This window comes from Hyperoodon ampullatus (genome assembly GCF_949752795.1).
Source record: "Hyperoodon ampullatus genome assembly, chromosome: 18".
In the NCBI taxonomy this organism is placed as follows: domain Eukaryota; kingdom Metazoa; phylum Chordata; class Mammalia; order Artiodactyla; family Ziphiidae; genus Hyperoodon; species Hyperoodon ampullatus.
Window position 1 is genome coordinate 23,027,782 of NC_136931.1, and position 144,179 is coordinate 23,171,960.

Sequence of the window (144,179 nt, forward strand, 5' to 3'; positions counted from 1 at the left end):
GCTGTTTCTGGCCAGTAGAAATGACAGTCATTAAATAACCGTGTCATTCAGAAATGTGTTCTAACATGTATTTTTTATTATAATTATGAATAGGTCCCAAACCATCAAATTAAGCAGACAGTAAATCCCTAAGAATGCTAGATGGAAAATTAGATTTACAATTATGGCCCCAACAGTGAACAATATTTTTCATTGTTAAGTAAAAATTGCTGGAGGTTGAGAAATGCTTTCTCAGCAGGTAAAATTAGGGTTTGATGATAAAAATAAAATCCTTTTTTAGAATATATATATATATGATTAGTATTTATATATAATTATATAATTGCTGCACAGGAGACAGGTTTTTCTTTGTAAACAAATAACATATAAAATTTAAATTTGTTAAGTGTAGTATTAATTTATTATTAATAACAAGCTTTATGCTCTCTGATTAAAGGGATAATTGAGAAAGTAAGTTATGTGCCAAATCCTATGTTTGATGATTTTAGATATGTCATCTCCTTGAATCCTTTTGAAAACCTAGAAATGCAGACCTAACATTAATTTTTACAGATGAGGGATTTGGAATTCACATGGACTTTGGGGGACTTATCAAAACTCAAATAATAAGTAGAAATCCAATTTGTCCTGGATTGGTTGTCCTATCTAGGTTATCAACCTCAAAGTTATTTTTTATGTATCATGATTTATGCTTCACCTTATAGTCAATCAAATGTATTTTAATTAAGGTAAAACTAAATGTTTTGAAGAACATTAATGGAGAGATATTATTAGATTATTTCAAGTTATAATAGCATTTCTATGGTTAATGAGATTAGATTGGATAATATATAAGAAATTACTTTTTGAACTACAAAGTGCTATATAAAGACTCTCGGTACTTAACACATAGCCAGTATTTGTTGAGTACCTATTATCTTCCAGCCACTATTCCAGGCTCAAAGTTTAGAGCAACAAACAAAATATACCTGATCCTTCCTGTTATGAAGCTCCTACTTTGGATTGGAGAATCAGGAAATACACAGGTAGACAATTAAGTGAGAGAAATAATGAGATAATTCATAGCCTGATGAGTGATATAAAAATTAAATTCTGACGATGTAATAAAAACTGAGCTGCAGGAACAAGGCTGGTGGGAAGCATGGTGTCTCTAGATTGAATGGTCACCAAGGATCAAATGATGGCAAGTCATGGGTTGGCCTCTGGGAATAGCATTACATACAGAAACACACCCATGCATGTACATACACAAGTATGCACACACACATACATAGCACAAACTGCACAGAGTGCTCAAATGGCAAGAATAAGTTTGGAAGTTTCAAGGCACAGAAGGAAGGAGAGGCCAGTTTGACTATATCCTGGTGGACAAGAAGAGAATGGAATGAGAAATCAATGAGAGCTAGAGACAGGTTGAAGCCTCTTATAGTCAAAGATTGGAGAGCAGTCAATGCAATGATTCTCAAACTATCTGTAGAGAGGGACAAGTTGTTTTTCTGTTTTGTCTTATAGTTTCCAATTCAGTGTTAGGCTAATAATCTTGTAGACTCCAATAAAAATTAAAATGAGACTAGTGTACTGATGGGAAAATATTATAAAAATTGCTTAATACTTACATTGATCTTATTGTGGACCAGTAATAAAATGTTCATAGACCAGAGATGGTTTGGAAACAGCATTTTTTTTAGCTCTGATTGAGAAAGTATGAAGCAGAATAATAAGCCAATCTGATATAAATATAACATAATATAAATGTGTGTGTGTGTGTGTGTGTGTGTGTGTGTGTAAAACCACCAATGAACCTTACAGCCTAAAGTGATGAGAAATATCTCTCCCATTGGTCCATGGACAGGATTCATTACTTTTTTCCCCAGGGATATCAGAAGTAGTTCACATTAAAGTTTGATTTTGTCTTGTACTTAAATAATAATAAAAAGAAACAAAACAAAATAAAACATAATGCTGAAGTCAGAGAAAATAGTGCCTCTACAACATTCCAGAACTAAATTTTATATTTAATAATAGATCTAAACATAGACTCCTATATGTAAATTAGTATTTTTAGAATCTGCTCACAATGAATCTATAATGATGGTATTTGGGTAAAAAGCCTCTCCTGCTTTTGTCCCTCAGATTGTAGAAGAGATTCAAGATAAAGAAAGTCTTGTACACATAATAAAGAAAACCAGTTTTTATTTTAAAAATTCCTGAAGTTCAAAGAGGTTAATTCTGCTCAAGTTCTTCTACCTAGGAAGAGGGAGAATTGAGAATACAGGGTATTTTGTTTGTTTGGGTCTTGCTAGTTATGTGTAATCCAAATCTCTCATGATATGTGCTTGACACTAGGTTAAAAAAATAAAAGTTAACTTCTCTCCCTTTATATTTTACTTCATATTTCCTGACTTCACATTTTTTCTATGCTGCCAATATGTTGTAAGTACTATATCAAGTGTATTCCAGTCGTATTTCTTAAAGAATCAAGTCATTTTCTAAGTGACATTAAAATCTGCTTAACTTTAATTATGAATTTGGGGAAAAAAGACACTTAAAATTATAGATTATATTTGAGATCCTCAGATCTGATAGACCCTATTTCACTTTTTACATCAAATGCTAGAAGTATTGACATCTTAATAAAAGCAGATTTTACAAATGAAATGCTTTAAAGGCATTAGGAAAGATGTATTGAGTTGCATTGGGCTTCCCCCTTGAAACAATTGCATAAATTATGAGAAAACGCAGACAAATTATGAGGGCACTCTTGATGCGGCTAATAGAAGCATTGATTTGAATAGCAAGGAAGACAAATGGTACATAGCATACAACAGTCACGTACCAGTGCTCTCAACTAAGGGCCTAATCAATTAAAACCTCCTTTTGTTAAATAATACTAAATTATACTTCATAAAAGAGCTGAATGATATGAGCAGTTTTTTATAACTATAAAACTATAAATAAGCTGTTCTTATCAAAGGCGGCCTGTGTATCATTTAAATCCTTTCTTTGATATTGGATACATGGGCATTTTACCCACATGTGTCCCATTCTCAGCCAAGATGTACCCTGCCTTTCAGTCACAGGCTCTTCTCCATTTATGAAGCCCCGATGTCTGTCAATGACCATTTCTACCTTCTGTCTTAGGAAAAGACTTGTCTCTAATGTACTTTTTAAAAAATCTTTATTGGAATATAATTGCTTTACAATGGTGTGTTAGTTTCTGCTTTATAACAAAGTGGTACATATTCATATACACATATACATATATCCCCATATCTCCTCCCTCTTGCATCTCCCTCCCACCCTCCCTATCCCACCCCTCTAGGTGGTCACAAAGCACTGAGCTGATCTCCCTGTGCTATGTGGCTGCTTCCCACTAGCTATCTATTTTACATCCGGTAGTATATATAAGTCCATGCCACTCTCTCACTTCGTCCCAGCTTACCCTTCCCCCTCCCCGTGTCCTCAAGACCATCCTCTACGTCTGCGTCTTTATTCCTGTCCTGCCCCTAGGTTCTTTATAACCTTTTTTTTTTTTTAGATTCCATATATACGTGTTAGCATATGGTATTTGTTTTTCTCTTTCTGACTTACTTCACTCTGTATGACAGACTCTAGGTCCATCCACCTCACGACAAATAACTCAATTTTGTTTCTTTTCATGGCTGAGTAATATTCCATTTTATATATGCATGGAAGCAACCTAAGTGTCCATCGACAGATGAATGGATAATGTACTTTTTAGTTTTTGTTGTTGTTACTGCTGTTCTTTCTCTTTGCCTGTTCATTCATTTTTCATTAGATATAAGGAACACAATGAACATCCAGTTTTATTTTGTATTTTGGAAATTTTGTTATGTTCTGGGAATATGCTTCCTATTCTCAATGAAATCCTAGTTTAGCATCTTACAGACAGATTTCTTAAACATATACAACACTAAAAAACAGATGTTGTGAATCTAAGCCTATTCTAAAATAAAATGTTTATCTAATAAAATAAAAGCAGTTACTGAAAATACCATCTTAGCAGTATAAAAATGATTAAGCATGAGGGCTTTGTTTAAATCCAAGCTCAGCCATTTAATAGCGTTAAACAAAACCATAACTTTGGAAACATTATATAAACCTTTCTTTCATTACTTCCAAAATAAAAATGATAATAGTGGAGATGAAGAAGTTTATTTAGGAAGCTTAAACTCCCACGCTTATTGAAATGGGAGTACTGGATATTGACTGAGAAGTACCACTCCTGCTTAATGTGTTAATATATATAAAGGTTTCAGCTCGATACTTAGCACACAGTGCCTATTCAATAAATGTTGGTGTTATGGCACTACTTGTAGTTGTAGTTGTAGAAGTAGAAACAGTAGTATAATACTGCTACTACTGTGGCTATTACTATAATACTCCATGCTGGCAACATAATGAATGCTGAATAAATGAATATATGAATCAACAAATAGATTAAGATTTGAATCTTTTTCAGAAAGGAATAATATATATGATAGTGGAGAAGGAAAAATTTTATATGAATTCTCATTCCAAAGGATTTGGATCAGAAAACCTAAAGCTACTTAGATGATCACCTGTTCAATTCCCTCATCTATGGAGAAAAAACTGAGTTCAAGGAAGACCCAGAATTCTTTCAAAAGTCACATAGTTCATGGCAGAATAAGGCTCCCTTGGATTTAATTATGTGACAGGTCAGACATCCACATGCATACCAGGATGTATAATATTTTTCTCACAATGGTGGAAGTGGTTAATATATAAATTATAGATATAATGTATGTGTATATTTGACATATTATGGGATTCTGTATAAACTCCTCTAAAGGTGTAATTGTCATGGAAAGAAAGATGAATATATGTCCATTCATATTTGTAAAGTTTGCTTAAAAATAGGAATAGTATTATTTATAAAACATCACATGTTGATTAAAAATTGAATGAAATATAGGGAAGTAATCAGTTTCATTATCACGCTTACATTGTCCATATCCCAAACCCACATGCCGATTTCCTCCGAGGGAGCCCATGAGTATCTGATAGGACAGCTGCCTGTGGAGATTTTGTAATGTCTTGTTTTTAGCTAATTTCTTTCAATCAGAAACTTCATGACCATTGGAAAAATTCCTGATCATTGGAATTAAGTTGTCCATTAGAATTGTCTTGATTGTTGGCTTTATGTTCTTATAAACAGACACTTGGCAAAAAATAGAGAAATGTTTTTGATGGTACAAGCAGAGAAGGAAACTCTTGTCCTGTCTCCTCTCCCTTCCAATCCTTGTTATGAGGAATGTATTAGGCCCAAACTTAGCTCACCAGATTCCTTGATTCATTAATTCTTTCATACATTCATTCCATAAATTCTCATTCAATACTTTCTCTGTGTTTAAGACACTAGGAATACAGTAGTTAATATTGTTTCGTACTAGTCCTTATGGAGTTTATGGTCTAATGGAGGATGTAGGTAAGTGCCCAGTCATTTGAGAGCACATAGAAAAGACACCTAATAGACTTGGAGGACTATGGAATGCTTCTCAGAAAAAAATGCCTTTGAAGCTGATACTTGGAGTAGAAATGAGTAAAGTGAAGGGTATCCCAGGAAGAAGGATCAGCATGGGGTAAAGTCAAGTAGTAGAAAGGACAGGGGGAATTTCAGAGAACTGAAAGGAAGAAAGAATAAGACATGGGGAGCTGTGAGAGGTATGGCTGGAGAGAGAAGTAGGAATTCAATGAAAGAAGACACTTTTTAAGACATAATAAGGTCTCAGATTGTGACCTTGTTGATGTGTGTGTGTGTGTGTATACATGCACATGTATGATGCATACACACACAGTCTATGTATGTCTTTGTGCATAGACTCTGAGAATGTGTGTATATATAGTACATGCCAGCTAATTAGCAGTTAGATATATAGAAGCTCAGTAATGGATTTCTCACGACAGATTTTACAATCACTTACAATCATCTCCTCCTCTTCATGTAGTAAATCTTCATTTAAGTCTGAAAACAGTTTTGAAGAATCTGTCTTCCACAGTGCTTTCTGGATAGCACATTAAATATATCTCGGGTACATTTTTCACATTTAATCTTGAAAGAAACTGGCAAAATGGGAAATCAAGTGAAGACTACAATTATTGCTCACGAACTTTTGATAATATTGTCTGCAAATGTCTGTTCATATTCATATATGAGCACAAGCCTGCCAGAATGTAGAGACATATTTTTCTTCCATTTCAAAATTCCATTATTCTATGTCTGTTTCTAAAGTCTGATTAACAATGACAGCATGTTGGAGGGCATGCTTGTCTAATGTGATTGTAATTCCATGAGTTGGAAGGCCCTTTGTTTCAACAACAATTATTTATGGAGAAATGCTTTCTTAGAATCAGACAGCACAAAGGTTGTATTTGCTGGAAGGACACATAAAGACAACTTCACTCCAAATTAATGAATTCAGTTTGTATTTCTCTGTGCAACACAGATGGACAAAACTATCAGCCAGTTAGAAGATGGTGAGATGCAAACAGTAAGAAACATTTATGTTCATGTAATGCTTTAGTTTCTAACAGGCTTCAGAGCTGACCCCCACAAAGACCTGTGTAGTTGTTAGGAAGGGAATTCTCATCTCCATTCAACATATAAGGAAACGTCATTTAAAATAGTTAAGCATTTTACCAAAGACCAATAGAGAGTAAATTGCATAGCCAGGGTTAGAACCCAGACCATCTGACTCTCAGATCTCTTTACAATGATCTGGCTCCCTCTGTGGAACATGGTTCTCCCCATCTACTTAACTCATTGCACAGCTCAAAAAAATTATTTTCCAAAAGAATTGTATGGCACTAAATTTCCCAAATGTGTGTGCCAAAATATGTTGATTAAAGAAAGAAAATACTGGTTTATAAATTCTCCTGTATAATATTGTAACTGACTACCCAAACCCAGCACAGCTAACTTTATCATGCTGTATGTCAATTTTCAACTTTACTTCAAATCACATGCTTATTGCCTAAGTAGTGTGGTGAGGGAAGAGTAATATGGGTCATATGCTCCGTTTCCAAGTTACAATATATCTCAGTGGTAGGAACAGTAATGACTCACTGTTCCTACCACTGCTCGAATATAATTCCTTGATTCTTAGTTGTCATAAATGTGATAGATTGTGCTAAAAATGAATTGATACACAAATATAAAGCCTATGTCAGGATTTGATTCATTCTGTAAAAGTTTGAAATTAATAATAATTACTATTATTATAAAATAAATGTACAGACATATTTTGGTCTACCTTATAAATGCTATGTCAAGAAAAGATTTTTCACCTTTATGAAAAGTATATTGCCAATTTGTTATGTTTCTGCTTTACTTTTTGTTGTATATATCTTGTTTATTCTTTATAACCACAGATTCCCTCATATTGTTATTTATTTTAAAATTATTTCCTTTCCCTTTCTATAAGGCATAAATTTTATTTATTCTATAAACGGAGTTATAGTAGCCAAATATATATCTACAGAGGTAATAAAAAATTAAAATTAAAAAGTTACATTGTTTTACACATAAGAAAGTAGCAATTTCAAAATGTCACCCATTGGTGATGTTATAGCCTAGTATACTCATTCATTGCCTATATCATTTAAAGTATTACACTCTTTTGTAAAGCAATATTGTAGTCTGTAGCAAGAGCTATGATGATACTTTTAATTATCAATCAAGTTATTCCACTATTTTAATTTACCTAAATTTATAAATCAACAAAAGCAGAAACTACATTAGTGAAGTGCTTATTGTAGTATTATGAATAATATGAAGGAAGAAAACAGTAAAAATAATCTAAACAAAGTATTACATAAAGAGATAGTTGTTTAATAAATTATGTATATATGTGTATATCTATATATATCTCTCTATATAGATATATAGATATATCAAAAGACTGGAACATATTTCAGTGATATAGATAGAAAACTTAATTCTGGAGATTGGCTGGGTTGTCATTGTGAGTGGATTAAATGTTGGCAATAATGGGTCAGCTGATGTCCAGTTGTATGGTCAAGAGTGGTATAGGTGGTGTGGCATTTGAAGAATATATGGGCTAGTATTTCATAATTAGCGCTAAGATTACAAAAGGTCACACATAGTGAGTGCTCTGATTAGGAAAGATATTTCCAGGAATGTCTCATGGGACCATAGGGATGGTTGAGAGAACACTGATGAAGAAGAATGAGGCTCAGCAGGATGATGGGTCCAAGAAGCCCCTCAATCTAAAGTGGATGGAGAGCTGGGACCATTCTGGAAAAAAAGAACCATGATAAGGCACCACACACATCACCAAACTCCAGAGAACAAGAGACCTGAAGTGAAACACTCTTGCTCAGCATGCCATTGTCACAGAATCTGCATTCATAAAAGATGTATGAGAGAAGTGTTTGTCATAAAACATTTGATTGCAAGTGGCAAAAGAAAGCAATTCAAAATGACTTGAGGAGAGAAAAACCTACAAGTCCAAAGGCAGGCTGACTGTTTAGCACAGAGTAAAAATATGTCCATCTTCATCTTTTGGTTCTGATTTTCTGTTAGGTTTTATTCTCAGGCAAGCTCTACTTTCACTCTAGCAAGACAGCCACAAGCCCAGGATTATGACCTATCAGCTAGGCAATGTTACTGGAAAAAGAGGTTCTCCATCTTGGTTACTAAAAAATAATAATAAAATAAAATGAAATGAAATCCTGATATTTAAACATATTCACCTGACTGGTCAAATATCCTTCTTAAGGCAAGTATAGTAATTAAGTGATTGGAATTCACTTAATAAGCTTGAACGTTGTCATATTGCCACCTCTGGAATTGAGGTAGGTGGCAACCTTATCATATATAAGTAGAGGGAAAGTCTCTCAAAGGCAAGTTGAAACCACTTGAATAATGTGGGATGAGTAGTGTGTCCATCTGGTTTGGAGAGAAAATACGTGATAATCGTAGCAGAGTTTAATAAGTGGACTATTTGGAGAGGGAAGATGCAAGACATTTAGGCATAAAGGAGCATGTGGAGGGAACAAAACAGAAACCCAGGAGGAGTTGTGCCCCAGCAAAGAGGGACTAGATAGATAGAAACCCTGCCCTCAATTTTCTCCAACCATCCTAGCTCCTGATGTCAATTATCATCAGGAAACTCCAATCACAGGTATAGGGCAAAAAACCATAACAGGTTACAGAGTAGGTTGGGGAAGGACCATGTGAGGAGGTGTAAAGACAAAATATCAAACACAGATAATAAATGGGAAAACAGTGGCTGTTGTTCGTGGCACTGGGACCAGCCTGGGGCTGTGCATGTGTAAAATCACTGGTGTGGTGTGGTATAAGAGAAATCAGAAACTGGTAACAGTGGGTCATTGGAAGTTAACGCATTTGAGTTGAGGGATGTTTTAGGTCCCGCAGGTTTTGAAGAAGGGCAGCACTTAGAACAATTCAAATTAAGTAAAATAAGTGAATCAACGTATAAAAGGTGGCCCTCCTTTATGTAAACCATGCTGACCATATGTGACTTTTTTTCTGATCTCTAACTCCACAATACTTTCCCTCCCTGAATTCCTATATTATTTATTGTCCATGCCATCAATCAAGATCTCTCCACATTCCCATGCAGTGTATGCTGCTATTGTGATGATTAATTTTAGTGTTCAACTTGACTGGATCACAGGATGCCCAGGCATTTGGTCAAACACTATTCTGAGTGTGTCTGTGAAGGTGTTTCTGGATGAGATTAACATTTGAATCAGTAGACTGAGTAGAGCAGATAGCTCTCTCTAACACAGGTGGCCCTCATTTAATTGAAGGCCTGAATAGAACAAAGAGGCTAATCCTTTTGACGGTAAGAGGGAACTCCTACCTGACTGCTGAGCTGGGATACTGGTCTTTTCCTGCCTTTGGACTTAAACTGAAATATCAGCTCTTCTTGTGTGTTAAGCCTGCTAGCCTTTGGATGGGAATTTACACTCTCCCAGTTCTCAGGCCTTTGGACTTGGACTGGGATTACACAATTTCCAGCTTACCTACTGCAGAGTTTGGGACTTCTTAACCTCCATAATCATCTGAGCCAATTCCTTATAATAAACCTCTTTCTATATAGATACATCCTGTTGCTTCTGTTTCTCTGGAGAACCCAAACTAATACAACTACATATGCAAAGATTTCTTCTACACAACTATTAGCTGCATGAGTTCAAGGCCAATGACTTATGTGTCAGTAAATCATATGTCCAGGTATATAGACATTGTTTTACTTATCAGTAGTTTGTTGGATCCTTGGTCTTCTTTCACTACCATTTGTTCATACAGTCTGTATTCTTAAAAGTAGATGTGAGGGCTTCCCTGGTGGCGCAGTGGTTGCGAGTCCGCCTGCCGATGCAGGGGACACGGGTTCGTGCCCCGGTCTGGGAAGATCCCACATGCCGCGGAGCGGCTGGGCCCGTGAGCCATGGCCGCTGAGCCTGCGCGTCCGGAGCCTGTGCTCCGCAACGGGAGAGGCCACAACAGTGAGAGGCCCGCATACCGCAAAAAAAAAAAAAAAAGTAGATGTGAGCTTGGTTAAATAAAATCTGTAGCAAGTCCAGTGCAAAGGCACTGTAGTAATTGCTATTTGTGGGCTTGATATAAAAATGTTAAAATAGAGGATTTCTCCCTTCCAGACATTTCCTAATGTCTTTAAAAAATTTTTAGTTTGCTAATTTGAGCTTTATTAATACACTATCATAGAGTATGTAATCACAGGTGACTTCCTTTTTCATTGAATGTTACAAAAATAAGTTTACCCTTTTTTTTTATAGCTTATTTTGTGGTTGTATAATATTCCACTGAGTAAGTATATCATAATTAAATCAACCATTTATAAATCTTTGTTTTATTTTAGCTCCTAACTAGTATGAACAAAAATATCTCTAAGGCTTTTACCTAGGGATTTCATTGTAAGGTCATAAATTATGCAAATGCTAAAATTTGTGAAATAATACAAAACTATTTCTTAAGATGATTTTATCATTTTATACCTCTCTCTATCCATCTTTTTCAGCACTCAGTATTATCAGATTTCCACTTTTTACTGGTCTAGTGAGTGTGAAATTGATTGTAACTTGTATTTTCTTGATATCCAGTAAGGTTGAAAATCTGTTCCCATGTTTCTCAACCATTCCTTTTCCTTGTTGGAGAGATGGCTATTTATGATTTTTGTCTTTTTTTTTTTTTTTTAATAAAAAAAGGCTATTTTTTCTTATTGATTTGAAATTGTTCTTTATATATTCTTGACATCAATTGTATATCAATTTCACGTGCTACAATTATATCTGTCATTTGTGGGCTTCCTTTTTTACTTTATGGTATTGGTTGATAAGCACAATTTTTTAATTTGAATGTAATCAAATGTTTGAAATGTTGGTTCTATGTCAGTGTTTAATGTGAATTACTTAGGTAATCCTTTCACTTCCCAGAGACAATACAAGTATTCTTCTATATTTTATTCTAAGGGGTTTAGGAGTTTGGATTTCATATTTATTTCTTATTCCATTGCTGTATGTGTGAGTGTGTTTGTGTGTGTTTTGTGACATAGAGATGCAGTGAATTTTAAAATATGTATAACCTGTTGTCTCAACACTGTTTATTGAATGATACCCCCTTTCTGCAATGATTATCATGCTATATAGGCAGAGTTGCTAAGTTTATATAGCCCCTAAATAAGTTCCTGTAATATCTGTTGTCTTGCATTGGTCACTTTATCAATCCCTGTGTTAATACCATGCAATAACCTCTGCTTCTTCTATGTTTTTGCTTTTTCATATAAAATTTTTATATGAAAATTCCTCAAAAAATCCCTTACATTTTGAGTTTAATTGCATTAAACCTATGGATCAATTTGGCAACATTTCTCCTTGGTATATTTAACCTTTTTATCTTTGAATACATGTATCTCTTTATTTAAAGTATACACTGATTTTCTTTATCCTGGTATCAATGATGCCTATGATTGTGACTGGCACATAATATTTGCATGTAAACATGTCTAAATGTAAAAGTGGAAAATATTAATGGATATTAGGACTGATGTGACCTAAAGGGAGAAATAAGTTAAACCATTAGCTGACTTAAAAATTCTCTTTACAACATTCCATCAAAGGGTGTTTGGCACTGCTGTTGACAGGGCGCTTACTACCTGCTAAGGAGGTTTCTGAAGAACAAATGTTTTTTAAAAATCAGTTTCTCACCTTGTTCTAAAATTATCCATTCAGTTTGGCTTATTTATAAAATTTCACATATTTCCTTTTATATTTTCATTTAGCTCAGTTTTTCTTTTTAGCTGCCATTTCCTTAACCTCTTCTTACCGATCACAGATTTGTTCTTTCTTATTCTTTGTAATTTATAGAATCTTCTCATTTGAAACAAAAACCTTTGAAACACCACTTATCAAAGGTTCAGTATAAGTCTGTGTGTCCAGCTTCATCCTTTGTATTTTCTCTCTCACCATTCATTTATGACACATTGAGATCATATTCTAAGCCTTTATGTGTTCCATCTTCCATGTTTTGTGATTTACACAGCCATGTTATAAACCCATCAAAGCCTTCATTATTCCCCATTTATGTGACTCTGTATGAAACGTTCGTTGTCATTTATTAATATTTAAATAAGCCATTCCTACATTCTTTTTTATTTTAACGCTGTCACACTGTCTACTTTGTCTTTCCTTTTTTTCTGGTAATGGGATTACTTCTGACTTCTACACATATACATGTCAAAAACTAAGGCTATGCTCCCTATTTACCTGTGCCATAGGGGACTTTTCCAAGGCTATCAGCAATTTTAATTAATCAAATGGGTGAGGCTGGAGGCTGCTTTTGAATCCCAAGCTTCCTTCATTCAAGACAAAAAAAATGTAGAATCATAATTTTATAGCTTTTAAATAGATTTAGTAGATGAAGAACTTGAGATCAGAGGAAGCCAATTCATATTGTGCTATTGTTTCATTTGTTTAAGAAAGTATTTCAACTTATTAAAAGAATGTCTGGAGTAAGGGCAGGAGAAGCTCTTCTAAGACATTCTGTATTTCCCATCCTTGTAACTTTGCTGAGAACAGTATAGATGCTCAATATATTTTTATCAAACACATTTACTGATATAGGGTATTTTGGAAACAGGACTACATGTCAGGTCTGATATTTCTTTTACAAGAATTATAAATGTAAAAAATGCAACTGGCAAATTAAAAGTCTCCATGATTTTTATTGCAGTCAGTTGATTTTTAATAAAAAGGAAAATTACTGCATGAGAGGATCCAGCTCTATTAGCATGCATTTAAACATTTTCCAATATTAGCACTGCATTCCATTGTGACCTGCCTGCTGATTTTGATCCCAGGCAGCAAGCTGAGACTTCTACCTTTGCTCAGCTAAGCCTTATGAGCACATACTCTCTCTCTCTCTCTCACTCCAACCCTCACTCTCCCTCTCTTTCTCTTCTCTCTCTCTCTCTCTTTCTGTTTCACATCTAAGTCCTGGACCCGTACTGTAATTTGCCCAATGCAGCAGCCATTCTCATTCCCTTCCCAATAATTATACCAAGGACAGAAAATGCCCCTAAATTAATCCATCACACTGGCACAGATTCTAATGAGTGGGAAATGCCAAAAATGATCCATTATCACTGCAGTTGGAAAATCATTTCTCAGTTCAGCCTGAGCAACCAGTAAAAGAAATCTCTGAAGCATACAGTGAAGGCTGGATGTAGAAAGCAATCCCTGGTCCTGGAGCTGCCTCGGTGGGGCACTAACTGATTTATATGTCCACACAGCTATGCCCATCCGCATGTACAGACATTACCCCAGAGTACCTGTGTGTGCTCATCCTGGGTTTTGAAAAACTAGATTATTCTTCCTGGGTTGAGTTTTAAAAGGTCATTTAACCAAAATGCAATGCCACAGTGCCCTCAAGTGGTGCAACATATTTCGAATAATTATTTCTTGGTGTCAGGATTCTTGCTTCAGAAATTATTTCTTGGTGGCAGGATTCTTGCTTCTCTTGTTTTTAAGAGAAGGTAAAAGATATGAACAACAGCAGCAACAAAATCTTTCTGCACCTGCCTACTCTCATTTTTTAAATTGGTCGCCTTTCTACATTGTCTCATCTCACTTTTTTCCCCATCCCTAATCTCCAATAGTTCTGTATTCCTTTAACTCACCTTGCAAAGGTGGCAGACCAGCCACTCCACCCAAGGTCTGTGTTGTCAGTGTAGTAGTCTGATGAGCCAAGGGCACTACTTTCTCCACTTCCCCTACCACATGGGGGAGGTAATATGAGAAAAGTGCCAGAGGAACAATGTCCCAACCCCTCAGATGTGTAAAAACAAATGTGAAGATAATCAAGATCTTTATATTGACCTCTGGTGAATTTATACTTTGTGTGTAACTAAATTCAAAATTTCTCAATTCCATTTCGGGAATATTCCTATCAGTTCTGAGTTTCTCTTTGGGCTGCACAGAGAAAAATGCAAATATCTTTAAATCGTTACTTTATTTGATTAATCAGTTAAGCAATTGCATTAATCATTTTAAAAATTTTATTCCATCATATTTTATGTATTTTCCCCCAATAATCAGGGCTCACAGATTTCACTATGAGAAATGTGGTGTCAATTTCACACATGGCCCTTTTTGAGAAGTAAGAGTTACATGTGCAATTTTTCTTTATTTGCATTTTAAACCATTGTGCAATTCCAGTTAAGTGTGGAAGAATCACTTATCAGGAAATTACTATCAAAAGGAAAAGTCTAGATGTCACTGTTGAATGGTAACTAATAATGAAATAAAGTAAGTTGGTAAATTTTGTGGGTATATAATATAATATACACACATGTAATCTGTTTTGTGAAACAAAAGAAAAAATAAAAATAACTGCAGAAAATTTACATTGCAGTGACCACAAAAGTGAAATTCATGAGAACTGAGTTTGACTAAATAGAACAGAGGATCCAGGGAGATATGAAGGGTGTTTGCAATATGCCCATATACTGAGTCATGAAGCTCTTAGCTTATGAGAATGATGATGGGGAATAAAAGAGCATGCAAATATTTAAGTATTACTCTTAGTCCTTATTTCTTGGCTATTCTTCCAACAAAAAAGGAAGGGGTTATTTTAATTCATGAGGTTAGAAAACGATGGAGTTATACAACATGGTTACCTTTGAGCCAGGTTAGACAGCCACATTATGTAATATTTCAGAGCAAAAGCTTCAGCCATTAGACAAACCAGCTACAGAATCCAGGCTCTGAGACATATTGTCCATGAGTTCCTGTGTGACCATTTTTAATCTCTGAGACTCTTCCTGAATAAAATGAGAATACTTAAGAATACCTACATCATAATGTCATTGCAATAATTCAAGGACACAATATCTGTAATTGTATAAGCATAAGAAAAAGCCTGGTATATCTAAGGCACTGTGCCCAGCATAGTAAATAGCCAGCCAGTTTAATTTTAATTTAATTTAATTTTTGTCATTTATCGACCATTTCAGACTAAAGAAAATGCTTGAGCAATGCATTACATTGTGGGCCTGGATAAGTAGTTTCCATATGCTCCAATCACAGGAAACAGGCTGCAGTTCACTTTGGTTAGATCCAGGTCAGAGAAAATTTGAATAGTGAAGAATTACTATTTTAAAATGACCTTGATTTCCACAAATAATGAATTCATAGTTTACTTGGGTCTCAGTGCTGTCATCTTAAAAATGGGAAAAATGGTAAAAATAAATTTTAGGTCATTTCAGTTACTAAAATATTAAATATATTAATTTGTTTAATATATACTAAAATATTTTAACATATATTAATACTATAATGTAGCAGAAATCTGTCACATTATGAAGAAAGAATTAGCTCAAACAAAATACAGTATTATGCTAAATAAGCAGATGTAAGATCTTGAAAATCTCATATATTCCTCTCAATGAAACCCACAATTATAGTAAGGTACGACCAGAAATCTTAAAAGGTATATATTAAATGTGACAGATTCTCTTGATTTTATCAATAAACCGTCAGTGACTGATGGTTACAAGGAACTTCCCTGGGTTTTAAAGATTTGTTTGGCCACAGATTTTATTTAATCATATTCTCTAAGTATGACCATGTGTCACCTATACACAGTCTTCACTTAACCTCTAGCAGCGGGTTATAGCAGGTCTGAGTGAAGTGTGTTCACATACCGTGCAGGCTCTGCAACACTGGCTTCCCTCAGATCTCTTTAAATGCATCTCCCACCACTTCTATCTATCGCCCTACAGCCCAGCCACATCTCACACTTTATCTCTGTCTGATCTTGATGGGCCATTTAATGTCGCAAGTCGTTGCTCTTCCTGTCCTGTCACCCATATTGCCATGCTCTTTTCATACCTAGCAACATCCCGTTATTTGTAGCACTCATCCTAACTCTTTGATGTTGACTTCTCGGATCTCCTCCATCAGAATTGATTGCTCCTTCCCTTGCCTTCTTAGAGCACTTGGTGCTTTTTGCTAATAGTTATTTTGTTTGGCCTTACACAAATGACTTTATCCAGCCACTCCATTCATCCACACATCTATTCATCATTCCAATCTAGTGCTGGAAATATTTGCTTTACAGTAGGTAGGAGAACAGTTTAAGGGTTAGGAATTCAGTCTATGGTTTCAGAGAAATGTGTCATGAGCTCTTTCTCTTCCACTTTCCACTCTGGACAATTTAACAACTTTAAAGCTCAGTTTACTCATCTGTAAGATTTGGGCCAACATCAGTGTGCTGACGTTACAGGACTTCAGAGAAAACTGATTGAAATGGGCTTCAAACATTTATCCTGGACCTAGTAAACACTCAATACATGCTAGTAGCTGTTATGACTACTGTTATTACCATTCTATCTCTCTATGCCAACTGCAAATTTTATATCTGTCATCCAGGCCTCATTCCTGAACTTCAAACATATACATCCAACTGTCCTCTAAGCATCCCAATTTTAGTATCCAAGTGACATGTAAAACTAACCTCTCAAAAGTTGAAATGCTGATGAGCCCTCAAAACAAAACCTGCTTTTTTATTCAGTTGCTCCATCTCCATTTACATCTAATACATGTGCATATTATTTTTCCCATAGCTCACTGATGCTCAGTTCATGGAAAGTATCTCAATTCAGTAAGCTAGGGCAGTAGCAGGGTTCACCTCATTTGTTTTCCATTTTTCAGTGATCACTATTTGTTATTGCATTGTGTCTAGCGTTGTGAAGTTTTTTGTTTTATATATTATTATGATGATGATTATGACGATGATGGTGAAGATGTTACAATTATCTACTTTTTTGGGGGGAGTGAAGGTAAACATGATCTCTTTCTACCATATTGGTCCAAAATGCTAATAGTATCCTTAGATAAGTAAGGCAGTCATGCATTTCTCTGATCAAAATTCATCAATGACTCACTTTCTTCAGAGACAAAGTCAAGTTTGTAATAGTGGCCTACCAAGCCTGTATAGTCTTCCCCTTCACTGCTTCCCTGGTCTTATTTCCTCCTATTCCTAACTTTGCTCCAGCCACATTGACCTTTCATCACTCAGACATTTCAGTCACTCTCTATCCTTAGGGTCTTTACACTGGCTAATGTCTCTGCCTGGATGTTATCTACTTCCTCCTCTCCAACTTCCTTGGCTCATACATCTCTATGAAAGATTTTCTCATGTGTCACTTCTCTGTGAGGCTTATCTTCACACCATCTTATTTAAAATTGCAAACTCCTTCTCTCCTGCTTTTCTGATCCATATTGCCCTTGCTCTACATTTATTTTTTTCCATAACACTTATCACATTGCAACACACTAATTAAAACACTAAGTATTTAGTCATTTCTCATCTTCACTCTCATGACCACACTCTTGCCAGAGGTAAGTTCTATCAGGGAAGAATTCTTTCTTTTTTTTTCACATGTGTCTCTATGCTGAGCACATTTGTTGCAGCTGCTTAACAAATATTTACTGATTAAATTAATAAACCCTACAATCTTATGGAACCAGTGCGTTTATTACAAAATCAGAAGAATATCTTAACCATTGTTACCAAAGACTTAAAATCTAATGCAGGAAAAAGAGAACTCAACCAACAGTAAGATTTAGTGTAGGGCATTTGCAAACTCTATTCCACAACTAGGATGTGATTTTTTTGTTTTTTTTTTGAGGATAGTAAGTGAATCTATGTTTTCCCAAGGATTGGTGATTTTTATGCAATAAGTGTCTATAAGGCCTTAATATATTTATCTTATCCTAATCTCTTATAATCTTTTTGCATTATATGCATTCCATTTATGTATAAGGTTTCTTAGAGGAAGAGAGAAGGACATAGGTATAAAATCTCTGATTACCAGAAGTGGAATTGCCATGAGTAGAGATTTAAGCACTAGCCATAAGCTCCAGCTATAATTAAGAATAAGAGGTCCATGTGGCAATGAATTGAGGCCTCCTGCCAGTGGCCAGCACCAACTCGATAGCCGTATGAGTGAACCGTCTTGGAAGTAGACCCTCCATCCCCAGTCAAGCCTTCAGCTGATCACAATCCCACCTGACAGTGTAATTTCAATTCATGAGAGACTGGAGCTGGATCAGCCTAGCCAAGCTGCTCCCCAAATCCTGATATACAGAATCTGTATGAGATGATAAATGTTTATATTTGTTTTAGGACACTATTTTTTGAGGTAATTTGTTGTACAGCAATACGTAACTAATACATATGGTTAAAAAAAAAGAATAAGAATATTTAAGCTACAAGCTTCATTATACTGTATGAGGCTGTAGTTGGGGAAAGATTACTCCTGTTTACTACTTTCTACCCAAAGCCTGAATTGTTGAAGGACTAGGGAGAGGATAAATCTACTAAGAGAGAAGTAAAATATGTGGTTTATGAAAACCAGATACAGTAGGAAGTGGGGCTGGATATTGGATGGTACTTTTGAACCACAGGAAACTAAATCTTGCACCAAATACAAAGGGTTTTCACCATGTTCCAGGCAGGTCAAAATATTTAAGGCCATATTCTTAATAATACACACCATTAATTGTGCAAGCATTCAGAGCTCCTAACATGTCTTGGGCTCTCTAGTAAGTACTGAGCCATGCCTTTTGATGAGAAAGACACACTATTCATGACCAACAAACTTCCAAGTCTCATGCTCAGCATGTTTTGAATAGCTGAAGAGACATAATGTCTGCTCCAGCATTGCATGGGTTAACTTTCAGAGACCACCCTCACCTCTCACCTCTCCTTGGCCGAACCTGTATTAAAACAAACAAAAAAAAAGCATAGTTCCATGTTTACTGCTTTCACCAATTTCTATCCCATATGCTTAGAAGTGAAAAATCTCTTTTGCGAAGCACATTCAGATTGAAGAGTCAGTTACTTTGAACTGGTTTTGTGATTTTTCTTTCCCCTACAGTATGTTTTCTTTGACTGCCTTTTGGACTTAAGCATGAAAGAGGGGGGTAGTCTGCATAACTTACTCAAAATACCTCTTTTCCAGTGTCATAGCCTCTCATGTTTCTCAGAATAATGAGCGAAATGCAAAGTGAGAAAGGCAACTCAAAACCAAAAACCAAACATTTAGTTTAAAAAAAAGATAAATTATATAGAGAAAAGAATAGGCCAGATATTGTTCTGGGTTCTGGGAATATAAAAGAATATGTATCTCTTATAGGGAACTTACTATGGACTTTCAGACATGATTCTCAGTGGCTTTTATTTATTAAATTCTTTAATCCTCACAACAGTTCTGTGAAGTGAGATTTATTCTCATCCCTGTTGCCCAGATGAGAAAAGGTAAGGCACAGGGAGGTTAATAATATTCCTAAGATTTCACAGGCATACAGTGCAGGGTCTGGGATTTGGACCTCTACAGTTTGCAGAGGCCTGCTTAACTACTCTACGTTTATAGGAATTCAACATGCTCCCTATGCAGTTGTAAGAGCTTGTCGTGTGTGGAAAGGAGATAGATAAATCAGTATTTTGCTTCCAGCGATTATGAATGGCATGAATGATGACATTTGTGGATATAAGTGTGTGTTTAAACTATCATTCACCTGTGTCTATACCTCCTTTTTGTTTTTGTTTTTCTTTTCAAATGAAATATTTACTTTGGAGTGGGTTTTTAAATGTCATCTGTTTTATAATCCCTGCATTAGCTTTAAAACTCTTCATGCTACTTGCAGTTGGGCAGGAGATTCTGTGTTGGAAAGTTGAACAAGAATAGAATATTGAATTAATGAGCTGGAAATTGGCATTTCTGTTAGAAATAATTTGGCGTTCCTGGGTACTTTGGGCCATTTCCTACATGGTTTAACTATTGTATTTTTTCAGGAAGATAATGTGGCTCATTCTAGCATGGGAAGTAAGATCAAGATAGCAAATAAGTCCATACCTACTATGTTTCTGAATATGTTTTGGGTAAAAATTTACATTTACATTATTGTTATTGTTAAAACCAGTTGCAAATGAGACTCTTATTCTGCAACACTAAGTATCAAGAAGGGATAAAGAAGATAAAGTTTCTAGATTCAGTTTTTCTAAAAACTAATTTTGCAAGACTGGGTAGGTTACTTCTTTCTCTCTTAACTTGTCTTTAAACAGGCCAGCGTGGAATAGATTGGGGAGACATAACAGGATTCTAGCAACCTACACAATAACCCTCTAGTGGGAGAGATAAGTTATTGGCAGGGACAGGTGATAGAAGAAGTATAAGCCATCTTACCTTCTCATTTTGAGCAGACTTCAACTTCTTGTGGCAATATCTGAATAATTTTTAATGATAATGTCTATTACATAGGATTCTTTCTAGTTTCTGTATTAGATGTTACTGCTTGTTTTTCAAATTTAGATGCCTTATTTTTATTAATATTTATGTTTTTTCCTTTTATGAGAATTTGGGAGACACTACATTGGAGGTGAATCAGTTGCATTGTTGAACCAGAAACCCATTATTTTATTTCAATATTATCTGATTCTGCAGTTTTTATCATTATACTCTTGTGATGTGATTTCATACCCATCTTTCATTTTTTATTTTTGTCTTCGCTTATTAGATTTAATTTTTTTATCTTTTAGTTTACTTCTTAGGACAGAAGCTTCAGCCTTAATTCTCCTATTCTTGATTGCTTGATTTTTCTTATTTCATTTCATCACTTAGTACTAACCTTCTAATAAATAGAAACAATAATTAATCAATGATAACTGTATATGCAGCATGTGTTGGGTGGATAAAGCCTACATGAATTTCACTATATTGCATCATTTGATTCTCAAAACAGTCCTCTTAAATAAGAAACATCTTTAAATGTGTGTATATACATACACACACTACATCTATATGTGTATATCTATCTATACACATACATACACACTATATCTGTATCTATATATGTGAACATTCTCTGAGAAAACATATAGTCTGAGAATATATAGCAGACCCTTGAACATCATGGGGGTTAAGGACACCAACCTCCTGTGTCCTGAAAATCTGCCTATAACTTTATAGTCAGCCCTCTGTATACTGGGTTCCATATCCATGGATTCAACCAACAGTGGATTGTGTAGTATTGTAGTACATATTTAATATGTACTATGAAAATAATCTGCATATAAGTGAACCTATACAGCTCAAACTCGAGTTGTTCAATGCTCAAATATAGGTATATGTGTGTATGTATATATATACATATATATGCATACACTCACAGAAATTACTGATATATTTTATGAACAAAGTCACAATACGCTTTGTCTGCTTGGGCATTAACATTTACTTCCCTTTTTTTTTTTTTTTTTTTTTTTTTTTGCGGTATGCGGGCTTCTCACTGTTGTGGCCTCTCCCGCTGCGGAGCACAGGCTCCGGACGCGCAGGCTCAGCGGCCATGGCTCACGGGCCCAGCCGCTCCGCGGCATGTGGGATCTTCCCAGACCGGGGCACAAACCCGTGTCCCCTGCATCGGCAGGCGGACTCCCAACCACTGCGCCACCAGGGAAGCCCTACTTCCCTTTTTTGACCAATGTTCTGAGAGATATCACACGGCTCACAGGTTTTAGAGAGACAAAATGCCAGCTCATATTTTAATTTTGATGACCCTTTTCATGTGATAAAGGATTATATGTTTCAAAGCATGGACAGCTGTCTTATATCTGCTTATCTTTAAAACAATCTTGTACTAAGGGCAACATTCGTGGTATTCTGTTCACTTTACAGTTGAGGAAGCATACTCAGAGATATCAAAAATGTTCCCTAGGTTACTGAAACAGGCCAGGGTTGCTGTATCCAAACCTAGTCTTCCTCCAGTATGCTAACTATTGTTGAGTAGTTTCAAACTTGGGGGAAATAAGAAATTTAGTGTTATTCAACTTGCATTTTCAGGTGCTCCTGCTATGGAAGGCATATTAAGGGATGACAAAAAAATAAAACCAATATTCTGCAAAATTACAATTTAATATGAAATAACTCTTACAGTCTAATAGAGATAAGAGCTCTTTTAGCAATTCCAAATTATGGAAGAAAAAAATAGAATAAGATTAGTGCTTCTAATGAGTCATCAGCAACCATAAGTTAATCACACTAATATGTTTTGGTTGTAAGTGAAGACTGTTTGTTTACTGGTTTGTGACAGCATTCCCCAAAAGTCTGTGTCTACTCACAATCAAGGAAATTTGAAAAAGCTTGAAAATATAAAGTCAAACAATATGAAGCTCTATTTTATGGGCAAAAATATATATTTTATATTGTTTTTTAAACAGAATTTAATAAACTTACTTGAATTGTATCTTATAAATATACCCCTATTTTAGAAAGTATGTTTAACATTCAGATAGTATACAATGAAGAGTTTAATTTGTACCCTAAATGATGAAAATATCACTTTCTACTATTGGTTGTCAACCTTATTAAATCAGTTAAAAGCACCAATTGTCTTCTTCCTTTGTCATTTTATGCCAAAATTCCACATAAGATTTTTCCCTTGATGATTTTTTTAATGTGTGCTACCTCCACTTAACACTAATCTAACCATCTCAAAAGTCTTCTCAAATTTCATATAAAAAGAAATGTTTTCAAAGGCATAACACTGTAAGGATATTAGACTTTGGAAAAGCCTAATTTTGTGGTGCTAAAAAATGCAATCAACGTGGAGATTTGGGTAAAATTATTAAGAACCAGAAGTGTGAATAATGTAGAGTATCCTAATTAAAGAAGCACAGATGTTGATTTATATGAAGATAAGAGTGCAAAATAAGAAACATCTAGCACAATTATATAGAGAACAGTTCAAGGAACCACAGGCAGAGGATAATTAACCCTTGGATTTCATTTGCGGTCTTTTTAGATCTTGTAATATGTTTAAGTTTCTGAAATTAATATATGCGCCTGGTGGCAATTTCTATTTCATGGATATGCTTCCTTGACTATACTCCAAATATATTTTCATTTGGATTAAAAATGTAGTATAATTCAGGAGGTGAATTAGGTAATTTTATCAATAGTTGCATATCCATTTTAATTGGAAAGGAAAAGGAAATGACCAAATCATTAACTAAAGTTGTACCTTAAAATTTTTAAATCTCATAAAGAATATATTCTAAATGCACTGAACCAAGTCTTTAGGTTATACGTGTATGTGTGTTCATCAAGGCACATTGAATACATATTATATGGTAAGCCCTGGCCCAAGTCCTGGGGAGAAAGAAATCCATCAAGCACAGTCTCCTGTGATCAACATCAGGTAGCTCCAAAGCTATGTCACCTAACCAGAGCACAGAGGATGGTCTCCTTATAAAGCCTATGATGTTTATTAAATGTTTGCTAAAAGGGATTATTCTTGAAAAATAAGGAGGAGTTAGGAAAGGAGACAAGTATGGAAGGGCATTTATGGCAAAGAGAATATCATTCTTAAAAGTATGGTGGTATGGTAGAGTTTTTGATGCATTCAATGGCAGTGATTAAGATGGCATTCCTAGGGTGTGTGGGGGGTGACAGGCTCACTGTTGACAGTTAATTCATGTCAAGACCTATGCAGAGTATAAACTAGGGACCATGCAGACTTTCAAATACATTGAAGAGGAGATTAGAAGTCACATAGGCATTTTATGCAGCCGAGTAATATGTTCACATTTGTAGTGAGTAGAATAGATTAAAGAGATAGAAACTGGGAGTACATACGTTCATTAGTGGGTGAGTCAACAAGTATCCTTCCTCTGTTGCAACTGTCAGAAAAATCCAATTCATACTAGAGTTTATTAATGAGACTAAAAATGTCAAAGGGAAGTTGGATTCAGAGATTAAGCAATACCATTAAGACTTGATTTCTCTCCTGCTAAGTTGGTTCAGGCTTTTAATACATAACAAACTACCCCAAAACTTAGTGGCTAAAAGAATAAACATTTACACAACTCATGATTATGTAGGTCAATAATTTGGTCTGGTTAGCTGAGCAGTTCTTATCTCAGCTGACGTCACCTTTTGGTCATGGTTCCATTGTGAGTCCGCTGGGTAGCTTTGCTTCTTACAATTTGCTGGCTGTCAGCTGAAGCTAAAGGAATGGCTGGGCCATGTGCTCAGCATCCAGCAAGCTAATCCTGGGCTTGATCACATGACCCTGGCAAGGTTACAAGAGTAAGAACAAGAAGAATACAAGGCATCTTGAGGCCTAGGATGAGGCTTGGAACTAGTCCAGAGATACCCATGCCACATTTTATTAGTCAAAGAAAGTCACAAGACTAGCCTAGATTGAAGGAGTTGGGGAAATTTAATCATGTTGATTGTGGGAGCTGTAGAGTAAAATTACAAAGAGGAATAGATATAGGGAGGGGTATAATTTTGGACATTTATGCAAATAAAAATACCGTAGTCAATTTCTCCATCTCTACATGGTACTCCTGGCACTGGCTATGGCTTTGTCTGACAATGGCAAACTGGATGTTTAAGTTCTGGCTGCAAATTTTTTCATCTCTGAGTAGAGTGTTGTTTTGTTTTATTTTGCTGAATGTCTTAGTCTGCTTGGGCTGACATAACAAGTAGCATAGATTGTGTCTCTTAAAGTGAAATTTATTTCTCACAGTTCTGGAGACTGGGAAATCTGAGATCAGGGTGCCAGTGTGGTCAGGTTCTGGTGAGAGCCCTCTTTCTGGCTTGTAAATGGATGTCTTCTTTCTGTGCCCTCACATGGTTGGGAGAATGAGAGAGAGAGGGAGGAGGAGAGAGGAAGAGAGAGAGCCCAAGCTCTCCTATGTCGCTTCTTATAAGGGTACCACCTTAATTACCTCCCAAAGGCCCCACTTCCAAATACCATCATATTGAGGATTAGGGCTTCAACACAGGGGGAAACAAAAACATTTAGTGTATAGCACTAGACTATTTCAGCATGTATGTCTCTGCCTGAATCAGATTTTGATTCCTCAAGTGTGGGTCATGTAATTCTCTTAAGTGGGGTGGGGATGGGATGGGGAGGAAGCCTATCTCAAACTCCATGGGCTGAGAGTAGGTAAGTTGTTAGACTGGTAGTGAAAACCATAGTTTTTTCCCAAATATAGGGGCATAAAAATCAGGCAAGTAGAAAATATGCACTAAGTGATCTCATGGGGAAATTCTTAATTCCTGCATTTTTTATGCCAGGTAATTTCTATTTCTATGTTCAGTTGGTGAGAACAATAGAGCATCCACTGTAATCTAACACCTGCAATAGGAAATTTGTTCTAAGATTCTATGTTGGCATTTTGCTAAATTTTTAAAAAACTTATTTATTTTATTTATTTAGTTTTGGCTGCGTTGGGTCCTCGTTGCTGCGTGCGGACTTTCTCTAGTTGCCGCGAGCAGGCGCTACTCTTCGTTGTGGTGCGCGGGCTTATCATTGCGGTGACTTCTCTTGTTGCGGAGCATGGGCTCTAGGCATGCAGGCTTCAGTAGTTGTGGCTTATGGGCTCTAGAGCACAGGCTCAGTAGTTGTGGCACAAGGGCTTAGTTGCTCCCCGGCATGTGGGATCTTCCTGGATCAGGGATCAAACCCATGTTCCCTGCATTGGCAGGCAGATTCTTAACCACTATGCCACCAGGGAAGTCCCAATTTTGCTAATTTTAATCATTTTTGTTTGACCTCTAATGTTTGCCTTGCTTTATATTAATAAATGACAAATCTTTGAGCCTTAATCAGTTAACCACACACAGGAATATATTTGCAAGGAGAAGGCTCTAGTGCTTCATAAAGAGCCTGTGCTTCTTACCTGAAACCCAGAATATGTTTCATAATTTCCTTTGTCTGGCTGTCTTGCCAACCCATGATAACTGCACATCTCAGATGGTCTCTGACTTTTAAATTCCAATTTGTTGGTGTACCTCACTGTCAGCCGTGTTTAATTGTATATCTATGCTGGTCTATACTTGGTTTTGGGGACATTTTACCCTCCCCACCACCCACACTTTGTTCATAGATAGCTATTCCTTTCTTATTGATGACATTTAAAAGGTATAGAACCTATCAGAATTTTGCAGTTTACCAGCATTTTTAGGCTCATGCTTAGAATTTTTCAGGTCTCTTATACCTGAGCTAGAAATAAAGTTCAGCCACTATTTCTTCAGTCTTCAAATCAGACTAAATATCTAGTACTTATACAGTGCATTCTGCCAAGCAAATGTTCAATAAACGTCTGAAGAACTGACTTGAGCAAAGGATTATAGAACTATAAAATATGACTCTGCTCCATGAACTTAATAATAATTCTCTGCTACTGAGGACAGCATATTCTGATCAGTTTTTACCAATGATGTGTATGGAGTGAGAGAAGATAATGCTAAAATCCACTTCATTATAAGCTAATGTCTACAATTAATGTGACATGCCCTCAATATTTCTTGTCCATGTATTAAGATTTTTAGGGAACATTTTAAGGTAATATGTCTTAGCTCTATGATATATATTTCTATCTAAAGTGATGTGTGTGTATTTTGATTTTGTTTTTATTTCACTAGAGTACTACACTTGATTAATTATACCCAAGTATTACTAAGGTTTCATATGCTATGTTTGGATAATTCTCTTTTAAAAATGAAACTCTATTCCTGTCCTGCACCTAGGTTCTTCAGAACCTTTTTTTTTTTTTTTAAGACAGGAATAAAGATGCAGATGTAGAGAATGGACTTGGGGACACGGAGTGGGAAGGGGGTAAGCTGGGACGAAGTGAGAGAGTGGCATAGACATATATACACTACCAAATGTAAAATACATAGCTAGTGGGAAGCAGCTGCATAGCACTGGGAGATCAGCTCGGTGCTTTGTGACCACCTAGAGGGGTGGGATAGGGAGGGTGGGAGGGAGATGCAAGAGGGAGGAGATATGGGGATATATGTATATGTATAGCTGATTCACTTTGTTATACAGCAGAAACTAACACACCATTGTAAAGCAATTATACTCCAATAAAGATGTTAAAATAGAAAAAAATATGACACTCTTAATACATTTTCTCAATGGCTTTATAATTGAGGATCTGTTTTTATTTTGTAAAGAAATCTTCTGTTTTGATATTTATTCTCCATCAATGATCCATTAGTTTCATGAAGCAGGTGCTGTATTTTCTGTGTTTTGCTCATTTCGTATATACATTATACACAAACTAATTCTCTTATCAAGTATTTGATTTTTCATTAAGTGTCAATACCTATGTTAAATGATGGGAAGAGAGTCCAAAGCAAGGTAGTCATGGCCTTGGTTCTTGTAACTTTGTAAAATAGCAGGACTTCAGGTACTACCTAAATGAAGAATAATATGACAAGGCCTCTGTCCTTGAATGAATTTAACATGTAAAAGGACAATTATCATGCCACACATTATGAATTTATAAAGCTTTGTGCAAATGTTCTGATATCACAAAGAAATAGTTCATTGTGAGCCTGGAAAAGTCAAAGAGGAGAGGAAAAAATCTATCTTGAAAATATGGATAGACCTTGTCAAATAAGACAAGGCAGAGAAGGGCACCACAATAAAATGGATGCATATATGTCACTCTCTGTATGTGTGGGGGAGTGAATGTGCTTTTGATGCTTTAGTGTAATGAGATGGGACTAGTTATGTTCCTAAGTTTGTCACCATTCTGATACTGTAGGGTTTCACAGTGAGGACTTTACCCTAAAGTTAATGAGACTTTGAAGGAAAATTTCATAGCAAAAACTGAGTAGATATTTGTAAAGTTTACTCCCTTGACAAAGTACTAGAGAACTAACAACCCCTTCTCCTTTCACTTACACCTTTTTAGATAAAACAAAATATGTTCTACTTAAGGAATTTTTATCAAATAGAAGAAAAGCGATAATAAAAGTTTCCAAATATTTGTTGTAAAGAAGTGTCAGTTATAAATGGAGAAAATATCATCATCAACAAATACCCTGGTAACTATGAATCACTTCAGAGAGTTCAATGTAAGAATAGGAATAAATATCTACAACAGGCTAAGTCAAGATCAAGTTAGGAGAGAGTAGAATGGCAAGTTATGAATTAGTGATGGATATAACTGAAAAAGATTATGAGGAATCACTGTGGTTAGTAAATGATAAAATGTGTAATACTTATGTGATATTGAATTAATGCTCCTTGGATCATTAGTCTATGAATTTCCAGATTTCTCCACCATTGAAATCAATGCTTTTACTGCTTTGGGGCATCAAGTTCAAACAAATGGTCCATTGCTAATGTCTGAATTTTAAGTTTTATATACAGATTTGTCTAGAGTGAATCAATTGTCTTGAAAGAAGGCTCTGGGAATAAATACCAGAGTTGTCAATATTACAATATTTTATCTCACTGATCAAGAGAGAAGAGCAATAGACTAAGAAAGAAGAAGATATAACATAAGGGATTTATAATCCAATAGCAGGAGAAAAGTCCTTCTAGTTCTTTATGTTGAAAATAGAAGAAAAAGGAGGAAATGAAAGGATCTTTTACATCTACCATCCATCCTTTAGGTTAATTCTGTGGATTTGCAATTTGGCTGTGCTCAGTTGGACAGTTTTTCTGCTGATTTTGGCTGGATTGACTCATGCATTTGCCTTCAGCCAATGGTCAAAAGCCTCATTCATGTATCTGACAATTGGCTGGCAACTGGCTGGCTACTGGCCAGGGAAGGGGAGAACTAGGCCATATGTCACTCATGATATAGCAGACTAGCCTGGATTCATGAACATAGTGGTGGTTGTAGAGTTCCCATGAGCATCAAGACTGGAAGTTGCAAGGTCTCTTGAGGCCTAAGACCACCGTTTTCCATTTGAATTGGCCAAAGCAAGTAACAAAGCTAGCCCAGATTCAGGTTTAAGGAAAACAGACTCCACCTCATACTGGAAAGAGCTAGAAAATATTATGGTCATATTTTTCATTGCTTTTTAAAATTTTTATTTATTTATTTATTTATTTATTTGGCCACATTGGGCCTTAATTGTGGCACATGGGATCTTTCGTTGTGGTGCGCAGGCTTCTCTCTAGTTGTGGCATGGGCTCGGTAGTTGCAGCACACGGGCTCAGTAGTTGCGGCATGCTGGCACCCTAGTTGTGGTGCATAGGCTCTAGAGTGCATAGGCTCAGTAGTTGTGGCATGTGGGTTTAGTTGCCCTGAGGCATGTGGAATCTTAGTTCCCCAACCAGGGATCGAACCCACTGTGAAAAATGCATCTAATTGTATTACAAATAGATGGCATATTTGAAGAGGTGAAGAAGATAGGCACTAACCTAAATAACTTTGAAGAAGAGAGTTTTGTCAAAATATGTAAGACTAATGACAAAAAGAGTTGCACATAAACATTCTAATATATGTACAAAATGTGTTTATCACAGGGTACTATTTAGAAATTCTGAAATGGATTTATGTTTATCCTGTGTTTTTAAGAAGTGAATATAATGTAGCTACTGATTTCTATATAATGTAGCTAGATTCCTCACTGTCAGAGAAAGACATCATATAAGTAAGGGGAATGTTAGAATGAATACTGTGCTTATGAATTACAGTCATATATATCAACATGAACTCATTTATTTAATAAATATATAAAGAAATGAAAAACAAGTATTGATATGTGTGTATAAATATATGTGTATACATACATATTTTTCCTAACTCTATTCCCTTGGAGGGCCTAGAAGCAGTGACACCTCAGAAGCACTGAGCATACCCAATGTCTATATCATGGCTTCTAAATACCATTCTCTAATAAAAGAAACAAAGACTCCTTTCAGAATACATTGATCATAGAATTAGGACAAGAAAAAGTACAAACTGAGCTTAAGCCTGCATCTTCTTGTTTTACCAGTAAATAAAAGGCTTTAAAAATGAAAGTATGTTAGTAGGAGTCAGGAGCCAACCTGAAAGAATCCCCAATAAGCAGATCTGGAAAAAAAAAAAAAAAAGAGCAATACAATAAAGAGCTATGGTATTGGATTAAGAACTGAGAATAAATAATTACTTACAGATCAGTAATGATGTAAATAAATAATTGACTAAGTGATTAAATAAATAAATAAATGGATTGAGAAACAATAACAAGAAATCAAAATAACCAAAATTCAGAATACCCTACAATTTTAAATTTGTCTGCACTTTTTCTGTCATCTCAAACAGAAAACGGACTGGGAGATATAGAGCAAGATGAGAGCAAATATCCTTTGTTTTTTTACATCTGAGTTGTGATGTACAAAATTTCACTATATATCCATGGAGTGACTAGGGCTTTAAATAGACACATGAGAATGATTGTTGCTCTAACACAAAAGCTATTCCAAAGATATTTGAAGCTAAGCTTACCTTTGGGAGAGTATGCATCTTCTTTCATTCTTTCTTTCTTTTTCTCTTTTTTGTGGTGTAGGTAGAGATGATTTTATTGATAGCACTTAAACTCAGCAAGATAATGGACACTATGATATCTCTCAGAAAGCTATAGGGGATAAACTAAGTAAAAAAGATAGCATGTATTCTTGTGTGTGTGTTCTCTAGGAACTGAGTAAATTCTGGAAAGAGGGAGAACTATTAAAAACCAGTAACTGTGTTGTTTTTATTTCCCAAATGTTATCTGACTACATCTGCAAGTTGATTTGAAATGTGCCAAATAATCTGTGTCAGGCACTATAGTGCCTGAAATTCCATGAAGGATACTGAAATTTTATATTATATTTAAAAACATACCTTTGAGAATACAGCATTTGAAGATGTTGAAAAACATTATGTAAAAATATATATCCTTAGTGTTTATATTGTTCTTTTCTACCAACTCACAAAACACATTATAGTGTTACATGACGCCCATCTAATTTTAATAATTGGACTAGCATCAAATAACTGGTTGTAAATCATTCATGTAACATAATAAAAACAAAATGTAATGCAGTTATGGTGACACAACTGGTACCAAAGTGTTCATTGAAAATGACAAAAAGGATTTGTTATTAGACTGGGATTTCTTTAAAAAAATAAGTGGACTTTTAAGAAAGCATAATATCATTTTCTGATTTAATCAAAAGATCATATAGGAAACCATCTGTTTCTAATGTTACTATGTCTATATTTTACTTGGTCTAAAGTCATTAGAGTACTGAATACCTCAGACAACCCATAAAAAGTGGTATGTATGATAGATACAGTGTGTTATTTTGAAATCATTCATCCATGCAAAATAGCAGATGATAGAAAAACTTTCAGAATTCAAATAAAAGGATAAACTATCTTCTCATGATGAATTTGATGTAAACCAGAAGTCAGATGTATACCAGCTTGTCAGTTTAAAAGTTGATGATTTGTTTGGTTTTCCTTCTGTAGTTGTTTACCATTCTAACCAAATATCTTCAAGCCTAATTGGAATATATTGTGCCTTAGCCCAAAGAGCTAAGATATAAATCTAATCCTGATGCAATATACCTGCTATATATATATAAACTGAATGTTTGGGTCCCCCCAGAATTCATATGTTGAAACTTAATCCCCAATGAGATGATATTTGGAGGTGGAGACTTGGGGAGGTGATTAGGTCATGAGAGTGGAACCCTCGTGAATAGGATTAGTGCCCTGATAAAAGAGCTCCTTCACCCCTTCCACAATGTGAGGACAGAGCAAGTGAGCCCTCACCAGACCATGAATCTGTCAGCACCTGGATTTGGACTTCTTAGCCTCCAGAACTGTGAGAAATAAATTTCTGTTGTTTAAGCCACCCAATCCATGGTATTCTGTTATGGTAATCCAACCGAACAAAGAGGGTAGCTATTTGTACTAGATGACTTAACTTCTCTGAAGTTCTGATTCACCTTTTGTGAAATGGAGAGGGAAACAATAATGTCACAAAATATTAGAGTAATAATTAGAAGAAATGTATGATGATAAAGCACATCATAAAACACAAACCATTCCTTCATCATAAAGGGATGCTATCTTAGCCTAAACTAAAGCTTATAAAAGAATACAAATCTAACTTGGTGATAAATACTGTAAATTCCCCAAACAGAGTAACAATGTAAATAACTACTCATAACTAATAAGCTAAATTAATTCTAAAATTCTTTACTACTTTAATTGTTTTTACTTTTATAAGACAAACATTTATTCAACAAAACTATTCACTAGGGATTGTGATAATCGCTCAGTATTTCAACACAAATACAATAATCCTGTCTTCAAAACAATGATTTAATAGGTCAAGAATTATAACCAGTTTTCTTTTATATGTAACTGATTGTTTTGAATTCACATATGCAAAATAATACTTCTAAATTTTTTCATGATCTCTCTATGATTAAAATTTATAAACTTTAACAATTATTTAATTTATAAAATATACATTTCCCATGTGAAAATATTTAAAAATCTTAATTATATCCAAGTTAGACTTCCTCACATCTAAATTATTAAAAAGTAGCACTAGAAGTTGAAGTAGAAGTAATAGTAGGGATAAATTTTTAAATACTTTTATATAGAATGAAGATTAAAAAGAAACAGAAAGAAAAGAAGGAAGGAAGGAAGGAGGGGAGGAAGGGTCATCAGAGGGAGGGAGTGTGTCTTTGTCAAAAATATGTTGATTATATTTGTGGGGCTTCATAATCTGCTCTGTTAATCTGTGTGTGTGTGTGTGTGTGTTTCCCACTAATACCACACTGTCTTGATTACTGAGTCTTTATAATAAGTCTACAGTTGTGGAATATAAGTCCTCCAACTTAGGTTTTCTTCTTCAGTATTCTGTTGACCATTATAGATTTTTGCCCTTTTATATAAATTGTGGAATCATTTAATCAATGTCTACAAAATAGCTTGCTGGCATTTTAATTGGGATTTTGTTGAATCTGTACATGAACTTGGGAATAACTGACATTTAACAGTATTGAGTCTTCCAACGCATGAACATGGAGTATTTCTCCATTGTTTATCTATATCTCCATTGTGTGAGTTTTGGTAGGTTGTGTTGAGAAATTAATCCATTTCATCTAAATTATAAAATTTTTAAACACAAGAGTTCATAGAATTTTCATTTTCATTCTTCTAATGTCTAAGACATGAGTAGTGATGGCCTCTCTTCCATTTCTAACGTTAGTAATTTGTGTCTTCTACAGTTTTTTTGTTGTTAGCATGGGTAAAGGTTTGCCAATTTTACTGAGCTTTTCAAAGATTAATCAGGTTTGGTTTCACTGATTTTTCTCTATAGTTTTATTTTCAATTTCATTGATTTCTGCTCTAATTTGAATCTCTTGTCTTCAGCTTGCTTTAGGCTTTATTATCTCTTCCTTCTCTAGGTTCATAAGGTTGCAGCTTAGATTATTTGAGATCCTTATTCTTTTCTAATATAGTAATTCAATGCTCTAAATTTCCCTTTAAGCACCACTTTTACTGCATTTTGCATTTTGAAAAGCTGTGTTTTCATTTTTATTAAGTTCAAAATAATTTCTCTTGAGACTTTTTCTTTGACCCAAGAGTTATTTAAAAGTGTGTTAAATTTCCAAATAGTTGAGGGTTTTTTCAGCTATCTTTCTTTTATGGATTTTTTTGTTGTTGTTTAATTTCATTGTGGTCTGAGAACATACTTTGTATGACTTCTATTCTCTTGAACTTGTTCATGTTGTTTTATGGAACAGAATGTGTTTTATCTTGGTGACTGTTCCATGTAAGATTGAGAAGAATGTGTATTTTGCTGTTGTTGGATGGAATATTCTAGAAATGTTAATTAGATCAATTTGACTGATAGTGCTGTTCAGGTTTCTATATTGTTACAGATTTTCTGCCAAATTTATCTATTAATTATTGACAGAGAGCTGTTAATTCTCCAACTATTCACTCCCAACTATTCACTTAGTGAATTTGTCTATTTCTGTTTTTAATTCTACCAGTTTTTGCTTTATGTATTTTGACACTCTGTTGTTAGGTGCATACACACTTGGAGTCATTATGTCTTCTTAGAGAATTGACCTCTTTATTGTCATGTAATGCTCCTCTATATGTTTAATAATCTTTGTTCTGAAGTCTGCTTTTCTGAAATTAGTATAGCTACTCTAACTATCTTTTGATTAAGGCAAGCCTGATATGTTTTGCTCCATACCTTTACTTTTACCTTATCTGAATATTTACATTAAGTGGATTTTTACTTGGATTTTGTTTTTGTTCTGATTTTTGTAGTCCAATCTCTATCTTTTAATTTGTGTTTTAAGACTATTTGTGTTTAAAGTCACTGTTGATATAGTTAGATTAATATCTATCATGTTTCTAATTGTTTCCTAATCGTGTCCATTAGTTTATTCTCTCTTCTCCTTTTTCTTTCTCTCATTTTAATTGAGCATTTTATATGCTTCCATCTTAGTATATGTTTTGGTGTATTAACTATACTTGTTTTATTCATTTAGTTATTTAGTTAGTTATCTATTTTTGAAGCAATTGCTGAGAGTTTACAATATATAGCTTTACAGAATCTAAGTGCACCTTTAAATACCACTCTACTGCCTCACATTTAGTGCAGGACCCTTATAACAGAGTATCTCCTATTCTTCCCTCCTGCCCCTTGTGAGATATGTCATATCTGAATCTGGTTCTGATGATTGCTTTGTTTTTGTGTTTGTTTCTATTTTTGCCCCTCAGCAAGACTTGCACTTTATTTAATGTTTGATTGTTTGATGCAGCTTTAGGTGCTGGAGTCCTCAAATTCCTGTAATTTTTGTTATTATTGTTATCACTTGTTTGTTTTGCTCTTTTTTTTGAGGGGGGGGTCTCCTCTTTTGCCCTTGGAATTCCCTAAATACTCCTTCTTAGTGATAGTCTATGTCCTGCAGCTCTTTCATCCATAAACACTCATCACTTTTCATATGGTGGGGGAGGAATGAGAGCATTCTATAATCTTCTGATTAAATTTCAGTCTTTTAGACAACCTGTGTTTCTGGACTGTGACCTTCACAAGTGTTTCTCTAGAGGTATGGCTTTTTTCCCCCCATCCTCTACTCCTTTTCTTTGCTGCAGCATTCCAAATCTATATCCTTGAAACCCTCACCCCAGTTTGTGTGTGTGTGTGTGTGTGTGTGTGTGTGTGTTTTCGGTAAGACAGGAATACTGGAAGGGTTTACTAGGGTAGGAAGAAGTTCCTGCACTCAGGTGGACTAATGCTGTGGAAAAGGACCATCTTCTGAAGAGTAGGCTTTTGTTAAGGAGAATACTCTCAGTATATTTCACAGTGATTACTCCTACTCTTTCCTTGCTAGATCCAGGAGGGAATTTTTCTAGAATCTCCATGATGAGAATTTGATGAAGTTCCGGGGGTTAAAGCCCAGGAAATTGTGGAGACCCTCCTAAGACTGAAGCCCCCAGGAGTTCTCACTCTCACACTAGTTCACATTTAGCCCCAGAAATTCATGAAAATAACTATTTATATGTTTTTACTAGTATGTGAATCTGTCAACTTCTACCTGGTAAGCAGGTTTCTCTAGATGTGCCTGTTTCTCCAGATTACGTGATGATGGTTTTCCCTGAGACTTTTGGTCTCTGATGTGTCTGAGAAAAGTTGTTGATTTTCAGTTTGTCCAACTTTTTCTTGTTGTAAAAATGGGAGGTTCTTTACATGTTTGAGCTGGAACTTTAAATCCATTCATTTTTTTAAAAAATTATATAATGTTACCTGTAGGTATAACTCAAAAGTAATAGATACATGGTTGCTATGGACAAAATGTTTGTGTCCTCCCAATTCATGTTGAAACACTTTCCCACAATATGATGGAATTGGAGGTGTGGGACCTTTGGGAGGTAATTAGGAATTAGATGAGGTCTTGAGGGTATTAGTGCCATTTTAAGAGTGCTAAGAGAGCTTGCTTCCTCTCTCTGTTCTCTACCATGTGAGAGTACAACAAGAACTCAGTAGTCTGCAACTGTAAGAGTGCCCTCACCAAATTCCAACTATGATGGTACCCTGATCTTGGATTTCTAGCCTCCAGAATTGTGATAAATAAAATTCTATTGTTTATAAACCACCCAGTCACTGGTAATTTGTTATAGCAGTCCAAACTGACTAAGACAATGGTCCATTGCTTTCTCTCATAAGTGCCCATTTACTGGAAAATAAATATGCCTTTATAGATTTCAAACAGCCACAAAGAGATTACAGAATCAAATTATTTTTGTTATAGGAACATGAGCTCTTAAACATTTCCCAAGTATTTGCAGATTTAGAAACAAGGTTTAATTTTTTTAAGTTGTCTGCTTTGAATGGGTATATAATTATGCCCTTTTTGAAAGAATACATATATTTAGTCAAAGGACTTGGGTATCTTTTTCTGCTTTTTTAAAAAAACTTTATGATATTGATTATTTTTCCACACTTGGGCTCCTGAGCATAGAAAAATATTCTCATTATTAAAATGCTGACATCTGACTAAATTATTTCTAAAGGGTATTGCAAGGACAGTATTTCATGATTCTCTAGTTCTTCCATATTTTCCTTCATACTCAGAGCCTGGGTTAGAGTTTACTTTTAGGAATGTATAGATCTAGTTTATTTTAGGATGTTGGTGGACACTGAGAAGGATTACTCACCAGTCTTCTTCCCAGGCTCAGAGGAAGATTATATATCCCCTTCTCCATTGAAAATAGGTTGGGGCCATGTGTCTGGGTTCTGGCCAAAAGAATGACAGTAGAAATGGTGTCCATGACTGTCAGGCATGTCACACTTTTAATAGGATGTTGTAGGAATATATAAATGTTAACAGTTACGTTACCACAGCAGAAAAGGTATGATCAATACACATATATACAAGCTTGAGTGAACACACAGATAATGTTTAGAATTGGTAATACTAAAATTAAAATTTAATAATTAATATTAACAATTTCTTCCAGTTCAGTAGTACTTCAAAACAAGTTTGTTTCCTCAAAGTGTAGCTTTAGGGTCATCTTTGTCAAATTCACCTCAAGAGATGATTTTAAAAGAAAAATGACTGTTTCTTAACTCAATGAATCAGAATCTATGTGAGTGGAACTCCAAATTTTGTATTCAAACAAATAATCCATCTATTGGCTAAGTTTGGAGAAAGAGTACTTTAATTTTTCAGGCTCTTTCATAGAACTATTTCATTTAATCTACATTTAAACTGACTTGATTTACAGGAGTTTTTTACATGCTTTATTTATTTACATTTATTTAATTATATCCTTCCTTATTCTAATACAAACAGAGGAAAAAAGGGGGGATTTCAGAATTCATTTAACAAAATGTTTTTTTTTTAAAGAAAATTAGTTAAATAGGTCTGAGAAAAAATTATGATGAAGCCAATTAAAAGGTTAATACTTAAAATGTGTAGCAGATGGCAGGACCTTTTGGGCCCCCTAGGGTTGTAACAAGACTGACTGTGAGCTTTGGCTCTGACCAGCTGCAGAATTTCAGATGCCATGTTCATGACGCTTCAAGGCCTTTGATTTCACATTAGGGTATAGTCTCTTGTAAATCCATCCAATTTCAAAAATTGAAATTTCTATGTGAGTTTCCAGAGACTCACCCCTTGCCTCAGGGGCCCTATGCCTTTAAAGAGAAAGACCATGATTCCTCTTTCAAACCACAAATCAGTCTGTGCAGAGGCCCCCTGGAGGAGTGTGGCTTAAAAAAAAGTTCATGCTTCTTGTTGCCTGCTTTGCTAATAAATAGCAGATTACATTCTCTGGGGCCGTGCTAAATTTATAAAGAACACGTTATGTCAGACAAACTTGATTGCTTTTTTGATAAACTCACTAAATTAGTGGATAGAGGAATAGAGTGGATGGAAAATATCTTGATTGTAATAAAATAAGTTGATAGCAATTCACAAACACACACACAAAAAGATCTTGCTGAAAATTTAATTCAAATTACCCTAGCTGCAAGGACTGTTGCACAGATTGAAAATTGAATGAAGAATGACCATAAAGAAAGGGTAATGAAAAACGCTAACAAAGAAATCTATCATGGGCATTTAAAATCTTAATGAATATTATATGAAAGAGGCTAAAGAGCCCAGACTTTAATTTCTCACATCATCTACTCAATTGAGAAGGTTTGTGGATAACCCAAGGAATTTTTTACTTTACTACTTGAAAGCATGTCATATTTAGAAAACCAGTCATTGGCTCATGCAGGTTTACTAGACTTTAGATATTAATTCTCTACTCCAGAACTTCAGCCAAAGTTCAATTCTAAAAAAATCCTGATAAGTGATAGGGACAGTTTATTAATTCCTTTTACACTGTTGCATGGTGGGGGCAGGTGAAAGTGGGTGATATGAATCTGGAATTGAAATCATTGCCTTGGGTACAGTATCTTGTACACTCATTTAAGACAGGACACCACAACCACACAATTAATTACATAACTCAGTATGTACCCAAATTGTGTACACCTAGCCTGCAAGATTCAGGTGCTGCTGCTTTTGTTTATAGCTGAATTCTCTACTTCCTTGTGTCAAGCGGCAGCAATGGTGCATTAGGTAAGAACATATCTTTGAGTCCTAATTAGCCTCTTAGAAACTGAAGAAACTTGAAAATGTTCCATAACCATTCTTAACTTCTGTTACCTTAACTGTAACTTGATGATGTAACACATAGTTACCTACCTCAATGAGTCTATGACACAGGAGTACAGTACATATGCTGTGGAAAATGTTGAGAGATATTAGAAGTTAACATGTAGATGGCTGTAGGTATTAAAGGGTCTGATGTACATGATACGTTTAGTTATTTACTTAGTTCAAAGTAAGTATTCAATTATTGGTGATGGTGATCATGGTTATGATGATATTATCAGAACTGAAATCAGTCTACCTGGTTAGGATCCTGATATTCATTCTCTTTCTTTTCTTTCAGAAGAAAGTTGGAATCTGTCCCCTGTTTCCTCTAATACTAGAACTTATCTTCATAAGGTCATGGTACTCTTGTCTATCTGATTTTGTGTGTCATAGGTCCTGTGTTCAACCTACTTGATTAGACACTTGTGAGTTCCACACATTAGCCATTTCCTTTAGGATTCTACACATCTGCATTTTAAAATTCCCACTGTCATCCACAATTCTGTCGTTTTTCCCTTAACCACTGAACTGTACTAGTGAGGATTCATCAATCCTTGGCAGTAAAATTGCCTCGCAAATGAAACAATAGTCGTAGATACAAAAAGCCAGCTACAGGAATGCCAATAACCAATAATATACTAATTGACCAACTTTCTAATGTTTAGTGTATGGAGGTAATGCATACCACTGTTATTTAGAATATACTGAATAAAATTTCAAGGTATGAATGTATTTATGTTCTTTGACAAGTACCCTAGCTTATATGAGTATCCATTTCACCTGTAAAATGGGAATAATATTTCCTACATTGCCTGCCACATAGGATTGTTTTGAGACTCAAATTATTATATGAAAGTTCTTTGAAATCCCGAAAGTGTTGTAGAAGATTGAGAGGGTTGTTAAGTGATCCACTTATTGAGTGAAGAAGGAGAAACTCCAGCTCTCATTATTCTCTTTATGAGACCTAAGAAGGGATATTTTTGGCTATGGTAAAATTTTTATTTGCATCATAATTAGTTTCATTTTGGAATGTTAATGAACAAAAAAGAAATAGGATAATTCTGAGATAAATATAGTGGGCTACATTTATTTTAGCTACCATCAAATTTGGAACATTAACTTGTTATTGCAAGTTCTTACCTTTTGTAATATTTGTAATGTTACAGAATTTTCATCTTGTAAAAAAAATAAAATAAAATCAGTATTGAGAATAGCTTTTCTAACAATTGGCTTCAAATGTTGTCATGTTGATTCCAATTAAGTAAATTTTCAAAGCTTGGAAAGAGCACAGGATTTGGGCCAGATAGATTTGGCGTTGTTACCTTACTCTGCAACTTATTAGCAATGGAGGCCTTCAACAAATCACTTAACTTCTTTTAGGCTTGGAATACTTTATATACTAATTGAGATTTTTAATATTTTTAAATATAAGAGGGTATATGCTGATATATTAGTAATCTTACTCAGTGCTAAGCTTTAAGTAGGAATCTAACAAAAGATGCCCTAATATGTATAAAGACAAGTTTTCTACAGGAGCTGTTGGGAGCAATAACATATATGACCTATTCCCACCAGTATGAGGAATCATAGAACAATTGTGCATGCTTATATTTTATGGGGGGGGATGAGACAATTTTAATTTTAGTTTACTTTTTGAAATTAATGCCTAATATAAATACAGTTTGTTTGTTTTTTTAAAAAGAAAGAGGTATAGGGCTTCCCTGGTGGCACAGTGGTTGAGAGTCTGCCTGCCAATGCGGACTGGGGTTCGTGCCCCAGTCCAGAAGGATCCCACATGCCGCGGAGCGGCTGGGCCCGTGAGCCATGGCCGCTGAGCCTGCGCGTCCGGAGCCTGTGCTCTGCAACAGGAGAGGCCACAACAGTGAGAGGCCCGCATACTGAAAAAAAAAAAAAAAAAAACCCTAGCAAAGCACAAACTAGAGGAAGAGAGGCTTTACAAACCACACACAACAAAGAATACAGAAGTTTTAAAATATATCTTTTTTTTTTTTAGGGTATTGCATTTTATTTAATTAATTAATTTTTTAAACATCTTTATTGGAGTATAATTGCTTTACAATGGTGTGTTAGTTTCTGCTTTATAACCAAGTGAATCAGCTATACATATACATATATCCCCATATCTCCTCCCTCTTACGTCTCCCTCCCACCCTCCCTATCCCACCCCTCTAGGTGGTCACAAAGCACCAAGCTGATAGTCATACACACACAGACAAAATAACAACTAACACTAACAGTAAGCCACAAAAACAAAACCTGAGGAAGGAGAAGCATATGCTTTACACAGTTAACACATTATAATGTTTTCAATGACAAGTTATGAAGCATACAAAGACAACAAAATAAGGCTCAATCACAGAAAAAACAGAAACTGTCCCTGAGGAAGCAAAAGCATTAGACTTACTAGACAAATACTTTGAATCAAGTATCTTAAAAATGCTGAAAGAGCTAAAGGAAACCATGGACAAAGAGCTAAATGAAACAGGAGAATGACAGCTCAATAAATAGAGACTGTCAATAAAGATATGGAAATTACAAAAAGAAACAAATTCTAGAGATGTAAAGTAAAATAATGAAATGAAAATTCACTATTCACCTGCAGGTTTAAATAGCATATTTTAGCAAGCAAAGGAAAGAATTTGTGAGCATGAAGATAGGCCACTTGAAATGATTAAGTCTGAGTAGTAGAATGAAAGAATAATGAAAAATGAACAGAACCTGAGACTAGTGGTGCAAGATCAGGTGCACTAATGTACACATAATAGGAGTCCCAGGAGGTGAGAGGGGATTGAAAGAGACAGGAAAACTTTTTGCAGAAATAATGGCCAGAAATGTCCTAAATTTGATAAAAGATACAAATCTATATATCCAAGGAACTCAATGAAATTTCAACTGAATCAAAATTGAAATACTTTGATATAAATCTAACAATATATATAGGATCTGTATGAGAAAAAAACTACCCACTTGAATGAAAGAAGTTAAAGAACTAAATAAATGGAGAGAAATTTCATGTTCACACATAGAAAGACTCAATATTATCAAGATATCAGTTCTTACCAACTTGATGTATAGGTCTGATGCAATGCCAACCAAAATCCCAACAACTCATTTTGTGGATATCAATGAACTGATTCTAAAGTTTAAATGGAGAGACAAAAGCCACAGAACAGCCAACACAATATAGAAATAAAAGACCAAAAACAGGGCTTCCCTGGTGGCGCAGTGGTTGAGAGTCCACCTACCGATGCAGGGGACACGGGTTCGTGCCCCGGTCTGGGAAGATCCCACATGCCGTGGAGTGGCTGGGCCCGCGAGCCATGGCTGCTGAGCCTGTGCGTCCGGAGCCTGTGCTCTGCAACGGGTGAGGCCACAACAGTGAGAGGCCCGCGTACCGCAAAAAAACAAAAAAGACCAAAAACAGATGGCTGGTAGTACCAGACTTCAAGACTTACCATAAAGCCACATTAACCAAGCATTGTGATAGTGGTGAAAGAACAGACAGATAGATCAATGGAACATAATAGAGAGCCCAGAAATAGACACACACAAATATAAACTATTTTTGACAAAGAGACAAAAAAGAATCTAAAGATTCTTTAAAAATTTATAAAAATGCTAACACTAATAAACAAATTCAGCAAAATTGCAGGATACAAGATCAGCACATAAAAATCATTTGTATTTCTATACACTAGCAATGAACACTCCAAAAAGTATATTAAGAAAACAATTCCATTTGCAGTTGCATCTAAGAGAGTAACATACCTGGGAATAAACTTAACCAAGGTGGTGAAGAATTTATACACTGAAAACTAAAAAAACATTACTGAAAGAAATTAAAGGAGACCTACGTGAATGGAAAGACATATTGTTAAGATAGCATTACTAGCCAAACCATCTACAGATTCAAAACAATTCCTATTACGAGTTGAATGGCTCTTTTGTAGCAGAAATGGAAAACCCTATTATCAAATTCATATGGAATTTCAAGGGGCCCCAAATAGTCAAAATATACTGAAAAAGTAGAACAAAGTTGGAAGATTCACCTTTCTTGATTTCAAAGCTTACTACTACAAAACAAGAGTTATCAAAACAATGTGGATAATCATATAGGTGAATGTAAAATCGGGAGTCCAGAAATAAACCCATACCTCTATGGCCTATTGATTTTCTACAAGGGTTCCAGGAACATTCCATGGAAAAGGAATAATCTCTTCAACAAATAATTATGGGATAATTGTGTTTTCACATGTAAAAGAATGTATTTGGAGCCCTACTTTATACCATATTTCAAAATGAATTCAAAACGGATCAATGACCTAACTGTAAGAGCTAAAATTTAAAACTCTTAGAAGAAAACATAGGGGTAAACTTCATGACATTTGTCACATTCTTAGATGTGACACCAAAAGCACAAGCAAAAATAATAACAAAAAATAGATAAATAGGTCTTTATCAAAATTTAAAACTTTTGTGCATTAAAGGATGTTATCAAGAAAGTGAAAAAACAACTTTGAGAATGGGAAAATAAATTGCAAATATCTGATTTAATTTTCTAGTATCCAGAATATATGAAGAACTCCTACATCTCAAGAACAAAAACAAACAACCCAATTAAAATTTTGTCAATGTAATTGAAGAGCCATTTCTCAAAAGAAGGTATATTAAAGGCCAGCAAGTACATAAAAAGATGCTTAACCGTTAGGGAAGTGCACACCAAAAGCCGAATGAGATGCCAATTTATACCCACTAAAATGGCTATCATTTAAAAAAATGGAAAATAAGAAGTGTTAGCAAGCATGTGGAGGAATCGGAACCCCCATACATTGCTATGGAATATAAAATGTTGCAGCCACTATAAAAAAAGTTTGGCATTTTTTCAAAAAAATAAATACAGAATTACTGTATAACCCAGGAATTCCATCCCTAGGTATATACCCAAGTGAGTAGAAAACAGGTACTCAAACAAATACTTGTTCACAAATGTTCATAGTGGCACTATTTATAAAAGCCAAAAGGTAAAGACGACTCACATGTTCATCAACAGATAAGTGAGTAAGCAATATGTAGCAGGTACATGGAATGGAAAATTACTCAGAGAAGGAATACATTACTTCTACATGCCACAAGTTGATTGAATCTTAAAACATAATGCTAAGTGAAAGGAGCCAGATCCCAAAGGTCATATGTAGTATGATCCCACTTACTTGAAATATCTAGAATAGGCAAATCTATACAGAGGCAGAAAGCAGACTGGTGATCGCCAGTTGTTGGGATATTGGGGGCATGATTAGAACTACTTAATAGGTATGGGGTTTCCTTTTAGGGTGATAAAAATACTTTTCAAACATTTAATAGTGGTAGTGTTTCACAACATTATAAATGTATTAAATTCCAGTAGAAGGTACACTTTAAAATAGTTTATTTTATTTTATATGAATTTCATCTCCATTTTTTTTTAAAAGCCAAGAAGTAAAGGGGGCATTTTGTATCATTACTCATACTAGATTTTTGCAGATTTAAACTGGGTTACTCTCTGTCTCAATTTCTCTCCACAACTCATTCTCTCTATCTGGAAAACCACCTTTTCTGTTTTCACAGATAACTTCTTCTCATTTAAGTTCCATTTCTAATTTTATGAGTATCTTCCTTGTCAATTATCATCTGTTGTTTTCAGAAATCTACCCAGTAAAATTACAACATTTGGTTTAACAGTCACGAACATGATGTTTCTATGTATCTGTGGCTATAAATCAGAAAATCCGGGTCCACATTTTTTTCAGCTATTATAAAGCAGATAATTTTAGGCAAATTGTTTCATCTATCTGGGTCTGATTGATTTCAAATGCTAAATTTATTTTATTATTATTTAAAGTAAAAAACTTCTGGGGTTTTTATTTAACATCTAATTGCTTTATGTGGGTTTTAATCATTACAACACTATAAAATCAATAAAAATGCAACTGCCAGTAACAAGGTAGTGATGTGATTGATAATAGTCATGTTTCATTCACTCATTCATTCATTCACTCTACAAACACTCCATGCCCTTATACTGTACTGTCCCTGGAGATCTAAATATTATCAACAACGATATAATCATTAACCATCAATCCACTGAGTCTATGGTAGATACATAGATAGTAATGATGATGATGGTGATGATGAAAGTATTTATTACTATACTTTAGAAACCCTCTGGATAAAAAGACCAACAGATAAAGACAATTATATCTGTTTTATTATCTTTTTTTATTTGAAGAGTCATAATTAAACAAGCTGATATAAAACATTTGTAAGTCAATTATTTGATGCACAAATGTGTAGATGACATCTATATATTTAGTGATAATCAAGATTTTCTGAAGAGATAATTCCATTGGAAGCACTTAAATTACTCATCCAGCACACTGTCATGCATGTAATAGATGGTGGGTGTCTTCAATTTCTTATAACTTGGAAGTCATCCCTCCAAGCATCTCTAAAGCAATCAGCTGAGGAGGTGATTTGATTGCCCTCAACTTATGAAACATTAGTTATTACTTATTGTAAATTGCATAGTAGATATCTAGGGTATGAGACCGGCACTGTAATTCCAAGAAAAGCTGTTCTCCCAAATTTTAGTATCACAGACAAAATTAGAAGTAGAATGTCATAATGTAGAGAAAAAATTCTTTAGGTCTGATGAGACCACAACTAGATTGGTGACTGGCATTTATGAGCTATGTGATATTAAGTGAGTTAATATTATGGTGATACATGGTATCTGGTCTTATTGTGATCATTTTATAATGTGTAAAAATATCAAATCACTAGGTTGTACACCTGAAACTAATATAATATTGTATATTAATTATAACTCAATAAAAAATATTTCTGAGACCCAGTTTAGATACCTAAAAATAAAGGCAAGACAGAAAAAAGCATATATTTTGAGACAGGACTTTGTGGTAGGCCCTGGAAAAGTGAGCTAGACTAGTACCTGTCTTCAAAGGACTCATGACCATTTGCTTGTATCAGTTATCTATTGCAGCATTAAAACTACCCCTAAACTCAGTGATTTAAAATAAAAACCACTTATTATTTCCCATGATTTACTTGATTGACGGGGTGATTATTCTGTTTTGAAATGACTTTTCTGGGGCTAGACTTGCTCATGCATCCTGTTTCTCAGCAGGAACATCTGGGATGATTGGGATAGCTGGGGCCTCTCTTCATGTGATTTCTCATCCCGCAGAAATTCAGTCTGGGCTTGTTCACTATATGGCAAGAGGATGCGAAGCAAGGGAGGAAAAGTTCCAAGGTGCAAACATTTTAGAGGTTTTTCTTGCATTTCATTTTTAAATTTTCCATTGGCCAGTAAGAGTCACATAGCAAAACACAGATTCAAGGGCTAAATAAGTATGTTCCAACTCTAGATGAAAGGAGCAGCAATGTCACAAGGTCATAAATATAGGGACAGGAAGAATTATTTGGCCATTTTTTAAAAACAATGTTCCATATTATATAAGTGGATAAATTCCTTTCCCATTTTGGATCTTGGTGTTAAAATATCTCCTCACTCAAAAGGAAGTCACAATCCAACACAAAATCAGAAGCGCTGAATAGAGGATTTAGAGTGCAACAAGTTATTATCAAACCCAATGTGAATTTGCAGAATTTTGTACTGATAGCATCTTTTGATTCTCTAATGATCTGGATTTGTGTCCCCAAATTTCTGAATTGGCAGAAGGGGAAACATGCTCCTATTATGTAGCCAATAATGCCATAGTTGTTTCTTTACAGGAATCTTAATTATTCATCACAGCCTCCCTTAAGATAGGACAATATTCCCCAAAATGTATTTAGAAAAATGATCATTTAAGTTCTTGTAGTAGGATAGGCTTGTGGATTACTGGGTTAAAATTTTGTAAACTCTATTACTGCAGGAATTTTGAAAAGACTTTAATATGCTGATGAGTATTACATTTTTTAATAAGGGAATATAATATATATTGTTTTCTGAACTTAATTCCATTTTTAGATAAGGAAAATAAGAGCTAAATGACTACACTTAAAAAGGGCTGCTTCTGATCCAGGCATTTGCACATTCAAAAATCTCATTCAATATTTACAATTGAGACAGGTGTTATTATAATCATTAGAAAACTGAGGAAACAGAAGATAAGAGAAACTAGCTCACTTGCCAAATTCCACATATCTTGGAAGTGACAGGTTTGTGTACCGAAACCATTTTGACTCGGCACACAACCTAACTGTATCAAACTGTACCAACTTCAGGTGATGCTTCGTCCTACCTCTACCCCTAGCATTCAAGGGGATCTTTGTTTGCCTCTCCCAGGTCCATAATTCTGTTCTGGCCCCAAGTGGCGTACTCATGCTCTGCACAGGCGTGTGATGTTTTCCTGCCAGGATCACTCAAAGCATAGCATTAAGCACATATACCCCCCTCCAAATTGATCCCCATGTTGCTCTCCAAGTACACTCTGCACAGCTAGGCAGTGAGGCTTCATATTAATCATGTTTTCTAATTATTTATTTATTAGAACAAGGGAGCTGAACACCTGGCAACATTTACATTTGCAAATTAGGGAAGCAGCCTCACTCTAGCAGAAATCTGATTTTATTATTTGCCGTGTAAAACCAAGTTGGCTCAGTGGTGGAGAAAGTTATATTAATATAAATAATGATGAAATGCTGGAAATAATCTCTTTTCCCACCTTCAGATTTGGTATATTTTGGGCAAATCTGTACACTTGAAACTTAATTCATGATGCAGTTGTTAGGGTGAAATAAACAGGATATTGATATATTAACCTCATTCTTTCATTAATTCAAGAAATCTTAGTTGAGCACTTGCTATATTCATGCCACTAAACTCATGTCCTTAAGTTATGTCATAACTTAAGGACATGAGTTCAAACAAACATGTGGCCAATTTCTAAGTTGCACTAAACACTTAGAGTCTCCATGTCTTTACTCGATATAGACATGGAGATTATAATTTTATTATGGGTGTTTTTGAGGCTTAAAATGGATATAAGCATAGCACCTAACTCATAGGTGAGTCATAACCAATATTAGTCGGCTACTCACCCTCCCTGTCCCACTTAAACATGGTGATCATAAAGATAAAAAGACATGGGGGCTTCCCTGGTGGTGCAGTGGTTGAGAGTCCGCCTGCCGATGCAGGGGACACGGGTTCGTGCCCCGGTCCGCGAAGATCCCACATGCCACAGAGCGGCTGGGCCCGTGAGCCACGGCCGCTGAGCCTGCGCGTCCAGAGCCTGTGCTCCGCGACGGGTGAGGCCACAACAGTGAGAGGCCCACGTATCGCAAAAAAAAAAACAAAAACAAAAAGACATGGCCCATAGTTACAGGCTTTCAACCAATAAGGAAGATAAATTAGAGTTTTTAAAAAATGTGATCAGTGTCACAAAAAAATCAAATATATGCAAGTGAAAGGTAATTTTGGATATGGACATATCATATAGTCAAGTTTTCTAAATATATAGTACATTTGACTCTTGAACGAGTGGGTTAGGGATGCAGACCCTCTGCACAGTAGAAAATCTGCACATAACTTTGCATTCAGCCCTCTGTATCCTCAGTTCCATATCCTCAGATTCAACCAACCAACGATCATGTAGTACTATAGTATTTACTATTGAAAAAAATTCACATATAAGTGGACCCATGCAGTTCAAACCTGTGTTGTTCAAGGGTCAACTGGTATCTAGAAAAGGGAGAAGGGAGCTGGGATTAGAAGATGTTTACATAATGAATGGCTTTAGAATGAGCCTTAGGTGACTAAAATTTATCCTGTAGCCAAATTATTCCACTGACAGCTAAGAGTCATGCTTCATGGAATTTAATTTAGCCATTATGTACCTTGTGGGAGGGCAACTGAAAATGAAGATGAGAGAGCCAATTGGAATACTATATAATTGTAATTTCTTAGAGGATGCTAAGTCCTCTAACTTTCTGGATTCACTCTTTAAACCACGAGCTCCCCAAAAGAATATTTCTCTCCTTTGGAAGAAAATTTCAAACCACCTAGACTCAGGAGTCCAATTGCATCAGATGTTAAAATCAGAACATCTCTGTCCTGCTCTAAGGACTTCAGGCTTGGGATAACGATGATCCAAACAAGGGCAGTAAAAATGGAAGACTCCCTCTCCTATTGGGTAAAAAGTTCTCAGATAGGGCCCTATGTGCAAATTAAGAATTGTATATCTGAATTCTTTAAAACAAACATGTGGTAAACTACCTTCCAAAGGAATGCATAACACTGAGGAACATTTCTAAAACTACTGGTAAATATACTGAACACAGAGCAAGTTGAAATAAAAGAGCACAGTGAGAAATCAGCAGTGTCACAATGGACATGCAACTTCACACCTCATTTCTATGAGGGATAATATTAAGCTATGTACACCATATATCATAAAATATATGAAGTTATCAGCATAATACTAGGCATATAATACATTTTGAATAAGATTGTGCATTTATGACATAACATGTAATCTGTAATTGTATGAAAGATACTTTATAGATTTCTGTTGGCCAGAAAAATTTCAATGAAGAAAATTTCTTTATAAGGAAAGAATTAATGGAAAAGTAATTTGGGATAAACACTATATATGTATCAATCCACATTAGAGCCCAGAAAAATAAAGAGAGAAGAAATAAAGTTTACTTATAGGGAATGGAATTTAAGCAGATTTATTTCTTTATATCACCAAGATCTGAATAAAGATGCACCTAAAAAGAGAAAGCAGGCAGCTGAATTGTTTAACTGGTGGGAATCCAATTGCCCTACATGGGAAGTGCTAGCTACCTGCATGGAAAACAGATGTTACCATGTTTATTTTATGTGGTAGCAGGAAGCTGGTGAGGATAAAAAGTCTGTGTTACCTTCAGTGCTTTTACTTTTACTGTTTAATTACTTTTCAAATCTGTGTATACCAGGAGAAGGTAAGAGCATTTATTCACTTTTTTCTTTCTTTGCTATACCTACATACTATATCACATTTACTATGTTCTCAATATTTATTTGTACCAGTGGATGAATGCCAGAAAATATTGGCCTCCTTCAAAATACTGACTGGATCTCTCAACCAAAATAGGATTTCTAAGACTTAGAATACTCCTTTTGTCAAAGTTACTCAATCCAAAGCCAACACACATAAAAATCTGTCCCAATGGTACATGACCTCTCTGTATATGTGTTCTGCAGCTACTTTCAACTTTATCGCGCATGAGCAGAGGAATTCTTTAATTTCTATTGTGTTCTCTAAGAACATTACTTCCAGTTTTATCATTGTGAACACTATTTAACCAGTTCTAAAATCCTTCCTGGTGAAATCAGACTGATTACTTGTCAGCTTTATAGTTTTCAAACTATCTTACCACAATTAAAACAATGAAAGAAATAATAATCATAGTTATCATTTATCAGACTTTTTGTTCGTGCAGGGAGATGTGCTAAATGTTTTACCTATGTTGTCTGCTTTATTGCTAACTGCTATTGTCTTAGTTTAAAGATGGGAAAATTAACGAAAAAACTGATTAGGTAAGTCGGTCACATATCTAGAAAGAGACTGAATGGTATTTAAGAGACAAATGACACAGAAGTTGCTCTAGGAAAAATGCATAACCTGGTTCTCTCAGGAATTAGCAAGCCCAGATCCTGTTCAAATTCTGGCTCCAAAAACATAACCTCTCTATTCCTTACTTGCCATATCTTTATAATGAAGTTGATAATAACAGTTCCTTGCAGGGGGTACCTATGAGGATCAAGTAGCTAACACAGGCAAAGCACTGAGAATGAGGCTGGGTATATTGTGTTAACTGTATTAGTTATTATTAAAGCAACATCATAATTAGGTGATATAGCTAAGGTTCTTTTTGTTTTCATAACTTGATAAACTGGAGGAGCCTGTGAGCTGTGAAACAAAAAGATTTCTTTTACATTTTAGCTTAAGTCCTAGATTGGAATGAAACCAAAATATTTTTATATGTCCGTTCCTCTGATCTTTCTTGCTCTTCCACATTTTATATTCAGTATCTGCAGAAAAATTAGTTGAACTTCAAGGAGACCAAAGGCCTTAATCACTTTCTGGGGTACAGTGGCCTAATCTGTTGTCTTGGGGATTATTTAACCTTTGCTCTACAGAGATGCTTCTTTTTCCTGTGGTGAATTGATGGTGCAATAGGTGGTCTTCAGTTTTTCCTTGATCTCGATGAGTTGTTGCCAGAGTGTTATTAGAGTCACTGTCCTGGACTTAGTGCTAGGAGACCAGGTGACTTAGGAGTTGAAAAGCCAGGGTCTCTAAGGGCAATAAGCATTCTGAAGAACTGACTTGCAACAGAACATTGCTAGTAAAAGAGGAGAAAGTGATGCATTATCTTCAGATCTCTTCACCATATACTCTTACTTCTCTGAATTTCCAATGAATTCAGTTTGTGGTGTTCTCCTGGCTCTCAGTGAGGAAGCTCCAGCCTTTAACAACCCCATGACAGCTACTAAACTTGAGAAAGATATATGTACATATCGCAACATTTGTAACAATACAATGCAGAATAGTATCAATAGCATTATCAGAATGTCTGAGATATATGTGTGTTTGTACGTGTGTGTGTACATGTGTGTATGTCTATATCCAAAAATATTGGGAAAAAACACTTCAGTGATACCTAGATTATGGGCTTTAATTTTTTTCTCCTTTATATTGTATAATCTGTTCCTTCTACACTGACCATGAATTATGTATATAATCAGAAACAATGTGAACAAAGCCATTATACACAATAAAAGACTTAAAGTTAATAGTAAATATCTAAATTGACCAATAATTCTGTTGATAGTTTGATATTTGAAAAGCAGGGAAAACCAATGCTCTACTCTGGAGAAATATACTATTCAAAATAAATCAAAAAGAAAGAGAAATTATAAGGAAAAAGACCCACCACAAAGTCCTCATACTCCTCTACAAAGAACTTTAAAACAGAAAATAGTAGTAAAATAAGCTACTTATATTTTAAATATATAAATATTTGCAAGTGGCATTTTGAGTCTGCCAGTTAAATCGCCACTCATGCTCTCATGTGATACCCTCAATAATATTGTAATGTGGTTATTATTGTCCCAATTTGCATATTAAGTGGTCTTTGCAAAGACATTCAGCCAGCCGGTGAGTGCGAACTAGAGCTGAAACTCAGGTTTCCTGACTAGCACTCTACTCCTAGCAGCCTCAGAAAAAAAACAAAGAAAAGGAAAAAAAAGGAAAAAGAAAAGAAAAAGAAATCACATACATACATTTGGGAACTCTGTATTTGTGGTGTGAACAAGGAAACATTCTTAATAGATATGCAGATCCCTAAAAAGGATAGGAAAATCACTATACAAAGTTTTGAATTTTATAATAAGACATATTTCTTTATTTTTCTGTCTAAATTAATCTAACATATTGCCCAGAGCACCTGGAATCGGAACAGCCACCAAAGGTGAAATGAGATATAAAGAAACACAGGGCTCTTCTGATGCTGAGCACTAACCATGATACAAGACGTTGTGTTAGGCTTTATATCCACTAGCTCAATTAACTTTTTTTTAAAATAAATATATATATTTATTTATTTATTTATTTATGGCTGTGCTGGGTCTTCATTGCTGCGCACAGGCTTTCTGTAGTTGTGGTGAGCGTGGGCTTCTCTTGTTGCAGAGCATGGGCTTTAGGCGCACTGGCTTAGTAGTTGTGGCTTGCGGGCCCTAGAGCACAGGCTCAGTAGTTGTGACGCACAGGCTTAGTTGCTCCGCGGCATGCGGGATCTTCCCAGACCAGGGCTCTAACCCATGTCCCGTGCATCGGCAGGCAGATTCTTAACCACTGCACCACCAGGGAGGTCGCTCAATTAACTCTTAGAAAAATCTTATATATAGTGGAGTATTACTCAGCCATAAAAAAGAATGAAATCTTGCCATTTGTGCCAACACGGATGGACCTGGAGGGTATTATGCTAAGTAAAATAAATCAGACAAAGACAAATATCATATTATTTCACTTATATGTGGAGTCTAAAACAAAACCAATGAATAAATATAACAAAACAAAAACAGACTTACAGATACAGAGAACAAATTAGTAGTTGTCAAGGAGGAGAGGGGTGGGAAGAGGGGCAAAATAGGTGAAAGGGATTAAGAGGTACAAATTACCACTTATAAAATAAGTCACAAGGATGTAATGTACAACACAGGGAACATAAGCAATACTTTCTAATAACTATGCATGATGTGTAATCTATAAAAAAATTGAATCACTGTTCACCTGAAACTAATGCTATAAGACAACTATATTTCAATTTAAAAAAATTAGGGCTTCCCTGGTGGCACAGTGGTTGAGAGTCCACCTGCCAATGCAGGGGACATGGGTTCGTGCCCCGGTCCAGGAAGATCCCACATGCCACGGAGTGGCTGGGCCCGTGAGCCATGGCCACTGAGCCTGTGCGTCTGGAGCCTGTGCTCCGCAACTGGAGAGGCCACAGCGGTGAGCGGCCCGTGTACCGCAAAAAAAAAAAAAATTAAAAATGAAAGTCTTCTGAGAGCACTCCCCATTCCCCATTTAAAGATGAGCAAAAGGTGGCCTAGAGGAAGTTGAATAGTTTTACTAGAGATCTCTTAGGTCAGAGGAACAGCTTTGCAATTTGAAGCTGGGCTTCTGTGGTTCCAAAGTCCTTGTGTGTGTGTTTTTTTATTTGCTTGGTTTGGTTTGTCTGTATAGTATTTTTTTAATAGCTCAAATTTTAGAGCAGGCATCCAGGGACAGTTCTTGAATTTATAAATAATTTTGTAACTAGGCAATACAAGCGTACATAGGAGATTATGTGATGTCATCTCTAAGTAGGATGTTGTTAATCTCGGTTCACTGTGACACTGTTCACACACATACACACATACACACAACTATGTACATACAACTAAATACATAAACTATCATTCTGCCTTTGGTTAAGCCAAGATAATCTCTCATTATCATTGAGTCACAGCTTTGGCAGCTTCACCCTGACATTTTAAAATAAGGATACCTAATTCTAGCTGACACACATCTCAGTGGCTTAATACAGTGTGCTTATTTCTCACTCAAAGTCAAATCATCACACTGTATGCTTTTATTAAATACAATTTTACTGGTCAATTATACCTCTATACGGTTGGAAAATGCAATTATTATATTTTTTGCATAATTTTTCTTGCCATTGTTTCAGCAAAATCATTTCAATCTGAATGTTTTATATGAGGGTATTCATTTTATTCATCTTTAAATTGTAGCAATATATTTTCTCTACTCTTGTTTGTATGCTTCTTTTTCTAATACAAACAACAAAAAAATTTTTTTTTAATTTACATTGCAAGGGAAGTGGAGAAATGTAGTTTCGCATGGATTTTTGGTTAGCATTAACTTTCTCTGCCACAGTTGTGAAGTCGCCTTCCAACTTAGTTTTGGGACAGCCTCAGCCCTCATCAAACAAAACAAACAAACAATAAATACTGTAATCGCAACCCTCTCAGTAGTCAATTCACAAAGGAAATAAGACAAATCACCAATGAGTATATGAAAGGCATTCACTATTGCACTAACAACAACATAATGCAAAGGGCAACATTTAAAATATTTCACTAATGTTTTAAATCCTCTGTGTTTATTAGGTTGTGGGAAAATAGTTCTCAGGTGTTTTTGGTGGGAATGAAAATTGATACATCTTTTAGAAGAAATATCTGGTTATATGAAATAAAATATAAATGTATAAACTTTTGACTTAGCAAATCCTGTTGTAGACATTTCTCCAATTTTCAGACAAGTGCGCCAAGATATGTGTGTGTGTGGAAAGATTCACTGTGACAATGTAAATACACACACTCACACACACACAAAGTAACTTGTTTGTTCATTAATTAGTATTCAGTGTGGTGATCCATAAATTTTAGCCTTTTAAAATAATAAGGTAACTTTCCAGATGGATAGGTAGATAGATAGGTAGGGAGAGAGACAAACAGGCAGCTATATCTTGGATGTTTTATTAATAAACATGGTGATTAAGAAATCATTCAAGTTGGGCTTCCCTGGTGGCGCAGTGGTTGAGAATCTGCCTGCCAATGCAGGGGACACGGGTTTGAGCCCTGGTCTGGGAAGATCCCAAATGCCGCGGAGCAACTAGGCCCGTGAGCCACAACTACTGAGCCTGTGCGTCTGGAGCCTGTGCTCCGCAAAAAGAGAGGCCGCGATAGTGAGAGGCCCGCACACCGTGATGAAGAGTGGCCCCCACTTGCCACAACTAGAGAAAGCCCTCGCACAGAAACGAAGACCCAACACAGCCCAAAATAAAAAATAAATAAATAATTTATAAAAAAAAAAAAAAAAAAAAAAAAAAGAAATCATTCAAGTTAATATCAGTTAAGAAAAGGGTGGCTCAGGGATTATTTATTGCTAATCTATTATATGCCACAGTCATATTTCATCCTTACAGCAACTCTTTTGTTTGGGTGTTAAAATCTATAATTTAAAGAAGTAGCAAAGAGTTCAACTCACAGAGACTGAAAGTGGTACCTTTGGGGTTCCAACCCAGGCCAGTCAGGCTCCAAATCTGAGGCTCCTTCTACTGCTTCCACAGCAGTTGGAACTTGTCCGCATCTGTTCTCTACTTGTTTGCACTTTTCCGTTTTAAAGCGACAGCCACCCCCTGCCCCACCAGGCTCAGCAACACTTTGCTTTCGTTTCCCGTTACTGAGGCAGATCCACTCACCTCCCTGGCATTCATGAGCAGCTCTGCAGAGCACTTGAGCATCTGGCAACCCACCCAGCGAGAGTGACTGGGAAGCACAGAGAATTCCTCAGAGAGCAGGCGACATCTGTTTGATAGGCGATGAAAAACAAACTCGTAATAAACCCATTTCAGGAGCAAAAAATGGCTCCTCAAAGTGTTGATTATTCATTTTATGCAAGTGTAGTAATGTTGGTCTACGTGACAAGTAGAAAAACAGCCTGTCCGGAAGCAGACAATCACAGCCAGAGAGGGTGAGGCTGCTCACACCGGGAACGAGCGCAGGCAATGGCAGGTGAGGAAGCATTTAGAAAGATTACACAGAAAGCCTGCACCACCTGTGGCTGGCTCCTGTCACAGAGAAGTGACCCAGTTGGTTGAGTGGGGTGCCTACACATCAGGAATGAGTTTCAATACAGTAGCAGTGACTCCCTCACCACTCCAGGCTGCTAAGCTGCTCTCCATTCATTCAGCCATCAATGCATCCTTTCCCTTTATCCACCCATTCATTGCTTCACTTATTCAAATATTCATTACATACTCTAATGAAATCATCTTTTTATTACTGGATGCTTTAACGGATATTGTAGTTATTATATTATAATCTAGGGTGGTTTTCCTATAGAAGTGTAAAAGTATAGGAGAATAAAAGGCAGATTAACATTTATTGAGCTTAAATCTGATAAGATATAAATGAATATAACAAAATGTATTGAAGAAGGAAAGAACATAATTGAAAGATAAAATCATCCTTGGTAATAACTACACTGGATACAAGCTAGTCCATGGCTATAAACGTGACTGTGGATGTAGATGAAAGAATTCAACATCCTTTTTTTCTTTTTTTCCCCTAGAATTAATGTGAGAGATATTGACTTAGTGTTTTTCTCAGGCAAAGTCATTATATACCATGTGGAGGACAAAACAGAAACTAGGCTAAAAGCTGTCCATGGGTTAGCATACCGTACAAGCCAGATAAAGCTGTTATTACTGTCCTCTTCATATGTGCTATACTCATATCAATTTTATTCTCTAACCTCTCACATATATGCTCTCTGAATCAAAAGGTCTAGGCCAGAGATATGAAAAAATGAGGGTGGGGCGGGGGACGGAGAGAGAGAGAGAGAGAATATATTAGAGAACAGAAACTCCTAGACATCAGTAGGTAATGATAGCAAAAATCAGAAAGCAGGGGCTTCCCTGGTGGCGCAGTGGTTGAGAGTCCGCCTGCCGATGCAGGGGACATGGGTTCGTGCCCCAGTCCAGGAACATCCCACATGCCGCAGAGCGGCTGGGTCCGTGAGCCATGGCCACTGAGCCTGCATGTCCGGAGACTGTGCTCCGCAATGGGAGAGGCCACAACAGTGAGAGGCCCGTGTACTGCAAAAAAAAAAAAAAAAAAATCAGAAAGCAATTCCAAGAAAATGGTACATCTATGACATTGAAGCATAACAGTGTAGACCAATTAGCCCTCCATGCTTTCTACAGCTAACTTTGAAGATTTGGCACTATTATTTATTAAAGATGCAGAGATCTCCTACCTCTTATATATGTAAAAATGGGCACTAATATGAAGACAGATGCAATCCTGTTCCCCATCCCCTTCTCCCAGCATCAGGAGGGAACCATGTTATAGTGCAAGAAGAACAGCCCTTGGATCCATATAGGCTTGGGTTTGACTCTGCACTTCATTGTTTGCTAGTTCTATGTCCCTGAACAAGTTACATGAACAGCATCTTCATCTATAAAATAGATATCATGATGGTTGGCCTATATGATTGTGGTAAGCATTAAATGAGATAATATTTATGAATTACTTAGAGGAGTGGATAATACATACTAATTATTCAATAAGCAGTAGCTATCATTCCTATAATCATGACTGTGATTATTTTCTCTGAGCCTAAGTTTCCTCATTAAATTTGAATAATGATACATAAGGTTGGCGTGACCAATAGGTGATATGCATTTTATGCATTCTAAATGATAACAGTATTCAGTCTAGCTTCAAAGAGAAAGAGATGGATGTGCATTGCCTATCTAGGTATGTTTACAAAGTAGTATACATTCAAAGAGTAATGGGCATTTAATTAAATTCTTATGGCAAGAGAAATTCCCAAGTGAAGTTCCTTAGCTCAACTGTAGCATGTTCAGAATGAAAGAGGATCAGTATCCTTCAGGGTGAAGTGAGGCTTCATAAATAGAAAAAAAATAGCAATAATTTTTCAAACAAAAATTTAGAAGTTCAGCGACTTAAATGTTCATTGTAGGGCTGGTTACAAAAAAAATCATGAAAATTAAGCCATGCCCTGCCACAACATGCTCACATTGTAGATTTGCAAAGGTGCTATACTTACTCTCAAGAATAATGTTCTCTTAATTCGACTGTACTTAGTCCCTCATTCCATGCTGAGAGAGAGTCTAGGCCCCTTTTTATGCCCCTTTTTATGCCTGCCTGTCCCACAGCCTGGAGTGCCCTCCTCTCTCACTTCCATCTACTCCACTTTTTCACATCTTCACAATTTAGCTTCTTCAAGAATCTCACCCATACTCCTGTCATCCAGTGACTAGTCTATGTTCTTCTAATCTGCTTTTTTATACCATCCTATAGTTACTTTCCAATAACACTTACTATATTTCATTTAGTTAGTTTTTTAAAATAAATCTACTTCCCCCATCAGATTGTGAGATCTTTAAAAGAGAGAGAAAAACTATCTTCTTACTGAGATTTTATTTCTTCATTACATGAATTACTATATACTAATATATTTTATCTCCTACTAATCTTCCTTATGAGAAGGTTTGTTTCATGACGGTAGGGTGTTTGTTTCTGTGTTCTATACCATAACCTGAGAATCTAGAATTTTTTGTCACATAGTAGGCACTCAATACATATTTGTGGAATAAATGAATAAAGGCATCATGCTTACAGAAATTAGTATAGTGCCTGCTTATGTTAGTTACTCAGAAAAGCTGTGTTGAATTTAATAATTTTTTTAAATTTATTTGTTTGCGCCGGGTCTTAGTTGCGGCAGGCAGGCTCCTTAGTTGCGGCTTGTGGGCTCCTTAGTGGTGGCATGCATGTGAGATCTAGTTCCCTGACCAGGGATCGAACCCAGGCACCCTGCATTGGGAGTGTGGAGTCTTAACAATTGCACCACCAGGGAAGTCCCTGAATTTAATAATTGAAGAAAACAGTGATGCAATAATATTAGCTATCATTTAGAAATATATAGTTTGCAATGATGTATGCAATATTAGTTATCATTCAGAAGGATCACACAGGGGCAAAGTTTAGAGATGATGAAGATGGTAAAGGAAGTTCACAAGAAAGCCTGGCATGACTAGGAACCTATAGCAAATGATGCAAGATGAAGACAGAGTTACTAGAAAACACTGGAGAATTCAAAGACAGTGAGAAAGTGAAAGGGCTGCTGTGTCATGTTAACAAGTCTGCATCTAGGACTGCAAAAAGCTATGGAGCCATAGCAAATTTTGATCAGTCAATTAAGGGGATTTGTTTGTGCTCTGAGCAGAAAGTTGGCTGTCTATGGTCTGGGCTCCTTCTCTCTGCAAAGAAAAGTCAGCCTCTCTGAACTCTGTGCCTGGAATATAGCCCAATATAGCTCACTGACCAGAGCAGAGCTGCAAAGAGCCCCTAGGGCATATTGAGTGGCATATTATAGGAAGCAGGTCTTTAGAGTGACCTTGAAAGGAGCCACATGTGTTGCTATTTTATGGGTGCTTGGGATCACCTAAATGTTATCTGATAATACTATTTATTTCCAGCAAGGAGCATTTATATATATATATATATATATTATATATATATATATATATATATATATAATATATTATATATATTCATGCAGCTCCTGTGCCTCAGAAACAAAAAGCAACAGCGCTCCCCTCTGCAATTCTAATAGAGACTGATGAAAGATTATTAGAACCTTTAGTTTTGGGAGGGTCTTAAAAAGTAGGGTAAAATAAATAGGCTTTTCTAGGGCAAATGAGTATGAAATACTTTGCTATCACTGAGCCATAATTGACTAAAAGAGATTATTTTAAGAGTTTCCAATTCAATTCAGTTCCGTGGACTCTTCTTATTTGTACATTACTGTGTAGGTACAGAAAGAGGAGTGAGGGATTAGTTATATGACTATATATATATATTCATATATATGTGTGTGTTTACATAAATGTATTGACATATTTATATTTATGTTGACATAAAACAACATATATAATTCATTATATATTATATAAATTATAGATTAATTAGAATATTCTGATGCCATGACTAGCAGTATAAAAATATTAAAATAACAAAATTCAGAATTTATAGTTCTTTCAGAACAGCATTCAACTCCCCATCAAAACAATTCTGATGCCAACTACAAACACTAGATAAAATATACAAATAAAATACCTAAGGATTCTGAGGAAAACACAAAAGCAGGCATACTGTATGCTGTGAGGGGACGGGAGGCTATAAAAGTGACTAGCATGAGGATGATAAAAACAAACTGCACTTACACACACCATAAAAAAATAGCTGAAAACCAAAGGTAAAGAGAAAAAAAGTCTTGAAAGCATCCAGATAAAAATAACACATTATATATAAGGGAACCATGATTTGAATACTGTAGATTCCTCATCAAAAACTATGGAGGCCAGAAGAGCAGACAACAATGAAACTGCATTTTTTTATTATTAAACTTTTTATTTTGAGATAATTTTATCACCTGTAGTTGCAAAATATAATATTCAAGATCCCATGTGGCCTTTTTCCAGTTTTCCTCACTGGTAACACTGCAAAGGGATAGCAAGATATCACCTCTAGCATATTAACATTGATACAGTGTAGATGCAGAACGTTTCCATCTCCACAAGAATTTTTCATGTTGTGCTTTTCCAGTCACACACACTTCCCTCCCACCCTCACTTCCCCATTAAATGCTGACAACCATTAATTATTCATATTTCTGTCATTTCAAGAATGTTATACAAATGGAATCAGAGAGAAGGTAACCTTTGAGATTGGCTTTTTTTCACTCAGCATAATTCTCTGAGATCATCCAGATTGTTATGTGTGCCAATAGTATGCTCCTTTTTATTGCTGACTAGTGGTCTATGGTATGGATGTACCAGATTTTATTTAACACATTGAAGGACATAAAATTGTTTCCAGTTTGGGGCTGTTATGAATAAAGCTGCTATAAACATTCATATACAGGCTTTCATGTGACCATAAGTTTTCATATCTCTGGGTTAAATGCCCACTAGTGCAATTGTTGGGTCATATGGTATTTGCATATCTTCTTTTCAGAAAAAAACTTCCAAACACTTATCCAGAGTTGCTGTACCCACTATACATTTGCACTAGCAACACATGAGTGATCCAATTTCTCTGTCCTTTCACCAGCATTGTGGATTGTCTTTTTTTTTCTTTTTCTAGCCATTCTGATGACGATAATATAATGACGTGTGGTTTGATCTGTATTTCCCTAATGGATGGTGCTGCTGAATATATATATATTTTAATCTTTATTGGAGTATAATTGCTTTACAATCTTGTGTTAGTTTCTGCTGTACAACAAAGAGAATCAGCTATATGTATACCTATATCCCCATCCTCTTGCACCTCCCTCCCACCATCCCTATCCCACCCCTCTAGGTGGTCACAAAGCACCGAGCTGATCCCCCTGTGCTATACAGCAGCTTCCCACTAGCTATCTATTTTACATTTGGTAGTGTATATATGCCAGTGCTACTCCACTTCATCCCAGCTTCCCCTCCCCCCACTGCCATGTCCTCAAATCCATTCTCTATTTCTGCGACTTTATTCCTGTCCTGCCCCTAGGTTCATCAGAACCATCTTTTTTTAGACGCCATATATATGTGTTAGCTTTATTTTGATTATTTACCATCTGTTTATCCTCTTCAGTGAAATTTATTTTCATATTTTTTGCCCATTTTCTAATTGGACTATTTATTTTACTATTTGGTTTGGACAGTTCTTTATCTAGTCTAGATATTATTTGCCTATGTGATTTGTAAATATATTGTCCAATCCTGTAGCTTGTTTTGAAAAGAAAAATGAGTAGGTTTTGTTCCCCCCTTTTTTTTAAATATTAAAAAAAAACCCTGAGGCTTAGGGAGGTGAGATGTCTTCACAGTTTACATGAAAAGCAAGTGGCTGAGATGTGGTTTGACTTTAGTTCATTGTTTATTCCACCTCACGGTGCTTCCTTAGGCAGAAGTCTTTTATTAAGCGATAGATGGGGAGAGTCTACTTTCCATCACAATTCTAGGTATCACCTGTAAAAATCACGCCCCACCCACAATCTGAGTAAATTCATATCAAGAATACTGGGTGCCCAAACCTGTATGCTTGGTTGAAATATGTTCTTGATTCCACTATTTTCAAATGTCTAAATTAAGAGATCTGATAAATACATTCTATTAATCATTAGTTGCTGATAACATATAAACTGGTCCTGACAAAGACAGATATTTTCCTAAATATTTTATATCAAAAGCAAGATGCAGAATAGTGTACACTATATGATATTAGTAATATAAATAAATATATTTGTACACACTTTTTTGGCAGAAGAAATTTTCATGAAACTTTTAAAATGTTTGCTTTGGGTGAAAGGGAGAATTTCACTCCTGTTCCTTTCTATGCTCTTTGGATTTTTTTCAAACTGTATTTATGAATGACTGTTACTTTTAAAATATTAGGAACATAAATAAAAAGATAAAACATTGCATATGTAATGAGCAATAAAGAGTCATTTCATTTCTTAGCATCTGAAGTTTTTAGCATAAATTTCCCTAAAATATGTGTTTCTGTTGGGTGAACTTTGCCATGACTATTGGGACAGAGGGTAGCAATGAGATGCATAGGAACTGGTATGTTTGGTGAAAACTAAACATTCAATTTATAAATGAAGAAATAAATTCAGAGTGATCAGTAAGTTGTTCTAATTCATGCATCTATTAAATTACAGAGCTAGAGCCTATACCTAGATCTGAATGACTCCAAAGCCCCTGCTGTTTCATATGTCCCCCACTCATGAACCTTTAATCTGGGGTAATCTGGTTCCTTTCAGTAACTTCATCAGTGGCTCAATTCCCTAGGTATCTACAACTATCCAGCTGATATAACTTGTAAGAGTCTTACACGTTCTTTTTACAATGTGCCCAGATTCAGTCTTTTATTTTAGCATCCCCCTTTTTATAACTAAAATTGCATCTTGTAAACATGTAATTTCACAAATTTATTCTTTTCCAAAGTCATCTTAATCTGATGTAGTTTCAACATATTTCTTCTTTCTGTAGTAATCCAGACAGGGGATTAATATATTCTCTGGACATTAGATGGAAAATTACAAAACTTCTACATTGAGTTTTACCTGGGAGAACTGCCCTGTTGCTAACAGGCAGTGGCTCTAGGCTCTTTTCATTTTCAAACATTTCTTGGAGTAGAGGATAAAACACTGATCCCATCTGCCTTACTGTGGTTTTCATACTTAACAGTTTTATCTTAGATTATGAGGGAGAGCCTTTACAACTGTTTTTATTTGAAATTAATAATTGTGAAATTGATATGTATCATTTTCCTCATTGTATGAAAAAGTCAGTTCAGAAGGATTAGGTGACTTTTCGGAAACAAATAGGTAGTGGAACTCGAAACTTCTCTCAGTCCTATTGATTGCACGTTCAATTTCCCCCCAAATATATCATTCAAACTTTTTTTTTTTTTTTTTTACGCGGGCCTCTCACTGTTGTGGCCTCTCCCATTGCGGAGCACAGGCTCCGGACGCACAGGCCCAGCAGCCATGGCTCACAGGCCCAGCCGCTCCGCGGCATGTGGGATCCTCCCAGACCGGGGCACGAACCCGCATCCCCTGCATCGGCAGGCGGACTCTCAACCACTGCGCCACCAGGGAAGCCCTCATTCAAACTTTATTGTTAATTTAAGATTAAAAGTTGAAAACAAAGTAATGCAATTGCTGGACTACATATTACATATATGGAATTATCTGTTTAGACTTCATGGCGTGGACTTTATCTTTGCCTCACCTAGCAGATTGCTTTATCACAAGACTTTTTAGGAAGTCAGAGGTTCAGAATCAGCAGAGGTCTGCAACTTACCTGTGTTTATAAGCTTAACCTATAATACCTTTGAAACTAAATTCATTCTTTAAAAAAAAAAAGCTTTTCCTTTACATTCAAGTTCTTTGATGTACCCGCATCCCAAATAATCAGAAATAGATTTCAGTTTATTATCTTCAACTTCAGTTTATTTCCTCTCTATCTTTACCAGATGGAAATGTCACCAGATAAAGATGTTAATCACATGTGATGTTAGTGTGAGAATGACAGGTAATTATTGCTTTAACTCAAGTGGCCACACACTAATGGATTATTGAAAATCACTGATATCATTATCCTAGACCACCAGGAAAAAGTGATTCAGAAATCCTGTATTAGACTGGCTGGGAGGAGATATGCAATTACCCCCAGGGATGAGATATATATCATTGTCACTCCGGGCTCTTAGAGTGTGAACACAGAGAACAACACAAATCAAGAGAAAGTAAGAAATAACACTAACATTTGAAATGTATGTACAGTGTTTATGTGCTAAGGGAACTAAACTGGAAGATTTCTTGATAAAATATTATCACTTGTGTTTCCACTTACATGTGAAACATGGCCTCCACATACTTGTTGGAACCATTATCTTGTATACAGCTCACGTTGTGAACTTCGGGACACAAAACTGAATTCACAGACATCTGGAATTAGAAGGAAATCTAAAGATATGCCCCTTCAATTATGTCATTTGATGAATGACACTGCTCTGTAACCCCATCCTTTTTTTTTTTTAACTAATTAATTTTTATTATTTTTTTATATCTTTATTGGAGTATTACTGCTTTACATTGCTGGGTTAGTTGCTGCTGTATAACAAAGTGAATCAGCTATACGTATACATACATCTCCATATCTCCTCCCTCTAAGTCTCCCTCCCACCCTCCTATCCCACCCCTCTAGGTGGTCACAAAGCACCCAGCTGATCTCCCTGTGCTATGCAGCTGCTTCCCACTAGCTATCTATTTTACATTTGGTAGTGTATATATGTCCATGCCACTCTCTCACTTCGTCCCAGCTTACCCTTCCCCCTCCCCATGTCCTCAATTCCATTCTCTACGTCTCTGTCTTTATTCCTGTCCTGCCCCTAGGTTCTTCAGAACCTTTTTTTTTTTAGATTCCATATGTATGTGTTAGCATACAGTATTTGTTTTTCTCCTTCTGACTTACTTCACTCTGTATGACAGACTCCACGTCCATCCACCTCACTACAAATAACTCAATCTCATTTCTTTTTATGACTGAGTAATATTCCATTATATATATGTGCCACATCTTTTTTATCCATTCATCTGTTGATGGACACTTAGGTTACTTTCATGTCCTGGCTATTGTAAATAGTGCTGCAATGAACATTGTGGTACATGACTCTTTTTGAATTATGGTTTTCTCAGGGTATGTGCCCAGTAGTGGGATTGCTAGGTCATATGATAGTTCTATTTTCCGTTTTTTAAGGAACCTCCATACTGTTCTCCATAGTGGCTATATCAATTTACAATCCCACCAACAGTGCAAGAGGGTTCCTTTTTCTCCACACCCTCTCCAGCATTTATTGTTTGTAGATTTTTTGATGATGACCATTCTGACTGGTGGAGGTGATACCTCATTGTAGTTTTTTTTTTAAGATTTTTATTTTTTAATATTTATTTTATTTACTATCATTTAATTTTTTTTGGCTGCGTGGGGTCTTTGTTGCTGTGCGCGGGCTTTCTCTAGTTGTGCGAGCGGGGGCTACTCTTCGTTGGGGTGCTCGGGCTTCATCATTGCGGTGGCTTCTCTTGTTGCACAGCAAGGGCTCTAGGCACGCGGGCTTCAGTAACTGTGGCACGCAGGCTCAGTAGTTGTGGCTCGCAGGCTCTAGAGTGCAGGCTCAGTAGTTGTGGTGCATGGGCTTAATTGCTCCACGGCATGTGGGATCTTCCCAGACCAGGGCTTGAACCCGTGTCCCCTGAACTGGCAGGCAGATTCTTAACCACTCTGCCACCAGGGACGCCCCTCATTGTTAGTTTGGATTTGCATTTCTCTAATGATTAGTGATGTTGAGCATCCATTCATGTGTTTGTTGGTAATCTGTATATCTTCTTTGGAGAAATGTCTGTTTAGGTCTTCTGCCCATTTTTGGATTGCATTGTTTGTTTTTTGATATTGAGCTGCATGAGCTGTTTGTATATTTTGGAGATTAATCCTTTGTCAGTTGCTTTGTTTGCAAATATTTTCTCCCATTCTGAGGGTTGTCTTTTTGTCTTGTTTATGGTTTCTTTTGCTGTGCAAAAGCTTTTAAGTTTCATTAGGCCCCATTTGTTTTTTTTGTTTGTTTTTATTTCCATTTCTCTAAGAGGTGGGTCAAAAAGGATCTTGCTGTGATTTATGTCATAGAGTGTTCTGCCTATGTTTTCCTCTAAGAGTATTTATAGTGTTTGGCCTTACATTTAGGTCTTTAATCCATTGTGAGTTTATTTTTGTGTATGTTGTTAGGGAGTGTTCTAATTTTGTTCCTTTATATTAGCTGTCCAGTTTTCCCAGCACAAATTATTGAAGAGGCTGTTTTTTCTCCATTGTATATTCTGCCTCCTTTATCAAAAATAAGGTGACCATATGTGCATGGGTTTATCCCTGGGCTTTCTATCCTGTTCCAATTATCTATATTTCTGTTTTTGTGCCAGTACCATACTTTCTTGATTGCTGTAGCTTTATAGTATAGTCTGAAGTCAGAGAGCCTGATTTCTCCAGCTCCGTTTTTCTTTCTCAAGATTGCTTTGGCTATTCAGAGTCTTTTGTGTTTCTATACAAATTGTGAAATTTTTTGTTCTAGTTCTGTGAAAAATTCCATTGGTAGTTTGATAGGGATTGCATGGAATCTGTAGATTGCTATGGGTAGTATAGTCATTTTCACAATGTTGATTCTTCCAATCCAAGAACATGGTATATCTCTCCATCTGTTTGTATCATCTTTAATTTCTTTCATCGGTGTCTTATAGTTTTCCGCACACAGATTTTTGTCTCCTATGGTACGTTTAATTGTAGGTATTTTATTCTTTTTGTTGCACTGGTAAGTGGGAGTGTTTCCTTAATTTCTCTTTCAGATTTTTCATCATTAGTGTATAGAATGCAAGAGATTTCTGTGCATTAATTTTGTATCCTGCTACTTTACCAAATTCATTGATTAGCTCTAGTAGTTTTCTGGTAGCATCTTTAGGATTCTCTATGTATAGTATCATGTCATCTGCAAACAGTGACAGTTTTACTTCTTCGTTTCCAATTTGGATTCCTTTTATTTCTTTTTTGTCTCTGATTGCTGTGGCTAAAACTTCCAAAACTAGGTTGAATAATAGTGGTGAGAGTGGGCAACCTTGTCTTGTTCCTGATTTCAGTGGGAACAGTTTCAGTTTTTCACCATTGAGAACGATGTTGGCTGTGAGTTTGTCATATATGGCCTTTATTATGTTGAGGTAAGTTCCCTCTATGCCTACTTTCTGCAGGGTTTTTGTCATAAATGGGTATTCAATTTTGTCAGAAGCTTTTTCTGCATCTATTGAGATGATCATATGGTTTTCCTCCTTCAATTTCTTAATATGCTGTATCACATACATTGATTTGCATATATTGAAAAATCCTTGCCTTCTTCGGATAAACCCCACTTGATCATGGTGTATGATCCTTCTAATTTGCTGCTGGCTTCTGTTTGCTAGTATTTTATTGAGAATTTTTGCATCTATGTTCATCAGTGATATTGGCCTGTAGTTTTTTTTTTGTAACATCTTTGTCTAGTTTTGGTATCAGGGTGATGGTGTCCTCGTAGAATGAGTTTGGGAGTGTTCCTCCCTCTGCTATATTTTGGAAGAGTTTGAGAAGGATAGGTGTTAGCTCTTCTCTAAGTGTTTGATAGAATTTGCCTGTAAAGCCATCTGGTCCTGTGCTTTTGTTTGTTGGAAGATTTTTAATCACAGTCTCAATTTCAGTGCTTGTGATTGGTCTGTTTATATTTTCTGTTTCTTCCTGGTTCAGTCTCAGAAGGTTGTGCTTTTCTAAGAATTGGTCCATTTCTTCCAGGCTGTCCATTTTATTGGCATATAGTTGCTTGTAGTAATCTCTCATGATCCTTTGTATTTCTGCAGTGTCAGTTGTTCTCCTTTTTCATTTCTAAGCCGACTTTACTGATTTGAGTCTTCTCCCTTTTTTTTTGATTACTCTGGCTAATGGTTTATCAATTTTGTTTATCTTCTCATGTTTCTTCTTTCTTGAGTTAGGATTGTATCGCTATAACCTTCCCTCTAGAACTGCTTTTGCTGCATCCCATAGGTTTTGGGTCAATGTGTTTTCATTGTCATTTGTTTCTAGGTATTTTTTGATTTCTTCAGTGATCTCTTGGTTATTTAGTAGTGTGTTGTTTAGCCTCCATGTGTTTGTATTTTTTACAGATCTTTTCCTGTAATTGATATCTAGTCTCATAGTGTTGTGGTCGGAAAAGATACTTGATACAATTTCAATTTTCTTAAATTTACCAAGGCTTGATTTGTGACCCAAGATATGATCTATCCTGGAGAATATTCCATGAACACTTGAGAAAAATGTGTATTCTGTTGTTTTTGGATGGAATGTCCTATAAATATCAATTAAGTCCATCTTGTTTAATGTATCACTTAAAGCTTGTGTTTCCTTATTTATTTTCATTTTGGATGATCTGTGCATTGGTGAAAGTAGGGTGTTAAAGTCCCCTACTATTATTGTGTTACTGTCAATTTCCCCTTTTATGGCAGTTAGTATTTGCCTTATGTATTGAGGTGCTGCTATGTTGGGTGCATAAATATTTATAATTGTTATATCTTCTTCTTGGATTGATCCCTTGATCATTATGTAGTGTCCTTATTTGTCTCTTGTAATAGTTTTTACTTTAAAATATATTTTGTCTGATATGAGCACTGCTACTCCAGCTTTCTTTTGATTTCCATTTGCATGGAATATCTTTTCCCATCCCCTCACTTTCAGTCTGTATGTGTCCCTAGGTCTGAAGTGGGTCTCTTGTAGACAGCACACATACGGGTCTTGTTTTTGTATCCATTCAGCCAGTCTATGTCTTTTGGTTGGAGCATTTAATCCATTTACATTTAAGGTAATTATTGACATATAAATTCCTATTACCATTTTCTTAATTGTTTTGGGTTCGTTATTATAGGTCTTTTCCTTCTCGTATGTTTCTTGCCTAGAGAAGTTCCTTCAGCATTTGTTGTAAAGCTGGTTTGGTGGTGCTGAATTCTCTTAGCTTTCGCTTGTCTGTAAAGGTTTTAATTTCTCTGTTGAATCTGAATGAGATCCTTGCTAGGTAATCTTGGTTGTAGGTTTTTCCCTTTCATCACTTTAAATATGTCCTGCCACTCCCTTCTGGCTTGCAGAGTTTCTGCTGAAAGATCAGCCGTTAACCTTATGGGGGTTCCCTTGTATCTTATTTGTTGTTTTTCCCTTACTGCTTTTAATATTTTTTCTTTGTATTTAATTTTTGATAGTTTGATTAATATGTGTCTTGGCGTGTTTCTCCTTGGATTTATCCTGTATGGGACTCTCTGTATTTCCTGGACTTGATTGACTATTTCCTTACCCATATTAGGGAAGTTTTCAACTATAATCTCTTCAAATATTTTCTCAGTCCCTTTTTTTTTTCTCTTCTTCTTCTGGGACCCCTATAATTCGAATGTTTGTGCGTTTAATGTTGTCCCAGAGGTCTCTGAGACTGTCCTCAGTTCTTTTCATTCTTTTTTCTTTATTCTGCTCTGCAGTAGTTATTTCCACTTTTATCTTCCAGGTCACTTATCTGTTCTTCTGCCTCAGTCATTCTGCTATTGATTCTTTCTAGAGAATTTTTAATTTCATTTATTGTATTTTTCATCACTGTTTGTTTGTTCTTTAGTTCTTCTAGGTCCTTGTTAAACGTTTGTTGTATTTTCTCCATTCTATTTCCAAGAGTTTGTGTCATCTTTACTATCATTACTCTGAATTCTTTTTCAGGTAGACTGCCTGTTTCCTCTTCATTTATTTGGTCTGGTGGGTTTTTACCTTTCTCCTTCATCGGCTGGGTGTCTTCTCATTTTGCCTAACTTACTGTGTTTGGGGTCTCCTTTTCGCAGGCTGCAGGTTCATAGTTCCCATTGTTTTTGGTGTCTGCCCCCGGTGGCTAAGGTTGGTTCAGTGGGTTGTGTAGGTTTCCTGGTGGAGGGTACTAGTGCCCATGTTCTGGTGGATGAGGCTGGATCTTGTCTTTCTGATGGGAAGGACAGCAGCTGGTGGTGTGTTTTGGGTGCCTGTGACCTTATTATGATTTTAGGCAGCCTCTCTGCTAGTGGGTGGGGTTGTGTTCCTGTCTTGCTAGGTGTTTGGCATAGGGTGTCCATCACCGTAGCTTGCTGGTCATTGAGTGAAGCTGTGTCCTAGCGTTGAGATGGAGATCTCTGGAAGAGCTTCGCTGTTTGATATTACGTGGAGCCGGGAGGTCTCTGGTGAACCAATGTTCTGAACTTGGCTCTCCCACCTCAGAGGCACAGGCCTGACACCCAGACAGAGCACCAAGACTGTTTAGGGAAGTCTGAGGCCTTCTTCCAGCATTCAGTAGGTGTTCTGTAGGAGTTGTTCCACATGTAGATGTCTAAAAATTATTTCTAAAAAATATGGTCTTCCCTATATTTCAAGTCCTGCCAGTTCTCCTTATGCATCAACTTCATAATACATTTTAAAAATTATCAGTTCATTCATTCATTTGTTCATTTACATTCACTTATTTGTTTATTAAAATCTTATAAAGTACATATTACTATTTGTGACCCAGGCATAAAATTTTTGAACAGGATAGTATATTAATTTGTTAGAGCTAATACCACAAACTGAGTGTCTTAAACAACAGAAATTGATTGTCTCACAGTGCTGGATGCTAGAAATCTGAAATGAAAGTGTTGGCAAGGTTGGTTTCTTTTGAAAGCTGTGAGGAAAGGTTCTGTTCCAGCCATTTCTCTTTGGCTTGCAGATCCCTGTCTTTATGTTCACATGACATTCTCTCTGTGTATATGTCTCTCTCCAATTTTTCCCCCATCATATAAGGAAACCAGTCATATTGAATTAGAAGGCCCACCCTAATGATCTCATTTTAACTGAATTACCTCCGTAAAGAGTCTATCTGTAAGGAAGGTCATGTTATGAGTTACTGGGCATTAGGATGTCAACAACAAAATTTTTGGAGGGCAGAATTCACCCCTAACAGAACTAAGAACTTATACTCTATTGAGATATCCAAAAATATATGTTCATAAACACTCAAACATTATCCAGCATGGACTGTGTTCAAAGGAGTTATGCCTTATATGGGCAGAAAAAGAGACTGGATATTTAACAACTTATTGTTTTCTATCATTAAAAAAAGGCTGGATTGCTTTTTATGGGATAGATAAGTGAAATCTGTTTTGTTCTCTGGCATGCCTATTCAGATTCTCCAGGCACTGGCTGCCTAATCACACTCATGGGTCCTGAGCTGTTGATTCCTATTATTTTGCAATGAAGGGTCAAAATAGAATATAGAACCTTCTTTTTTTTTACCTCAAAAATACATATAACATTTTATTTGAAGCACCAGAATTACCAGTGCTTTCTAATGATTATTTGTTCATTTGGACTCTAATCTTATTTTAAGAGGATAAAATGTCTATTTTATTTTAAGCACTAAAATAAAGCAAACAACAATATATCTGCAGGAGAACACAGAGGTAATTACAGAAGAATGTAACCAAAGTGGACCCTGACAACTACCTTATCAAGGAATTTAAGCTCTCAATAAGATAAAAAAAAAAGTCATATCTTTGGTAGAACAAATTAATCTGTATGAGCATTTTTTTAAAAAAGTAATTGTGTAGGGCTTCCCTGGTGGCACAGTGGTTGAGAGTCCACCTGCCGATGCAGGGGACATGGGTTCGTGCCCCGGTCTGGCAAGATCCCACATGCTGCGGAGCAGCTGGGCCCGTGAGCCATGGCCGCTAAGCCTGTGTGTCTGGAGCCTGTGCTCCGCAACGGGAGAGGCCACAACAGTGAGAGGCCTGTGTACCACAAAAAAAAAAAAAAAAAGTAATTGTGTAGACTACTCTTTCTTCTTAGAGAAATGCACCAGATACTTGATATTTTAATTATATGAACAATGTTCATTTTTTTCTGTATTCTGAAGGAGGTTCACAGTAATGCAAATGTATAATGCATTTTAACTTACAATACAAATTTATGCTTTTCAACTCTAGAAATATATTTTTAAAAATCAGCACCATAAACCAGAACATGACCCTGCAGAATTTGGAAGGGATTTTGTTGTTTTTTTGTTTCCTTTGTTTCTTTTGTTTCTTTATTCACACTCGTAAATATGCAGTGCTCTTTTCAAGGGGCATATAATAGGAATATAGTCCCACCACTCTGCTACTTCAAGATATTATGAATTAAATATAATAGAAAGATGTTCCTCCCATCACTCCACCAATGTCACAGTGGCTTAAGATATGCTGAAATCCCAAAAGTTACTATGCACTCAACATCCTCTTTTGTAGATTCCTTCTTTCAGTTTCTTTTCCTGACAGTTTTCAAGAGATAGGTCATATTTTGGACACACTAAAATTTAGCTCCAGGCATCTAAGTGCCTCTTCCTAACCTCCTTTTTCCCTAACTGGTATTCATTTTTATCTCCAAAGTAAAGGACATTCCTTCTTTCCCACCCAACATTCTGAATAAATAGTCTTTGAGGCCTGTTATGAAAGTCTTTCTTTAAAAAAAAAAAAGCATATATATACATATATATATATATATGTATGTATGTATGTATTTCAACCTGTCACACTCATACCCAACTTAAAAGTTGTATTCCTCTTTCTTTAATTAGGGGAAAGTCTGTCATTTAAAAGCATGATATCAGTACTTACATAGATACATCCAAGAGCTGAAATACACAACCTCAAAGCCCAGCAATTCCACTAATAAATAATCAATGAAAATTCATGAACATAATTACCAAAACACATATACTAGGTACATGCATATATTCAGTCAGTAAGCAAGCACAATTTAAGCTGCATATTTAGGATTATTGAATCTTTCCATGTGCAACTCTCAAGGTGAGGTTAAGGAAACCTTATAGGGAAACAAGAAAGTCTGCCTTTTAAAGAAAATCTATGTATTGATCTATTGATTCATCACCTATCTATAATGTGCATATGTATGTATTAGGGATGGGAAGTATAGTATTTCCCATCCCATTTCATTTCTATTCTTCATTGCCACATTTTTAAAAACTAATATTTGCCATGGCTTCTGCACTTTCTGCATTTTCCATTCTTAGAAGCAGCCAAACCAGGATTTTCTGCCCTGCATAGTGTTTTAGGCTAAAGTAGGTCAATATCACAACTGAGAAAAATTAGGTAGGATTAGAAGTTCTGGTTCAAATTGAAAAGATAATCTCTAAAACTCTGAAACATCACTAAAGCCCCCTCTAGGACTATATAGAAGAGAGACTTTTGGATGTTAGAGGGATGTAAATAATATTTTATATTCATTTTCATGGATTCAGGAAATAATAATATACATGCCTAATTTTACACACACACACACACACATATTGTATACTCTGTATATACAGTGAAGAAGCAAAGATCAATATGGTATATAGTATGTGCTCTTGCACAGCTCTTATTCTAACAGGAGAGACAGACAGGAAAAGAGATAATTATCATATCACAGAGAATCTTAATCTGAAGTTTACTGACCCTTAAGTGGAAAAGGAGACTGTAGCTAACATCTGTGTTTATATCAAAATAGCATATTAGCTTTCTAAGGGGTCATGCTATACTGCAAGCACATCATCTATTTAGGGCATAAATATTTTGCCTTGTCTTCTTACCCTCTTAGCTGTAATACACACACACACACACACACGCACACCAGTGAAATGGATTTGGAAAAAAATTGGTTCAAATAGCAAAACATTGCTGTATATAAATCACAGTAGTCCCAAATAGTAACTCAGATTATTCGAACGTTTCATCTGTAACTAGCCTACTTCTACAATGCTTGCCCAGGATACTATTCAGACATCTCAGCTATCTAAATCCTGTTTATATTTCACTAATTTGGTGAACTTAAACAAAGCCTATTTACTGGCAATCTTCTTATCTGTGCCTTTGGTGAATATTGCTAATGATCAAGAAACTCTTAGTTAGCTCTAATATATGTACGAGATCTTTTTAACTCAATACTCTAGCCACGGACTTCCCTGGTGGCACAGTGGTTGAGAGTCCGCCTGCTGATGCAGGGGACACAGGTTCGTGCCCCGGTCCGGGAAGATCCCACATGCTGCAGAGCGGCTGGGCCCGTGAGCCATGGCCACTGAGCCTGCGCGTCCAGAGCCTGTGCTCCTCAACGGGAGAGGCCACAACAGTGAGAGGCCCGTGTACTGCAAAAAAAAAAAAAAAAAAAAAAAAATACTCTAGCCAGGCTCAACCAATTGATCTGTGTTGGCTCATAATATGCTACCTGTTGGCCATAGTTTCTCAGTTCTAGGTTTAGAAAAAGCAAATTGCACATTTAGGAATTGAGTATGGACCTGAGAATAAATTATAAATGGATTGTCAAGTAAGCATATTCTTTCCACAGTAGAAATTTTAAAAAAATATATTTTTTTGAGCCCAGGATGTTTGGGGACATTTTTGTCTTAGAGGAATGTATTTTGTAAGCAGTACCTGTTCTTTACCATTTCCCAAACCTCTGCTATGTGTCAGGCACTGTGTCAGCTCCTGGAGAAATGAAGATGAATGAGGACATGCCCATGACCTTGAAGACCTTGCAGTCTCACAATTCAGATAAACCCAATAATTGTGAGATAGTGATAAGAGTACTTGGGTATTGGTAGATACGAGGCCCTATGGGGTGCTTAACTCCATCAAGGGGTGAAGATTTTATTGGAATCATTACAGGATACTTTACAGAAGTGACCCCTAAACTCTCTTGAAAGACATCTGGAAGTTAGATGAGAGTGAAAAATGAGAAGGGAGTCCAGGTTAGGCCTGGAGGCAAAAGGGGAATAAGGCTAGTCATGCATTCATAAAGACCTGAATGCAGAATACTTGTTTGAGCCCACAGATTTACATTCAGCAAAAAAACTTGAGAAAAGTCACTTAAAGCTCTGAGTCCATGTCAAAATTGTATTCCAACTTCCTTCACCTGGACAAGTTGTCTTGTATCCAGTTGCTGAAAAATTACATTCTGCAGCTTTCTTTCTCCAGTATTGACAAATGGTTAAATGGAAAGGGAAGTCAAAAAAGAAAATCAATGTGATTTTACACAGTCCTCATTACTAGGTCAACCATGCCTTCTGTGTGCATACTCAAGCTTGTTTCCTTGCTCTGAGTCAGGCTTTTAGAAGGTTGCTTGCTGGCTGAACTGTCAGCTCAGGGAGACAAAAAAACCTAGTTTTCAAAATCTATCTCCAATAAACAAGTAACAGAAAACCTCACACACCAATCTATGATTCTATTTTTAATTATCATCATTAAAGCAAAACCAAGGAAGAACCACAAATTGGCTGGTCATTTCCATTTAAAGAACCATAAAGATTTGCAGCCAGAAGGGTCTTTAAGGCTAATCCATGTCAAACATCCTTTCTCCCTTTATTTTATAAAAATGGAAATTGGTACATAGAAAAGTCAAGTGGCTTGCCCAAGGTGACAAATTAAGCTAACGGCTGAACCTGAGCTCGGTCCCAATAGAATGTGTTCATAAGCCCAGGCATTCGAATCTGCAGAGCCAGGGAGAATAGTTTATTTTGAATTACAATTTATTGTTTCTTTAAAAACAAAGTTTTTATTTAAAAAAAAGCTTTTCTGTGACAGTGCCACATAGCTGTTTATCTGTGTCTTTCTCTGTGTCTGTGTGTTTGTTGGGTGGGGACATATACTCTTCATTCTTTAGCATCTCCAACACAGTGGTTCTCAAAACTGGCTGCACATTAAAATCACTTAAAGGGCTTAAAAAAAATCAATGTCCAGTCTCCCCTCCCTAGAGATTCTAATTTAATTGGCCTGGCATGGTATCCTAACATCTGTATATTTAAAGTTCCCTAGGTGGTTCTAATGCAAAGTCAGTATAGAAAACAATTGCTTTGACCTAGCATCATAATCAGGATTCAGTTGTCCACAAAGCTCCCCATATTCATATGCCACCTTACTGCTAATTATATAATATTTTCCTCCTATTGGCTAATATTTAACTTAAGTAAATTTCTTTTTTTTTCTGTTTCTTAAATTTTTATTTATTTATTTGTTTGTTTTTGGCTGCATTGGGTCTTTGTTGCTGCGCCGGCTTTAGTTGCGGCAAGTGGGGGCTACACTTCGTTGCAGTGCACTGGCTTCTCATTGCGGTGGCTTCTCTTGCTGCAGAGCACGGGCTCTAGGTGCACAGACTTCAGTAGTTGTGGCATGTGGGCTCAGTAGTTGTGGCTCACGGGCTTAGTTGCTCCGTGGCATGTGAGATCTTCCTGCACCAGGGCTCGAACCCTTGTCCCCTGCATTGGCAGGCAGATTCTTAACCACTGTGCCACCAGGGAAGTCCTAAATTTCTTTTTAAAATAAATTTTATGTCACTCTGACAAATGATAAACAAATTATACCTATTTAAAAATGAAATAAACATGATATAACCAAATATTATTATTAAGTATTAGATAGATGCCATTGCTTATCTGAGATTTTGAGCCTAAAGTCTGTTATTTCCTTGCTAAACTTACAGATAGCATATATAAGGAAAAGGATGAAGATAGTCACGTGACACCAAGACATTCTTCCTGATATAAGTGGATGGATTGACAGAGAAATATAAAGGGCATACTTTTCAAAAAATGCCCGGTCTCTTACAGTATCATCTCACTTAATACCAGTGGTAAATGTCCCATGCTTTGATAATCTGTGATTTAACATACAGGAGGATGCATGGAATTTTGTCTTTGTTTTTCACATCTGCAAGTGTACCAAGGCACTCACCTTTTGTCTCGGTTTTTCCTGCTGCTCTCAGTGGGCTATGAGCCACACTGCACTGTCTAAAGTTGGTGACTTCTAACCACATTTAACTCCCTGGGTAGCTTGGTGCCTTTTTCATGAGGAACCCAGAACAACATGGGGTATGGCATGTCCACTACTCTTATTTCCCTATTCCCTCCAAAATTCCAAAAGCAGCCCACTAGAGTAGTCAGGTAAATGCAAATTGCTTTACCGTTGGGTTTGAGAAATTCCAGGGAATATTCAAATGTAGGAAATGGGAAGTCAAGTTTCTAGCTAAGTTGGCTATTTTCTGCAGTCTCAAGACATTTAATAAAATAGGTCCCCAATAAGTAGGGGCCCTAGAGGTATGTCCCTACTAGAAAAGGGACGCCAAGGAATCAGTCATCAAATCCTGAAGAGGAAAACGTTAAGTAATGTGGAGATGTTATGGAAGGGCATTGGCAGACACTACACAGAGGCATGTGTCACATATATACACATCACACTTAGACTCCCGAAACATTTTAGAGAATGCATAAATCATGAAAGTTTAATATTTGGAGAGCCCTAATCAGCCTTCTCAAGGTATATGACCAGACTTGCCTCCTTGTGGCTGCCCCTAATCAGTTTACAAGGTTAACCATTTCCACACTGTGTTTTTTTTCTTTTTTCTTTTGTCTATTTTTTTCTCTCTCTCACTCCCCCTTCTCTGTTTTTGCTTTTGTTATTTGTCCAGACTCCAAAACCATCTACCTCATATACAAATAAACAGTTAACATTTGAAATATCTTGTTTCCTTTGAAAAGACATATGTGTAGCCTTACCCCAATAGCTTCCACTTTCCCCATACCCACTCTTTATGAAAGGTTCAGCCTCCCTAAACCCTACCCCCTTTACTCCCTTGGGAGCTTATCTGCATCATGAATGGTGCTCAGACAGTCTGCAGGCTTTGGCTAGATGTGCAGGTCGTAGTCTCAGATCCCAGGAAGCAAGGTGGACAAGGGACAGTCAGGGCTGCATCGCACTCACAACGGTAGCTGTGTCACCAGGTAGCTATATCTCCTTTACAAACTTACCACCAGGTTGAACTGCAGGCTTGCCAGTTCCTCTTAACTATTGAGCTTAAGTAAATACTTCACAAGGACACACACTGAAGTCATTTCAAGGAAGGGGACAGTCTCACAGTTAGCAAGGTACTTGAATCTTCCTTGGATCAGTGGTTCTCAACCTTAGTTACAAGTTATAATCATCTGAGAACAACAGTACTAATGACTTAGCTCTACTAGAGATATCTTATATTTGCACACTTAGGACAGAACTTAGCTTAATTTTTTTAAAAACATCTTTATTGGAGTACAATTGCTTTACAATGGTAAAGTGTTAATTTCTGCTTTATAACAAAGTGAATCAGCTATACATATACATATACATATATACCCATATCCCCTCCCTCTACATCTCCCTCCCACCCTCCCTATACTGTCCCTCTAGGTGGTCACAATGAACGAGCTGATCTCCCTGTGCTATGTGGCTGCTTCCCACTAGCTATCTGTTTTACATTTGGTAATGTATATATGTCCATGCCACTCTCTCACTTCATCCCAGCTTACCCTTCCCCCTCCCCGTGTCCTCAAGTCCATTCTCTATGTCTGCATCTTTATTCCTGTCCTGCCCCTAGGCTCTTCAAAACCATTCCTTTTTTTTAAGATTCCATATATATGTGTTAGCATATGGTATTTGTTTTACTCTTTCTGACTTACTTCACTCTGTATGACAGATTCTAGGTCCATCCACCTCACTACAAATAACTCAATTTCGTTTCTTTTTATGGCTGAGTAATATTCCATTGTATATATGTACCACATCTTCTTTATCCATTCATCTGTCGATGGACACTTAGGTTGCTTCCATGTCCTGGCTGTCGTAAATAGAGCTGCAGTGAACATTGTGGTACATGTCTCTTTTTGAATTATGGTTTTCTCAGGGTATATGCCCAGAAGTGGGATTGCTGGGTCATATGGTAGTTCTATTTTTAGTTTTTTAAGGAACCTCCATACTGTTCTCCATAGTGTCTGTATCAATTTACATTCCCATGATTTAAATGCATAAAGGGTTTTATACCCACTGTGCTTTGGAATTATGGCGCCTCCGTTATTATTCATTAAGAATCTTTATTTATTTACTGTATTTATTTGGTATCCTTAATTTTTCATTTTGGTTGCGGGCAATGTATGGAGCTATACTGGCTTTTAATGTTCTCCTAGATTCCCAAGGAAGAGCTCAAGGCATTATATAATATGCATGTATACATACACACATACACATAGACATATACACGCATATGCATACCTTCTAAAATCAATGATCTTATGTGATCTGTTTCTTCAAACTCAACTCATATTCTTTCTTCCTTCCTTCTTGGCTCCAAACACCTAATACCATTTCATTTTGTGGAAAAAACAAAGCTCCGTATAGTTTTAAAGACTTTGTTCATGCTGCTCCATAGGCCTGAACAGTCACATCATTTTATCCTTACATCCTTTGAATGGTCAGAGTCATTCTTCAAGTCTCAAATTAAATATTACTTTCTCAAAGGTCCACCCATCTCCCCATATTTCTCTACCACAAAAGTACAATATAAGGTTGATATAACAACAATCTCTTTATACAGTATCACATGTCAGTGTCACAAGCATCTAGCACAGAAAAGTTTTATCCATTTTTAAGAAGAGAGAGAGAGAGAAAGGGAGGGAGGGAGAGGGGAAGGAAGGAAGGAGAGGAGGGAGGGAGGAAGGGAGGAAGGGAGGAAAGAAAGAAGGCAAGCAAGCACATTCGTGGAATAAGGCACCTTTCCCCAAAACAGGAAATCTAAAATGTCTTCTAAAAACACAAAAGCAACAAAATAACACTTTATTCTTACAGTCATCTAGCTTGAGAACAGAATATTTTTGAGAGGCAACGGCATATCTGTATAAACGTCTACACTTCAGTAATGCAGACAATTTTTTACTTATATCCATTATGAACTGAAAATAGTTTTGAATTATTTTTCATTGATTTGATCCTTAATTTATGGTGGTCACTTTACAGTAATGAGCACTTCTCTTTTCCTTCATATATCCATTCTATAAAAAATACTTTACACTTTGTCATGTGCTACTTATATTTAACAGATATTTTGATAACTTCAGCTAATAGCAGTACAATCTGTTGGCAAATTTGGAGAGTTAAGGACAGAGGGCAGAAGTATTTGGATTCCCTTTAGGCAAAATGAAGGTGGTTGTATGTTTGATTGAAACATAGGCAAAGGCAAGCTATTTATTGAAAATCTGACATATCTTATGGCTCAAATAAAGAAGAGAATTTTGATATTGGCCAAATAGTCATCACAGCTGACCAGTTACTGCAAATGAATGGAAAATATTTATTGGTTTACAGCAAAGTAGTATCTACATTGTATAATTTTGTGTGTGTGTGTGTGGTATGCGGGCCTCTCACTGCCGTGGCCTCTTCCACCACGGAGCACAGGCTCCGGACGCGCAGGCTCAGCGGCCATGGCTCACGGGCCCAGCCGCTCCGCGGCATGTGGGATCCCCCCGGACCGGGGCACGAACCCGAGTCCCCTGCATCGGCGGGCGGACTCTCAACCACTGCGCCACCAGGGAAGCCCTAAAATTTTAAACTAAAATTAAAGCATTCTCATTAGTAAAGTGAAAAACCAAACACAAACAAGGATACCACTCTCAAATATTTTTATGTGGGAAGGGAAGGTGAGGGGGCTTGCCCTGTAAGGACATGGCTCCGCTAAGGGGTGCACAGCTATTAAACATAGTGCTGCAATTATGAGAAAATATTTTCACTTTGAAAAAAAGATGAGTAGGTTTGTGACATACAGAAAAGCAGCTCTATTTTTTGTTTCTTATAAAGAAATTGTACCACTAATGCTCTTTCCCCTTGCCACCTGCCTCTGAAATCCCCTTATCCTCTTCTGATAGACAGACACAAATTGAATTACCAAACAAGCTTTTTTTTTTTTTTTTTTTTTTTTAAATCTAGGGGCAACCAATTACCTCTTTCATCAAACACTGTCTTGCCACTGCCATCTTGTGGGCAGGATGCTACCATGCAATTCACTCTTCTGGCCAAATCAGGTACACAAAGTTGGTATCTTCCCAGGAGTAAGTGTTAGAAACTACAAACCAACAGACACTCAAAAGGAACTACGGAGGGGAGGACTCCTGCTGAGCTTCTACTGAATGACATCAACTGAACTATAATGCATATAAAGTTTAGTTCTTTTATGTACTTTTTTTTTTTTTTTTGGCTAGGTTGGGTCTTTGCTGCTGCACGCAGGCTTTCTCTAGTTGTGGTGAGCAGGGGCTACTCTGCATTGCAGTGCACAGGCTTCTCATTGCAGTGGCTTCTCTTGTTGCAGAGCACCGGCTCTAGGCACACGGGCTTAGCAGTTGTGGCACACGGGCTCAGTAGTTGTGGCGCATGGGCTTAGCTGCTCTGTGGCATGTGGGATCTTCCCAGACCAGGGCTCAAACCCATGTCCCCTGCATTGACAGGCGGATTCTTAACCACGGCACCACCAGGGAAGTCCCTATATATGTATTTTCAAACAACTGCTGTCACTCAGTAGAAGGTCAGCAGAAAAGGCCTCCGTGGCTTCTTTTGAGTGCATATATATGTATATATGTAAGTATACATATACATATTTATATTTATAGAACATATGTTATATATGCTCATATATATATTATTTTTTAGTAAGTAAACAAGTATTTATTGCAGATTACAAAATAAAACATGCGGCAGGGTCCCCATGTATATTAAATTTACTATCAACACTATGATAATATGAAACCATATCATATATTATTTTTAAAATTCTGGGAGGCTGGGCCTCCCTGGTGGCGCAGTGGTTGAGAGTCCGCCTGCCGATGCAGGGGATACGGGTTCGTGCCCCGGTCTGGGAGGATCCCATATACCGCGGAGCGGCTGGGCCCGTGAGCCATGGCTGCTGAGCCTGTGCATCCGGAGCCTGTGCTCCGCAACGGGAGAGGCCACAACAGTGAGAGGCCCGCGTACCACAAAAAAAAAAAAAAAAAAAAAAAAAAAAAAAAAAAAAATTCTGGGAGGCTATACACCCAAACATTCCTTGTAGTTTGATAAGATCATTGGTGACTGATATATTTCATACTTATAACTGCCTCACCACCTCTCATCTCATCACCTGTCACTGAACAGGGAAGCAGTTCCATTGATACTGGTCACTTGCAGCCCAAGACTAGTTTTGAACTGTGACTGCAGTGTGCAAAGGTGATGATGAAGTCAGAGATGGACTGGAAAAAGAGAAGAGATAGGATATGAAATGACTGAAGGCACTTGACTTTGTCCACAATGTGAAAAGGAAGAAATTTTCACATGATAGTGTGGTGGAAAAAGGGCTGGGTTTGGTGCCCAAAGTACTTGTTTATAATTAAAACTCTGCCTAAGTATGGGTTAATATTGGGAAAACACTTTACTCTTCTGGGAGAGTGTCACCATCTGTAACATGAAGAGATCAGAACAGTTAACTCAAAACTTTTCTGAGCTTTTAAATTGTTTAATGGTACAATCAGTGCTGGGATGGTTGATGGTTGAGATGGGAGTATAGTTGGCCCAAGTGATTCTGAACTTCGTCTTGGCTGGGTTTCCAGTCATGAGGATATTCTGCACTTACAGGAGGTAACTGCTGAAATTAAATGAAGGGCTACTGTGTGCAGAAAGGGGCCTTTGAGAAAGGGGCTGTGGATAGAGGGAGTTGTAAGGAAAGTGGTACATGCAGGTGCTGGGGTAACTAAGAAATGGAAGGCGGATACTAGGCAAACTTGGGAAGTAGCTCCTTCTGTCTTCCATGGCCCCATCTCTTCATTTAGATATGCAACTTCTATTTCTTATCAAAACTTGATCTCAAAAAGGTATATTTAGCAAATAACATTAACGTAGAAGTCACGAATGCTAGCTTAAAGGGAGGCTTCTTAAGTCAAATGAAAGCTAAAACTTTCAAGCTGCAGGGGAAAAATCCCATCTGGCCGATTCTCAAAGAAATGAGAAAAATATTTTTTGAGGTAGGAAAATTCTACTCCACCTGCTCAGACCAGTAGTTATGAGAGAAAATGTCTATATATCCTCTGTTTGTTTTAGATGCAAGCCTCTTCTATATTTCTACCCAGGGATTTAGAAAATAGAACACAATACATCTATGTTGTCACATGCAATTAGTACCCTGGTGAATTGCTAATGAGTCAACTCCAGCTCCAAAGAGGCATTTTAAATAAACCCAAGAATATATCACATCTTCATAAATTGCTCTTATAAGTTAATAAGTACGTACACATGCATACAAAAATGGAAATAAATTCTGGAAACAAGTCTTGAACAGCACCGTATGCAAACTGGGTTAGGTGCTAAGAATGAGGCAAGCAGGAAGTTCCATGGTCCTAGAGGTCACGGAGCTCATTAGTGTAGGATAAGATATAGGATATTTCACTGTTTACATGGAAGTAAGGAGAACACAAGTTCTGTTTTAGAGGGTCAGGTTAAGATTGGGGGATAGGGGCTTCCCTGGTGGCGCAGTGGTTGAGAGTCCGCCTGCCGATGCAGGGGACACGGGTTCGTGCCCCGGTCCGGGAAGATCCCACATGCCGTGGAGCGGCCGGGCCTGTGAGCCATGGCCGCTGAACCTGTGCGTCTGAAGCCTGTGCTCCGCAACGGGAGAGGCCACAACAGTGAGAGGCCCGCGTACCGCAAAAAAAAAAAAAAAAAAAGATTGGGGGATAGGACAGGGAGGATCAGAAGCAGGTGTGATCAGTGATTAGTTCTCACAGATGGGTCAAGTTGGTTTTTGAAGTAACACCAGGATTTTCAAAGGCAGAAGGGGAAAGGATATTTCAGATAAAGGAAATAGTTGGAACAAAAGCAGACAAGTGTAAAAGAAATTTGAGGAAAAAGACAACCCCTTCTTGAGAACACATAATCCTAGAGCTTACTTCCTAGGAGGTGGAGCTAGTCCCAGCCTGAACCAGTTACAATATAAGGAAAGGGGAAATCACACAAGATAAACTACATCTTAAAGTTTTAATACTGAGAATCCCTTTGGATCAGACCTCATTTCAGAGCTGCATCAAATGAAATGGACAAGTGGAACTTTAGAACTGTGCTGTCCAATGGATAAATGTGAGACAAATAATAATGAGTCATATATGTAATTTTCATTTCTACAGTAGCCACATGAAAAAGAGAAACAGAAAGAAGAAAAAGATGAAATTAAACAGCAAATTTAATCAATGAAATATAGCTAAAATATAATTTTCCTATATTAAATAACTATACAATTATTAATGAAATCATTTACATTCTTTTTTAAACTAAGTTATCAGGATCCACTGTGTATTTTACACTAACTGCACATCTTGATTTGAACTGGCCAAATACTCAATAGCTACAAGTGGCTACTGCTTACCCTATTGGACAATACTTGCTCCTGCTAGTAGAGAAAAAGTGATCAAATATCAGTTAATTATGACGTTGGCTACATTCATAGTTTCCCTTTATAAGTTTAGATTAAGTTTCTCTCTTCTGTTCTCTTCTCTTCTCTTGAGTCTGAAAGTTTTGCCATAAATGCGTGTTGAATTTTTTCAAATGCTTTTTCTACATCTGGTGACTGGAAAGTTCTTCATTCTCTCTCTTTTCCCTCTCAAAGGTTTGATAAAATTCATCAAAAATATGAGTAATAACTGTAATTATGAGTAATAACTGTACCCTCCTTTTTTAAGAGAATGTTTGGGTAAGATTAGTATTCTTTGTTCTATAAATATTTGACTTTGATTGCATATGACTCTAATCTGGGACTAGAGTTTTCTTTGTGAGGTTTATAATTAGAAATTCAGGTTCTTTGGTACTAATATTATTCCTTTCATCTTACGTTAGTCTTATTAAATAGTGTTTTTAAAGATTGTATCCATTTTTAGTCGCTGGCTGTGATAGCCATGGCTTGCTCATTTTAACAGGCACCAGATGCTTCCCCTTTACTTCTTATAGTCAATTCCCTTCTTTTGAGATCACCTATCCATCAATAACTTCAGACTCAATCACCTTGGACTAAGCCCATCAAAGGCTCTCTTGGCAATGTCATTGAAACCATTTGCAGCCTACTTAATCTATCTTTGTGGTGCCTCAAAACAGCATACACACTGCCTTAATTGCTACAACCTCACACCCACTGGGGACCACAAACAGAGAATAAGCAGACTGGATGCACCCTGCAACTCCTGTATTTGCATCATTTACTGCAAGATTAATGAGAGAAGGTGAGAAAGCCAGAAGTGTGGAATAAAACCATAGGTTTGGGTTTTAGAAAACCTCCCATGGCACTTAAATAGAGCAACTACTTTACTCTTAATAGCATAGTCTTTTGGATAATATTAGGGCTTTTATTTTTACATTACACACTTTAGACACATTACTTATTCTCAATGAACTTTACAAAGCTTGAAACCTGAAAATAATATTGATTAAAAAGAAACCTCAAAATGGAAACTAATGTTTCTTTAAATGTTTAAAATGCAATTTTATATGGAGTAATCAAATTCAAAGTGTATATGTGTGTGTGTGTGTGTGTGTGTACACACGTTGAGGACATAATTTATTATGTTTTATATGTCAGATGTACTAATTCTGAAAGAAAGAATATTTAGATCTTAAACATTTCTTAAAATAACCATAGTAACAAATGAGATGACAAAGAAGAAAATTATTAACTACTCAGTAAAATCAACCACAAAACACAAATCAACAACAACAAAACCCCCACAAAAACAACAAAATCCTTGTGTGCTTGATGCTGAATCCAGGCTCCTTGAATGTGAAGCACTGTCATATCAGCATTTCAATCTTGTTAAGTAAGCTGCAATGTGTTTTATTTATTCTAATTATCCAAAAATTATATTCATAATATAATTTTATATTATGTTTATAATTCTATTTTGTTTATATTACATAAGGATGTACCAATTTATTACTCAAAATAAAATAATCCCTTATTGTAGCATGATTCAATTTTACTTGTGAAAATTCCATTGACTTTTTTTTTTTTTTTTTTTTTTTTTTGCGGGTACGCGGGCCTCTCACTGCTGTGGCCTCTCCTGTTGTGGAGCACAGGCTCCGGACGCGCAGGCTCAGTGGCCATGGCTCATGGGCCCAGCTGCTCCACGGCATGTGGGATCCTCCCAGACCGGGGCACGAACCTGTGTCCCCTGCATCGGCAGGCAGACCCCCAACCACTGCGCCACTAGGAAAGCCCTCCATTGACTTTTTAAATAGCATATATGTGGAGTAAAGTCAAACCCACATGCAGACTGTGGTTTCCTGATGGAGTCTGATGAACACAAAATCTGATGTTTGGAGTCACGGGTTGAACTTACCTTTGATTCCTGATCTTGGGGAGTAGATTAGAGGAGAGGAATCTTGGCCTAACTCAATGTCAATATTATCATAAGGATTATATAGAGAATGGATGCCAGTGTTATGTGAAACCATTGGGTCATTCAAAGGTGGCCATTTATTTTTAAACCTAATTGACACTTCCAACATACACAGAAATAGATTAGCTACCATCTATTTCAAAAGCACAAGATAACATGGGTCAAATGATCCTAATCTGAAAATAAGCTAAGATGGTTCCAGTGTAACTTCCAAGATGTTTATCATTTTTTTCATTATGTAACCATGATTATATGATATATATATAATCTCTCCCAAAGATAAATAATTAAGTGAATTTTCAGTTTTTTAATCTTGTGATCAAGATAGCAAATAATCAGATGCAATACAGCATGGAAACCTCAGTTTGTGGAGGTTCCAAGATCTGTGGAGAACAAAAGCAAAGCAGATTAGAAGCCCGTATCAAGAAACTACCCAGCTAGTATAAAAGCATTTATACTATTTGAAGTGTGTGTGCATACATACACGTAAAATTACTGGTAAACCAAGTAAGTATGGTGTTAGACTTTATGGAGCTTATGTACTAGGGAGAGAGAACAGAAAAACAAATAAATGATTATGATTTTAGCTGCTTTAAAAATATTAAGCCAGGAAGGGTAAAGTCCTCTAAATTTTAGTGATCTAAAAAGAGAGGTACCATGCAAAAGGTAGAGCATGCTTCAGTGGATGGGGTTATGCTAATGATGTACGTTGAAAAATTCATGATGTATGTTAGAATAGGCAAGGAATTTGATGTGATAAGGATGAAGGGCCTGGAGGAAGGATTAAGACAAGGCAAGCAGCTTAATGTAATGATGTAAAAGGTCTTATGTGATATTCTATAAGGTTAGTATTCCTACTGTGATCACAGGAAACCATTAAATGACCTCAAGCAGTGGGGTGTCATACCAACTTCATGTTGGGTAGTATCATTTTTGCCTACCCTATGGGGAAGGGATTTGGGGTGATTAGATGGGAGATACAAGACTGTTTGGTGCCTATTTCAAGCAGTTTGGATAAGAAATGATGTTTCTAAAACTGATCTCATACAGTAGGATAGAGGGTAGTAAATATACGTGAATTAGAATGACTCAGATAACCTAAGCAATTGGACATAGAGTAAGACATAAATTTTTAAAGATAACAAACACTTCTACCCTTCTGCTAAAAGAGATTTATTGGATGTTCCATGCGACTACAGGTGCATACTAGATTTGGTGATACACCAACATAAAATCATCTGCTAAACAAACACATTCTCTTTGAATTACACGAAAAACTCTACAATAGCCTTGTGCAAAACTGTATTCTTATACTGGTTAGGAAGGCAATTTCCTCTCTTAGGACTACAGAATTCAAGGCATTTTTCATTTAAATTACTGACCTTTGCCATAAAATGTTTCAGGAAATAATCGGCACTCTAAAAAGAGAAAGGTTTTTCTTTCTTTTTTTATTGCAGCATCTTCTAAGCACTGGCACAAAAATTATATGTCCCATATAATGTGGGTGTTCTGACAGTGCAGTCAAGTTAGATTAAGTGTAATAAACAAAAATTGTCACTAAAACTCTCAGCTTATACCATCTAATATTGTGTGAATACATTTTATTTCCTAACATTATGAAACAGCCAAGACTATAATAAATTACTTACTTAAGCCCTTTGAGGATTTCTGCATAATTTACCAAAACAAATTGATTTTAGTGGAAAAGCCGCTAATTTACATGGGTAGGAAGTGTTTTCCTTGGTGTGATGAATTTAATTTCAGCTTCCCTGTTTGTATGAATTCACTCCAGTAATTCATCACTGTTAGATTAAACCACAACTATGTTTTACTTGAGTAAGTCCCTAACACTCAATATATATGAATGAAAATAAATTGCCTTTATAGTATGGCTATATAATATATAAAATACATGATTGTTATCTTTTAAATAGAATAATTTTTAAAAAGATAAACAATGACAAGTATAATTTTTAAATATGAGCAAAGTAGTTTAGTACCCTTATTAAGTTGTATTTCAAGGTTTGTTCTTAAAGAGATACACATTTATAGGGTGCTGGATATGTATCAACTTATGTCTTGGATATTTTACATTTGTCATGTTATTGTCCTTTGTAACATCTTTATGAAGTAGGATTTATTGGCCTCTTCTGGAAATAAAGGACTCTGAAGTCAGGAAAGGAAAAACTCTTAACCTCTCCTTGTGTTATAATGGGAGCTTCATTGAGTCATGCCATCTGTCTCCAGTTACATGGCCTTTCTTTTCTCATGTAAAATACTGAACTTTCTGTCACTTAAGGTCCATGGACTACCACTACACACATGCATGCATATTTATGAATACACACATATGTAGAGGTACGTGGGTGTATGTACATACACACACATAGCTTTTTTTTTGTTTAAGAGCAAACTATTACTTAGATTTCACAGAACATTCTTGGGGAATTACCCACCTTGAACACATTCTTATGACATATCACTTAAGACTGATGCCTTAAATTTTTACTCTAGTATAATACTAGCTATCTATTGCTAAAAACAAACAAAAACCTAAAAGTTAGTAGCTTAAAACCACCAACATTTATTACCTCACACAGTGTATGAGGGTCAGAATCTAGGAGTGGCTTAACCGAGTGGTGCTGGTCTAGTCTCTCACAAGGTTGCAGTTAACCTGCTTGCTGGCTTGGCTTGACTGTAGTCATCTCAGGGTTTAACCGAGGCTGAACAATTAACTGCCAAGCTCATCCACGTGGTTGTCATGCCTCAGTTCCTTGCTAGCTTTTGGCCATCAAACTCTTGTCCCTTGCCAAGTGAGCCTCTCCACCTCTCCAAAGGAAGACTAAGTGTCCTCACAACATGGCAACTTGCTTCACCCAGAGTGAGGATCTGAGGGAGCTGGCTAGCAAGAGAACATCCTAGACAAAAAGCGCAGTGTTTTATAACCTAATCCGAAGTGACAATCGCTGCTGCTGCGTGCTATTGGTCACACAGACCAACACAGGTACAATGTGGGAGGAACTATACAGGTGTGAGCACCAGCAGGCAGACATTAGTGGGGCCCGTCTGGGAGGCTGGCTGCCACAGATATCAGGACATACATTTCCACAGCAAAATAAAAACGTCACAGCTAATAGCAAACAGGCCATGTGAAGACAGTCTGTCTGTAAAACTGCCAGGGTCTTCAGTGGCTTAGAAATAACCTTGCTCTCTCCACATGTAAGATCTGGACAATTAACTTAATGCCATTGAAAATGTGTGATAACAGGTAATGTTAACTGTGGGACAAGCTCTTTTGACCTGAAAAGATCTAAGTGTTTCAGAGGCTATGTTTGAAACACTTCATAAAATGTGCTCCATCTCTTTGATCCTTTTGATATTCAGAGAACATTTTAGATAATTCTGGTGGTAAGAAGATTTAGCTATGGGATCAGTTCCACCAGCATATCAGTGAAAAATGCTTTAGATTTCAGCTAATGTAAAACTTGATTACAGTAGTTTAAGCACCCAGAGGGACCAAGGTGGCTATTGGTCTGGGTTCAAATTTTGCTTCTCTCCAATTTTCTTGAGCTTTTCCCCAATGCTTATATTTTCATAATGTCCATCCCATCTGTTCCAGCTGCAGGTGTCATTTCCAGTTTCATGGCTGGCATTAGAGAGGCAGTATAGTGCCAGCTACAACTTTTGATTTTATTAGGAAAGTAAAAGCTGTCCAAAAACGGCAGATTTCCAATTCTACCTTCTTTGCCAAGATTAAAAAAAAAAAAAAAACACGACAAGTAATGATGATAGCTTATACACATATAGCACTTACTATATGCCAGGCACTATTCTATGCATGTCTTACATAATAACTCATTCAAATATCTACCTCACTGTAACCTGATGAGGTAGATGCTCTGGTTATCTCTATTCCACAGAAGAAGGAGGGAAGTCATCTTTTACCCAAAGTCACACAGCTAGTGAGTGGGTGAGATGGCATTTAAACTCATGAATTTGCTTCCAGAATACCCACTGTTAATCATAATCCTAGAGAAATATGTCACCCCTCTCTGGCGGTAGAGAGGGTGGGGCTGTGTATAATAAGCTTTTTCCAGCCTTTTAAGTGGAGGTAACAGGGAAAAAGGGTCAGAGAATGGGAGTTGGGTTTGCCAAACAATATTGTCTGCCACAGTATATTACCAGTCATGTGTCTATTAACCTTGTTTAAGGTTAGATTTTTTCATATATAGGATGGTAGAAAAATGCATCCTTTACTCATTTTAGGTCATACAATATTAGTCATTTGTAGGTCAACTAGGAGCTGCAAACTCTTTTTGCTGATTGTAATAATAGATATAAATTTTTCTAAGGTGCTATTCTGAAGAGAGTATAAATGAGAGATGATTATAATTCCTTAATTGCTTGGCAAATTAAAATACATGTACTTATAATTGCATCCGCTTTTACATTTTAAGTTCAATAAGAATTGATTTTTAGGTCTCCTTTCAATTTCTCACTGTATTTGCCTCTTGTCTCTAGTGTCAAGCATTTGGTATCCACTTCGAAGTAACTGGACTAGTGAACCTTAAGGGACTTTTTTCCCCCCAGAAAGCTTTTGTCATATGTGCCAGTAGCAGCCCAACTACTTTCTTGCTGAGCTCTCATTATAAACATTAAAATGGACATCCCCCTGGTTTCCCAAACAGGCATAGTGTCACTCTTGCCCATTAAGGACACATTTCAAGGCATCTTCAGTATCTTCCAAATATTAATTGAATGGCTTTTGATGATATTATTAATTACTGGAGCAAGAGAGAAATTATGGGAAGCTGTATTAACAACAGGAACCAAGTTACTGGAACCTGCAGATATGTATGTGCTCACTGACGTATACTGTTCATGTTAATAGTTGTGCCTGACACTGAACAGAAGGCCTTACTGTCACAGAGTTGACATCATTAGGGCTGAGAAGTGATTAAATACTCAGAGGGAGATACCCAGAGCTCAAAAACAGTGATACATAACAGCCTCACCAGCTATTCTACTCATTCATATGTATGGCGGCATACAGACAAATTCAGAGTGGCCTGCAACTAAATAAAGAACATTTAGTGAGCTCCAATTGTATGCAGAATACTGCACTGCAAGAAGATATAAAACATATTTCCAACTCTATCTGGACCTCTGGGAATTGAGGAGTTGACTAAATCTTTACTGGTCAATGGATTGAGAATGAGATTAAACAAATGCAACCTTCTTTGGGTACCTATTCAGTCAAAAATTTACTGAGTGCCTCCTTTCTCAGGGCTTAGGTGCTCAGGATGCAATATAAGATGCAGCCTCCATTCCAGGGCAGAGTGCAGAATCTAATAGGGGAGAAAAACACAATTAAGACTGCCTGAAATGTGTTATTTGAGAGAAATTCTTAAACCAGACTGAATGCTGGCAGGAAAGACATCATAGGTGCCATCATCCACCAGGGAACCCTCAGTTCCAAACATAAAGGTGGTTCTCAGTAAATATTTGTTGAATGGAAACATTAATAAATGAATGAAAACAAGGAGTGAAGAGCATACTATTGGGGCATAGGTTAGGAGCATTTATTTTAATATTCAGGGCAGTCAGAGAAGGCACATAAGAGAAGAGTGATGGCTGCCATGCCTTGATAGACGGGATGAAGTTACCCAGATGGCGAAGCGCAGGGAAAGCAACCAAGGCTGAGAGAAGGCATACACCAGGGCACACAGTTGACAGAGTCTCTTCTGGGTTCAAGAAATTAGTTCCATTCCAGAAATTACTATTTCTATCTCAGCCTGAAAATAATGGACTAGGTATTCCCATTATATATAAGCAGGAAAAATAAATAATGATGTACATTAACAGAGGGGTTTGTTTTTACATGAGGTTATAAATAGACAGATATTTTCTAATTAGAGAGTAAATAATTTCTACTTTTCTCTCAGTTCACCTTCATCACATTCACACAGAACACATCATTTCAGGATGAGGGAAAGTCTGAATAATTATGGATATTATGGTTGGGGATGTTTTAAACTGCCAGCGACTATTTAAAATATTGAAGGTCAGAGCATATTTCTTTAGTCCTTTGCATACTTAGAAAATCACTTTAATCCTGTTGAATACATTGCCCAGTGAATATTTGAATATCTCCCCAAAACAATACCTATTATAATCTTTATCAAAAATATGTCTTAGACACTTAGCAATAAAGGTATCAAACAAAGGAACTTTAAATTGCCAACAATGCCTATTAGGTTTCCATGGGACTAGGGGAAATGGACCATAAAAAGATAAATAACAATAGGTTCAGATTGGTTAGGAAATCACAGTTTGGCAGTGGGTGTGAAGGGGTTGAGGATGGCATCGCAAAGCCAATTAATGGCAACATATTATAATAACTTACATCACAGATAAGTGTAAAGGGCTAAAGCAGTCATAAAGAGTAAGGCACAAATGATCTCTGAGAGAATCAGGGAAGCCTTCAGAGAAGACGGGGTATTTAAATTATATGGAAAAGTAGGATGTCCAGAAGAAGAGAAAGGAAAAGACATTATCAATTAAAGACTATTGCACGTGCATAGGATGAAAGTAGAGAAATACAGGTATTCAAGAGGAGTTAGTAATATGGTTTGGGTGGACTGTAGGGTGTTTGAAAAGAAGCAGTAGAAGGCAGGCACTAGAATTTGCAACATGTATCTGCCTGTGATGGTTTAGGCATAGCAATCCTTAGAGGTAGAAGTTTAATAAGGTTTGTTTTAGTTCTCAAAGCCTTTCAGTATCTCACAGGTCTTCTCGCTCTTAAAAGACATGATGCATTCATTTCTGCAAGTTTAAATCAATCATGTTTGGACTGATACTCAAGGAAAGATGGTAAGGCAGCTTGATCTAGTCCTCATAGTTACCTTCTATAGAAGCCAGATCACAAACATGGAATATGTTGGCCATTGGAATCAGTCATATTAATTTTCTCCAAGAAGAGTACTACATGATAATACTGAAAAAAATTGCAAACTTGCTAGTATTTTTGATACAGATATCTAAGCATGAAAATGTTAGGAATAACTTTCTAGGTAAAAAGAACCACCTCTAATAACTTAATCTTCACAAGACTTCTGCATAGACATATAATAAGATGGGTACTGGCAGAGTGCTGTGTTTATTTAGCTGTGGCCTTACAAGGAAACAATCATTTGCATATTTCTCTCAATTAAGTATTATACTGACATAATTAAAACTATAAAGGGCACTGACAATATTTCATTCTTTTAATGAAAGAGGAGACATATTATACAGTTCAGACTGTCTCCCTATTTAATTTGCCTGACTTTTTACTGCTCAAACTGTGCGACTTCTATGAATGTTGTCAATTAGGATGAAAAGAAGGAAAATTAAAGTCGCTCTTGAAAATGCACTTGTGTTTGTTTCTGGAATCTGTGTACATTCAGAAAGTTGTGATTTGCATATTTCATGTATAATTAAGCCCAGGAAAAGCGAACACTAGAGAGGCTAAGGCAGTTTCACACTTTACCAGCATCTTCTTTGTCATTATTGGGAATTCATGTCTGAAGATGTGGTCCCTTCTTCAAAAACCTTACGTATCTTTTCTCTGAGAAAAATAGTGTAAGGAATTTTTTTAAATTTCTACTTTTTAAATTTAAATCCATTTATGGCTATATATTATGTGACAGTGCTGAGACAACGTGTGTTGAGATAAAGTGTGTGACAGAATGTACACTGGACTTGGATTCTAGAACCTTGAGTTTGAATCACAGTGCTTCCATTATATTTATGAAAGGTTTCTACAAGTCACAGCTATGTCATCAATAAAATGGAAAAAATGGCACACAGTCCATTGACCGTAATAACAAATGGAGAATGTCAACCACATAAGGCACACGCAAGCACTCTGTAAACTGGTACACATCAAACAAATATAATAATATTTTTCTGAGATTGCAATCTCATCAAATCAAGAAGAAGACAAAATAAAGACTGCTGCCCAAAAGAGGCTTAAAAGTCTAGTGAGAAAGACAAATAGGTAAACCAACATAAGTCAAGTAGAATGAAGTGTATAATATATTAGAGAAATAAAGCAAGTACGTAAATATGGCCAACCTGCCTACAGCTCATTTTGCCTCTGTGAGTGGATCTCTTTGGAATAAGACCATCGGGGATAGATAAAGACAAGAGGAAGAAAAATTTCATTCCCAAGGAAGAAATCAGGAATGTTTTCATTTGGACCCAGGATTAAATTAAAGAAAGAAAGAAAATTAAAGATTTTAATATTTTCAGAAAAGTAAATTTGTAGCTCCATCATCCAACTATATTAGCAGCAAGTTTTTACATGGCTGCTTCTGGTTTTGTGTCAGCTCCTTTTTGAACTGCTATGAATAGTTAACTATAAGACATTTTCAGTGAGCTCCACTAAGAAAGAAAAAGGGATATTCTTAGACTGACGACTGACTCTGTCTCTGTCTCTCTCTTTTTGCCTCACCCCCAACCTTTGTCTCTTTCTTATCTCACTGACATGCACACACGTACATATACCAATTATTTTTAAGGCATAAATTCTTTGTTTTAGAAGTGCAAGATGGGACAAATATTAGCACACTGGTGAGTTTAAAGTTCTTAAGGCAACAGATTGAGTGCCACATTTTTCAGCTAATCAATACCTGCAGGGGATTTATTTTAATTGCATAGCACACATTCCACTTTCTCCTTACTTGGCATATCTGGGTGCAGTTGACAGGCTTTCTTAAACTGAATTGAACTTTGGACTGTTGACCAATGTGGTTCCTTCCAAGTAAGATTATATGATGCTACTATCATGTTTGGCCCATCATGTATGTGTGTAATGACAGCATGGCATGTTGTCATATCCTTCAAATGATCAGTCCTGATTGGGACTAGGGATGGTCTCTAAGGCACTACACAAGAAAAAGTTACCCTAGTCTATAATCTGAGAGCTAAAGTTGACAACAGATATCCCATGCAAAAAGGCAAGGAACAACACACACAAACAAATCCAAACGTGAGTGATAACCTAACGAGTGATAACCTAACACATGGAATCAAGAACATGAGCAGTTGCTGAAACTCATAAGAACTGAAGTCAACACTTGAGACAAAACTAATAGACAAGTATGACGACAATGCTGAATTATCCGTAGCTCTCAACTGCATGAAGAATTGCAGTTTGAGGTTAGCGAGACCATGTCTGTGTTTTGCAGTACTTTGTCTGCTCTGGGGAACAGACAAGCCATAACTGAACCAGCTGGAGTTTTCAAGCAACCTTAAAATGGTTTCACCAACACTGAGGCCAAGTTGTTCCAGATGTGGGAAGGGGGACAACCTCTCCAAAGCTCCTAGAATTTGTTCTTCTTACCTCGAATAATTTTGCCTCTATTCCAGGTGAAGGTACTACAAATTCAAGGGAAAGGGTCTAACAGATGATATTAGTTGTTGGAGTGTGAAATGGATTGGGCTCCTTGGATCTTTAGGATACAGTCATCAACAGCAGCAGCACAATAGTCATTGAGCAGTTACTATGAGACAGGTATTGGGCAAAGTGCTTTAAAGAAATAGTTCAGGTAATACTCCCAGAAAACTCATGAAGGAGCATCTACCACTAGTCTCATTTCATACATGAGAAAACTCAGGCTTTGAGACATCTTCCTACAGTCAAACAACAAAGATTTTATTGAAAGAGTCAGAATCCAGGGCAGTCTATGTTCTACAATGCTATACAGTTAGCTATTTGGTTATCTGATAATTTTGAGGGCTTTGATATGAAAATGTGGAAGGAATTCTGATATGACACAGGCTTTTTGAGCTACCTCATATTCCATAACCCAACCCCCAAGTTCCTAAGTTCCCACGTGCTTCCTTTGCCTTTGCTGGCACCTCAGGTTCCCATATCATGTGCCAATGTGTTCTGGAGCTCTATGGTGCTACACAGGGGTTCTGAAGGACATTTTACAATTTTAAGCAATACATTTTACAATTTTAAGCAATACTTGGCATTTGTTAGACATCTCCCAAACTATAAATCCTAGGTAGTACACGATTTGAACATTAGATTATTCTATATTCCTTTTTTTCCCACACAGCCCTGCAGGATGAGGGAAGCTACCAGGGGGCAATGCCAAGGGAATGGGCCCTGGAGGAGAGAATGGCAAGTTTTGCCAGTGGAGGAGAATTTATGTGATATATTGAAAAATTGTGTAGCACACATCATATTAGTAATTAATTGTGATTAGTTAAGGATGAAATTGTAATGTAATATTCTTTTTTTTAAATTTTTATTGGAGTCTAGTTGCTTTACAATGTTGTGTTCATTTCTACTGTACAGCAAAGTGAATCAGCTATACGAATACATATATCCCCTCGTTTTTGGATTTCCTTCCCATTTAGGTCACCACAGAGCATTGAGTAGAGTTTCCTGTGCTATACAGCAGGTTCTCATTAGTTATCTATTTTATACATAGTATCAATAATGTATATATGTCAATCCCAATCTCCCAATTCATCCCACCCCTCCCTTTCCCCTTGGTATCCATATGTTTGTTCTCTACATCTGTGTCTCTGTTTCTGCTTTGCAAGTAAAATCGTCTTTCTTTCAATTTATATGTACTTTTTAAAATGAACACTAAGCTATGAGGACATAAATACCTACTGTTTGACCTAACTGTGCAATAATATGAATTGTTAGATATTTCTTCTGGCATACAGGCACCATGAAAAGATTTCCGAGACAAGGGCACTGAAACTGAGAAAGGTTGGCAACCTGTGAATGACCCTCATTCTGGGTTTCCCAAAGCTGAATCTTTGGGCCCCATGTGTCAAGTTCTATCCAGGCAGAACTGCCTTCATTACTTTTAGACTTGAATATAAATCACAGTCATGAGTGGCCATCAAAGGTCATATGATACAACTCAGTGCAGTGGACTCCATTCCCTGTTGGGTAAACCTTGGCCAGTGGTAAGTGGCAGGTTGCGATAGGGCTATACAGATAAATTCCTGCTACTTTCTCTCTTCATGGACTCCACAAGGTGTTTTTTTTTTCTTGTAGCCCTTCAAAAGTTATGCAAGCTATGTGAGCACACCCAGTAAGTGAACTGCTGTGTATCCTTGAAACTCACTGTGAGGAGGTAGCCCAAATACAAAGGTATGACACTGCACTGCTTCACATCTTTTCTTGATTCAGTTTTCTTTCTCATCACCCTTACTGTCCTGGCTTTGAACCTTACCAATATAGTGTCAGCAGTGTGATATTTCCCCAGTCTTGCTGTCTAAATGACCCAGGCTAATATAGTATCATTGTTCACTTCAACCAACAAAAGAACCATGTGAATTAATTGACAGCCATTAGACTGTAGTTTCTCAAGATACTAGGATCAGAAAAAATGTTTGGATGTTTCCCCCCAGTTTTCTTTGGGAAGATTCCCAAATGCAATATTTTATCAGTCCTTGGAATCTTTCCTAAAACATCCACACTCTCATTGACATAGCAACAAATTTAAATAACATCAAACTGACTACATTCTAAGATATCTCCATTTTAGTTTTTTGAAAATCTTAACAATACAATCACCATATGGCTATTTGTCTTAAGATTAGTGCATTAAAAATAATCAAATGGATCAAGTTTCAAGTTACTTTATTCTTCTGACTTTAAAGAACATTTTAGTTTTGCCAGTAATAGAAATGTCTGACTGAATCCAAAAGGAAAGCATGTAGCATTTGTTCAGTTATCTTTTCACACTGGTAACCAATGTAGGCATTAAAGTATGTTATTACAGTGATACTCAAGACTGTCTTATGAAGTAGGTACTATTTTATAAAGGGCAACACCGAGGTCAGAGCTTGTAAGTTGTACAATGCTTCAAAATAAACAGTTTGGTTTCATGCCCTGGTTTATCTGAATATTTCAAGACAGGGTTATAAAATGAGCACTTTTGGAGTTAATGAAAGATTGCAAACTTTGAATTATTAATAATCTGCTTACACAACTCTAATAGTGAGCCCCAAATGAAAAATTAGCTCATTCATTATATTGGAATTCAGTCTGACACACAGGGCAAAAAAGATACAGATGCACTCTCCTTATTCATGGCTCCTATTGAGTTTCTCCACACTGAACATTCCTACCGACTTCTGAGGCAGTGAACACAGAGAGCATTAAAAGGCCACAATATCATCTTGCTTTACTCCCTGTTGTGCTAATCTGAACTCCCTTGAAGCTCCTGTGAACTCAATATGAGCTCAAACTTGAGTTCAACTTCTCCAAGGGAAGGACTGTGCTGAGAATCTGGATCCCAGTCAATGGTTCTTTCTGTACGTCTTCCCAGTGGAGTTCATCTACTTAAAAGTTTGAAGTCTATTTTTGAGCTTGAACTCTTCAATCGTCAGTCAGTATGTTTCTATTTTCTTCAATATAAACACCCTTCTAAACTGATGTGCTATTGCAACAGCATTTATCCTCAATTCTTTTGGAATCCAGTTTGGTCAATGATCCTGATTTAAAAATCATTACTGCTAACAACCACTGATGTTTTACTCTTCACATTTCAGCTTTCATGAGAGTTTAAACATTTTGATCACCCAGCTGGCAATAAAAGTTCTCATTACAGATAGTGACTGGATTCTCAGACTTTTGTATGTTGATCTACTCTGGTCTCTGTCACCAAAGTCATTAACACAATGTTTAAAGTTCATTCTCTTTTGATTGTCAAATTTGGTAAAAATGGAATTTTTGTAGATAATATTCAATAAATTGACAGGTTTTTTTTAATTGAAGCATAGTTGGTTTACAATATTGTGTTAGTGTCAGGTATACAGAAAAGTGATTCAGTTATCTATCGATTGATCTATTGATCTATCCTTTTTCAGATTCTTTTCCATTATAGGGTATTACAAGATTTTGAATATAGTTCCCTGTGCTATACAATAGGTTCTTGTTATTTATCTATTTTATACATAGTAGTGTGTATCTGTTAATCCCAAACTCCTAATTTATCTCTCCCCCACCTCTGCTATCCCCTTTGGTAAGGATAAGTTTGTTTTCTATGTCTGTGAGTCTATTTCTGTTTTGTAAATAAGTTAATTTGTATCATTTTTTTAGATTCCACATGTAAGTGATATCATTTGATATTTGCCTTTGCTGACTTACTTCACTTAGAATGATTATCTCTAGGTCCATCTCTGCCAAGTGAGGACACAGTTAAGAAGACAGCTGTCTGCAAATGGCATTATTTCAGTGTTTATCATGGCTGAGTGATACTCCATTATATATATTATATATACACATACATATACATACACACACACACACCCCACATCTTCTTTGTTCATTCATTCATCTCTGGCATATTCTTTTTGGCCATTAAGTAAATCCCATTGACCATCTACAATAATGGGTGTATGGTCTCACCACTCCTCTCTCATATCCTCTAACTATGAACATTTCTTTCTTCTGATTTTGGATTCGGGATGTGATGACGTTAAGGCAAAACACATCAATTTCTTCCATGATCAGCACATTGATATATGGTAGCTATGTAAGTGTCTTGCATGAAATAGCTGTTCTACATACAAACAAGTATCATAATTATCATGCGTAGTATTGTTCCTTTTATTTGCTTATTTTTTCCCCCAGAGGCAGACATGAATGCAGGGCCCAACCAGCAAGAGGATGAAGTATCTTTACAGCACAACTGGCTAAGAGGAAAAAAGTCTACATTTAAAACAAAGTGAAACAAAATAACAACCTCCTCACCCCATCTCTACCTTGCAGGATTGTCCTGACAAAAATGACCCAAAGAATTTAAAAGAAAAGTGATGTTATTGAAATTACCACCGTATGAGTTGCACTCTTTGGGACATATGTTTGCTCAGATGTAGTCAACTTCATTGTTCAGCCATTGTGGAAACAAGATGTGTTGGACTGAATGTTTGTGTCCCCCTGAAGTTCATGTGTTGAAGCCCTAACCCCCAATGTGATGCTATATGGAGGTGGGGACTTTAGGAGGTAATTATATTTAGATGAGATCGTGAAGGTGGGGCTCCATGATGGGACTAGTGTCCTTATAGGAGGACAAAGAGACCAGAGTTCTCTCTCTGCCAAATGAGGACACAGTAAGAAGATAGCTGTCTGCAAGCCACGAAGAGGTCCTTCATCAGAACCCGACCAGTCTGGCACCAGGGTCTCACATGTGCAGGCTCCAGACCTGAGAGAAATAGATTTCTTGCTGTTTAAGCCACCTAGTTGATGACACTTTGTTATGGCAGCCCGAGCTGACTAAAACATAAGGTACTGAGGGTAAGAAAGCACAGTGTGGGCTCATGGAAACCTAACATGTTAAGCATTGTGCTACAATTCCAAGGACTCATGGAACATCCAGCGACCTCAGGAGCAGATGCATATTTCTCAACCAGACACATTAAGAATATGGGTTCTAGGGACTTCCCTGGTGGCACAGTGGTTATGCCTGCCAATGCAGGGGACACGAGTTCGAGCCCTGGTCCAGGAAGATCCCACAAGCCGTGGAGCAACTAAGCCCGTGTGCCACAACTACTGAGCCTGCACTCTAGAGCCCGCGAGCCACAACTACTGAGCCTATGCACCACAATTACTGAAGCCCGCGTGCCTAGAGCCCGTGCTCCTGGGTTCCACAACAAGAGAAGCCACCACGATGAGAAGCCCGCACACCACAACAAAGAGTAGCGCTTGCTTGCCGCAACTAGAGAAAGCCCGCGCACAGCAACAAAGACCCAATGCAGCCAAAAATAATTTAAAAAAGAAAAGAATATGGGTTCTAGATTGGAACGCCAGAGTTCAATCCTGCCTCTTCCACTGTCCGTCTAGATCTCCAAATGGAGTAAGTTAATGTTTCTGATCCTCAATTTCCTTAATGTTAACTTTTATTATTATTGTTTTTGTGAATCAGTTTTTATTTATATCTGCTTTTCTCTATATTTTTTGTCTCCTTTTCTCGTTCTATTTTCCTTCTTTTCTATGAGTCTAACATACAGAATAGTTCAGGAAAAAATACTTTTTGTTAATTTTATCAGGTTTCATATAGAATATTTCCATTAGGCAGATTTTATGTACAGATCCCCCATAGGTTATCAACCTGTATGCCCAATCTATAAATCACTGCCTTAGTTATATTATAAAACATGGTCCACCAAATTGAATTCATGATGGTAGAGCCACATGGCAAAAAACATTATGTCCTACACCCAAGGTATTTATTGCCTCTGATCACTTTCTTTAGGAGTTAGACCAGAAGTTAGTTGGAACTTCACAGATGCCTCCCACTGTAATCATCAATCCTGCTGGATGACAACTACAGCCATTGCAGATTTTTAACACACTGATTACAGTACTAAGCAGAAGTTACACGGTCTTCTCTCAGTATTATTTGCCAAACTTAAATCTGTGTTAAGAAATAATAACTATGGGGCAGAGTCTGGATGTATTGATATTTTGAAAAGGGAGACGACATGGAGAAAAATAATGGTTTAGGAGGAGGAAATGGTAATAAAGATAAAGGTTAGTTACTCTCAAAAACAACTTACTTACAACAAAACATGATAGGACTAAGCACAGAGCAAGGTGGCCATTATCCAAACAGCTGTGTCAATCCACCAATCAATGCCTCTGCTGGGACCAGGTCAGTACCAGGCAAAATATTTATCTGTGAGAGAGACAAAGACTCTGTGTGTTTGTGTGTGTGAGTGTTAGGAAAGAGACAGAAAGGGGTAAAAAAGACAGTTTGCCTCTGGTGCTACCCATAGAAACTCACCAAAGAGCTCAATTGCTTTAGGTCCTGTATTTGCTTCCTATCTATGAAATCATTTTTAAGAAGATGGGAAAAGCTAGCATCTAGGAGCTACGTTAAAAATGAGCATCTTTATAAAATAAATAAGCCATGGGGATTTAAGGTACAGCATGGTGACCACAGTTAATAATACTGTATTGTATTTTTGAAAGTTGCAAAGAGTAGATCTTAAAAGTTCTCATCACAAGAAAAAAATTGTAACTGTGTAGTGATAGATGTTAACCTTATTGCGGTGATCATTTTGCAATATATACAAATAGTCGATCATTATGTTGTACACCTGAAACTAATATAATATTAAACGTCACTTACACCTCAGATAAACAAACAGAGGCATGGACGAAAATCCAATGCCTCCATTAAACAAAATTAATTTCCCTTAAATGCTAAAAAACAAAAATGAATATTAATATATTCTGTGCTAACTCCAGTTATTTTTCTTACCTGCCTCAGATTGATTTATTTTCTGTCTCCATTCATCAAATATTTTGTAGTTACTAACATCAGATAAACATGGAGATAGAAAGATAAGTAAGGCAATATTTCATAACTCAAGTCACCAAAGATGATCTTATGAGGAAGGCAGACTTGCAATGATTTAGAATAATTTCATTGAGGAATATACAGGATGCTATGGGATCATGTAGCAAAAAAAACCCTACCCTGTTTGAGATCATACATGTTGGTGACATGACTGCATAGATTCAATTTTCTCAAGACATTTTTTTTCCCTGTAGTTGATTGATTCTTATTTGATCACATGAGTTAGGATGGCCAAAATGAACAGGCTTAGTAATCATTTCAAGGGTGAATAAATAAAATAGATTTTAGTTCTTTAGCACTTTTAATACCTAGATGCTGGAGAGGGACGCATACATTTCCTCCACTTGGAATGTTAAGTAGATAACTAGTTGGGGCTAACAATGGCATCTTGGTGAAGTACACGGGTTTTCTTTTAGAGCAACATAGAGGGATCCAGAGGAGAGAGAGACAGAGAGAGAAGCAGAATAGAGAGAAAGAAGTTTGTACCATACCAAGTCCCATTTGAGATAAACTCATGATTGTTCCATTTTCCTTGTACACTGAGCTGAGCCTCAGTTACTTTCAATCACAAGAGTTCTAGTTGATACATTAGGACATTATCATTAACTAAATTCCAGACTTTATTTGTATTCACTAGTTATCCACTAGTATCATTTTCCATTCCAGGATCCAATCCAGAATACCATACTATATTTACTGAGCTTTTAAAGAACACTATAAAATATGTCAAAAGCATTCAGGAATAAGATATCATAGTCAAATTATTATTATTACCCCTGCCCTTATCCAAGCTCTCAGGTTCCTTTTAATCACAGCAATATGAGATTTCAGTACCAAATTCTTTGATCTTCTTTGTCAAAGTTATAAGCAAATATATACAATTACAAATAAAATCAAAGTTATTCCAAACAGCTAATTATTTATTAACCATCTATTAGTGTTAACAATTAAAATCTGTTCCTTGTTAGAAATACTTCTTTGAATAGTTAACATCACTTTATCAGGCAAGAAATAATATGAGAAACCACTTCTACAAACTGTATTCTACTTCTGATAGAACTCCATAACTCAGCTGTTAACATAGGATTGGATTCAAATTTGCAGCCATTAAGGCATGTCTCCATTTTATATTAGGATTTTAATTTAACATTTGTCACTAAGGAAACTGATTTGCATTTTAATGAGAAAACTCACTATGCAAACTTTTGAAACATTTCACCTAGAGGTTGACAGCAAAGTCAAAAGAAGTAACTTCACAACTTTAAAAAACCTCAGTTAAATTGTAAAAACAGGAATTATCTTATTATTCAAATTAGATATTCTGTTGGGCATTAAACCTATGTTTTCAATTTTCTAGATATGGTAGAGGACTTACTTGTCCCTTGAAATAAAGATGTATAGGGCTTCCCTGGTGGCGCAGTGGTTGAGAGTCCGCCTGCCGATGCGGGGGACGCGGGTTCGTGCCCTGGTCTGGGAGGATCCCACATGCCGCGGGGTGGCTGGGCCCGTGAGCCATGGCCGCTGAGCCTGTGCTCCGCAACGGGAGAGTCCACAACAGTGAGAGGCCTGCATACCGAAAAAAAAAAAAAGTATATTTTATTCACATTTAAAACATGTATAGATCGCTATCAGAACTATAAACTACTAAGAATTGTTTTTTTCCTTTTTTAAAAAAAAAATCTTTGTTTTACACTATTATTTATGTCTTGGTTTTCTCAACCATATCTTTTTCATTAAGAATCCAAGAGAATTTCTGATGTGTAAGTATGCATTTATATAGAACAACTTCTTTTTTTTCTGTACAGTGACATAAATTTCAGCAAAAATAAGAAACATAACAAAGGTAGTTACAAGTGAGCCAAATATAAAGCTGTGGAGCAATTTTCTAAAAGAGATCTATACCACTTGAAAACACTGGGTTTTAAATTTTTACTATTACCAGAAAAGTAGTTCTCAGTTTAAGCCTAGAAACCAAAAATTATTTTAAATATCTAAAGCAACATGTTTTTCAAAGAACCTTGGGTACTAGATGAGTTAGTTATTTCTCTTTCCTGAGCATCAATTTCCCCTTAATGTCTGTATCTTAACTCAGTCATTAAGATTATCCAGAATAATAGGTGTAAAGCACATAGCATGGTTCCCAGAAAGCATTTAATTAATAGGAGTCACGTTCCCATTTTCAGTCATAGTGTCTGCATTACCCATTAGGTCAACTGCACCTAATGTATCCAGTTCAGATGGTGTTAGTTAGATATATAATGTTCCAATAATATTTTGTTGTAGCATTTCCCTCTTTAATACAGGATCTAACTTAGGGCCATGCTTCACATGTAGTTGCTCATGTCTTTAGCCTTTATTTATTTTGAAATTGACTCAGCATTAATTAACTTTATCTTTCATAGCACTGACATTTTGAAAAATACAGACCTGTTATCTTGTAGATTATTCCACCGCTTGTGGTTTAGTGGTTCCAGGGATTAGAGTCAAGTTGTGTATCCCTGGTTACATTATGTCACAGTTAAAGCAGAATCATTTTTCATGCATTACACACATCCAAAGGAACACGGTATCTGACTATCCCTCACAGTGATGGTTATGATCTCCTAGTTAAGGTATTACCCAGTTTCTCAACTCTATACTACTATATTTCCCTTTCCACACAATAAGCAATTTGTGTGGAGACTTTTTCAGATGATGCAGTACTGCTATGATGAACCCTCACTCCCAACAACTTTTGCCAGGAACAATTTTAACTGTAAGAATTGCAAAATGGTAGTTTTCAAACTCCAGTATTTACCTCACCTTTAAGAGACAGGGCACTGGAGGGATATTTTCTCTCTTCTTTTTTTTCATGTAGTTATTTATTTATTTATCTATCTATATCTATTTATTGTCAAAGTTAAATCACACATTCTCACTTTATGTAAAGGGCTACAATCCAGCTTTGTTTTTATCAAAATAATGATGGTGTCCAGATTTAGCTGTGGAAATTCCTTCAAGCTGGTTCTCATCTCTGATGTCTTTATCATGTCCCTATTATATCTCAGTTCACTTTCCTCCCTGTGGAATAACTAGATGTTCCAGGCTTATTTTGCACTTTCTTTGCCCTAGGCCTGGAATCACTTATTTCTCCAGAATTCCTGATTCCTTTTGGTAGGAAGGGATACTTTGAAGCTAAGATCTGAATGCTGGGTATGCTCATTACTACTAGAAATGATGTTACTTCTAGGCCCCTTCAGTGAACAGGGCTAGAAGAAACAAATACATGCACACAAGCATACACATACATATATACTCACATATCATTCACATACACAGTCATGGTTCTATATATTTGTCACTGCTTCCTTCCTCAGTAAGTGCCCTAGCTTCCAACTACAGCAACACTGTACAATTCATTTACCGAACTGTACATAACACATGAAGGGGAGTTTTAGAATTCGTATGCCCACAACAATACAAAAATCAAGCACATTTTGAAAAGTTAAAGTGTCATTTTCAATTATTTCTTTTCTACAGACTGAGTTTTTTCCTTCATCCTATTTGACTCATTTTCCCCTTCTCTCTTTGATAAACAAAAGAAAGCATATATATACTTATATACTCTGCTTTTTTAATTAAGTAACATACTCTGGAAATCAATTCGTGTTAGTTAGGAGATACCCTATTTTCAAAGCAACATTGTACTTCATGGTGTATATGCCAAAAAGTTTGTTCAACAAAACCTCTTACCTCAAGTGTACAGCAAACTGATTCAGTTTAACATATATACATGTATTTCTTTTTCAGATTCTTCTCCATTATAGGTTATTAGAGGTTCCCTGTGCTATGCAGTAGGACCTTACTGTTTATCTATTTTATATATAGTAGTTTGTATCAGCTAATCCCAAACTTCCCCCCTAATTTATCCCTCCCCCCCCTTTCCCCTTTGGCAACCAGAAGTTTGCTTTCTATGTCTGTGAGTCTGTTTCTCTTTTGTAAATAAGTACATTTGTATCTTTTTTTTAGATTCCACAGATAAGTGATATCATATGGTATTTGTCTTTCTCTGTCTGACTTACTTCACTTAGTATGATAATCTCTAGGTCCACCCATGTTGCTGCAAATGGCATTATTTCATTCTTTTTATGGCTGAGTAATATTCCATTGTCAATACCCACTTTTATATCTTTCTTTGATATGTGTGTCATTTGATCATTTTTCTGTATGATTTGTGGGTATTGTTTCTTTAGTATTTGAATGTTCTGTATACATTAGGGTTATTGTGCCTTTGTCATTCTCTTGATTTCTTTTCTTGGGTGAAAAAGAAATCATTTGTGATTTTTCTAAGATGACTTGAAGAACTTCTTGTTCTTCCTCTTCCCCTTCTTTTTTTTGTCCTCCTCCTCCCACTTCTCTGCCTCTGATTCATTTTAAATGTATTCTTTTATGGCTGTTAGCATTTCCCTTATATATATATATCAAAGTGCTCCTATGTTGGATGCATAAATATTTACAATTGTTATATTTTCTTCTTGGATTGATCCCTTGATCACTATGTAGTGTCCTTCTTTGTCTCTTGTAAGAGTCTTTAAAATCTGTTTTGTCTGATATGAGTATTGCTACTCCAGCTTTCTTCTAATTTCCATTTGCATGGAATATCTTTTTCTGTCCCCTCACTTTCAGTCTGCATGTGTCCCTAAATCTGAAGTGGGTCTCTTGTAGACAGCATATATATGGGTCTTGTTTTTGTATCCATTCTGCCAGTCTATGTCTTTTGGTTGGAGCTTTTAATCCATTTACATTTAAGGTAGTTACCAATATGTATGTTCTTATTGCCATTTTGTTAATTGTTTTCAGATTTTTGGTAGGTCTTTTTTCCTCCCTTCTTCTTTTGTTCTTTTCTCTTGCAGTTTGACAACCATCTTTAGTGCTGTGTTTGGATTCCTTTTTCATTTTTGTGTGTATACCTATTGTAGATTTTTGGTTTGTGGCTCCCATGAGGTTTTGATATAGCAGTCTACATATCTATACAAGATTATTTTAAGTTACTGGTCTCTTAATTTCGAATGCATTTCCAATATCCTGCATTTGTACTCTCCTCTTCTCACAATTGCTAGTTTTGATATCATATTTCTGTGTGTATGATTTCCTACCTTAACTGTACATTGGCCTTTACTGGTGAGCTTTCCCATTTGTAATTTTTCTTGTTTCTAGTTGTGGGCTTTTCTTTTCTGTCTAGAGAGGCTCCTTTAGCATCTGTTATAAAGCTTTGGTGGTGCTGAATTCTCTTAGCTTTTGCTTGTCTGTAAAGCTTTTGATTGCTCCATCAAATCTGAATGAGAGCCTTGCTGGGTAGAGTATTCTTGGCTGTACGTTTTCTCTTTCATCACTTTAAATATACCCCTTTTGGCCTGCAGAGTTTCTGCCGAAAAATCAGCTGATAAGCTTATGGGGATTCCCTTGTATGTTATTTGTTGGTTTTCCCTTGTTGTTTTTAATATTTTTTCTTGGTTGGTAATTTTTGTCAGTTTGATTAATTTGTATCTTGGTGTGTTCCTCCTTGGGTTTATCCTGTGTAGGACTCTCTGTGCTTCCTAGACTTGGGTGACCATTTCCTTTCCCATGTCAGGAAACTTTTCGGCTATTATCTCTTCAAATATTTTCTCAGGCTCTGTCTCTTTTCTCCTTCTGGGACGCCTATAATGCGAATGTTGGTGTGTCTAATGTTGTCTCAGAGGTCTCTTAAACTGTCCTCTTTTCATTCTTTTTTCTTTATTCTGGTCTGCAGCAGTGATTTCCACCATTCTGTCTTCAGCTCACTTAACCGTTCTTCTGCCTTATTTACTCTGCTGTTGATTACTTCTAGTACATTTTTTTATTTCAGTTATTGTTTTGTTCATCTGTTTGTTCTTTAAATTTTCTAGCTTTTTGTTAAACATTTCTTTTATCTTCTCAATCTCCATTCTTCTTCCAAGATCGTGGGTCACCTTTATTATCACTACTCTGAATTCTTTCTCAGGTAGGTTGCCTATCTCCACTTCACTTAGTTATTCTTCTGAACTAACTTATTCTTAGTTTTATCTTGTTCCTTAACCTGGAACATATTCCTCTGCCATTTCATTTTGTCTATCCTTCTGTGTTTGCAGTCCCACAGGCTGCAGGATTATGGTTCCTCTTGCTTCTGGTGTCTCACCCCTGGTGGATGAGGCTGTTCTAAGAGGCTTGTGCAGGCTTCCTGCTGGGAGGGACTGGTGCCTGCCCACTGGTAGGTGGAGCTGGGTCTTGTCCCTCTGGCAGGCAGGGCCATGTCAAGGGGTGTGTTTAGAGGCAGCTGTGGGCTCAGGAAGACTTTAAGCAGCCTGTCTGCTGATGGGTGAGGCTGTGTTCCTGCCCTGTTGATTGTTTAGGCTAAGGTGTCCCAGGCATCCCCACCCTGGAGACTTTGGGGTGTTGAATGGGGCCATGTCTCAGCATCAAAATGGCGGCCTCCAGGACAGCTCACACCAACAAGTACCCAGTATCTCCACAACCACTGTCCTTGTCCCAGCAGTGAGCCACAGCTACCCTCCACCTCCCCAGGAGACCCTCCAAGACTAGCAGGTAGGTGGGGCCTGGCTCCTGTGAAGTCACTGCTTTTTTCCCCCTGGGTCCCAGTGCACACAAGACCTTGTGTGCACCCTCCAGGAGTGGCATTTCTGTGTCCCCCAGTTCGGTGGAGTTTCTGTGATCAAGCCCTGCTGGCCTTCACAGCAAAGTGCTCTGGGGGCTCCTCCTCCCAATGCCAGACCCCAGAGTGGGGAGGCTGACATGGGGCTGAGAACTTTCACTCCTGCAGAAGAACTTCTGCAGTACAATTATTTTCCAGCTTGTGGGTCGCCCAACTGGTGGGGTATGAGATTTAACTGTATCACAAATGCACCCCCTACTACCATCTCATTGTGGCTTCTTCTTTGTCTTTGGAAGGAGAATACCTTTTTTGGTAGGTTCCAGTCCTTTTTTGTTGATGGTTCTTCAGAACTTAGTTGTGATTTTGGTGTTTTCATGAGAGGAGGTGAGCTCAGGTCCTTCTACCATAAAAAGAGAAATCAACTGTAACACAATAAGAGTAGGGGACTTTAACACTCCATTTACACCAATGGACAGATCATCCAGACAGAAAATCAATTAGGAAATACAGGTTTTAAATGACACATTAGACCAGATGGATTAACTGATATTTATAGAGTATCCCATCCAAAAGCAGAATACACATTCTTCTCAAGTGCACACGGAACATTCTCCAGGATAGAGCAAATGCTGGGCCATAAAGCAAGCCTCAGTAAACTTAAGAAAAATCAAATAATATCAAGCATCTTTTCCAACCACAATGCTATGAGTTTAGAAATCAACTACAAGAAAACTGTAAAACAAACCAAAAAAAACCAAACAAACAACCACACACATGGAGGCTAAAAAATATGCTATAAACAACCAATGGATCACTGAAGAAACCAAAGAGGAAATCAAAAAATTCCTAGAGACAAATGAAAACAAAAACACAACAATCCAAAACCTATTACACACAGCAAAAGTAGTTCTAAGAGGGAAGTTTATAGCAATACAGTCTTACCTCAGGAAACAAAAAAAAATCTCAAATAAGCAACCTAACCTTACACCTAAAGCAACTATAGGAAGAAGAACAAACAAAATGAAAAGTTAGTAGAAGAAAAGAAATCATAAAGATCAGAGCAGAAATAAATGAAAGAGAGATGAAGAAAAAAATAGAAAAGAACAATGAAACTAAAAGCTGGTTCTTTGAAAAGATGAAATTCATAAACGTTTAGCCACATTCATCAAGAAAAAAAAGGGAGAGCGCTCAAATCAATAAAATTAGAAATGAAAAAGGAGAAGTTACAATGGACACCACAGAAATACAAAGGATCGTAAGAGACTACTACAAGCAACTCTATGCCAATAAAATGGACAACCTGGAAGAAATGGACAAATTCTTAGAAAAGCACAACCTTCCAAGACTGAACCACGAAGAAACAGAAAATATGAACAGACCAATCACAAGCACTGAAATTTAAAAACTCCCAACAAACAAAAGTCCTGGACCAGATGGCTTCACAGGCAAATTCTACCAAACATTTAGAGAAGAGTTAACACCTATTCTTCTGAAACTATTCAAAAAATGCAAAGGAAGGAATACTCCCAAACTCATTCTATGAGGCCACCATCACCTTGATTCCAAAAGCAGACCACACAAAAAAATTACAGTACAATATCACTGATGAACATAGACACAAAAATCCTCAACAAAATACTAGCAAACCAAATCCAACAATACATTAAAAGGATATCATACAATATGATCAAGTGGGATTCATCCTAGGGATGCAGGGATTTTTCAATATCTGCAAATCAATCAGTGTGATACACCACATTAACAAACTGAAGAATAAAAACCACATGATCATCTCAAGAGAGGCAGAAGAGCTTTTGACAAAATCCAACACCCATTTATGATAAACACTCCCCAGAAAGTGAGCACAGAGGGAACATACCTCAACATAGTAAAGGCCATATATGACAACACCAGAGCTAACATCATACTTAATGGTAAAAAGATGAAAGCATTTCTTCTAAGATCAGGAACAAGGATGTCCACTCTTGCCACTTTTATTCAACATAGTTTTGAAAGTCCTAACCCCAGCAATCAGAAAAGAAAAAGAAATAAAAGGAATCCAAATTGGAAAAGAAGAAGTAAAACTCGCTGTTTGCAGATGATATGTTACTATGCACAGAAAATCCTAAAGATGCTGTCAGAAAACTACTAGAGGTCATCAATGAATTCAGTAAAGTTGCAGATTACAAAATTAATACACAGAAATCTGGTGCATTTCTATACACTAACAACAAAAGATCAGAAAGAGAAATTAAGGGAAAAAATCCCATTTACCATCACATCAAAAAGAATAAAATACCGATACCCTAGACATAGCTGTCTGAATAGATGTCCTCGTTTAATCTAGAACACCAGAAGAGAGTTTAGAAACCTCTCTCAAAAGCTTTCTAAGAGAACAGAAATGGGATCTGAATATCTGCAGTGTGAAACTCCTGCTCTATCTTACTGTGGGAGTGAAAGAAATGTGTTTTCTTCAGCAATTTCCTATTGCAAAATGTGGGACAGAAAATAGTTTTACTTGTATTGCTTGATTTAGTAACATTTAGATGTCAACACTGACCTCATAGTCTTCAATAGTGTCATTTAAGTAAAAGTCCTCCTTCCACTGTATTCTTTTCTTGGCTTTCTGTTTTAAAGGTTGAACTTCCCATATTTAAGAATAAGTGTGAGTTTAGGAAGTTGCTGTCCACACATCCTCAGTTTGTTATTGTTAACAGCATTACCTTGTAGAACAGGGTTCCCACCCAATACAGTGGTAATGATTGAAAGAAACCTTCAGAACATAAAGTATAAAGACAGCAGGCAAAACACTGTCAAACTGGAATTGGCCACCATGGAAAGCAGGCATCCAATTTTTCTTTAATTCAGAGACATCTGTCCCAGTGGAGGCCAGGCAGTTTTTACAGGGTCCTATGGGAAGCAGGAGGTTGGTTAGAGCCTCCTGAGGCAGAGGCTTTCCCTTTTGCAATCTTCATGATTTTTTGTTAACTGTTGTAACCAGATAGTTGTTCTGTTTTAAAATATAAATGAAGAAGAGTGAAATTGTAAATACTTTGTAAGCATAATCATTTGTACTTGAATAGTAGGGTTTTAAAGGGAACTGATATCCCACCAAACAAAAGGTATAATAAATTGATCTTTTTATATGGGAAAAAAAGAATAAAATACCTAGGAATAAACCTACCTAAGGAGGCAAAAACCCTGTACTTCAAAAACTATAAGATGTTGGTGAAAGAAATAAAAGATGATACAAACAGATGGAAAGATATACCATGTTCTTGGATTGGAAGAATCAATATTGTCAAAATGACTATAATACCCAGGTAATCTATAGATTAAATGCAATCCCTATCAAATTACCAATGGCATTTTTTACAGATCTAGAACAAAAAATCTTAAAATTTGTATAGAAAGACAAAAGATTCCAAATAGCCAAAGCAATCTTAAGAAAAACAGGAGCTGGGGGACCTGACCTCAGAATATACTGTAAAGATACAGTAATCAGAACAGTATGGTACAGACACAAGGACAGACTTATAGACTAATGGAACAGGATAGAAAGCCCAGAAATAAACCCATGCACCTATGGTCAATTAATCTATGACAAAGCAGGCAAGACTATCCAATGGAGAAAAGACAGTATCTTTAACAAGCAGTGCTGGAAAAGCTGGACAGCTACATGTAAATGAATGAAATTAGATCATTCTCCAACACCATACACAAAAATAAACTGAAAATGGATTAAAGACCTAAATGTAAGACTGGATACTATAAAACTCCTAGAAGAAAACATAGGCAGAACACTCTTTGACACAAATCGCAGCAATATATTTTTGGATCTGTCTCCAGGAATCATGGAAATAAATATAAAAATAAAGAAACAGGACCTAATGAAACTTAAAAGCTTTTGCACAGCAAAGGAAACCATAAACAAAATGGAAAGACAACCCACAGAATGGGAGAAAATATTTTCAAATGAAGCACCCAACAAGGGATTAATCTCCAAAATATACAAACAGCTCATGCAACTCAATATAAAAAAAAAAAAAAAAACAACCCAATCAAAACATGGGCAGAAGACCTAAATAGACATTTCTCCAAAAAAGACAGATGGCCAAAAAGCACATGAAAATATGCTCAGCATCGCTAATTTTAGAGAAATACAAATCAAAACTACAATGAGGTATCACCTCACATTGATCAGAATGGCCATCATCAAAATGTCAACAAACAATATATGCTGGAGAGGGTGTGGAGAAAACGGAGCCCTCTTGCACTGTTGGGGGGGATGTAAACTGGTACAGCCACTATACAGAACAGTATGGAGGTTCCATAATAAACTGAAAATAGAGCTACCATATGATCCAGCAATCCAATTCCTGGGCATATATCTAGAGAAAACCATGATTCTAAAAGACACATGTACCCCAATTTCAATGCAGCACTATTTACACCAGCCAAGACATGGAAGCAACCTAAATGTCCATCAACAGAGAAATCGATAAAGAAGGTGTGGTACATATATAGAATGGGATATTACTCAGCCACAAAAACAGAATGAAATAATGCCATTTGCAGCAACATGGATGGACCTAGAGATTATCATACTAAGTGACGTAAGTCAGACAGAGAAACACAAATACCATATGATATCACTTATATGCGGAATCTAAAAAAATGATACAAATGAACTTATTTACAAACAGACTCACAGACTTAGAAAACAAACATTGTTATCAAAGGGGAAAGGTGGGGGGAGGGATAAATTAGGAGGTTGGGATTAACATATACAGACTATTATATATAAAATAATCAACAAGCACCTACTGTATAGCACAGGGAACTCTACTCAATGCTCTGTAATAACCTGTATGAGAAAAGAATCTGAAAAAGAATAGATATATGTATATGTATAACTAAATTACTTAGCTGTACACCTGAAACTAACAAAACATTGTAAATCAAATATTCTTCAATATAAAAAGCAAAAAATAAAAAAAAATTTTTTTAATTTTGTTCAAAAGTTAAAAATAAATAAAAACTATTCTTGTGTACACTGTGAGGAATTGATCAAATATAATCACGTTCCTAAATGTTACCCAGTTTCTCCAGTACCATCTATTTTTAAAAGGCCAACTTTGCATCAGTGCTTTGAGATATTTAACTTATACTCAATTTCATATGTACTTACCTTACTGAACTCAGGTTCAGCTGCTCTCTGCTCAGAAGCAAATACTTGAGAGAGAAGTGTTGGTTGGAAAGGAAAGGTTGCTTTATTCAGGAGGCCAGCAACCGGGGGTGAAGACTCATGTCCAAGAACCAATTCTGAAGATTCTGTTGGACCATGAAAGATTTTAAAGGAAGAAAGGGGAAGTTAATCACAGTTAATCATTTGGGGAGGGGGTCAGAGTCTTTGTTATCTTCCATTGTGTGCAGACTTTCCTCTGACTGGTTGGTGGTGAAGTAACAGGGTGGTGTTGCAGGACTCTTTTGCTCAGCCTGAAGTTACAGTCCTCCACCTGGGTGGAGGCCTTAGTTCTTGCACAGGAACTCAAAGATACTGTTATGTATATTCTTTGAGGAGGAATCAGGGCCTTGCCCCATACCTGAACTATTGTTTCTTGACTGTTCCTCCTTTCTTTCAGCATTCCCTCTTTCCTGATTAGCAACAGCTTGATTCTGCCCTTTGGAACTCATGGCAGGTCAAGGAGGCTGAATGAAGCCTATTTCCTCTAAACAAGAAACAGGGGACATGGAAAGGATTTGTATCTGAGAGGGCTCCACACGTTCCTGCTTGGTTTCAGTAACCCCTTTTTTTGATACTCCTCAATATTGAGGAGAACAGGTATTAGACAAGAAAGGGAATAATGTTTTGGATAGAGAGATTAATCATAAACTCAGCAGCAAAACCAGGTTTTAAGGGGACTTGGTTTCAATCCACAGTACTGTTTCAACATTCCCCAAATCTGTCAGGTTACAGGGGCAACAACTGCTCTGGCTACTTCCTGCTGAAACGGGGTTTAGTCCTGCCTTGATTTCAGGAATGGACACTGAATTGGAAATATTCCTGAGTTCGAAGTCCTATATCTAAGTCTTGTATGATTAAGGTCTCAATCCCTTAGTCCACCATTTTAGTGCAACAGACCCAATTAGAAGTAGGACTAGTGACAACCCAAACATTAACAGACAAAATAGATCTCATTTCCTGAGGAATTCAGGAGACTAAGCCTGAAACCCAGTCTGGACCTAGAACTTCAGTGGATACTTGTAGACAGTTGTCTAATTTTATCTAAGTAGGTTTTAATTTCTGATATGGTACTAACAGGAGCTCTTGGCTTATACACATGTCTCCTTTTTCTAACATCTTATTTAAACCAATAACATTGTCTAAAAATTTTAATATTTACAAGAGGAGACCTTGAGACCATAAGGTTGCAGCTGCCAGCAGATACTACTTTGAGAATGGCTGGGGGCATCCCCAGGTCTGACACAGTTCAGAAAATTCAAGTTTTTAGCTATACAGGAATGTGACTGAAATTACATCCATGATGACTGCCTAGTTTTACCTTGAATGTCTGAACCATAGCTACTCCATTTTGACTTTCAAATGTATCTCCCTCCTCAGTGGCCAAATCAGATGTATAATGCATGTTTGAAAGGCCACAGAAGAGGCCACTCCAGTCAGTAAAGTTTAAGTTAAACCATGTATAAGCCAGAATGACTTCCCCATACCTCAATACGTATAGACTTTTCCATCATTTCCCCTTTTGATTGCAAATCCTCTGACATACCAAAACGTTTGTCCCCAAACGCCAGGGTAGCCATCACCTGCCCTGGGTCCACCATTTCCCTCAGTGCTAGGCTTCCTTTTCATATATATATATACATACACGTGTGTGTGTGTGTGTGTGTGTGTGTGTGTATGGCCTAGTTATCCACCTTGAGGGAAAACTAATCAGATATTGTGAACGGGCTCACAGGTATGCTAATGGGGAAATATTTTACAGGCCATACATTTAATCACTTATACCAAATTGTTACACAAGCATTGTATATGTGCTTTTAGCAGTACACTTAAAGCAAGCAGTGATATGTCATGAGTAGTTACACTCTCTGATAACTTCACTAGATAATTTTCTTTTACTCCTGAACATCAGGGCAAAAGCATGGCTAACACAATAACTTTTATAAATATAGACCTACTGTAAGATAGAACAGAGCTCTGATCACCCATATTTAATTATTCATGGCCAAACAGCAAACCAGTGCAATGTAAAATGGTCTCTCAGGGTTGCAGTTCCCTAGCCCCAGAAAGGGAAAATCCCAACCAATGTTCTACCCATAGTCAAAGCCAATGCAACAGGGAAGTATACCCTGGTGTCATCAGAGCTCAGAAACCAGAGACTTCTCAACCAGCCAATGCAAGTGCTAATACATGCACACATATGAACAATGAACAAGGTTCCATAAACAAAAGATCAGATGAGCTGTAGCCAAAAATTCTACTTCTACTCCCAGACAGAAGCTTCCAAAGAGATTGGCCCAGCCCTCGAAAGAGAACAGGCCCATACTGGCCCACAATGAGCTCAGATGGGCTCACAACAGTCCCAGATGTGCTCACTCCCTGAAAGGGAAGTGAGCCCAGACAAAGTAGGTAGAATTCCCAGCCTGCACAAGTGGGAGTGGATCACCCTAAAACAATGCACACAAAAACACAATCAACAAATAAGGTACAGTCGCAAAGACAGAAAATCAGAGGTGGTGTAGCCCAAAGATTCCACTACTACTCCCAGATGGAGGCCACCAGAGTGGCCCAGCTCCTGAAAGAGAATGGACCAGAGTGGCTCGCAGTGAGCCCAGATGGCTCAATGCCTGAAAGGGAAAGGAGCCCAGATGGAGCAGGTAGAATTTTCCTATGTAATTTAACATACCGAATACTCCTACTTAATTTGATCTCAATTGAGATGCACCAGGGTTCCTCTAGTTGGAGGTCTAGAGAACTTCAGTTAGAATTTTATATTTGGGGAGTTTGTCAAAAATATCAAAAAGGTTTCAAAGCATCTGATTAAATAGGATCATAGGTCATTGTGAAACAATACTTATTCACTTAACCAAAGTGACAGAAGATTTCAAAAGCAAATACAGGACTTCCCTGGTGGTGCAGTGATTAAGAATCCGCCTGCCAATGCAGGGGACACAGGTTCGAGCCCTAGTCGGGGAAGATCCCACATGTTGCAGAGCAACTAAGCCTGTGCTCCACAACTACTGAGCCTGTGCTCTAGAGCCTGTGCTCCGCAACAAGAGAAGCCTCCGTGATGAGAAGCCCATGCACTGCAATGAAGAGTAGCCCCCACTCTCAGCAAGTAGAGGAAGCCCACGCGCAGCAACGAAGACCCAACACAGCCATAAATAAATAAATAATAAATTAATTGATTTTTTAAAAAACCAAATACAGATCACTTAAAGCCACAGAAAATCACACGATCTGTTATCAAAAGCAGCATTTCAAGAAAATTTTGTTCTCTTAACAGAGAGAGAACCAAACTCCAGTCTTGCACCAGCATACTCGTAATAACAAAATCTGTTTACTTAATTAAACTTAATCCAATCTTAGCCAATCCTGACCATGTACAAAACTCTTTTCTCAGTGTTCCTTTTCCAGAAACCTTCTACGACTTTCTGTACCCATATTAATTTTGTCCCTTATTTTTTTCTCCATTCGGAAACAACTAGCTCCAGTACAAAATTACCCTTCTTTTCCCTTAACAAAATGTAATTCCATTGCTCATACCTTGTTTTATTGAAATCACACATAATTTTTTTTTTTTTTGCAGTCCTTTTTTAAATTAAGTCTAAGATGCCTGAGATATCCGAGGTCTGCTACCAAGACATTCAGAGTAGAGGCTTTAGGATAGAGAGAGACATTTGGGAGTCATCAGTGCATAGATGGTTTTTTGTATTTTGGGTTTTTTCGGCCACACCCCACAGCATGCGGGATCTTAGTTCCCCAACCAGGGACCGAACCTATGCCTCCTGCAGTGGAAGCATGGAGTCTTAACCGCTGGACCACCAAGGAAGTCCTGAAATCACACATCTTACTTTCCTGCATTACTGAAATGTTTCTCTTGTTGTAGCTTTAATTACACATACTATAATTTTAACCCTTAAAAACTTAACCTCTAACAAAAACTGAGAACCAAGTAATTGTGAACTGTTTGTCATACCAGCATTTCCTGATTGGAAAACTTATGCTTTAGTCTTCCTCTCCTAAGAAGGCAAATGTAGGTAACCTTAGACCCATCCAGCAACTAACCTTCCAATATTTTATCCTGTTTGAAATGATCCAGAGAGTCAATGAATTCTCGTCATTTAACTTAGTTTAAAATTACCAAAATCTGCAGACTATCCTTAAAGCAGACATTTGCAAAACATAATTATTCCTAACAAATTCACCCAAAAAGCCCTCTTATCTCATTTACATTTACTTGAAGTTTCATCATACCAAGTTATTTTCCTTGCAGACAAATTTGCAACAGATATAATAAGGTCTTATTTGACTTCTAGTAAACCTAGGTACAGTAAAAGTATTATACTTAATATTGGTGATTCTAAAGACATTTCTATATTAATCAAACAACAAGCTTAAGCTAGCTTTAATACCAGATATTCAGTACTAAGTATTACTCAGATCATGTGAACCTGAAATTCATTCCAGCCAGTTTCTTTTATATTTAGAAGTATTTAACTTGTAAGTGCTTACTTTTAAGTCAATTAAAAAGAGCTCATTCACAAGTTAATTTTTACATAAAGACAGAAACAGAGATCTCAGAGTTTTTCTGCTTGAATTTAAAAAGGACTTTTTTTTTCTCTCACTCTCAGGGACTATAGATCAGATAAGTTCCTGAAAGCCCAGGCAGAATATTTACATTTTAAGAGCATGGGGAGGGACATGCAAGTTCCTCCTAGAAGGACTTGTTCCCTCACAGTCAGAATTCCAAAAAGATGTTTTATCAAGCCAGCTTTTTCTAACTTCATATACAAAAGGAACCAGTTTGGGAATTTCTAAGTTGTTTCATCTTAACAAATTTTTTCTGCAATCTAAAGAATACTGTGGCCACACAGTGTTAAAAGAGTAATTTTCTTCCTTTTGTCATAAGATCATAGCTAAAATCCTTCCAATCACCCAGAACGTGCCCCAAGGGGCTGTGAGGTGGAACTGAACCTGAGTTTCCCATTCTACAAAAAGGCAACAAGGTTATCAATCATACAAATGGAACACACACATACCAAAAACATATCCGTCACAAATTCGCCAAGAGGATGACTAGTATGGGGTCCCAAACAAGGCTTCCCCAACACAAACTGCCTTCGATGGCATACGCACGTCAGAACCAACTGGCAAAATGCCAAAACAGCACAAGGGGAAGGATGCACACATGCACACTGGTGCGCTCACCAGTCCTGGTGCTCATCAGCTTGTATCAGATGCACATTTCCATTTCCACCAACCAAAAGCAAAAGTTGGCAGCCAGTGCGAAGCAGGAGAGAAATAGGAAGAATCCCTGAAACAAACAGTTTCAGCAGCTGCTGAGACATCCCTGAAAATAACCCTCTCGGGGCCGGCTAGCCAGGAGCAGCTTGCTTGTCTCAATCGTCCTGGCACACTGCATGGCCAGTTGACTACTCCAGGAAACCCAGAGGAACCAGGACCCTGCCCCATAGCTGCACTATTGTTTCTTGACTGCTCCTCCTTTGTTCTGTATCCCCTCCCTTCCCTGATTAGCAACTGTTTGAATCTGCCCTTTGGAACTCAGGGCAGGTTAAGAAGGCTGAATGAAGCCTATTTCCTACAAAGAAGAAATGGGAGACACAGAAAGGATTTGTATATGGGAGGGCCCCACTGGGTCCAGCTCAGTTTCACTTACGAATTCTTATGGACTCTACTCTATTTGACTGTTTCCTCTACTTATATGACAGTACTACATTGTTTCTTGGAGTTTTTGTTTTTTTAAAAAGAAGCTATGAGATATGTTTAGTATATGATAAGATGCCCCCCTTTACTTACTATTCTTTCTACAGCTGGTTTTCCTAGCAATTTTTACGTTTATTCTTTTTTTCTAAGTTGTGTTTAGTTTTCCTAAGGAAATAAATCGTTTGTATTTATATTGGAATCAAAACAAATTAATAAATTAAATTAAATTAGTGAGACTTGAAATTGTGATGTGTTGATATATTTTAACAAAGAGCAGGGGGTATATCCTTCCATTAGCTCAAGTTTGGAAGTGTTTTATATACACACACACATTCACAAGATGGGAACAAAGCTCTTCTTCCTCCCCTGTCTCTTATCCATTTCATACAGACATTTCCATTACAGGCACCTCTTGTTGTAATGGACAGTACATTGGACTAAGTCTCAGAAGGGTCTTAAAAGCATGTTGATACTGACAAAACATCTACAACAAGCCCCAAATGTTTCTACATCCTTTGAATTATTCTAGTCATAAGTCTCCCTTTTTGCAAACTGGACAAATAATTTCTAAACTTAGGATGTCATACCATATAATATGAGAGATAATTTCCAGCCATAGTGGCCGTTTCTAAGGTTCTATATGAGAAATATTCAACACCAAGATTCTGGGTTATATTTCCTTTCATTCTTTATTTACTTAATTTCTCTAAGAGGCATGCAGTATTAGAAAGAGACTGTTATAAGTGTTAAACTATTGCCTATTTTGCTATTGAAATTAGCAGTTAGTTTTCAAATATGTGTTTTTCTTTAATTTACTAAGAAAATGGATGGCCTCTTGCACAAATTCATAAAGATGGCCTGCAGGGAAATAATTAATTATCCTAAATATATTTCACAACTCCCAAAAGGAGATACAGGAAAACATATTTCAAATACATCTGTTAGAATACCTTCAAAGTCCTTTGATAAACTCTTGGATCATCACAATGATGGGATTTATTATGACCCTTTCTGTATGTGCTGCACAAAGAAAGAGGAGTATTATCCTATGCAGAAACCTATAGCTGCAAGGGGGAAATAGACCATTTAAATGCAAATCTTCTAATCCAAGAGATTCACTCTCTAAATAGAAGTGGGTCTTCAGGGTGACTCATGCAGTCAGCAATATACAGCCATTCTTCTGGGATTACTTATTTTAGGAAATCTAATAACCTGCTTTATTATGTGAGGATACAATGTCCTACCATGTATCCCCAGACTTTCCCTAGTTACTGTTTCTCATAATATGTGGGCTTCCTGGTTGTTTAAAGTTTCAGTGGTTCCTTGAGTTATGAATCAGGTGCCAAAAAAGCTCCAGTTCTATACCCTAGCTACGGTACTAAATCGCCCATAGTAATTACACAGTATATATTCTCCAGTCACAATTATTGGAAAAGTGTTGAAGAAAAATACATTAAAAAGACAGAATGGTATATATATTTGAGGGGCAATAATATTTCATAAGAACAGTTCCACTGCAAGATATACACCTATAAGCTGTCTTTCCACAAATCACACTGAATATTCTTTAAATTTTTTCTCCTATATTCTAGAGCATAGTGAACTATTTGTAAGCTGAAAAATACAAAGACAGACTTACACTGACCAGATCTGGCATCCCAGTTTCAACCTTACTTCCAGAATTTTGGTTTATAAAAAGTAACCATTCTGCATATCCACAATTTTCCAGTATTCACTTGTAAGTAATCAATGACTCAAGCAAACTCCTGGTAATTTTGGAGGAATGAGTAGAACTGTAAGCTTTAAATAAAATCCATTGCTTAATATAAGCCTTATCTTTGGTCACATAATCAGGATTAGAAGGGCTAAGAGTAACTCTTATTTCCTCTGCTAAAACCAACAACATGCTTCAAATCCCTAAAAAGCAGAATACAGGTGAGGGTTCACACAGGAATTTGCATTTGAACTTGACTTTGAAGAAAAACAGGCATGCTTCTGAATAGGTGGTGGGGAGTTTCAGGGATGTAGGGGAGAAAGGCATTTGAGTTCAGAAGTGTGGCAGATACAGATTAGGATAGGTTTAAAAAACAGATCAATTAAGGCAAATGACTTACAGGGTAGAGGAGAAGCAGGTAGAGAAGAGATTAGAAGTAAGTGCTAGATTCAAACTATGTAAGAAGTTGTGTTTGCTACCTTAAGGAGTCTAAAATTTTTTATAACAGGCTATTCTGAAGGAACTTTGCTTTGTTTTGTCTTATCTTTACTCAGGGTATTTATAAAGCAGAGTTATAGGGAGATAACTTTGCTCTGGGACTACCAAATAAACTGGAGAGGGGAGAAAGAAAATATTTAGGATACCAATGCAGTCACTAGATCATAGATTATGAAGTCTCACCATAGCTGATGAGATGGAGAAAAATGACTTTAAAAATAAATACAGGACGGAGCTGGACGAATCAGGATCCCTGACTTCAGACTATACCACAAAGCTACAGTAATCAAGACAGTATGGTACTGGCACAAAAACAGAAATATAGATCAATGGAACGGGATAGAAAGCCCAGAGATAAACCCACGCACACATGGTCACCTTATTTTTGATAAAGGAGGCAAGAGTATACAGTGAAGAAAAGACAGCCTCTTCAGAAGAACGGATAAGTGAGGTGGAAGATAAAATAGTGGAAATAACTGATGCAGAGAAAAATAAAGAAAAAAGAATGAAAAGAACAGAGGACAGTCTCAGAGACCTCTGGGACAACATTAAACGCACCAACATTCGAATTATAGGGGTTCCAGAAGAAGAAGAGAAAAAGAAAGGGACTGAGAAAATATTTGAAGAGATTCTAGTTGAAAACTTCCCTAATATGGGAAAGGAAATAGTTAATCAAGTCCAGGAGGCACAGAGAGTCCCATACAGAATAAATCCAAGAAGAAATACGCCAAGACACATATTAATCAAACTGTCAAAAATTAAACACAAAGAAATCATATTAAAAGCAGCAAGGGAAAAACAACAAATAACACACAAGGGAATCCCCATCAGGTTAACAGCTGATCTCTCAGCAGAAACTCTACAAGCCAGAAGGGAGTGGCAGGACATAATTAAAGTGATGAAGGAGAGAAACCTGCAACCAAGATTACTCTACCCAGCAAGGATCTCATTCAGATTTGATGGAGAAATTAAAACCTTTACAGACAAGCAAAAGCTGAGAGAGTTCAGCACCACCAAACCAGCTTTACAACAAATGCTAAAGGAACTTCTCTAGGCAAGAAACACAACAGAAGGAATATACCTACAATAACGAACCCAAAGCCATTAAGGAAATGGGAATAGGAACATACATATCAATAATTACCTTAAATGTAAATGGACTAAATGCTCCCACCAAAAGACACAGAGTGGCTGAATGGATACAAAAACAAGACCCATATATATGCTGTCTACAAGAGACCCACTTCAGACCTAGAGACACATACAGATTGAAAGTAAGGGGATGGAAAAAGATATTCCATGCAAATGGAAATCAAAAGAAAGCTGGAGTAGCAATTCTTATATCAGACAAAATAGACTTTAAAATAAAGACTATTAGAAGAGACAAAGAAGGACACTACATAATGATAAAGGGATCGATCCAAGAAGAAGATATAACAATTGTAAATATTTATGCACCCAATATAGGAGCACCTCAATACATAAGGCAAATACTAACAGCCATAAAAGGAGAAATCGACAGTAACACAATCATAGTAGGGGACTTTAACACCCCACTTTCACCAATGGACAGATCATCCAAAATGAAAATAAATAAGGAAACACAAGCTTTAAATGATACATTAAACAAGATGGACTTAATTGATATTTATAGGACATTCCACCCAAAAACAACAGAATACACATTTTTCTCAAGTGCTCATGGAACATTCTCCAGGATAGATCATATCTTGGGTCACAAATCAAGCCTTGGTAAATTTAAGAAAATTGAAATTGTATCAAGTATCTTTTCTGACCACAATGCTATGAGACTAGACATCAATTACAGGAAAAGATCTGTAAAAAATACAAACACATGGAGGCTAAACAATACACTACTCAATAATGAAGTGATCACTGAAGAAATCAAAGAGGAAATTAAGAAATACTTAGAAACAAATGACAATGGAGACACGACGACCCAAAACCTATGGGACGCAGCAAAAGCAGTTCTAAGGGGGAAGTTTATAGCAATACAATCCCACCTTAAGAAACAGGAAACATTTCGAGTAAACAACCTGACCCTGCACCTAAAGCAATTAGAGAAAGAAGAACAAAAAACCCCCAAAGTTAGCAGAAGGAAAGAAATCATAAAGATCAGATCAGAAATAAATGAAAAAGAAATGAAGGAAACGATAGCAAAGATCAACCAAACTAAAAGCTGGTTCTTTGAGAAGATAAACAAAATTGACAAACCATTAGCCAGACTCATCAAGAAAAGAAGGGAGAAGACTCAAATCAGTAGAATTAGAAATGAAAAAGGAGAAGTAACAACTGACACTGCAGAAATACAAAAGATCATGAGAGATTACTATAAGCAACTCTATGCCAATAAAATGGACAACCTGGAAGAAATGGACAAATTCTTAGAAATGCACAACCTACCAAGACTGACTCAGGAAGAAATAGAAAATATGAATAGACCAATCACAAGCACTGAAATTGAAACTGTGATTAAAAATCTTCCATCAAACAAAAGCCCAGGACCAGATGGCTTCACAGGCGAATTCTATCAAACATTTAGAGAAGAGCTAACACCCATCCTTCTCAAACTCTTCCAGACAATATCAGAGGAAGGAACACTCCCAAACTCATTCTACGAGGCCACCATCACCTTGATACCAAAACCAGACAAGGATGTCACAAAGAAAGAAAACTACAGGCCAATATCACTGATGAACATAGATGCAAAAATCCTCAACAAAATACTAGCAAACAGAATCCAACAGCACATTAAAAGGATTATACACCATGATCAAGTGGGGTTTATTCCAGGAATGCAAGGATTCTTCAATATACGCAAATCAATCAATGTGATACACCATATTAACAAGTTGAAGGAGAAAAACCATATGATCATCTCAATAGATGCAGAGAAAGCTTTTGACAAAATTCAACACCCATTTATGATAAAAACCCTGCAGAAAGTAGGCATAGAGGGAACTTTCCTCAACATAATAAAGGCCATATATGACAAACCCACAGCCAACATTGTCCTCAATGGTGAAAAACTGAAACCATTTCCACTAAGATCAGGAACAAGACAAGGCTGCCCACTCTCACCACTCTTATTCAACATAGTTTTGGAAGTTTTAGCCACAGCAATCAGAGAAGAAAAGGAAATAAAAGGAATCCAAATTGGAAAAGAAGAAGTAAAGCTGTCACTGTTTGCAGATGACATGATACTATACATAGAGAATCCTAAAGATGCTACCGAAAAACTACTAGAGCTAATCAATGAATTTGGTAAAGTAGCAGGATACAAAATTAATGCACAGAAATCTCTGGCATTCCTGTACACTAATGATGAAAAATCTGAAAATGAAATCAAGAAAACACTCCCATTTACCATTGCAACAAAAAGAATAAAATATCTAGGAATAAACCTACCTAAGGAGACAAAAGACCTGTATGCAGAAAATTATAAGACACTGATGAAAGAAATTAAAGATGATATAAATAGATGGAGAGATATACCATGCTCCTGGATTGGAAGAATCAATATTGTGAAAATGACTGTACTACCCAAAGCAATCTACAGATTCAATGCAATCCCTATCAAACTACCACTGGCATTTTTCACAGAAGTAGAACAAAAAATTTCAAAATTTGTTTGGAAAAACAAAAGACCCCGAATAGCCAAAGCAATCTTGAGAACAAAAAACGGAGCTGGAGGAATCAGGCTGCCTGACTTCAGACTATACTACAAAGCTACAGTAATTAAGACAGTGTGGTACTGGCATAAAAACAGAAAGATAGATCAGTGGATCAGGATAGAAAGCCCAGAGATAAACCCACGCACATATGGCCAACTTATCTTTGATAAAGGAGGCAGGAATGTACAGTGGAGAAAGGACAGCCTTTTCAATAAGTGGTGCTGGGAAAACTGGACAGGGACATGTAAAAGTATGAGATTAGATCATTCCCTAACACCATACACAAAAATAAGCTCAAAATGGATTAAAGACCTAAATGTAAGGCCAGAAACTATCAAACTCTTAGAGGAAAACATAGGTAGAACACTCTATGACATAAATCACAGCAAGATCCTTTTGGACCCACCTCCTAGAGAAATGGAAATAAAAACAAAGATAAACAAATGGGACCTAATGAAACTTCAAAGCTTTTGCACAGCAAAGGAAACCATAAACAAGACCAAAAGACAACCCTCAGAGTGGGAGAAAATATTTGCAAATGAAGCAACTGACAAAGGATTAATCTCCAAAATTTATAAACAGCTCATGCAGCTCAATAGCAAAAAAACAAACAACCCAATCCAAAAATGGGCAGAAGACTTAAATAGGCATTTCTCCAAAGAAGATATACAGACTGCCAACAAACACATGAAAGAATGCTCAACATCATTAATCATTAGAGAAATGCAAATCAAAACTACAATGAGATATCATCTCACACCAGTCAGAATGGCCATCATCAAGAAATCTAGAAACAATAAATGCTGGAGAGGGTGTGGAGAAAAGGGAACACTCTTGCACTGCTGGTGGGAATGTGAATTGGTACAGCCACTATGGAGAACAGTATGGAGGTTCCTTAAAAAACTAAAAATAGAACTACCATATGACCCAGCAATCCCACTACTAGGCATATACCCTGAGAAAACCATAATTCAAAAAGAGACATGTACCAAAATGTTCATTGCAGCTCTATTCACAATAGCCCGGAGCTGGAAACAACCTAAGTGTCCATCATCGTATGAATGGATAAAGAAGATGTGGCACATATATACAATGGAATATTACTCAGCTATAAAAAGAAACGAAACTGAGCTATTTGTAATGAGGTGGATAGACCTAGAGTCTGTCATACAGAGTGAAGTAAGTCAGAAAGAGAAAGACAAATACCGTATGCTAACACATATATATGGAATTTAAAAAAAAAAAAAAATGTCATGAAGAACCTAGGGGTAAAACGGGAATAAAGACACAGACCTACTTGAGAATGGACTTGAGGATATGGGGAAGGGGAAGGGTAAGCTGTGACAAAGGGAAAGAGAGGCATGGACATATATACACTACCAAACGTAAGGTAGATAGATAGTGGGAAGCAGCCGCAGAGCACAGGGAGATCAGCTCGGTGCTTTGTGACCGCCTGGAGGGGTGGGATGGGGAGGGTGGGAGGGAGGGAGATGCATGAGGGAGGGGATGTGGGAACAGATGTATATGTATGACTGATTCACTTTGTTATAAAGCAGAAACTAATAAAAAAAAAAAAAAGAAAAGACAGCCTCTTCAATAAGTGGTGCCGGGAAAACTGGACAGCCACATGTAAAAGAATGAAATTAGAACACTTCGTAACACCATACACAAAAATAAACTCAAAATAGATTAAAGACCTAAACGTAAGGCCAGACACTATCAAACTCTTAGAGGAAAACATAGGCAGAACACTCTATGACATAAATCACAGCAAGATCCTTCTTGACCCACCTCCTAGAAAAATCAAAATAAAAACAAAAATAAACAAATGGGACCTAATGAAACTTAAAAGCTTTTGCACAGCAAAGGAAACCATAAACAGGATGAAAAAACAACCCTCAGAATGGGAGAAAATATTTGCAAACAAAGCAACTGACAAAGGACTAATCTCCAAAATTTATAAGCAGCTCATGCAATTCAATATCAAAAAAAAAAAACAACCCAATCCAAAAACGGGCAGAAGACCTAAATAGTCATTTCTCCAAAGAAGATATACAGATTGCCAACAAACACATGAAGGGATGCTCAACATCACTAATCATTAGAGAAATGCAAATCAAAACTACAATGAGGTATCACTTCACACCAGTCAGAATGGCCATCATCAAAAAATCTACAAACAATAAATGCTGGAGAGGATGTGGGGAAAAGGGAACCCTCTTGCACTGTTGGTGGGAATGTAAATTGATACAGCCACTATGGAGAACAGTATGGAGGTTCCTTAAAAAACTAAAACTAGAACTACCATATGACCCAGCAATCCCACTACTGGGCATATACCCTGAGAAAACCATAATTCAAAAAGAGTCATGTACCACAATGTTCATTGCAGCTCTATTTACAACAGCCAGGACATGGAAGCAACCTAAGTGTCCATCAACAGATGAATGGATAAAGAAGATGTGGTACATATCTACAATGGAATATTACTCAGCCATAAAAAGAAACGAAATTGAGTTATTTGTAGTGAGGTAGCTGAACCTAGAATCTCTCATACAGAGTGAAGTAAGTCAGAAAGAGAAAAACAAATACCATATGCTAACACGTATATATGGAATCTAAAAAAAAAAAAGGTTTTGAAGGACATAGAGGCAGGATAGGAATAAAGACGCAGACATAGAGAATGGACTTGAGGACACGGGGAGGGGGAATGGTACGCTGGGACGAAGTGAGAGAGTGGCATGGACTTATATATACAACAAAATGTAAAATAGCTAGCTAGTGGGAAGCAGCTGCATAGCACAGGGAGATCAGCTCTGTGCTTTGTGACCACCTGGAGGGGTAGGATACGGAGGCTGGGAGGGAGATGCAAGAGGGAGGAGATATGGGGATGTATGTATATGTATAACTGATTCACTTTTTTATAAAGCAGAAACTGACAAACCATTATAAAGCAATTATACTCCAATAGAGATGTAAAATAAAATAAATAAATAAATACATGGACTTCCCTGGTGGTCCAGCGGCTAAAGACTCCACACTCTCAATGCAGAGGGCGCAGGTTCGATCGATGGTCAGGGAACTAGATCCCACATGCCGCAACTAGTTCAAATGCCACAACTAAAGATCCTGCATACCGCAACAAAGATCCCTTGTGCTGCAGCTAAGACCCGGCACAACCAAATGAATAAATAATTATAAATAAATAATTACAGACAGTGAGATTGACAGACTTGTTGAGTAATTCAATGTACACAGGGAGAAGTCAGAATATTTCTAATTTTGAAGACTGGGTAGATAGAGTATTATTTGCTAAATTAAATGCTCTCTGAATACAACTTGATATTGAGGACTGTGTGAACAGTCTGCAAGGATGTGGGGTGAGGTTTAGGGTATAAAAGGGCAGAGTCCCACCTGAGTAGAGAAAGCCAACAGGTAAGAGGCTACCAGAGTCTGTAGGACAGCAGAGATGTCCGTACCCCTGTCCAGACAGGATTATCATGACCTTGCAGATCAGAAGACCTCAAACCTAGTTATATACTAGAATTACCTAGAAGTTTAAAAATATACCACTGCCCTGGTCCCATTTCCAGTGATTCTAATTTTGCCCTTGTGTGGGTCAGAGACTTTGCTATTTTCCTTATAAGTTTTTCACAGATTCTAACATGCAACGAGGATGAGAATCACTGCTATAAATGGTAACCGAGGAGTGTGGAAACATGTTTTATTTATTCTCTTTTGTGACCTTCACCTGCATCATAATTTGTCGAATTCCTGTCTTCTTCACACCACATGATAATAGGAGCCAGATTTGTTTCATTCAGTTTCATTTCTCAGGATTCATTACTGTGACTTTGCACAGTCATGTAAACTGTTCACTTTCTCATCCACCAATATCTATCCACTGAACAAGGCTATTTGAGACGTGCTAGGAATACAATGGAAAGGAAAATCCTACCTCATCCCTCACTTCATGGCATTTACAGTCTGTATAGGAAGAAGAAAAGAAGAAATGAAAGGAAAAATAAAAGAAGGAACTTAAAGTCCATATCTTCTCTGCCAAGGTTATATTCACTTTTATGTCATCCTTAATTATGGATACATGGAATTTCAAGCATTGTTGAATAAATGAAGGAAGCAATTGGGTGGCAAAAGACACATGTGTGCGGGCTTCCCTGGTGGCGCAGTGGTTGAGAGTCTGCCTGCCGATGCAGGGGACACGGGTTCATGCCCCGGTCCGGGAGGGTCCCACATGCCACGGAGCGGCTGGGCCCGTGAGCCATGGCCGCTGAGCCTGCGTGTCCGGAGCCTGTGCTCCGCAACGGGAGAGGCCACAACAGTGAGAGGCCCACGTACTGCAAAAAAAAAAAAAAAAAAGACACGTGTGTGCTATTACAAAATCTGCACATGAGCTCTCTTTTTTTTTTCTTTCCTGTAAGGCTGACCAGACAAGAAATCCTAATATTCTAAATAAGAAGATAATGCTAAGATGCATATGTTCATTTTTAACAAGCAAAATTAACTTCTGCTAAGAACACTGATGATTCATGTTGCTCACTGTCCCCTAGAAGAAGCTGATTATTATGAAACAGAGCAGAACCCCTTCCCTTCAGAAGACCTAAATAATAATACTTAAATTATCTTAATTAAGGTGTAGACCTCCACAGTTCATTTTAGAAAGGGTAAATCTTCCAAAAATCTTAAGAATTAGATGACTTAGAGGACAAAGATTCAGTAGGGTCTAAGTTTGTATCCCTAATTTTTCCTTTCAGAGGAAGTTTATTTGGTCAGAGTAAACTACATGGCATATAGTGAGATGAGGACAATGAGCATTTTCAGACCTGAGTAGAAAGACAGTAAGAAGTGCCAGGCAAACATTTTGCACATTGTTCAGAGCAACTGATATAAACATCTTTGTTGAGGCCATATCCTTAAATAAGGATATCTTGATTTAATTTAAAAATTAAAGAAAAAATACAGAAAATGAATTTTAAGAAAACTTGGAATCATAGAATCAGAGGATTTCAGACCTAGGAAGGCCTTCAGGAATTTATCCCCACTAGGTCAAATTTTCTTTCTATTGATATTTTTTTTTTTTTTTTTTTTTTTTTGCGGTAGGCGGGCCTCTCACTGTTGTGGCCTCTCCCCTTGCGGAGCACAGGCTCCGGAGCACAGGCTCAGTGGCCATGGCTCACGGGCCCAGCCGCTCCGCGGCATGTGGGATCTTCCCAGACCGGGGCACGAACCCGTGTCCCCTGCATCGGCAGGCGGACTCTCAACCACTGCGCCACCAGGGAAGCCCTCTATTGATATTTTTTGATAACAGTTTTATTGAGTTTCAACTTACGTATCATAAAATACACCCATTTTAATTATTCAATTCAATAGTTTTGGTAAATTTACAGAGTTGTACAATCATAATAATTCAGTTTTAGAAGCTTTCAATCATCCCAGGGATTCCTCATACTTATTTGCAGACAATCTTTGTTGCCACTCCTAACCCTAGGTAACCACTATTCTACTTTCTGTCTCTACGAATATCCCTATTAAGAACATTTCAGATAAACAGAATCATACAACATGTTGTTTTTTGCGCCTGACTTCTTTCACTTGGCATAGTAACTCTGAGGTTCATCCATGCTGTAGCATATGTGGGTAGTCTGTTTCCTTTTTAATGCTGAATAATATTCAATTACACCAACCCTTTGAATTTAAGGATGAAGAAATTGAGATCAAGTGAGGCAGCATCACTATTTCAAGTCCCTACAGCAACTGTGGCCTCTCTGGATGTGAAATCACACTCTGACACTGGATGATAAATGTCCTGACCTCATACTAGCTGGTTCTGTTCACTGGGGAGACAATTATCAGTATGTAACCTGTAGGTGATTTTGTGTCTGGGACTTCTCACATTAAGTTCAGAGCAACTGCCACTTAGCTAAACCAGAAAGCTTGACCCTTGCTATTTCCCAGGCCTTTATGAAACCCAGTCCCCCTAAAACCAAGTTCCTCAAAGTGTTTATGATTAACCTATCTAAAATGGTATTCCCTTTCTTGTTCAACACCTGTTCTCCTCAAGATTGAAAAGTATCAAAGAAAAGGGAGGACTGAAACCGAACAAGACCCCATGGGGCCCTCCTGGGTACAAATCCTTTCTGGGTCCCTCGTTTCTTGTTTGTAAAAAAAAAAATAGGCTTCATTCAGCCTCCTTGACCTTCCCTGACTGAGTTCCAAAGGGCAGATTCAAACAGTTGCTAATCAGGCAAGGGAGGGGATGCAGAAACAAAGGAGGAGCAGTCAATAAACAATTGTGCAGCTATGGGGCAGGGTCCTGGTTCCTCCTCAAGGAATACACAAAACAGTACCTTCAAGTTCCTCTGCAGGAACTAAGGCCCCCAACCAGGTGGAGGATGGCAACTTCAGACTGAGCACAAGATTCCTGGAACACTGCCCTGTTACCTCACCACCAACCAATCAGAAGAAAGTCTGCACACAGTGGAAGATAACGAAGACTCTGACCTCCTCCGCAAATGATTAACTATGATTAACTTCCCCTTTCTCCCTTTAAAAACTTCCATGGTCCAGCAGAATCTTCAGAGTTGGTTCTTGGACATGAGTCCACCTTCTCCCCTGGTTGCTGGCCTCCTGAATAAAGCAAACTTTCCTTTCCAACCAACACTTGTCTCTTGAGTATTGGCTTTCAAGTGGCGAGCAGTCAAACCTGAGTTTGGTAACATTTACTGTAAGCTTTCATTAACATACTTCTACACCTCCCCAACATCAATTTCTTTGGGGGGAAAAAAGTCCCAATATATGCTGTGATTATTTCAGAATTATTCATCTATTTATATATCTTTCTTCCCCAACTACTTTGTAAGCACTGTCAAGGAGGAAGAAAATTTCCTCTACTCTTCCAGGTTCTTCTGGCTGGTCTAAGAATTAAATTGAAGGAGACAGGTTAACAGGAGAAAATTAAACAAAAGTTTAATAACAGGTATATGTGGGAGAGACCCAGGAGAACTAGGTAACTTGTCAAAATGGCTAAAATCCTCACCTTCAACACCATCTTTAGTTAAAGACAAAAGAGGAAATTGGGGCAGTGGTTTGGGACTTCAAAGGGGACGACGGCAATTCTCATGGAGATGGAAAAACAAATGTTTGGTAAACAAATGTTTGCTGGGCCCTGCAGAGACAGACACAAAGAGACAAATTTTAACAGACTGCTGGGCTCCTCCCTGCTGGTACACCTAATGCATACTATAGTTATCTTCCTGGAACAGGTCCTCTATCTACATTCTTCAGGCAGTTAGAAAGAAGGTCCGTTTCTTTCTGAGTCTTTTGGGTGTGTTTTTAGCTTCAAATAATCCAGATGCCAAGGAGACTTTTTGGGTGGCAGGTTTGGCTCCCCTGCAGCACTTTTCATGAGGGAGCTGTCCAAGGCCTAGGGCCACAACTACCACACAGAACTCTGGCTACAAACATATTTCCATTCAAATGCTGTGCTTTAGTAAATAGAGAAACTCATCTAATGTAACTCTTCTGAGGTCCCCCAGGTAATGAGCAACAGAGAAAAGTAAAGAATTCAGATTTTGTTTACTTCTACACTTGGAACATTTTAGTGACTGAAGATGAGCTCTGAGTTCTATATTTTCTTGGATAGTCAGGAAAGTTTAACCGTATTATTTTGCGATCTCCAAGGAATCTAATGAAGGCTGTCACTCTCCCTAATTAGTCCCATTTGATTTTCATTTATTAAAAACAACATGGTGACGCACGCTTGCCCTCTCACCTGATTTTAATTAGGTCTCAAGAAACACAATTTAGCAAATATGGCCATTCACCTCATTATAAAAGAGACAAATTATTCTAAACCAGGTTTCTAATGAAAACAAAACCCTCTTTTCCAACCAAAAGGCACTGTCTGCTCCTAGACATTAAATATTTGCAAAATAGACATAAGCCATCAATTTCCAAGGACATGTTATTTTAAATATTCTTAATCTCTGATTTTTGACAATTAACAATTTTCATTTATATATTGATATGCTGATCTAATAAATAATATATTCAAGCCATTAAAGCAGGTAAGCAAAAAAGGAGTTAATATGGAGTAGTGAAGCACATGGAATCTGTCAGACTTCCTGGGTTCAAATCTGCTCACTTCCTCATACCACATTTGTAACCATGGGCATGTTCCATCACATATGAACTCTCATCTGCAAAATGAGAGTAATAATACTATCAATCATATTGAGTTGTGGTGCAGATTAAAAGACATATTACAAGTTAAGCATGTATAATAGTTACTGGCAAAGTATTATATATCATTATAGCTATTACTGAATTGAGGTCATTCTTTGGATTTATTTTCTATTATTTTAGAAATTTTCATAGGGCCTGGAATTTCTATGAGATACCATATTCTAAATATTCTATCCTTGGTCCATCAACTTAAAATATTACAAAATTTCAATCCCAGATTGCTGCTGCTTTCTGCAGAAGCACAAAGAGTCCTTTTTCATCCATGTGACCAGACTTTCAGATCAGACAATATGATATGTAAGTAAGGTATTTGATCTTATAATGCAATTTGAGTCTTCAAAACTCCTATATTGTGTCCCATGGTATTTCTAATTGCTATAAATGAAAATTGGATAGTTTCATACTATTCCCTAAATACAATTATATTTTCACTAATATCACCATGTGTCTTACCATAAATTTTAACTTCATGAAAAAGTGAAAAATTCAAATGGGAATTCAATACAGACTAGAAAATACTGGGGAGAAGAACATGAGAGACAGAGAGAAAAAGAGAATGAGAATGTATATACCTGTTGGTATAGGTAGAAGTGGTAGAGGGAATATTTGTATTAAATCTAATGCTACAACATTAAAATCCATTGGTACTAGGTTGCAATTTCATTGAGGAATATATAAAAGCCCAAGATAAAAGTTATGATCTTAGGGACTTCCCTGGTGGCACAGTGGTTAAGACTCCGAGCTCCCAATGCGGGGAGCCTGGGTTCAATCCCTGGTCAGGGAACTAGATCCCACATGCATGCTGCAACTAAGAGTTCATGTGACAACTAAGGAGGCCACCTGCTGCAAATAAGACCTGGCACAACCAAATAAATAAATAAATATTTTTTTTAATTTTAAAAAAGAATGTCTTGAAAGAGAAATTTTTTTTAAAGTTATGATCATATTTCATAAAGTAAAAAACACTATAAAAGTCAAAATTAAGGCAACCTATGGAATGGAAGGAAATATCTGCAAAACATATATCTGATAAGGTATTAATATCCAGAATATGTAAAAAATACCTACAACTCAACAACAACCAAAATAACCTAATTAAAAAATGGGCAAAGGACATCAAAAGACATTTCTCCAAAGAAGATATACAAACGGCCAACAAGCATATGAAAAGATGTTTAACACCACTATTCAACTGGGAAATGCAAATCAAAACCACAATTAGATATCATCTCACACCCATTTGGTTGATCACTATTAAAAACAAGCAAACGAACACCCAGAAAATAACAAATGATTGTAAGGATGCAGGGGGGAAAAGGAACCCTTGTACACTGTTGGTGGAAATGTAAAATGGTGCAGCTGCTATGGAAAAATGTATGGGGTTTCTGAAAAATTAAAAATAGAATTAATATATGCTCTAGCATATAGAAGTTCCACTTCTGGGTATATATCCAAAAGAATTAAAAACAGGGTCTAAAAGATATAAATATATACATACCCATATTCACTGCAGCATTATTCACAATAGCTAAAAGATGGAAGCAACCAAAATGTCCATCAACAGATGAATAAAATTCAGTATATACATACAATGGAATATTATTTAGCCTTAAAAAAGAAAATCCTGTTATATACCACAACATTGATGAACTTTGAGGATATTATGCAAAGTGAAATAAGCCAGTCACAAAATGACAAATACTGCATGATTTCACTTATATAAGATATCCAAAATAGCCAAACTCTGAAACAGAAAGTAGAATGGTGGTTGTCACGGGCTGGGAGAGGGAGAAATGGGGAACTGATGTTCAATGGATATGGAGTTTCACTTTTGCAAGATGCAAAAGTTCTAGAGACCTATTGCTGACAATGTGCATACAGTTAACAATATCATAAACTTAAAAATGGCTAAGACAGTGAATTTTATGTTAAGTATTTTTTACTGCAAAAAAACATATGCATTTTGGCCAAGGGATATCCAACTATACTAAAACAAGTATATGTTATATGTATCACAGATTGGAAATGTGATTTAGTAATTGGCCAAATCATTTTGGAATACAGATCCTGCAACACAAATATACCTGAAGGAACCATAATTTTTAATTGCATAAGTTTGTACAGCCCATACCTTATCTCTTCTCCAACAATATAGATAATGGATAGCAAAGAGAAAACATAAGCATATTCTCTGATATACTCATCAGGAATTTTTTTTAAAATTATATATCCATTTCTGTTACTCACTTCACATGGATCTTCAGAAGACTCAAATGATTGTACTTCTCCCTAAATGCCAATTTAAGGACTTGAGAAAAACATATTGTCTGTGAAGCAGCCCTTGCTATACCCTCAAAAAGTTCTGGCATTTTAGTTTCTTTATATGTGTAAACAAATGTAATATAAACGTGCTGTCTCCTCTGTGGCTTATTTAGAGGTACTAAGGGAAGTCTGAGAGGTGTCACATTGCAAAACAGTACCAGGAAGCTATGGAATTTTCTGTTTCAACCCAAGTCTGATTATAAAGGCCATACCCTGACTACTCTACAACTCTTCTCTCTTTCTGATTTCCCCATGTCCCCTCTTTGGTATGCTCATTAATCTAGCTGGAATACAGCTTTCAGATTCAGTCATATAGTGATTTACTTGAGGAGTATGGTTCAGAGGCCACAATGGAGAGTTAGATTTCAACTCACTGCAGAAAGAATTTCATGATAAGTGCTTTTCAGCCGGGAATGAAAAGTTACTGCAAAGGATACTGTGAAAACGTTCTTTCAGCAGTCCAAGTTAAGATGCAAAGAAACCTCTTAGGAGAGGTGAAATGTTTGGAGAAATGTTTCTTTCATCTTACAAACCGTATTGTACAACTGGGGAGTTTTCCTCTGGTGAGAACAAGTTTCTCTCACAGGAGGTTGATGACCTCTTTAAAAAAAAAAAATCAGAGAGGAAAAAACAAAGATGTAACAATACGGAAAAAGATACACATAAAACAACACAATTTTCATTTTCTCCACACACACACATACATGAGCGCACACACATCAGTTATCATTGACATTTCAAACACTGTATACTTATGTGCATTTTAGATAAGTCAAACTCTTAATCATTCATCTTTTTATTCACTCTATTACCTATTCATTCTTTAATCTATCACCAAGATCAATATTGTGTGAATTATTGTGCAGCTGCCCCAAATTTCAATTTGTTAAAGAAGATTTCTCTTGCACTTGTTTACTATGTATTAAATTATATACTTCATTTAGATATCTGGAAATAAGTTAATGACTTCAGAACACATCTTCAGTATTAAGTGCTGGAAATTTTGTGCACAATAAGGAATTCACCTATCTGCCATAGCTGTGAAAAATGCAGTAGTATACATCCAGTCATTATAAACTGGTGTCCTGTCGTTCAACACAGGTACCAGAGGTTGTTTCATATTTAATAAAGTGATGTAATGATTTATTAATCCTGTGGGAAAAAAAGAATCATAATTCTGTATTGTCTCTATCTCCAACAACACAAAATCCTCTGATTTCCCACCATGGATGTGTGTACAGCAACACCATCTTTTACCTATAATGGCGTATATACACACCTCATCAGAAGACGGATCTCAGTAAGTGTTACTTTTATTTTCCCGCATACAAACAGGTTGGCCTCTTCAGCGGGGTCTTTTCTTCCTCTTGTCAAGCTTTCTCTGAGCATCTGTCATTACTTCAACATCTGGAGGGGAAGATAAGCTACTCCAATTGGAACATTGCAGTCAGCAACTTTATCCAGGAAACGAAATTTGTCACCTCTGCAAAGCATCCGTCTTCTGCCAGCTTTTGACTTCCTATCCTCAGGCCAAACTCAAAAATCAGGCCTCCCCGTTTGTAGGGCTGCTGTGCTATGGACTAATTCAGCTATGGAGAAAAGGATGACAAAGGGTGGAAAGATCATGATTAACTCAAATTAATTTCTAGAACAGCAGGAAACCCAACTCAACATGATATAAAGATTTAATCTTAACCTGATATCTCTCCAGACATTACATGACTTCCTTCTTAAAGAAATATTGAATGTTGCTCTGCATTTTTTCCTGACAATTGCTTGTACCATCATTGTGCTGCTTTGATCAGAGGAAGAGGTCATCTTCTTAAATTAACCAGAAAAGCTAACTGTTGCTAATTTGAGGTATGATATGAAAGAAATTCACAAATCATCCATTCCTTAGTTTACTCATTCAATTAAAGTGACAGTAGAGCTGCACACACATAAAATTATATTTTAAAGGCAAATCTGATCAGATTCTTTCTCTGATTAAAACCATTCACTGATTCCCTTTCCCCAGAGAGTATCTGGATGCTTTTATGAGATTGTCAAGGTGAGTTGTCTTCTGGCTCTTGTTTGATTCTCCAGGCTTGTGTCCCACCCTTGCTGTACACTCCAACCACTTGAATTTCTCTATGCCATGCCCTCTTGCCAATGTACATGTTATTCCTATTTCTGGGAGGCCTCTCAGCCTAGAAGGATGCTTCTCAAAATCAATGTACATTCAAATCATCGAGGGATCTCGTGAAAATGAAGGTTTTAGACTGTGTATTTATAACAAGCTTCCAGGTGACGCTAATACTGTTGAGACCTATAGTATACTCTGAGTATACCACAGTCCTAGAGCACTTATTCTCAGCTCAGGGGTGATTTTGCTCCCCAGGGCCATTTGGAACTATCTGGACACATTTGCCATAACTTGGGGCATGGGGTACTGGCATCTAGTAGTTAAAGACCAAGAATATTACCAAACATTGTACAATCCCTAGGATGATCTACAATGACAAAGGCTTACTCAGGCCAAAATGTCAACAGTGTGAAGTTGAAAAATCTTGATCTACAGGGTATCTAGTCTTCAGGAACCAGCTCAGTTCACCTCTTCTCTGAACAAGTGCCTAATCACACCTAACTGTTTCTGGCTTCCCCATCCATCCAACCCCATCACTCCCTCACAGACCTAATAAAGTATACATATGGTTTATCTGCTGTATTATCAATTACTTCTTTACATACCTAATTGCACTTCTATTTGTGAGCATCTTGAGTGCAATTATCATATTTGTGTCACAGCACACAGCACCTATTTTGTTGTTGTTGGTTTTAGGGCACTTTTCCATGTGACTAATATGAGATGTTGAAAGAAAATGAGATCATTAAAATTTGCAAAATTCAATTTTGCCATCATAAACAAAGGGTAAAACAAGAGGGTGCCATTTGGTTTACTTAACCTATCAAGGATTTACTATTCTGATAAGAGCTGAGGAAAATGGTTATTCGAACTGTTCATAAAAATGTGATAGGTTCACGTTACTCAGAGATAAATTGTTGATAGTCTTTAAAATATACCTGTTATTTGATCATCTCTAAGAGGTCACTTTTCACTGGTTGATTTGGAGTCGAATCAGTCCATTGACATAGAGAAGGAATTCTTATCCATGTGTTTATGATAGAATTTAGGAGTTCTGTGAATTCAGAGAGGAAAAAAATACACCTAATTTAGTATTTTTTGTTTTATATTTAATGAAGGAAACAAAGCACAGAGTCTTTAATACATTGTCATTTGTGGCTACCACAAATGTTTTCTTATCTTATTACAGTGTTTCAAACACCTTGAAATATTGTTTATAATAATGCTACTTAAAATTACAGTACTTAAGAGATTATATAATATGTTAATGAGGAAGCACTTATATTTCTATGCCATAATTAAAACACTTTGACAATTTTATTTCAACATAATTAACTTTCTTTGTAATCCCATTGCTTTATCTAAAAATATTATTTTAATAGTTAATCCATCAGCTGCATGGAACACCATCCTCAACACCCCACTTCAAACCCTGTCAGTTTGACTAATTCATATGTATGAGAATATTTCATGACTGTACTTTCACTGTGGAACCTTATTAAAGTTCTTTATCAGGGGTATTCAGAAAACACTGTGTAAGGGCCATTCTGCAAAAGACAAACAAAATATATAACATACTGTATTAGTTGTCTGTTGCTGCATAAGAAATTACCCAAAGTTTACAAACTTAAGACAACATAAATATATCATCTTACAGTTTTGTAAGTATGAAATCTGAAACAAATCTCATCAGGCTAAAATCGAGGTGTCAGCAAATCATATCCCATCCTGGAGGCTCCAGGGGTGAATCTATTTCTTGCTCGTTGGGTTGTTAGCATAACTCAGCTCCTTGGGGTTGTAGGAACCAGGTCCTTGTTTTTCTTGCTGCTTATAAGATGGGGGCTATTCATTACTTTCTTTGGCTAATGGCCCCATCCTACATCTTCAAAGCCAGCAATAGCAAGTCTAATATTTTTTATATCACATCTCTCTTCTTCCATCATTTTTCAGTTTTCAGAATGCATGTGATTAGGATAAAGCACCCCTCTTTCAAAACCTGTAAACTTACTCTCATCTGAAAAGTTACCTTTGCCATATAAAGTAACATATTTACAGGTACTAGGGATTAGGATGTGGCCTACGTATCCCAGGTGCCTAGAAGTATCTCACAATGACTAGAAACACTCTTTATCTTTGAATTTCATTAATATTTCATCATTATTAAGTAGGGGTACCTGAATCTTATGCCAACGAATGAAAATTAATTTTATTATTTATTAATGTAATATATGTAGAGCTATCATAATCAGTTCTGACATAATATTCTTACTAAAGGGAGGATAAAGATCTCTGCTTTATGCTTCTTTTAAGTTTTCTAAATCTTCTTTTCCTAAATTCTATTAACCTATGGATATGTATAGTTTTATAGCTCTTGATATCTTTTGCATATTGTGCCTATTGTCTTTTAAAAATATTTTGGTGTCTATGTACAGTGTTAGCACATGACATGACATTTTCAGAAGTAAAATTTTGGAAATTACCTGATGAAAGGATTTTATTTTCCAATTTTGGACTGTGTTTATAGGAGGAATCCTATAAAAGTAAAGAGATCAAAGAACATGTAGTTAAATGATGAATTATCCTTCTCAAAAATTACCTATGTTTATGGGGTGAAGATTACCCAAGAAATTTAAGGAAACATACCTACTGAATATGTAGGATATATAAAGTCATGATATTAATAAAACCCTAATTTTTACATTTTTGAAAACTGTTCTACCGTGACAAGGTAGATTATTCAGAAAGTTACAAGTCTTCAGCATATCTGAGTCAGAGTATACACTGGCCACAGCTTAAGAGGGAAAAAAAACCTGTCAAGGGAGATTCAATTTGTAGAAGTGTTCCTTCTTGGGGAACCACAGGTAAAAGTAGAAAATGAAATAAAATCCTAGTTACAACAAGGGAATGTCAAAAGCAGTTCATGACTTCCTGTAGAAAATAACCCTTTAGCCACTGCTCATATCACTCTTTCTCTTTACTGCTTTTTAAATCAGCAAAGAGGATCAGTAAAGGATCTTCGGAACGGAGAGCAGGTTTCACTAATGAGTCTCCTGATGCTGTCCCAGTGATGGGCACAGCAGAATTCCATCAATAAAACATTAAGATAAAGCACCCAGAGCCCTTAAGGTAGCAGCCAAATCTCATCCCAGGGACTTGCATTTTGTGTCAATTAAGGAGTAGACTTCAAGAGATGAAACTGACTTTGCTCAGGCTTGCAGTACACCTCCGGCAAACATTAGCACAACAATCGCCATCATATTTTTTGCGCCTCTCAGGTCCATGTGCAATGACTATCTCTCTCATTTCTCATTGGCATGCTGTTGTTCTAATTTACTCACCAAGACTTGCATTTAAGTCCCAGTTGAGCTTGTTGGACACTGAAATGGAGTTAACAGGCACAAGCCTTTTCCAAACCTGTATTTTCTCCATTTATTAGTAAACCTCTCAACTCATCTTTTTTTTTGCTTCCATCAGGAGATTTCAAGACAACCCTGTAAGGTGAGATAAGAATGTTCTTATTTATTAAACTAATGCTTCTATCAATATAAATAAATTTGAATTCCAGGTGAGTTCCGGGGCATCTCTTTCTCCTACTTTTGGTTCTTGAATTCCAGGAAAAGCAATAGTGAAAGAAGAGCTATTAACACAAACTCACTCTGTTTTTTTGTTGTAGCAGCAAATGTTCCATAATGTAAATACTAGGATGGAATTTACAGTGAACATCAGTATATTTCTGAGTTTCTTATCACACCTAAATTAACTAAAGGGTTTTTGTTTAAGGGATCTCTTCTTCTGATTAAAATGTAGTTAGAATCATAAAATCCTGTGGTTTTATATTTGGGAATCTCATTCACTTAATTTGCATAAACTGCCATTTTTATATCTTTAAAAAATAAACAAATTTACATTTTTTTCATGTAACTTGTCTCATCAGAAAAAGCTTTGAATATTCAGGTAAGCATAATTTGTCTTTGCTGTCACATTAGTTTAGGATGTGATCTACCTGCCTTTTCTAAGATAGGTAAGTATACCCTGATTAAATAAACATGAAAGTGACCAAGCAAACATTTTAATCTCACAAAGAGAACAGGTGTGCAAAATGTAGATAGAACCACCCTTCCCACTCACCCTGCAATGTATCGAATTCAAATACTGCCCATGATAAGATTCAACCTCAACCTCTTCCCCAGAGACACAGCACTGACATGAGCAACCTCTCACTAGCAATTTATCTCTGACACTTCCCAAGGCTCTGTCACCATCAGCAAGAAATCTCCACACATGCTCCTTTTCCCTCTTGCCAGATTGCTCCAGTTACAAAACAATTTGAAACTTGGGAAATTTAGACCAAGAAGCGGTATCTTTCTTATCATTTCTCATTTTACATACAACAGAAGCACAATTTTACCTAAGCACTAAAGATGCCCAGTTGTTTACATGATCTGAAGAGTGATTTGGGGACAGAATTAAGTTTAGGGATGCTGTTTAAAACGTCTTCTAATACGCTGTTATGCAGTTTCAAAATTTAGAAGAACATGATTATCTTATTGTTAGTGAATTAGAGACATGATGGAAAATGGAAAATAATGAAGGAAGGTAATCCATTTCAGACCAAAAATCTTTCTTCACAAATCAGAAGATGATGCCTCTTTACCCTCGGTATGAGAGAACATGGGGAATCATCCCATTCAGCACTTCTTCAGATAGGGCAAAAAAAGGGGTTCAGAGGAGTGACCTCCCCAAATCAAGCTTTCAAAGAATGTTTTTACTGATTACCCACCCTGGGCCTTGCATATAACATGTCACCAAGTACTTCAGGAACCAGAGATATGAGTGCTTGCTCTGAGCTTTGTTGGGAATCCAGCTCTGAG